Below are 144,179 nucleotides of genomic sequence, written 5' to 3'. Positions count from 1 at the left end.
ATGGCACTCTTTACTACCTACCCTTAACCGCACACATGTTAAACATTACTCTCTCATTCATACATAACAAAATTGTTCCTGCTCTATTGGATAATTATCTCACACTTAAATAATTTCTCAAGCACAACTTCCTTTACTTTCTTTGCATGATCTACTCTATTCATACTGAAATCATGTTTCCATAAATGACAACATCATATGATTACCTCAGCCAACTTTCCAACAATATCCCCCCTTTTCATTAATGGCAACATGAGGAAAATTGGCTAAGTCCAAAAAGAAACTTATCACTTCAAAAAAACTATTTACGAAATTGGCCTTGATAGAAATTTCAAAATCTTGGACTATTATATCAATCATCTTTACTTATAATTTCTAACTTCTAATTACATTATTCCCCCTTTGACTTATATACATGTATACAATTTTTAATACTTTCCTTTCCTATTTACAAGTCACAATTTTGAGCAATGCCTTTTTATTGGGATGATAGTCATGGCATACAATCATCAAAGCTTGTCTATAGACTCTTGAAGTTCTTCTTCCATGAATCTATCATTCCTTTAGAAATGTTGAGAAGGGTAAAAATTCCATAAGATTCAATTTCTATTACATTTAAGTCTAAGTAGACAAACTTTTCAAATGATGTCTTAGCTTTAAGATATTCTTCTATCTGTTGTTCCAGTGTTCCAATTTTTAGAGAAATTTTTTCTCTAAAAAATGAAAATTTATTTGCAATCCTTTCTTTATCCATATCAATGATTTTTATCTCTCCATAATTTTTGTCAATATGTGTCTGAACATCTTCAATTATCTGGTCTAGCTGCATAAGCTGACTTACTAGTGCTTCAAGTTATTAATTTTTTTCTTTGGCTCCTCATCTTTATCTTTTGTGAATCTAAATGTTAGTGTAGCATACATTTCCTTTTATTCATGCTCACATCTTCTTATTTCTTTGATACATGCATCAAGATTTCCCAAATTATTTATGATATTTTCACAAATAGTGATGAACATTTGTGCATCATGGTTTTGCTATGCTTGCACTACTATAATGTTTGATAGCCTTGTGAATTATGTATCAAATGCTTGTATTACTACATTTTCTCTATCTTGGGGATTAGATTATGTCAACTTTGTATTTATCAAGTCTTTGTGTAGCTTCCATCAAAGTGGCCTAAAGAATTTTTACTTTCCTATTTTTCTCTATGAGATTAATTCAATTTGATCATTATTTATCCTTGTTAATTATGCTAATGAGATAGGTGCCCTAGAAGAACTAGGTACACTTACCCTTTTTGCATATTCTTCATGTTTCTTCTTATCCTCTTCCTCTTTCTTCTTTCTTTCTTCTTATTCTTCTCTTATTCTTCATTTTTCTTCTTTTCTTCCTCTTCTTTCTTTCTCTTCTTCTCTTCTTCTACCTTCTTCTTCTTCTCTTCCTCTTCTACCTTCTTCTTCTTCTCTTACTTTTTTTTTTCTTCTTGTTTCCTTACTTCCTCTTTCTTTGTCATTTCTTCTTCCTCCTCCTTATTTTTATCCTCAAGGTCTTTCTTCTTTCTCTTCTCATCCTTTCTTATTGTCTTTTTCTCTTCCTCTTTCTACTTGTTTTCTTCTTCATCATCATCATGACTAGTGTAGCTAAACAAATTTTCAACAATGTTCATTCCAAAATCCTTAAAAGGATCTTCTTACTCATCAAAAATTATTTAATTATTGTCCACTTGCATGATTTCTCTACCAATTATGATTTGTAGAGATGTTTCTAGAATTTTAGTGTCCTTTCCTTTCTCTATAGCTAGTTTTGGTACACTCTACTCAATAGTCATAGGAATTTCTCCCCCTTTCTCTATGCTCTTCTTAACAAAACTAGGTACATAAGTCATGTTTTTACCAATGGCTTCCTCTATCTCTTTGTTTACTACATCATTGTTACCTCTCATTAATAGAATGGTTATCCTTTTATTCCTCAATAAGGGCTCAATACCCTTCATTATTCTTTTCATATCTTCATCAATATTAACTTTGCAAATCTTTCTAACTTGGATTTCCCTAATTCCTCTATCTTCATCAATAAATCTTATTTTCCTATTTATAAGTCTATTATACAAATCTTGTGGGATACTCTTTTGAATGTCCTCATATATTTTATTTTAAAAAATTATGTTTCTAACTGCTACATTTTCTAGATGTAATATATCAGTGTTATTGTACAAGCTATAATACTTATTCAATTGAAAATATATATATTTGTCAGTTATATGAATATTAAGATTCTCTAGCTTGGTTTTCTATGGATTCTTTCCAGATGATGTTCTTGTCTTTGTAATAAAATATCTATGGTTCTATCCTTTGTTTCTTTTTCTTATTTAGCTAATTATGACTCAATCATTATTAGTGACTTTATCCTCTTTCTCAGTCCATCGGACTGTTGTTTTACTCTTTTCTTGGATGGAGAGTCAGTAGGTTCTGTCTTGACTTTAGAAAGTTTTTTAGTCTTCTTTGTAACATACTTCTCTTCAATTATTATTACCTTTTCTTCATCTTTCCTTTTTTGGATGGATTGCACAAAAGTGGGTTGCACTTGTGCAACTACTCAATAAAGAGCACTAGTGATCTTTGAAGATGGTCCAACAATTGTAACTTCTATTGTTGCTCCTACAACTACTAAAGGTGTAGCCATAATATCATTAGTCTGTCCACTTGCCTTCATCTCCTCAAAAATTCCCTTTGCTTCCTCAAACTCTATTCTGGTCATACTAGTCTCTTCTAGGATTGCTTCAATATTATTTTCTACATTCTTCTTAATGTCTTAGTTGTATAATTCACTATGAACTTCTTTGACTTTGCAATCATAGGTTCCAAATCTAGGGCAATCTATGTCTCTGTCTGATTCAAGTATGATCTTCATAATGGCTTCTGATTTGACATAATTTTAACAACCTTTTAAAAATAATAAAATACCTTGTAGTTAGCTAAGAACCATGATAAGTATTTCTTAGAAACAATTTAAAAGGACCAACTAACAAAACCCTACAATACCTTTTTCACTTTGAACTCTACAGAATTTAGGTGGGTTTAACTAGGAATTCATTTTCTCTCTCCAAATTTCAAATTTCAATATGAATCCCAATATAGCAGATAAATTTCCTTATATTCTTCTAATTATAGAATGATCAAAGGAATGACAAATAACTAGTCTATCAAACCCTAAGACACTATGAATCAAGCACAGGCTCACCTCCAAACTTTCAACAAAGAAAAAATAAAATATTAGATATATAAATTGATACACCAAATGAACTTCCAAGCTATTTCAATTTTGATGATGACCAATGCCTTATCCATTGGAATACTATCTCATAGAAACTTGTCATTTACTACCACATCTATCTCAACACTTTGTGAAAACAAATATATATTCAATTAGAAATCCCATTCTCATCCGAATCCTCTTATGATAACTAGTAATTCTCTCAACCCACATCAACCATTTACATAATCCATTAGATTATCAGAAAAACATAAATTGAAACATAATTCTAGTAAGAATCATAATTGGGACTCAATAAAATTTTCTATCAAATCTTCAAAAATTAAAAGTTCCAAAGAAGAGACAAGATTCAGATTGAACAACCATTCTATTGATGCCTTTATAATATCTTCCTTGAAAAATATACATTTTAATGTCAATTTTATTGCACAGATGTTCTGCTAAACTCAATACTGCTAACCATCTTTTTCATTCTAACTTGAGAAAATCACTATATAGTATACATGAACTAACTTAGAAAATAAATACAACTAGTTCAACAAAAATGATTATCAAACCCTTTGAAAGCCTTGGAAACTAACATATATAGGCTAGTTGAAAACAAGCTTTAGGATACAAAGGACACATGTCATCCATTAATTTGATAATTTATTTGTTACAACTCAAACACATGACTTACATCAGTCTATAAACAATTTTCAAGGTTACAAATAGTACTGATGTGACATGTGAGACATAACCACCTTTACAAAATATTCCTCAACTATGAGAGAAAACTGATTTCAAAAAGTTATTCTGGTGTGTCCTCTTGATTTGAATCATCATCTGAATCATACTTCTTTACCCATTCATGATATTTTTCATCTGTTCGCTAGACATGCTCCAAGATATGATTTTCCACATGTTTGCATTAATTATACTTTAATGTATCCTGGGTAACTTCTTTCACAAAATTTTCATTAAAAATGCTAGAACTTACCAACTTGGAAATATGCTCTTGAAAAAGTGTAATATTCATATCACTTGCTATTATTTTTTACCATATCATTTATCTCAGTAATAGCCTCTATTTTCCAATTAGTGATTTCTTTGATATTTTTATTTTTATTGATAAGTGGTGGGACCAAGGTGTCTTCATAGCTCTCTATTACATATTTTAGTTCCTTGGTCTATTCTCAATATGATCAAGAAAAATTGATAATTTCTTCAATGAATTGACAATTTTAGCAATTGGCATGACATTTTGGGAAGCATTTGGATCCATCCTTACACATAATTATACCTTCTTCATTTTTAGCACCCAAGAGTCCATTTTTGATAGGTAGGCTTAACCAGCATCATGTCATCTTCCATCTTACTAATAGCCAAGTATAGTATCTAGCAATGTTTCATAGAGGCTGAATAATTTTACATGTATTCTCTAATGCAACACCATTAGTGCAATTCTAAAAATGATTTATTTATCAAATTCATATTTTTCTTTACTATTCTCCAACTGTATTTTCAAGTATACCACTTCTTTTATCAATGGATCATCTACATTGCTTCATTTACCATGGGTTTATTGCAACTAACCTTGTTGGGAAAATGACACAATGTTCAACTACTTAGATCGACCCCCCTAATCTCTAATAGGTAGCTCAATAGAACTAGGGATTTTAATAGCCTCTAACTTAGATATTCTTCCTTCCAAAAATTTTATTTTGTTCTATAGGTCAATTGTTTCTTTTGTTCTTTTTTCATAATTAGAATAGACATTCTTGTATTATTCTTGGAAATATTCATATTATTTTTCTTTGTCTAAGGAAACATCATGAAGATAAGAGACTTTTTCTTGTAGACTCAAGGTTGAATTAGAGAGCTTAACATGTTTTACCCTTTGTATAATGATATTCCATCCTACCCCTAGTACCTATCTCATCTCCTCTTTCTAATCTAGATTCAACAAAATTCCATGTTGCCAAGGCACCCAAGTCTTTACTATAGTACATTCCACTTGACATATCTTCTAACCCCTTTAGATGTGATCTTATTCTTCATAATTGAATCAAATTCAATGGCATCAACAATCCTAAGATTAGGTGTTAGTTGGACTCCTTCTTGCTTAATTATCTTCCTCCCTTCTTCTGGAGTAATTTTCTCAAACATGATCATCATTTCATTCTTTACTTTGTGTTCCACATCATCAAGGCCAGCATCTAGTTTTTGCTTCCTCTTTTCTTCAACTATCTTTAGAGAATCCTCTCTATTATGTTGCCACAATAATTGATTGAATGCCTCTAATTTCACTAATTCATCGCCCTCTACATTTAACCCTCTTTATTCAATTCTCTAGGGACAACATACTTTATCTCTTGTATGGTGATGTTAGACATAGGGGCTATAGGGGTTAGAGGATATGCTCTCCTTAACAATTCTTTAGGGGTATATAAATATTCTTCTTCATAAACATCATAAGGAAAATTTAATCCCATTGATTTCTCTATCTATTGAGAATGCTCTTTCTCTTTGGTGAGCTTCCCTCCTTGATTTTTCAGTTGCTTTCCTTTAGATACATCTCCAACATGAGATTCTATGGCATGAGGAGCTATAAGAGTTGGACTAGGAGATTTAGGAGATGCAGATCTTCTTTCAAGATCCCTTATTGTGATAGCTTCCGTGCTTGGTACTTTAGTTGTGTTTGGATCAACAAGTTTCTCTTCCAACCTTCTTATTTGATATATCTTCAAACAAGTTTGAGTTTTAAAGGCTCTTCAATTGTCTATGTAATAGGGGTGGTGTTTCCTCTCTAGCCCTCTTTTGTTCTCTATTCTATCTTGGGACTATATTAGTTCACTATAATAAAGCATTTAGGATTTCTTCATTATCCACAACTATAACTTTGTCTTCTTGCTCTTCCCTAACTTCTCATTCATTGTTCTATGTATTTCTGTAAAATTATTCAAAATTATCCTCAATCTCTACTCCAAACTTTTTCAATTTGAGACAGGGTCATATTTGGGGTCTTCTTCATTGATCTCATTCAACATATCTTGATAGACATACCATCCAATATTTTTTCTCTTTTCAGACTCCAAATCTTCATCATTTCTGCTTATATCTTCAAAAAAATCAAATTCATAGGCACCCCTAGGGTTCATATTTTTCTTTTGTATTAACCTAGTATAAAATCCCTTAATATAATTTAACCTTTTTGAACTGACATCCATATTGTATGGCCTTAACATATAAACCAATTGATTCCTACCTTCTTTCATTATTGAAAATCAATGGAATAAGGTGAGGTCAAGGAAGAAAGTTCATTTTCTTAATTTATTTGGTGGGAAATTAGTGTCTTGCAACATTTCAATCTACTTGATGACCTCCAAGAATCCTATCCTCAAAGGAACACACCTAGGTAACATATTTGATCTCCCTAGAAAACAATATATTCTAATAATTGTTGTGTATTTGTAAAAGTAGATGTCCCCCCATTGATGACACATCTTTGGTCTAACATCATAGTCAATTGGCCTAAAAATTTCCCTTAAAGCTTGAGATAAAGTCCTCTCAAATTGCAAGATTCTCTTCTTCAATACTGATGCAAACTCATTTTCAAAATGAAGAAAATTGGATCTCTCCCAATTAGAAGATAGAGTGGTAATCCATAATTGAGCTGGTAGTGGTTCACCATCTCTTTCAAAATCTAAATCCATATATTGTACAAAATAATCTTTATTATAAAAAAATCAAGTGCATCAATTGTGAGAACCATTTGAAATTTGAGGATTTCCCTGTCTTTAGAACTGTGAGTGCATCTTTGATATTGTTCTCTAAATAACCTTATAAATCAAAAAATACTACTTCTCCATCCTTTTGGAGCCCAAAACACATTCAAAATGTAGCCTTATTTAATTTCCTATCATTTTCCAATCATATAACCTAATAGAGAGATGTGTGAGTATTTACAAAGGCATAATTGTAATTATCATAGTTTACTATACTATGTGAGATAGCCAAATATTACAACTTTACACCATCCACTTCCTTGACAAAGGACATACTCAATTTATGTTTTCTATCAGCCCCTACATGGTCAAAAACTTCATCAAGCATTTTGAAATCAACTCTATCAATTACTTCATCAGCTAAATTCAATTTGAAGGCTTTCCTCATTGAATCAGCATCAATTTTGAGGAGGACATTTCCATCTACATCTCTGAGCTCATGTGTTATGGGGTCATAACTTTCCACCAACTCAAGGATTAAGTCAATGCCTAAAAATATAGTAGGGGCTACCAATTTCCCTAAATCATGTTGCCATACACTACTTAGTGGACTCTCTACATTTTCTTGGTCATAACACCATCTAAATATTTTTAAACCCTTTGTTGGCATATGAGTATTGACAATGCTTTTGAACCTATCCTTTAAACTAGGGTGAGTTTCATTTCCTAGGGTTTTCCATAACTCAGGTGCCTCTTTACCCTCCTTAGAACTTGTGAATTTCTTGAGGAAATCATCTTGCAATCTCTTATCCTCATACTAAAATTAAAATGTATTACTTTCTGGGAGGCTATTTTATCACAAGACCTAAGGTTTTTTCTTTCCTTACATTTTTTTCTTAACTAGGGCTCTAAACATCGCAATTGATCATCTATGGTTCACTTAGTTCTTTTTCAAACAAATAAAATAACAAAGTTGGTTTTTCTTAATTTTGATTTCTCTTACAGTAGTTTCTTCGAATTCTATGCCAACTAATAGCTTCAGCAACACAACAACTTTATAGATTGAGATCCTTGCAATTGATGTCAAAATTTGATAGATTTACCCATTTGTGAGAGATGATATTCTTTATTGTAGCATTTATATCACCAATTTGTGGCATACAATGTTTGCAAATTTTGAATTGGAAAGCTTCTTTATCATATTTCTCTGAGTTTGAATTTTAACAATAGATGAGGTCTTGCTGGTAGATTAGATGATCAAAATATTTTTTTGACTTCTGTTGACATTCCATGTTTCCCTCCAGGCCTAGTTTGTAGCCAAGGAACAAAGAAATCAGCCACATTATTAAATGTAGAAAAGTCTTCAAAGGTTAGATGAGCAAGAAACATGTCAACATCTCACTCAATTGCCATACAATTTCCCTTTCCTTGAGATGATACATAAGCATTTGATCTTTTAATCCTGTGATGAGATGATGGATGGTTATGATTTGTTCCAAATTGAATCTTGGCTACATAAATTTCCTCGTGTATAAATCATTACTTAAAACCTCCAACACAGAGTAGGACACATGACACAATCATGTTCTATCTCAAAGAAAAGCCTACAGTCTTGAAAAATAACACATACCATTGGTTCTCATATGCTAGTTATACCTTAATTCTACTTGTTTATGGGTCCCTCTAACATTTTTTAGAAGTGGCCCAATTATCAATTAGGTTCCACAAACCCACTAGATCCCACTATAAAAAAATGCCTATCAAAAGAGTGCCATGCATCAACATCTCACTTAGTCTCAAAATTCATGTCTCAGGCTTGCAAAGCAACCTAGGACATCAATCCTTCTTTATTACTTTAGAAAAACCAATAGTTTTGATGAATCACAAGATTAAATTATGACTGTCAATGTGATTTCATGCTTAAATTATTATTTTAAAATAACACAAGGGATCTTCATCAAATATGAAACATGTGGCTACATCTCTATAAACTCAAGATCCTCTATGAGAAAACACTATCCATTCGATTGACCTTAGTATCTACCCTACAACTAAAAGACATCATCAGATTTGTTAGAAACTACATGACCCAATTATAATTCAGGTTCCTACCCACAAAACTAGGTCCCATTAAAGACTAGCCTATAATGGGATCCATGTGTTATCATTGCATGTAGTTACCATAAGAAATGTAAGATCTGTGATTAAATAGGAACCATTAATCTCCTTCATTCTTTTTTAAAGATATGGAGCCCTTTGTGACTTACATCATAATGTCCCTTGTTTGTTGTGAGCCTAGGTTAGAATAGTGAACAAACACAGACAATATATTTTCTCTTCTTTATTTTTTGAATTTTTCACACCTTCTTCAATAGATTCACATCTTGCATATTCACCATTGTAAAAATTAGAGTTGAGATGCAACATGGACCATCCGATCTTTAGTCTCTCAAAATATAAAGGGGGGGACCAGCCAAGGTGTTTAAACTTAGGATAATGTAGGAATATAAAATAGGGAAAAAAAAGGAAAGTCCATGGGGTCAAGACTTTAAAGTGATCAATCCTAACCAAAGGGGATAAACTTAAAGGAAAAAGGGACCCTAGCAACTAAGGAAAAAGGTAGTGAAGAAATAGAAGTGACCTAGGGAAAAATATGACAAGGTTTTCTCTCTCTTCCCTATAGTTTACAATTAGGTTTTTTCTAAAAAACAAGAGCATTTGAAGGCCAACACTAAGGGAAAAACCTCTAAAAATAGGGGGAAATATTTATAACTTGAAAAATCACCAACAGTTCACATATCTTCAATTATTTCTTTACTCATTTCATAACCCATCATTTCTATGAACTTTACCCTTGTTTCCACTTCCTCTGTGCATGTGACATCTATTTCAACCATGAAATATCTATCATTCTTATACTTCTAAACTAATGTAGGTAGAATTTTAAATCTTTGTTTCATGAAAAACTAGAAACACTTCATCATCCTTGAAATGTCTACTATGATGTTTTCATCAGGCTACATTATGAAATGCTGAGTTATTAACCTCATAGTTCATGGTTCACTATCTCATTCTTGGTTAGATATCCCAAGTAAAATTCTAACCACTAGGAAAAACAAGTGTGTCACCAGTGATTCAAATTTAAAAACTATGCTAAGTACTAAGACATACTAGACACTTAGTACTTCTAAGGTTAGCTACATATACTAGACACTTAGTAGTATCAATGACAAACATAGTCATGAATGTAACATATCATCATGATAACATATCTACATTACTCCCCCATAAGAATATCATCAGAATTCATGTGTTCAACATAGTAGTTACAAAGATGCACTCAGAGAACATGTTAAAGAATTCAACAAGGTATTTTTCAAGGAAAAAGATCCATCAATATCACATGTGGTATTAGAAGAACAATATTTTGATGCATGTGATGAAAGATTGAAAAGCCATTGTGTGTCATTCATCCTAGTTAAATTAATGACTTTTCTATTGAACCTAGAGTACTAGAAAGATGAAATAGAAGATAGGGATTGAGTTAAGAGTTATGAAGTTCGTAGAAAGAAGAAAAGATCATGTAGAACCTATGGTTAAGAGTGCAATAAATTTGAAGATCGTAGGGCATCATATAAGAAAGATAAAGTTCACTCATAATAAGGAACAATGTTTTATAGATCAACTAGTTGTGCAATCAATGTGATGTTTGAATTGAAAGGATTTAAGATATGTGAACAAGATTGATTGTATCATTTGATCATATGAAGAAGTTAAGAGAAGTAAAAAGAGAAGATAAACAAATTGAAATATTTTTAAGTAAAATGAAGAAACCTCTAGTTAAAGAAAATCTAGGTATTTGACAAAGTTTCAGTCATATTTTCAAAGTCTTTGAATAAGTTACAATGGGAAATCCCAAAATATGTCATATAAGTGAGAGAACTAAGTATAAGTTCAAGAAAAATCCCTACAATTCTTTGGAAGATGACACTTTAGGCACATTTTCTCAAGTTTTGACTAATATCTTGCATGTTGAAAATATTAGAGCCTATATTCACTATAAAATTGAGAGTATTGGTCACAGTGATATCCATAATAAACTGAATATAGTCTATAAAAATGATTGATTATTGAAACAAGGGTATGGAAACCTTAAGGATATGAAAATTATCAACTAGATGTTTTATATTGAGTTTGAAAACCATGAGTGGACAAGGATAATACTAAGAAGAATTCATGAAAACATGTTTGGGTAGGAGACATTCTAGTTATGATTGATAGCGATCTAATCCACAAACTCACTGGCCTTAGAAATGAAGGATGCAATCTAGTAAATGAGAAGAATGTGAAGAAACAAGTTGGGTAAACCTATAAACTAAATTAGATGGAAGGAACATGAGGACAAATTTGATTAAGAAAACTAATATCAAATTGGTTAGAAAGATAATTGGTGACAAGTTTAATTTAAGTTCTAGAGTGAACTTTGTACATACTAGATTCATCCATGCAACCTATCTTTTGGTGGAAAAGAAGGAGAATGTTAATCTATGTGAGATTATGAAGAAATAATTGTTAGATAACATTGACTACAAACAAGAGCATTTGAAGGCCAACACTAAGGGAAAAACCTCTAAAAATAGGGGAAAATATTTATAACTTGAAAAATCACCAACAGTTCACATATCTTCAATTATTTCTTTACTCATTTCATAACCCATCATTTCTATGAACTTTACCCTTGTTTCCACTTCCTCTGTGCATGTGACATCTATTTCAACCATGAAATATCTATCATTCTTATACTTCTAAACTAATGTAGGTAGAATTTTAAATCTTTGTTTCATGAAAAACTAGAAACACTTCATCATCCTTGAAATGTCTACTATGATGTTTTCATCAGGGTACATTATGAAATGCTGAGTTATTAACCTCATAGTGCATGGTTCACTATCTCATTCTTGGTTAGATATCCCAAGTAAAATTCTAACCACTAGGAAAACAAGTGTGTCACCAGTGATTCAAATCTAAAAACTATGCTCTTTGTTTTCTTCAATTTGTCAATGTTATCTAACAATTATTTCTTCATAATCTCACATAGATTAACATTCTCCTTCTTTTCCACCAAAAGATAGGTTGCATGGATGAATCTAGTATGTACAAAGTTCACTCTAGAACTTAAATTAAACTTGTCACCAATTATCTTTCTAACCAATTTGATATTAGTTTTCTTAATCAAATTTGTCCTCATGTTCCTTCCATCTAATTTAGTTTATAGGTTTACCCAACTTGTTTCTTCACATTCTTCTCATTTACTAGATTGTATCCTTCATTTCTAAGGCCAGTGAGTTTGTGGATTAGATCGCTATCAATCATAACTAGAATGTCTCCTACCCAAACATGTTTTCATGAATTCTTCTTAGTATTATCCTTGTCCACTCATGGTTTTCAAACTCAATATAAAACATCTAGTTGATAATTTTCATATCCTTAAGGTTTCCATACCCTTGTTTCAATAATCAAGCATTTTTATAGACTATATTCAGTTTATTATGGATATCACTGTGACCAATACTCTCAATTTTATAGTGAATATAGGCTCTAATATTTTCAACATGCAAGATATTAGTCAAAACTTGAGAAAATGTGCCTAAAGTTTCATCTTCCAAAGAATTGTAGGGATTTTTCTTGAACTTATACTTAGTTCTCTCACTTATATGACATATTTTGGGATTTCCCATTGTAACTTATTCAAAGACTTTGAAAATATGACTGAAACTTTGTCAAATACCTAGATTTTCTTTAACTAGAGGTTTCTTCAATTTACTTAAAAATATTTCAATTTGTTTATCTTCTCTTTTTACTTCTCTTAACTTCTTCATATGATCAAATGATACAATCAATCTTGTTCACATATCTTAAATCCTTTCAATTCAAACATCACATTGATTGCACAACTAGTTGATCTATAAAACAGTGTTCCTTATTATGAGTGAACTTTATCTTTCTCATATGATGCCCTACGATCTTCAAATTTATTGCACTCTTAACCATAGTTTCTACATGATCTTTTCTTCTTTCTACGAACTTCATAACTCTTAACTCAATTCCTATCTTCTATTTCATCTTTCTAGTACTCTAGGTTCAATAGAAAAGTCATTAATTTAACTAGGATGAATGACACACAATGGCTTTTCAATATTTCATCACATGCATCAAAATATTGTTCTTCTAATACCACATGTGATATTGATGGATCTTTTTCCTTGAAAAATACCTTGTTGAATTCTTTAACATGTTCTCTGAGTGCATCTTTGTAACTACTATGTTGAACACATGAATTCTGATGATATTCTTATGGGGGAGTAATGTAGATATGTTATCATGATGATATGTTACATTCATGACTATGTTTGTCATTGATACTACTAAGTGTATAGTATATGTATCTAACCTTAGAAGTACTAAGTGTCTAGTATATGAGTCTTCCTCTAGACTTGTATACCAAAAGTAGTGTCTAGAAAAACAAGTATCACCCTTTAATCTAAAAACAAGTATATTTAGTCTAGAGGAAGCTATACAAGTTTTGGTAAAGAGTTATCTAAGATATAGTTTATAGAGGCATGTTCTGGTAAATTTGTTATATCTCTTAGCAGAGTTGTTATTCTAATAAGGAAAAGTTACAGATGAAAAGAAGATATAATGATGATGATGTGGTTAAGTTTACTCATCATAATGTCACGTGTATGGGAAGATATTCAAGTTGCAAGGCAAAAGATTAATGTTATTACTAAGTGTAACATGTTCTTAATGTGGTCCTATAATAATTAATTGAGAAGGTATAACAATTGACTCATGGAATTGTTTTATGGATTTCATATAAAGGAAGGACATTTTCTTTTACCATGAGCATGCAAGGGAAGTGATTATAAGTAGCGCAAAGAATAGAATGTGAAGTTGAGTAGAGTAGAGTAGAAGTGAAGGAAACTTCATTTCCGAGATTTTATTGAGTGATTTGAAGTTGAATACTTTGATGTAAGGTTCATGACTTGGTCTACAAGGTCTAACAGTGATTGGTCCATTTGATAGGACAGAGGAAAGAAGTTAAAGTATAGTTGAGAGATTATTTGGATAGTGAGTTCAATGATCTTGCCTCAAAAACTATTTGGATAGTGGGTTCTTATGTCTTCTACAACTCCTAATAGAGTTGGCACAACTCATAATAGGATTGGAATCTCCTAACAAGGATTCAAAGTCTCCTAATAGGGATTGACATGTACTAAATTTTGTAATAGACTCCTAACAGGGTCCATCCTCTAACAAGGAATATTTATATTAGTACATCATCTAGTGGGTATCATTCCCACTACAGTTTTCCCTCTAATCAAGGGTTTCCCTAGTTAACATATATGGTGTAATTATCTATGTGCATCTTGTTATGGTTTTTGTTTACTTTGATTAAATGAATAAGATTGTTTAAGGTTGATAAATGTTTTAATTGTTGGATAATTGATGCACCCCATCCCCTCTTAGTTATCTTGGTGGACATTGTTTCTAACAATTGGTATCAAAGCTTCAAATCCTTGAAGATAAAGTTTAACAACTTTGGGATATCCATGGCAAGCATGTTTAGGAAAGATAGTCTAAAGTCCAATGGAACAAATTATGATAGTTGGAAGGAAAAGATGAAGACACATCTGTTGTGTATGGGTCTAGGATATTGGATTTTGAGAAAATTAGAAAAGATGATTATTGCTAAGAAAGATTTGGAAACTTGTACCGAGGAAGAAAGAGACCTTTTCATGTGTGATATTAGAGCTAGAGAAGCACTATTGTTTGCAATTCCTAAAACTGAATATAATCAAATAAAGTCACTTGTTACTTCTCATATGATTTGGAAAGCTTTGTAAAATACTTTTGAAGATAATGAACATTCTAAGAAATTTAGGTTACAAAGTTGGATTTGTGCATTTCAAGATTCTAAAATGATGGAAAATGAATCTATAAGGACATATGTAGGCAAGATATCATACATTACTGTACATTTTATATCTCAAGGAGGAACCAAAGAAGATGATGAGGTGATAGGGAAGATATTAAAAAGATTTACATCACCATTTAAGTCAACACTTCAAATGATACAATTGTTGATCTCTTGTACACAAGATTTCACAAATGAGACATTGCTTGGAAGACTTGAAGCAATTGAGAATGAACTTAGACAATCCAAAGAATTGACCAGAACAAAAACAAATTTTAGTGCCTTGAATATTCGACCTAGTTTATCAAGGAGCACAAGTGCTAGAGGAGACTTTCCTAGCAGGAGAAGATCTAATGAGGATAGAAGGATTGAAGAACAAGTAGCCCTTCTGGTAAGAAGAGAAAAAGATGGTTAGAAAATATTTAAATGTTAGACTTGTAATGAATTTGGTCATTATACATCTAAGTGTCCTAAAGAGAGAAAAAGTATAGAGGAAATTTCAAACCTAGAAAAGATAGAGAATGTCTATATAAAAATGAAGAAGATGATTTTGATAAACAAGTAGTAAGTGCTAGTGATGATGAAATTGATTTTGTAGCAATTAAATAAGAAAGTCTAGAGAAAATGGCTTTGGTATCATAGGTTGAAAAGAAATCTAATTGGATAATTGATAGTGGTTTTTCACATCATATGACTAGTGATATGAAGAAGTTTTTTGACTTCAAAAGTTAGGATGGAGGCATTGTTAGATTTGGAAACAATGTAGCATGCCAAGTTAAATGTATTGGATCTATAACTCTTGATGGTAAGACTAACACTGAGGATGTATATTTTGTTGATGGTTTGAAGCATAGTCTTTTGAGTGTTGGACAACTAGTAGACAAAGGTTATCTATTGCAATTCATAGAGAAGACTTGCATGATCAAAGATAAAGATGGAAAGGTAATTGGAATAGGAACCAGATCTAGAGGTAATGTATTTCAGTTGAATCCTACTAAAATGACATGTTTGGTTGCAAAGGTAGATGAAAGTTCATTATGGCATAAGAGATTTTGTCATATAAACTTTGATAGCATTATGAAGACTAGTAGTATGTTTGCAGTTAGATATTTGCCTAAGATTGTAAAGCCTAGTAACACTATTTGCAAGGAGTGTGTTTTGGCAACAAATAACAGAACTTCTTTTCCTAGCAACAAGTTTACTACTATAACTAAATTGGAGATTGTACATAAAACTCTCAGTGGTCCTACAAAGACTAAAGGATTCTATGGTGAAATTTATTTTATGATTTTGGCTGATCACTTTTATAGAATGATGTGGGTTGCATTTCTCAAAGAAAAATCTGAGGCATTTGATAAGTTCAAGATATTCAAGAATAGAGTTCAGAATGAATCTGGTATGAAGATTAAATTTTTAAGATCAGATAGAGGAGGAGAGTTTACTTCAAATGAGTTTAACATCTTTTGTGAAGCTAATGGAATCAAAAGATAGTTATTAGCTCCAAGAACCCCTAAACAAAATGGTATAGCAGAGGGAAGAAACATGTCAATAACAAAAGTGGCAAAAGCTATGTTAGCTAAGAATGATGTATCCAAGATGTTTTGGAGAGAATTTATTTTTGACATATCAATCAAGTTTGTTATTAGTGACATACACTTATTTAGATTTTGTATGGCTACTAAGCTCATTGAATAGTCTATAATGTTTTCCATATAATCTAGTAGCTACTGAGCATTTCAGTGGTTACCAAGTATATTTAGTTAGTGTGAAGCCCAAAAAATTCAAACCAAGTAGATTCAATCTAGTAGTTCAACTCAAGAAGTTCAGTGGTTACCAAGCATTATAGTTTCTACTGAGTTTGTAGTTCATGTAATGTGAAGCTAGTGTAAATTAAGTTAATGTGTTTACCAACTGATTCAGTTTATGACAAGTTACATAGTTTCTACCGAGTCACCAGTACAAACTAAGTTCAAGACTACATTGAAGTGATCAGTATGGATCAAGCCTCTATGTCTACTAAGTCAATGACAATGCCAAGTAATCACAATGGATGTTGACTATTAGAACTTCACCAAATAAGTCTTCAAAACTTGAGTGTCTTCATTTGGGCCAACTTTGTAATATTGGTGTTAACTTGCGTGATGGCTGACTTTGTAATTTTGTAATTTCGATTGGTATATCTATGTAATGTATTGTATCATATCCAATGTAGTAGTATGAGATGTAATGAGTGTTACCCATTTTGCCTCCCACCAAAATTTGAACTTTAAATGCTTGCCCTGCCCAATGGCTATTTCCCATCTTTTATATTATTTTAATAATCAAGAAATTAAAATGCAAAAAATTAAATAAAATGATAAAGCAGACCTTCTTTCCTATAGCTTTCTGTGTCATCAGATCTCTGGCAATCTATAGTGGGCACATGCTTGCATTAACAAGATGCATAACCTTTATGTAATGTGGGGAAGCCCCCTTGCAACATGTGGATTAGTGGGTCCAGGTTCTTCTTGTGGGTGGCAGAGTGAGTTGGCAGTTCAATTCATGCTCATATTCTTGCATTTTATCATTTGTTAGGTCTTCTGACAATGCGGGCATGCCCCTTCATGACACATAGCTGATAAAGACATCATACATCCTTTCTTCCCAAAGCAAGATCCACTGTTAGATTTCCCAAAATTAAGGGTTGGCACTTCCCCACAAGATGAAGATGCAAGGACTTTAAGGAATGTAGGTATGCACCCTTACAACATGTGGCATGGTGTGAAATCATGGGCCCACCCTTCTCAAGGAGGCAACGACAACTCATCCTCCATGGCAGTTATCAAATGAGTTGGAGTACAAAGAGGGCATTTCATTGGCCCATCCAGTTGACTAGGTACATAATTTTGCAGAGCTTTGATCGTCATAGATTCAAAAGGAATCAAGGGCTAGTGTATGCTTGCAATAAGGAGATGCAAGGAAGTTAAACATTGTGAGGAAGTGCCTTGTCACCGCGTGTCCCTATGGGGCCAGGCTAGTTTCACATGCCACGAGACAATGCCAAGGTGGTGCCATTTCTATGCCAGGGTGATGCTAGATGGAGCTTGGTTAGGCCAGGTTAGATGCTGAGTGTTTCGTGGGCCCTGAAACTTTGAAGGACAGCCGTAGTATATGGAGAATCTTCATGGTCATTGATCCTTTAGTGATCAAAGATTGGTGCTTCCCTACAATATGAAGTTGCAAGGAAATTAAACAATTTGGGAAAGCACCTGAGGGATGTGTGTCCCAACGGACCTAGCCAAGGTATTAAAAGTCAGTATTAACATTTGGGCTGGTGATTATGTAACATCATAGTCAGGGTTTTGAGGAGGTGGCATAGTTAGTAAAAGATATGTTCAATCGTAGGGAGACTTTTCAGGTGGTGAAATGAAAAGAAATCATTGGCCCACATGGTCCATTCTGGTTGCAGTGTTCGATTGACCTATTGATCTTGCTAATTCATGAGCTAGGAATGAAGAGAAATCAAGTTTTCCTGCACGATCTGATCCCTATGATGAATTCCAACCACCCTCAAATGAATGCTAATCCTAGGAGAACACTCTAGGTCCCCATTTTATCTATCTACCTTGGTCAAAATGGTTCAATGGTGTCATTTCTATCTTCTCAAGGCCCTGTTCCAACATATATCAGATATCATTACATCTGGATCTGTGCTCAAATCATATTTTCTTCAATTCTACATGATTATTCTTGGAAGGACTTAATGGCAATGGTTGTAGAGTAATTTCAATTAGAGGATATCTCAATTATGCTTGAGCTCTAAAGGCAATTATTGTAGATTTTGTAAAGGTTGACTCTTCTTTGACTTCCCTGATATTGCTCTACAATTTCATGTGTAAATTCCCTTTGCCTCTAAACTGTATGGCATTCTGCCTTATCTCCTTTAGCCATTGATGTAAAGTGCAAGAACTATTTTCCTCTCATTAGTGTATTGTATAGATCTACAATCTTGCATGACTATATCTCTTTTGACCTATGAATGGTATATAAGTGAATCCTCTCTTTCCTTGTGTCATTCATTTGGGTTTTCTAATCTACATGTGATTGTTAGATTAAAGCAAGTCTGAATGTGTATATCTTTTGGTGTAATGATAGTTCAATAGTGCATGTACGGGTAGAGATTGGTTTGAACATTCTATTTTGGTGCATCACCCCCTTAGTTTAGAATAGGTAGATTTTCTTTTCATGCATCCCTTCTCCCTTTTCCTCTCCAAGAGTAGTTAGGTGCACCCTAATAGTAAAGGAAGTTGGCCTTCTTTAGAGACTCAACCTCACAGTTCGAGTCCCATAGCTGGGAGGTTTTTTCCATGTTTCACAAGGTTTTTCTTAGGTGAAAACTTTGGACAAGGGTGAAAAAATTTGTGACAATAGTTTTTGGCACACCTGGTGGGACAATATTCAAAAATTTTCAAGTCTACTAGTGTCAAAATGAAGATTTCAAGATTAAGACTGAAGAGATAGTACTAGCTTCAGTGTTCAAGCCTTCAAGAGGCTCATTCTTCAAGTACTTGGTGACTCTAAGCTTCAAATACATCTGGTTCTAGACCAAAGTTGTAGTAATTCATGCCCAAAGCTAAAACAAGGTCATCTTCTAGAGGTAAATTTCAATACTAGGAGCTTTCATTTTCAAATCCTAGAAGAAGAAGGACTAGGGTATCTTTATCACCAGTTAGGAGTGCAATAGCAACAAATACACCTACAAGATCTATCTCTACTCCTCCTACTATTAGATCTCAACCTAGATTGCCATCAGCACATATCAATAGATCACTTGTCTATATGGAATTTCCTAGAGCTCATGCTTTTGCCACATTTAATGGTGGAAGTCCTCTTTTGTTGGCCCAAAGAAATGACATACCAATAGCTGCACCCAAAGGCATACCAGAGTTTACTGGTGAAACTTCTATCTCTCCCATAGAACACATTCAAGAGGTTGCAAATGTCTATAATATCCATGGTATTACATAGGATGATGTTGCAGTTAGGCTTCTAGGCTCATCCTTGAAAGGAAAAGCATTACAATGGTATAGAGGTTTGGCTCATGGTTCTATAACAGATTGGGATGTATTAGGAGTAGGACTATGTAAACACTTTGAGGACAAAAGTGACCATTTTTCACTTTTAGAATAGTTGACTACTATAAAAAGAGCCCCCCATGAATGTATGACTAATTTCAACTATAGATTTCAAAAGACATGGGATAGAATACTTGTTTTAGTAAAACCTACCCCTGGTAATGCCTTCTTGCATTACCTCGGAGCTTTTAATAGTGACATTGCCACTACAATCCAAACTATCGGAGGAGCTACCTTCCCTAATGCTTATGACATAGCAATAAAGTTAGAAAACATCCTAATACAAGGAGGTAAGCTAGCTGCAAGGCCTCCCATGCCTTTCTTTCCTGATGTTCCAAATCACCAACCAGAAATGGCTCCTCTTCCCACAACTTCCACATTGCAATTCCCCACTCTAGTCCCTCAAGCCTCCACATCTTCAAATGGAATAGATGAAATTAAGGAGATAATGCAATCTATGATTCTAAACATAGATAAAAGATTGCAGGGCCAAGAGAAGTAGCTGGAGGATAGTTTCTCTAATATGCAGAAAATGAGCAATAAGGTGGTGACTTTAGAAAGACAACAAGCTCAAGGTAGTAAGGCTCATCAATTGCAGCATCAAACTATGAATGGTGATAGGCCTCCAAATCAAAATTATGGGAGCAATTCTTTTGATCAAAATAGGGAGAATAGCCATGCTTCAACCTCAAATGTAAACCAAAGTAGGGCCATAGTCCCTCAAAACAATATGGCCCAGGATTAAGATTTTTGTCCCTCCTATAACTACTCCTATGCTCATTGCATGTGTCAGAAGGCTAAATCTTACTTGGCTCTAACCATCCAAGAGCCTGCAGTAGGACAATCATACAAGGAGGACCAATTTAAAGAGGCCTTATATATGCAAGGACAAGGTGATTGCTCCTTTATGAATCATCAGGTGGAGGAACATTGTAATGTAAACCAGGATTCCATTGCTCACAACACTAGGAGAAAAATAAGAGCTATTGAAGATGCTACCCCTCCTCTTCCCAATCAGGTGTTGACTTCAAATGTAGTACCCCATAAACAAGTAGTAAATCATCAGTCAGATACCCCTTAGTAGCAAAGGCAAAATGATGGCAGAAAAGATGTAAGTGATCCTTAGTTTGTTCCATCCCAACCTCCTACAAATGCAGCCCCAAAGGTTTCTACCAAAGTACCTACTACACCATTCAGTGTGGTAAAAAATTGAAGAAGAAAAATGTGAATATTTCCATGTGGGATGCCATTGCTACTATACCCATTCAAAAGAGGTTGCTGCAGCAAGAATTGAAAAGTATTAAATCAAAGGATCAGCCACCCAGTATGGAAAGTTCCACAAGCCTAGTACAACCATCAAGGGAGGAAGAAACAAGTAAAAAAGTTAGACCCCCTCCATTTTATGTCTCTCTAATTATAGGAAATAAACTAGTCCACAATTGCATGATTGATTCAGGGGCTAGTAATTCAGTGATGCCTAGGTGTGTTGCTGATACTTTGGAAATGAAATATGAGCCCATTGTTAAGGATGTGTTACAATTGGATGGTAGTACCATCAAGACTATAGGGATCCTTAGGAATGTGGAAATGGCCCTACATCCATGCCCTAGTTGTACTATAACTCAAGATATATCCGTTACTGAAGTTAAACCACATTTTACCATCTGTCTATCAAGAGATTTCACTACCCAAATAGGTAGTTACATATCTTCTAATTGATCATATATGTTTTTTAGGAAAAGGTATGGGACTAAAGCTTCAATCAGAGTAGAGCCTCTAGCCCTCCATCATACCAAGCCCTACACCCCTAATCTCATCAACATGAACTGCACTATCCTAGAAGTGGATGAGAATGACATACTAAATGAGCCTACTACTCCCCTAGCAAAGATACCTGATTTTCTCTTAGATGAATGGGCTAATGCATATCAATTTGATCCTATGTCAAAATCCCTTGAGATAAGCCTTAGTAAATATTTTATATTAGAGAAAAATGCTCTAGTTCCCAATCTTGTGGAGACTAAAGAAGACATGAGTGGGATATGGAGTATATATTTTGATGGATCAAGGAATAAGAATGGATCAGGGGCTAGCGTGATGTTGGTTTCTCCTACACAAGTAAGGTACTAATTCTCCTTTAGGCTCTAGTTTAGTTGCACTAATAATGTGTCCGAGTATGAATCCTTGATTCAGGGTCTCCTACTTGCTCAAAAAAGAGAAATTCAAGCCTTAAGTGTATATGGAGATAGTGAGTTAGTGGTTAATCAAGTGAGAAATTAGAATATCACCAAGAAGGGTTTGCTCAAGTCTTATAAACATAGGGTATGGGATATGCTTGAGGGTTTCAATGCATTTAATATTCAAAGCATCCCTAGAAAAGAAAATAGACATGTTGATAGGCTTACAACAATAGGTGCATCTCATGATGTGCCAAGGAATTTTGAGGAGAAGAAGAAGCAAAAAATCAAGATGGTAGCAAGGCTTGCCATCCCTAATAACAAAATCCATTGGCAAGTGTTTGAATCTGATGAAAAAATTGTAAGCTTCTTGCATAATGAAGCAAAATATTCATATAGAAACTAGTCAAGACTATAGGATCAGTATGGTGATCAAATCATTAATCTTAGTTCCAACAAATTGCCTAGGGGTCTCATTCCTTTAGAGGGTGTTTTTAATCCTAATGACCAAGAAAGAGGCAAAATCATTAACTTAGCTACTGATGAAGATGATCACATCCCAGTCATGGTTGCTGATGGAAAATCCTTAAAAATGGGGAAGGTATGTTTTGAGATTAAGCAAGAAAGTTTTATTCATCTATGTCAAGAATTCAATGATATATTTGCTTGTATATATGATGGTTTAAAGGTTTTTGACCCAAGGTTGTTTCACCATACCATATATTTAATTGATAATGTCAAACTAGTGAGACAAAAATAGAGGCTAGTGAATCCCAAGATTGAACCTTTAATGAGAAAAGAGCTATCCAAATTGATTGAGGCCAATATAATTCTCCCCATCAATCACTCATCATGGGTAGAAAATATTGTCCCTATTAGGAAGAAGAATGGAGAAATTAGATTGTGTGTGGACTTTAGGGACCTTAACCAAGCATCCCTTAAAGATCACCATCCTCTCCCTTCCATGGAGCAGATTTTGTCCAAGATCAGCAGTTCAAAGAGGTTTTCATTTCTTGATGGATTTTTTGGCTACAATCAAGTACTAGTCAAAGAGTCTAATAGATACGAGACTACATTTACCACCAAGTGGGGTACCTATGCTTATTGTAAGATGCCATTTGGGCTAACCAATGCAGGTGCTACATTTTAGAAGGCAATGGAGATGGCCTTTAAAAGCATGATTGAAAAGTTTGTATTAGTTTACCTTGATGATATCACAATGTATTAATCGAGTGTAGAAGATCATGTTGATCATTTTAGACAGGTGTTTTCAAGGTGTAGAGAGTTTGGGGTATCCCTTAACCCAAGCAAGTGTTTTTTTGCTACCAATCAAAGAAAATTATTAGGACACATTGTATCTGAGGATGGTTTAACCATAGATCTAGAAAGAACAAAAGCAATACTTGCTCTCCCTCTTCCTAAACATAAGAAAGGGTTGCAAATTTTCATTGGTAGGATAAATTTTGTGAGAAGATTTATCCCTAATCTTGCTACCATGGTAAAACCTCTTATGGCTATTCTCATGAAAAGTATGGTATTTGCATGGACCAAGGAGGGGAAGGAAAATTTTGAAGAGATCAAGGTAGCTGTAGCCTCAACCCCTACTCTCATTAATCCAAACTTTGATAAGGATTTCATCCTTTATACCTTAGTTTGTGAGTCAAGTATTTCTGTGGTCTTGACTCAAACAAATGATAAAGATGAAGAGTAGCCCATAGCTTTCTTTAGTGAAGGGCTTAAAGAGTATGAAGACAAATATAGCTATGTAGAGAAGCAAGCCCTTGCAATCATCAGAGCTTTAAAGAAATTTAGACACCTCCTGTCTCACAATAAGATTCATTTTTTAGTGCCCCATGCTAGTGTGAAGGATTTCCTCTTGAGCAAAGATATTAGTAAGAAAAGGGCTAGCTAGATTACTAAAGTAATGCAATATGATGTCAACATCCAAATCACCAAGTTGGTAAGAGGAAAGGGTTATTTAAATAGATAATATCATCTTAGGAACCAGATGAGGAGGCTGCTATGATACTAACAAAGCAACAAGAAGCAAGAAATGATGACCCGAAGAATTGGATGAATGATATGAGGAATTTCTTATTAGGCAATAGATAGCCTCAAGGATTAGATAGAACCTGAAGGAGACAGTATAGATTACATTCAATTCCTTATGCCATAGTTGATGGTATCCTTTTTAGGAGAGATTTTAATGGAGCCCTATTAAGATGCATTGACATAAACCAAGATGAGAGAATGATCAAAGAGCTTTATGATGGTCCTGATGGTGGTCACTTCTTAGCAAGAACAACTACAATGAAGGTCATTAGGGCTGGTTACTACTAGCCATCCCTATTCCATGATTGTCATAGGTATGTGAGGAAATGTGAAAAGTGTGCTTTCTTTTCTGGCAAGCAAAAGCTTGTAGCCCTTCCTCTTCATTCCATTTAGGTGGACCAACCTTTTTCTTAATGGGGATTGGATTTCATAGGACCTATCAATCCTCCTTCCAATTCTGGTCACAAATGGATTTTAGTTGCTATAGATTACTTTACTAGATGGACAGAGTTAGTTGAATTGAAGGACACCACAGAACCTTCAGGTGTTGAGTTCCTTGATGGAATTGTGACTAGGTTTGGTTCCCCTTCAACCATCATTTTAGATAATGCAAAATCTTTTGTAGGAGCTCAAATTTGTGCATGGGCAGTTGACCATAATATCTACTTAAGCAACTCCTCAAACTACTATCCTCAAGGCAATGGTTTGGCTGAGTCCTCCAACAAAAATCTGATTAGGATTATGAAAAGAACTATAGAGGATAATTATAGGTGTTGGCATCAAAAGTTGAGAACTGCATTGTGGGTTGACAGAATAACACCTAAGAGGTCAATAGGAAATTCACCATTTATGTTGGTATATAGAAAAGAAGCAAGGCTTTCAATTTCTTTAGAATTCCCATCCCTAGAGCTAGCTCATCAGCTAGAGCTAATTGAATATGGTGCCATGATAGTAAGAATGGAAGAGTTGATGGAGCTGGAAGAAAAAATAAGTCAAGCTATATAGACCCTAGAAACACATCAATAGTAGGTAAAAAAGAGTTTTGACAAGAAAGCTAGGGTCAAAACCTTCAAGGAGGGTGATTTAGTTTTGAAATGGGATGCAGACAAGGAAAAACTAGGGAGACACTCAAAATTTGATGCACTATGGAGTGGTCCCTATCTGATTGTTAGTTACAAGTAAGGTAATGCTTTTCAATTAAGTAGGCCTAGTGGTGAAATTTTTCCTATCCTAGTCAATGGGATCTATCTCAAACCATGTTTTTGATAGGGCTTGAATTTTCATATACATATTAGAGTAGTTTCCTTTCTATTGTTTTGCATCTTCCCAAGAAGTGCACAAGCACATGTGTTTTGTTGAGTTGCAGAGTTGTAGAGATTTTTGGAGTTTTGCTACCACAGAGGTAGGGTTAAGATTTTATAGTGCATTGATCCACATGTTTCATGACTTTATGGTCCAATGGATGTAGAAGGCCACTGGTCACATGCACAACAAGCTTGTATCCCCTCTGAGTTACAAAAATGTTACCCATTTTTCCTCTCGCCGAAATTTGAACTTTAAATGCTTGCCTCGCCCAATGGCTATTTCCCATCTTTTATATTATTTTAATACTCAAGAAATTAAAATGCAAAAAATTAAATAAAATGATTAATCAGACCTTCTTCTTTCCTATAGCTTTCTACGCTGTCAGATCTTTGGCAATCTACAGTTGGTGCATGCCCGCATTAACAAGATGCATGACCTTTATGTAATGCGTGAAAGCCCCTTTGCAACATGTGGATTGGTGGGTTCAGGTTCTTCTTGTGGGTGGAAGAGTGAGTTGGTAGTTTGATTGGTCCTTGCATTCTTGCATTTTTTTCATTTGTCAGGCCTTCTAACAATGTAGGCATGCCCCTCCATGAAATGTACCTGATAAAGACATCATGCATCCTTTCTTCCCAAAGCATGATCCACCATCAGATCTCCCAGAATCAAGGGCTGGCACTTCCCTGTAAGATGAAGATGCAAGGACTTTAAGGAATGTGGTTATGTGCCCTTACAACACATGGCATGGTGTGATGTCATGGGCCCACCCTTCTCAAGGAGGCAACTATAGCTCATCATCTGTGGTAGTTGTTAGATGAGTTAGAGTATGAAGAGGGCATTTCATTGACCCATCCAGTTGACTAGGTATGCAATTCTATAGAGATTTGATCACTGTAGATTCAAAAGGAATCAAGGGCTGGCACATGCCCACAATAAGGAGATGTGAGGAAGTTAAACATTATGGGGAAGCACCTTGTTGTCACGTGTCCCCGTGGGCCCAAGCTGGTTTCACATGTTGTGAGATGATGCCAGGGTGGTGCCAATTGTATGCTAGGGTGATGCTAGATGGAGCTGGGTCAGGCCAGGTTAGATGCTGAGTGTTTCATGGGCCCCAAAACTTTGAAGGATAGGCACAGTATATGGAGAATCTTCACAATCATTGATCCTTTAGTGATCAACGATCGGTGCTTCTCCACAATATGAAGTTGCAAGGAAATTCAACAATGTGAGAAAGCACCTGAGGGATGCATGTCCTAGTGAGCCCAACCAAGGTATTAATAGTTGGCATTAACATTTGGGTTTGCGATTATGTAACATCGAAGTCAGGGTTTTGAGGAGGTGGCACAGTTAGTAAAAGATATGGTTGACCGCGGGGAGACTTTACGGGTGGAAAAATGAAAACAAATAATTGGCCCACATGGTCCATTCTAGTTGTAGTGTTTTGTTGACCTTTTGATCTTGCTGATTCACGAGCTAGGAACAAAGAGAAATCAAGTTTTTTCGTGCGATCTAATCCTTGTGATGAATTCCAACCACCCTTGAATGAATGCTAATCCTAGGAGAACACTCTAGCTCCCCAGTTTATCTATCTACCTTGGTCAAAATGGTTCAATGGCATCATTTCTATCTTCCCAAGGCCCTGTTCCAACATAGATCAGATATCATTGCATCTAGATCTATGCTTTGATTAGAGTTTCTTCAGATCTGCATGATTATTCTTAGTAGGACTTAATGGCAGTTGTTGTAGAGTAATTTCAGTTAGAGGATATCTCAGTTATGCCTAAGCTATAAAGGCAATTTTTGTAGATTTTGTAAAGGTCAACTCTTCTCTAACTTCTCTAATATTGCTCTACAATTTTGTGTGAAAATTCCCTTTGCCTCTAAACTGTATGGCATTTTACCTTATCTCCTTCAACCATTGATGTAAAGTGCAAGAACTATTTGCCTCTCATTGGTGTATTGTAGAGATCTCCAATCTTGCATGACTGTATCGCTTTTGACCTATGAATGGTATATAAGTGAATCCTCTGTTTCCTTGTGTCATTCATTTGGGTTTTTTAATCTACATGTGATTGTTAGATTAAAAAAAGTAGGAATGTGTATATCTTTTGGTGTCATGATGGTTCAATAGTGCATGTATGGGCAGAGATTGGTTTGAATACTCTATTTTGGTGCATCACCTCCTTAGTTTAGAATAGGTAGATTTGCTTTGCATGCATCCCTTCTCCCTTTTCCTCTCCAAGAGTAGTTAGGTGCACCCTAATAGTAAAGGAAGCTAGCCTTCTCTAGAGACTCAACCTCACAGTTCAAATCCCACAACTTGGAGGTTGTTTCCATGTTTCACAAGGTTGTCCTTAGGTACAAAATTTGGACAAGGGTGCAAACATTTGTGACAACAATGAGCATGTAAGAATGCGAATGTAAGTAGAAAATAAAGATTTATGAAGGCCATATCAACATAAGGAGAAATAGTGACAAATCTATTACAAAAATGTGATCAGTGCAATCAAGGAATCTCTATCACCAATCTAGTTGTAAGTCAAAGATCTACTATTTAATCCTAATAGGTGAACCAATAAAAATCCTTTCACAAGGTATACTTAATAGTTTTTCTTAAATCTCTTAATAGAGTGCATACTTTATTGTGTGTTTGTAAAAACCTCTAACAAGGTGGGCTGACAAGTTCTAATTGCTCCTAATAGTGTAGATCATCAAAAGTGATCATTGTACGCCTTAATAGGCCAACTTTATGCTACAATATTGAAGTTTTGTGGGTTTCCTCGCCATCCTAGTTTTACTTTCTATTTGGAAGGTTTCTAGGTCACCAAATCATTGTGTTCAAGCATTGTGGATGCTTTTATATTTTTAGTTTCACATGCATGCAATTAGATTAGATGTGATAAGTTAATTGTCAAATGATTGGTGTAGAAATTTTAGAAGTTACTAATTCACCCCTCCCCTCTTAGCAACTTAGCATAGTCTTGAATATTTCTAACAGTTGGTATCAGAGCATTGTGGTTCTCAGGAGAAAGTTTAACAACTTTAGCAAAGATCAAGGATATGGAAATATTCAAACTTGATAAAGCAATTGACAATGAAAAGTTAGATCTAGAAATGGCCATTACACAACTCAAGAAAGCTAAGGATCAACTTTGTCAATCCCTAAAATAGAGGAAGGAACTTGCAAATCAGATGAATGATCATCAGTACATTGAAGAAAGAATTGAAGACTTTTTCCCTTCAAGCCATTTAGATGAATCAAATGATGTAATCAAACAACTCCTAAAGAAGAATGGTTCCTTGCAAGAAGAAGTAAGAAAGCTCAGAAGAGAACAAGAAATTCAGTCAGTAAGGTTATGTGAAATCTTGGAATAGAGGAACAAGATGAAAGAAGAAATGGATGGAAGAAAAAATGAAATCCATAACCAATCCCTTTAGCATGTAGATCTTATGGATCAAATCTCCAATACAAATGAGAAATCATGAGCCAAAGATAGATAAATGAAAGATTAAGAAATGATTTAAATTTGGAAAGACAAATCAATGAAAGAATAAGAAATGAGATGAGGTCTAAAAAGAAAATCAATGAAAGATTGAAAAATGACCTAAAAACTAAAAAGAAAATCAATGAAAGAATGATGAAATTTCAAGCAAACATGGTTCAACTGAATAAGAAAAATCTCTATAGGAAAAAAGAAAAAGTAGGAATTGGATACAAAGAAGAAGGTGAATCCTCCAAACAAGGTGCTCAAAGGAATCAAAAACTTACTTGCAATCACTGTGGTATGTTAGGTCATACATCAAAAAAATGTTGGAGTAATGATAAAGAAAAATTTAATGGAAAATGCTACAATTATAGTCAGTATGGTCGCAAGGCTAATGAATGCAAAGAGAAACCAAAATTTGAGGACAAGTGTCACAAGTTCAAGAAACAAGGTCACAAGGTATCAGATTGCAAAACTAAGTCATTCAACCCAATAGGGCAAATTGTGAAAGCAATATTTAGTTGGGACTACAATACCTAGTGTAGATGTCATTAGTGTGGAGAATATGGACACATTGGCATGAATTGTGTTAAACATCACACAAGGAGAAGAGATACCACCATAAGATGATTCATTTGTAGCGAACTTGGCCATCTAGTCAAAAATTGCATGAACACAGGTAAAATTGAAGATGAAAAGATGGAAAAAATAGATAACATTTGAAAGTAGATGAAGTAACAATTGATTCCCAAATCTACCAAGAATGCTAGTTCAAGTAATGATGGTCATGTCACTCAAGAAGTGGGTGACTCCACCATTTTCAACTAGGTTTCCAAAGGAGAACTGGGACTGCATTATCAAGATCACATTCAAATAGTTCCAATTGAAAGGTGACAAAGATACAAATCAATATTCAAGATACAAAATGATCACTAAGGAAGAACATTATTAGTTATCATCGAGTTACCTTCTCTACTGAGTAAGGTCAGGTCATGGACTCTACCAAGCAAGGTCAAGAGTAACAAGACACACATGGCTACCAAGTCATGAAGCCTTCATTGAGTAATCAATAGAATAGTCGATGACAAGTTGTTGAGCATGATGTAAGGCATGATGTCAAGAATGATGTCAACTCAACTACCTTCATACTAAGCATTAATGGTGAATTTTTAACAAAAAGCATGAAATCAAATTCATTTTTCACTATGAAATCTATAATGCTATTGCAAAGAAGTGATTTACAGAGCGACCGAGTGACTTTAAGAAACTTTGCAGTAGTTATCAAGGTTTTCACAATTTACCAAGTACAATGGCATTAAGCAATAGAAAAGTGAAGAAAAGGTCTAGATGTTGGTTTTAGGAGTCGAATGGAAAGTGCTGGATTTCAAACTTGTGCCTATGGTTGCAAAAACCCTAGACCCTAGCAGAGCTCAATTACAAATTCCTCCAAAGGTACTCCTTATCAATGATATTTATACTCATTTCAAGTGTCCTATTCAAGAAATTGGAACACTAGAAATGGATGATTCCCTAGGTGAATTATGTGTTAATGGAATTCTTAAACCTACGCATAAGCATTTGGAAGACAAATATTTAACACATATTCCCCACATGCCCTGAGGTTTTTAAATCAAATAGATTAGATACATTCTAAGCTAGGTGCATAATGGTCAACTATGGTTTGAGCAACTAGTTGTGATTACAAAGAAAATGATTCATCACATCACCAGCCTCCCCATGCTCACCAAAGCCAAAACCACCAAAACCCTAGGTTGAGCTGAGCTAAGCTAAGTGGGATGATAGAGGCATGAAAATTAGCAGTGTAACAGATGTAGAACTAAAATTTGGGATTCATGTCATAGTACACAAGATATATAGTTCAATTTATCTTAACAGTGTATCTTATGAAGCTATGGACTTAGCTTATAAAGTGGTGAAAAATAATTTATCTTATGATTTGGTAGATCTTTTGTTCAAGAAACTCAACAAAAACATGGAAAGTATCTTGGCATCCAAGAACAACCCTTATAAATTTGATTCACTTTTGACATGTTTGTTCTTTTATGTTCAAAAGTTCTTCCCCTCCAAAGGCACGATACTATGGAGAAAAGATGTGCCTATATTATATCAGATAGATGAATACATTACAGAAATGGGAGAGAACTATGTTAGTCTTATGGAAAACTAATTCAAAGTATTCAAAGAGAAAATTAACAATAGGTTCAAGATACCTAAGAAGTCAGTTGAGCATTACAAAGACGATATATGCTTTATGGTTGATTGTGACAGAGTCTACATTCAGGTAGTGAAGCCCACAATTGTATGGGTAAAAACTCTTCCTTATGAGGTAACTATTGATGAAGTAAAGGATATTATTGAGGCTCTAATTAATGAGCTTATTAATCCAAAGGCACCATAATTTGGAATCTATGATGAGGCCAAGTCAAGGATAGAACTGGAGATAAAACTCTCTCATGCAGTTAACAAGGGAAAGAGGAGGATAGCTAAACTAAAATCTAGCACACCTCTCATGTTAACTAAAGGAAAAGGAGAAGATGTAAAAGAGGTAGAGGATGAAGAGGAATCAGAAAAGGAAGAAGAACATGTGAAGAAGAAAGGCAAGGTGATCATCACTAAGCCACCAAAGCCATCCATTGTGGTCTTCACAAGGAGGTCCAGGAAGAAAGGCAGTGGTATTGTACTTAGAAAACCTCCTCCCACCTTCTAGGAAAAGTTGAAACAAATGGAAGAAGATGCATGCATAAAAAACTTTAAATCCTTGAAGTATGAAACTAGGATAGAGGCAGAGAAGAAATAGGTGGAAGAACTAGTATTGACCAAAATGGAAAAATGGAAGTATTCACCAAATCAACTAGCCTCTCAAATCTCTAATGAATTATTAGAGAAAATAAAGCCAAGATGGGAATTTGCAATACAAACAAGAAAAAACATGTATGCACAAACCTTGAGATAGTTGCTACCGAACATGAAAGATGCTAAGGTAAAAGAGTCTTTGAATAAAAATGAAGACAAAATGACTCTTAGATTTAATACATGTTTAATTTTGATCAAGGATATAGAGCATGTGGTTAAGAATGCCACAAGCATGTGGAAGAATTTTTATCATTTGTATAAACCAAGTGACTTCCTAGTAAATGTTAAGGATAATGATGATGATAGTGATGATGATGAAGAAGAAACTTGCACTAAGCCCACACATTTTGACAATGAGGAAGATGAAGAGGATAAAGAGGAGGAAGCTACTGAGGAAGACAAAGAAGATGATGAGGAGACTGACCCAATGAAGATAGCATTCGCAATCATTGCCTCACTTCCTCACTCTCCAAGAAAATGAGTAGCTATATCAAGCTTAGAGACAACTTTAGCAATTTTGATTGCATGACAACCATATACACTTCAAATGTCCAATCACTCTTTTCCCTCACTCAGCTCAATGTATCTATAGCAAAAGTGACTTCCACTTCATCTACCAAGTTGCAACCTCTCACTTCTTTATCTACCAAGTCATTAGTTATGAATATAATGTCTTCTACAATTTTGAGATCTTCAGTAGTAAGTACTTCAATTTTGGATACTATAGTTTTGTCTACTTTAGTTTTGGATTTAACAAGCATTCCTATTAGTATTCCATTATTTAGTACTATATCAATTTTCATTGCAAGTCCTAGTATATCTACAATTGTTTCCATCCTAGATACAAAAGAACTAAGTGCAATGATAGTTGAACCTAAGGCTCAACCGAGTACAAGATTTTCGGGTAGAGGAAAGGAGATAGAGGAGGACATAGAATTAGATGAGAAAATAGAAATTCCCAAATGGGACATTGATAATCTTACTATGGACCAAATGCACATAGTTGGTGAACTCCTTCAGAAGAAGGTAAAATGACAAAAATTGAGAGAAGAAAGAGATAGAGAATATAAGATTATTGATGATGCTAAAAACATTTTTTCTAAGGCAATAGGTATTGAGATAGATTCTTCTCAACCTATTTTGTTTCAATTAGTAGAAGTAGTTCAAAAGTTCAATGAGGACACTAGTGGATAGGATTAGTTAATTGAGAAAGCTAAAAAGAAATTTTGCAGTAAAGTGGTTGAGCACATTGCTCAACAAATTGCTATTCAACAAGTTGAGCTTTCATCAATTTTGACCAATCTTGAATCATCTTGCACCAATGTGACATCACTTTCTATGAAGTTGTGTGATGTTTTTAAGTTCACAAGGGAAATAAAGAGAAAACTGTCAAAAATTGTTGAGGATCTGAAAGCCAGTGCTCAGTAGTTGCAACTTGACCATAGTTCAAGCTCTACACATCACATGAAGATCAGATTTTTGATAGATATGCAGGTAGAATTGTTAAGAGAAGAAGCAAGGATTCGATCATCACTAATTGATATTCAGAATATGATCCTTCCTATAATTGATATAATGCAAAAATATATTGTTTACTCAAAAGCCTTGATTCATGACAATAACTTCTCTATTGTAGATCAGATGATAGTACTCTCTACAGAAGTAAAAATTTATCTACATGCATGCAAGATTTTGCAAGAAATTTGAGATAAAACCATGGAACTTATTCTTAAGGTGCATTCTAATTTTTTATCTCATATTAGTGTCTTTATGTAAATAATTTTTGAATAAATCTTTTGCATTTTTGTCAAAAATGGGGAGATTATTGTTGAGAATAAGACACATAGCATGGGGGAGAAACATGCTATGAGGAAAAAGTATATAATAGATGATGTATTGTATACCTTACAAAGATAAATTTTGAAAAATATCAAAACAGTATATTCTACTGAGCTAGTATCACATGGTGATGTATATAAGATTTTGGCTAATAATTATTTTTGTCACTAATGCCAAAGGGGGAGATTGTTGACATACCAGTCAAGTTTGTTATTAGTGATGCACACTTATTTAGATTTTGTATGGCTACCAAGCTCATTAAATAGTCTACAATGTTTTCCATGTAATATAGTAGCTACCGAGCATTTTAGTGGTTACCAAGTATATTTACTTAGTGTGAAGCCCAACAGTTCAAACCGAGCAGATTCAGTCCAACAGTTCAACCTGAGCAGTTAAGTGGTTACCAAGCATTGCAATTTCTACCAAGTTTGTAGTTCATGTAATGCAAAACTAGTGTAAACTGAGTTTTATATGTGTTTACTGAGTGATTCAGTTTATGACTAGTTATATAGTATCTACCGAGTTACCAGTGCAAACTGAGTTCAAGACTACTTTAAAGTGATTAGTATGGATTGAGCCTCTATGTCTACCAAGTGCATGACAATGCTGAGTAATGATAGTGGATGCCAAGTATCATAACTTCACCAAATCAGTCTTCATAACTTGAGTGTCTTCATTTGGGCCAACTTTGTAATCTTGATGTTAACTTGTATGATTGTTGGCTTTGTAATTTTTTAATTTGCATTGATATGTGTGTGTGTGCGCGTACGTGCATGCATGTGTGCGATTGTGCATGCGTGCGTGCGTGCGTGCGTGTGTGTGTGTGTGTAATGTATTGTATCATACCTAATGTAGTAGTATGAGATGTAATAATCATGTAAGAATGTGAATATAAGTAGAAGATAAATATTTATGAAGGCCATATCAACATAAGGAGTAGCAGTGACAAATCTATCACAAAAGGGTGATCAATGCAATCAAGGAATCTTCATTAGCAATCTAGTTGTAAGTTAGAGATCTACTATTTCATCCTAAAAGGTGAACCAATAAAAATCCTTTCATAAGGTAGACTTAATAGTCTTTCTTAAATCTCTTAGTGCATACTTTATTGTGTGTTTGTAAAAACCTCTAACAAGGTGGACCTAGTAGTCCTAATTGCTCCTAACAGGTTAGTTCATCAGAAGTGATCATTGTAAGCCTTAACAAGCCAGCATTATGCTACAATATTTAAATTTAATGGGTTTCATCCCCACCCTAGTTTTACTTTCTATTTGGAAAGTTTTTGGATCACCAAATCATTGTGTTCAAGTGTTGTGGATGCTTTTATATTTTTAGTTTCACATGCATGCAATTAGATCAAATGTGATAAATTAAATGTCAAATGATTAGTGTAAAAATTTTATAAGTTATTGATTCACCCCTCCCCTCTTAGTAACTTAGCATAGTCTTGAATATTTCCAACAGCTATGAATACAATAGTCTACACTATGAACAAATGGCAAGTCAAGAAAGACACGAATAAGACCCCTTGTGAACTATGGTTTGGTCACTCACCTATAGTTAAGTATTTTAGAATTTTTGGTATTAAGTGTTATATCAAAAGAGATGATGATATTGGTAAGTTGTATGTGAGAAGTGATGAAGGTATGTTTCTTGGTTATTCATTGAAAATAAAGGCTTATAGATGTTATAATCTGAGAACTAAGACTATTATGGAAAGTGCAAATGTGAGAGTTGATGAGAAATTTAGGATACAAGAAAAAATAATTGATTACAATTTAGATGATGATGTTGTTACTAAAACAAGGAATGGTGAAGTATTTCTTGAGACTGACAATGATTTTTAGAATGAAGGAGAACCAAGGCAAGAACAATGGTTAGAAACTTCAACAGAGATAATAGTTCAGATAGAAACTCCTACTCCTAGTAAGAATATGACAAAGAATTATCCACCTGAGTAGATCATTGGAAGTAGAGATAAAGGTGTGATGAAAAGAAGTAAAACCAATGGAGAACTGTGTTTTATATCTCAAGTTGAACCTAAGAATGTAGATGAAGCATGTAAAGATTATCATTGGAAGCAAGCTATGAAAGAGGAATTGGATCAGATAGTAAAGAATGAGACATGGGAATCAGTCCCCAGACCAACAGACAAGAATTTGATAGAAACTAAATAGGTATTCACAAAAAAGATGAAAGAACAAGGTGAAGTTGTAAGAAACAAAGCAAGATTGGTATGTAAAGGTTACTCACAACAAGAAGGAATAGACTATGATGAAACCTATGCTCCTATGGAAAGAATAAAAGAAGTAAGGCTTTTCTTAGCATATGCAACATATAAGAAATTCAAAGTATATCAAATAGATGTCAAGTGAGTATTTCTGAATGGAGAACTTGAAGAAGAGGTGTACATAGAGTAGCCTAAAATTTTTCCTTTGATAGATGATAATGACATATTATGCAAACTAAAGAAAGCATTGTATGACTTGAAGCAAGCACCCATAACCTGGTATGCAAGGTTGGACAAGCATTTAACAAAGCTTGGATATAGAAAAAGTATGGTAGATAGTAATCTCTATTGGAAAGAAATTGATTATGAATTGATGATTTTGGTAATATTTGTTGAAGATATCATATTTGGAGGAAATGATAATGAAAGTGATAATTTTGCAAAAGAAATGAAGAAAAAATTTGAAATGAGCATGATAGGAGAAATGAAATATTTTCTAGCATTACAAATTATGTAGGATAAAGAAGGAATCTTTATTTCTCAAACTAAGTATTTGAAAGATCTACTAAAAAGATTTTTTTTAGAAACATGTAAACTCATTGGAACACCTATGGTAACTAGACACAAGTTATCTACAAAGGATGAGACATCTACTATTGAGCAGAAGAAGTATAGATCTATGATTAGAGGATTACAATATCTAACTCACACAAGCCTAGATATAGAAAATGTAGTTGGAATTATTACAAGATTCCAAGTCAATCCCAAAGAAGCACATTATGTAGTAGCCAAAAGGATATTTGGATACCTAAAAGGAATACTAGAGTTTGGATTGTGGTATGATAGATCTAATGATTTCACTCAAATGCTTATATTGATGATGATTGGGCAAGCAGTATGGATGAAAAAAAGAGCACCATTGGTGGAACCTTCTTTCTTGGAAGAAAATTGGTTTCTTGGCTAAGCAAGAAGTAGGATTATACCTCACAAAGTACAGTAGAAGTAGAATATGTTGTAACAGCAAATAATTGTAATCAAGTTATTTGGATTATACAGATGCTGAAGAGTATAAGGATAGAATTCAATAAACCTATTGGGATACATTATGATAACACAAGCATGGTAAATATGTCTAAGAATCTAGTGTTAAATTCTAAGACCAAGCACAATTCTATCAAGTATCACACATTGAGAGAAAGTTGCAGAAAAGGAAATTAGATTGGAGTATGTGAGCACTAGAGAGAAGATTATAGATATCTTCACTAAGCCTCTTCCCAAAGAGACTTTTGAGTATTTTTGAGGTATGCTTGGGGTTATGCCCCTTCCTACATCAAAGTAGATGATGCAAGAGTGCATCAATCCAGTGTAATAGAGCATCAATATTTGTCTATATTTAATGTTGATGCTTCCTATATGGGGGAGTATCTATGATGAATAGAGTCATCTAGGACTCTTGTTGGCTATGGTTTTGAACAGTGTCTTTGGACACTTCAGCTAATTTGAAACAATTGTTACAAAAATTGTTGGTTGTTGAAACCTTTGACATTGATGTCAATGGGGGATAAGTTTAGCATAAAAAATAGTTTGAGTACATTGAAGGAGAAGTAAAGAATGTAAAATAGCTTTATATAAAGGACATTGAGGTATATCAATCGGGGAGAATGATTGATGAAGTGGATTTGAAAAGATAGGTTAACAATCTTTTGTTGTTGGTATTTTTGGAACTAGATGTTTTTCATCTATGTTGCCATCAATGCCAAAGGGAGAGATTGTTGGAAGCATGAATGATGATGATATTCCTATGAGGGTGTATTAGAGATATTTTATCATGATGATGTATTATATTCATGATTGTGTTTGTCATTCATGTCAACATAGTAGTTTTTTGTGCTATCTAACAAAAGAAAAATGGCTAGATCAAGTTGGTACAAACAAATCATGAAGTATATTCAGTAGCAAGGTTGAAGGGTGATACTAGTAAGTGTCTAGTATATGCAACTAACCTCAAAAGTACAAGATATTAAGTGTAGAAGAAGTTATGTAAGTTTTGGTAAAGAGTGTTATGAGATAGAGTTTATAGAGGCATGTTCTTGTAAACTTGTTATATCTCTTAGCAGAGTTGTTATTCTAGGAAGCCAAAGTTATAGATGTAAAGAAGACATGTTGTTGATGGTGTGGTTAAGTTTTCTCATCATAATGTTACATGTATGGGAAGATATTCAAGTTGTAAGGTGAAAGATTAATGTTACCGCTAAGTGTAACATGTTCTTAATGTGGTCCTATAATAATTAATTGAGAAGGTGTAATAATCAACTCAAGCAATTATTTTGTCGATTTGATATAAAGGAAGGAAATTTTCCTTTATCATGAGCATGCAAGGGAAGTGATTATAAGCAAGACAAAGAGTGGAATGCAAAGTTGAGAAGAGCAGAGCAAAAGTGAAGGAAACTTCATTGTTGAGGTTTTAATGCTTGATTTGAAGTTGAATACTTGGGTTTGAGGTTCATGACTTGGTCTACAAGGTCTAACAGTGATTGGTCTAGTTGACAAGACAAAGGAAAGAAGTTAACTAAAATACACACAATTATTCTACAAGGAATACTTGAGAGATCAGTTGGACAGTGAGTTCAAAAATCTTGCCCCAGAAGTCATTTGGACAGTGGGTCCTTCTATCTTCTATAACTCTTAATAGGATTGGTACAATTCCTAATAGGGTTAGAATCTCATAACAAGGATTCAAAGTCTCCTAGTAGGGACTAATATGTAGTAAATGTTATAATAGACTCCTAACAAGGTCCATCCTCTAACAAGGAATATTTATATTAGCACATCATCTTGTGAGCATCATTCCCACTACAATTTTCCCTCTAATCAAGGGTTTTCCAAGTTAAAATATATGGTGTAATTGTCTATGTGCATCTTGTTATGGTTTTTTTTACTTTGATTAAATGGATAAGATTATTTAAGGTTGATAAATATTTTAATTATTGGATAATTGATTCACACCTCCCCCCCCCTCTCAATTATCTTCGTGGACTATTGTTTCCAACATACTATTGGTGCTATCATTCCTTTTGTCATTTCTTTTGTTGTTCCTTCTAAATTTTTGGTTCATGTTGATGTTCCTTATATCTATTCTACAAAATCTTTTAATGTGACCAAAATTATTGCATAATTGACATACAAGTGTACTCCTTTTATTAGGTCCATTCTAATTATTTAGTGCTTTGCAATTCCTAGCAATGTATCCAAAATTGTTACACTTATAACACATAATGTTAGTCCTTGTTCCATTTTCTCTTTCTCCTTCATTAGATCTTCTTGTGGATCTCCTTCTTTCATTTCCTATAGGGTTAGTATCGTTAAACATTATACTACTATTATTATTACTATCAAGCTTAGGTTTCCTACAATTAGCTACTTTATTACTAAAGCCTTGAAAATTATAACAATAGAAATTAGTAATAGGTTTGAAGACTTACTTGTATAATCTCTCTTCAAAAGACTAGCTTCATTACATATAAAATATCTACCTCTAAATTCATGCATTACCTCTTTAGGTGGTTTAACTTGCTCTATTTTATTAAGCTCATGACATTTATCAAGTTTACTAATTTTCTCAACTTCTTTAGGTACTTCTTCAAATTTACTTGGTTAAGTCTCATTTTGATCATTCTTCTTAGGTTTGGGGGTTTCAACAACTAGATTTGGTTCTTTTCTTGCTTTAGATTTCTTTGCTAATTTTTCTCCAATGAAGTATCCAAGACCAGTCTTATCATAGGAAGATATATGATAATATAGTTGCTCATCAATTTTCTCACTACTAGAATATATCATCTTTAACCATTATTTATCTTGGGTTAATTCTCCTTTTACAATAGTATTGTACTTCTCGAGTTCTACATGCTCCATTTTGATAGAATCAAGTTCAAATGTCAATTTTGTAAGATAGGATCTTAGTACTGTATTCTCAAATTTTAAATCTAATTCAATCTTGCTATCAACAATCTTCAACTCATGTTTCAAAATCTCATTCTCTTTCTTTAAGATTTCTACCTCATCACTATCTTTTTCCTTCTTTGTAGGTTGTTTTCTATCTTTGAGATGATCAATATTATCTTTCAATTTCTCAATCTAATATTTTGCATCTTCATACCTTTCTTTCAAATTGTCTCTTTCTTTAGTAAGAAGATCAATCTACTCAAGAGCTTATTCAAGATATTCCATATTCATAGAGATCTTACTCAAGAGATTAAGCCTCTTTAGAGAAATTGTGCTCTAATACCAATTGTTAGAAATAGGCAATACTAAGAGGGGGTAAATAAATAGTCTACAAACTTTTTCCCATAACTTAATATTGTTAATTACTTGATAACATACATAAGAAAGTAAACTAACAATGATGAATAGAAATATTAATCATACAAAAAAAGAACTCATAACACCTGATTTTGTTAACTAGAAAAACCCTAGCCAAGGGAAAACTATAGTGGGGATGGTACCCACAAAATGATCCACTAAGAAAAAATATCTTTTTAAGGATGTCGACCATATTAGGACTCTATGAAGTAGATATTGTGTCTTAGTTCTATTGAAGTTGATGAAATATCAACCCCATAACTCCTAAGAATCACTTACATGCAAACACCTATCACAGAAAGTGAGAAACAAAAGCTATGGAGGTTGGAATTCCCAAGATCCATAGATGAGACATTTTTTATGAAAAAAAAAGAAAGATTTCTATTATCAAAAGTAAATTGTTTAATTAAAAAGTGATATCATCCTTATAAAGGATATTGAAACCCTAAAAAGGTCTAACTTAGGTTGCATCATAATAATTAATAAAAAAATTTATTATTAGATGCTTAAAGTTTAGCTTAAGAAAACTAGAGTTAATTAGAAAATATCTAATTACTCTAACATCCCCCCCCCCCCCCTTAAGATAAACTTAGGGAGTAGATAAAAACCTTGAAACTACTACTAAAATTAGAATTTGGGTCCTAGCAACAAAGCCTAATGAGGCACTCAAGGACAACCAGATCTCTGCAAAGAGGAGAAATAGAGAAAATCACATGGGAAAAACCCTACTCCAAAAAGATATGGAAATAATACTAAAAATAACTAGTGAAGAACTAAAGAAGCCTCCAAACTATGGAATGTTTCTAAAGATTGGAAAAAAAGATGATCATGAAAAAAATCACTGAAGCGTGTAGAAGTTACAAAGCTCTATCAAAAAATAATTGCTGATCTAAAGTACCTCCTCTAAAATAGAACCTAACCAGGTAAGGAAGACTATAATTTGCATCAATTCAGAAGGCACACAAATGAATTCAAAGATACAAATGGTATGAAACACCAAAGCCTATAGAGTAGATCAATCAAACCAAGGAAGCATGAGAAACAATAGAAGAACCCCCTAATGCAAATAAGGGTGAGGTGACAAGAAACTAGAAAAGTGGGCCAAAATAAATGCATGTCAAGGAACCATGATCAAGATGTACAAAAGAGTACATATGTGTGGATTAAGGTGATAAATCTCAGACACTTTATGAGGATAATATCATGGAAGGGACATTCACTAGAAAGAAGAAGATAGAAAATAAAGACAAAACATCAACCCCCTCATGGAACTTTAATCAAAGTATGCATGTACAATATGGTACAAGATATGGTGAATCCCAAAAATATAATAATTTGCATGAGTATCCTCAGATGAAACTACTTGAATTAGAAGGTAAAACAAGGCAAAACTATTAAAACAAAAATACAGATGGAATATGGCATTTTATCTCAGTGCATTTGCAATAAGCATACAAATGATGTCTAAATAGACCAGAAGAGAAATAAGACTAATACTCATGCAAAAGCATCCTAGGTTGCCTTGTTATCCTGCTCATTTTTTTTCATTCTCCAAGTTGGTGCCTAGCAGTCCTTCATGTGCCTAGCAGTCCTTCAAATTTCAAGTTATTGTAGCAATTCCTTCATGTGCCAAGTTACCCAATGTATGTTGAGTGACTCTTCATGTGCTAAGCTATCCAGTGTATGTTGAGTGTTTCTTCATGTGTTGAGTTACCCAATGTATGTTGAATGTTTCTTCATGTGTTGAGTTACCCAGTGTATGCCAAGTGTCATCATTTGAACATGATTTTTGTGAGAAAACTTGTGAGATTTATTTTTTATTGTGATATTTATGTTAATATATTTTCTTGGGATGTGTCCAGACCATTGTTGGGTTAGTCCTTCTCTTATGTAATGTTCTAGAATAATCTATAAGCTATTTTGACAAGTATATATGATGCAGGAGCATCCAGAGGTATAAGGGCAATCCTATGTCACCCAAAAAAAAAGTACTTAGACTTAGTTTCTATTTCATGTGTTTTCATTTTTAGATACCCATTTGGGTCAAATAAAGGTTCCAACTCTCACAATTCCACTATCAGTGTTCTAGGATAGAGTATTTGAACACCTTGGGATACGTGTAAATGCCAAAAAAATAGGAGTATATAATTGAGCCATCATTTTGGTTAACTAGGAGGTGTAAATTGGCCAGATGAATGTAACTATAATTTAGAGCATTCTAGAAAAAGAATCAGGTCAAAAGGCCCCACGGTTTGAAAGTTATCGCAGTTTTTCAATTTTTGGAGACCTCCTAAGAATGCTTCAAAGTCAGGTTAGGGGCATTAAATGACCTTAGAAAGGGCCAAAAAATGGGGGATGAGAAAATTTGGTCCATAGGGCTATAGAATGCTTCGAGAGCTTTTCAAAAATGTAAACGGTTCGTCAATCGGAGCTACGATTCAAAAGTTATGTCTCCCAAAAGTTCGGTTACCATTTTTGGATTCTTCTAGATTTGCACCAACTTCTAACATGGCTCCTGAAGCCTTCTACTTGGTCAGTGGATGTCTACTAGCACTTTCTAGAATGTACTACTAGTCCTTAACCCTTTGAGGTCTATTTAAAGATATTTTTGGCATTGTAAAAGGCAGTTCGGAGTGGAAATTGAGAGAAGGTACCAAAAGGAGAAATTATCTCCAGTTTTGTGCTATTGTAAGCCCTTAGGGCATGTTTTGAAGTCTATTTTCTCTGTACTAAATGTACTAGCTTATTTTCACAGTTAATACAATTTCCCTTTTCCTGTTGTGTCCATTCTATGCTTGGGTTGTGTCCCCATCAATATATAGAGTGTTTAGGCTTAGAATTAGGCAAGTTTTTGGGAGCAAATTGTAGAGTAGAACTAAAAATGTGAATTTATAGTTGAATCATTGAATGTGAATGTATTTATAATTGGTCATAACCTAAAAGGCCTTACAACTGGGCATGTATGAAGATATTTTAATGAACCAATAAAATTATTTCACTCTTCTTCCTCCTTTGGTTGTTGTTTCTTGTGTTTGCTTTCATTGTGTTAACTCTTGCAGGGTGGTTTGGATAGTTGGGTGAGCCTTTGCCCCTAGTTATTTATCCTTTCTCTACATCATTTAGAATTAGAGCATGAGGTTCATCCTTGTAGAGATTGGATTGTGTAGAACCTTGATTTGGATTTGGTTTTAGGGTGGTAAATCTATATATTTGACCTATAACTTGCAGACAGTTACGATCTTCTAGGAACCTAATTTGTAAAGATGGTTCATGGTAGAAGAAATGTTGATGATATTGTATTGGATCAGTTGAGACAAATTGTAGTTAGATTAGATGTTGTAGAGATAGCCCAGAGGAGAGGAGCATATCTTGATGATGTAAGTGATAATGAAGTAGCAGTACCAAATCATAGTCCAAAACTTGAAGAAGATCAAGATAAGGAAAGATTGTTGTGAGTATTGTGTAGAAAAAATTTAAAGCCTATTGTAAAAGTTGTTCCTTATGATTAAAAATTGGATACCAATATTTTATTGGATTGGATCTCTAATATGGAGAAGTTTTTTGAGTATGAAAATACTCTTGATAATAGAAAGGTGAAGATTGTAGTCACTAGGTTGAGAGGTCATGCATCACTATCATGGGAACATTTGCAAACTTGTAGACAAAGGAGAGGAAAGAAAAAGATCATAACTTGGCCAAAGATGGTGAACAAGGTAAAGAAAAAATTCCTCCCTTATAATTACCAAGTTAGTTTGTTGAGAAAGATGCAAAATTTGAAACAAAAAGACATGACTATAAAAGAATATACCAAAGAATTCTATAGATTGGAAATCAGATCTAGACATGTGGATGATGATGTTGAGAAAAATTGCAAGGTACATTAATGGATTGAGATTTGGAATTCAATATGAAATAAGTTTTGTGAAGTTGGAAAGTGTAGAAGAAGCATATCAATATGCCTTGAAAGCTGAAGAGATCTTGACAAAGAAGCATGAACAAAGACAAAGAGATAGAGGTGGTAGATTCTAGAGAGTCAGAGGTAGATCTTATGGAGAAAGTGGCAAATCTAATAGTTCTATGTAGGATAAAGGAAAATTTTAAAGGAAGAATGATGAAAAAGGCAAGAAAAAATGTAAAAGTGGCAATTCTTACTGAGGAGGCACTAATTATTACTAAGGAAGAGGTAATTCATATTCTAGAGATGGATTTCATGGTAATTGTTTCAGATGTGGTAAAGAGGGACATAGATCTTTTGAATGTAGATCCTCTAAAACTAGGCAAGGTATTAGAAATGTCGTGATTCAAGGAGATGATGAGGGTTCACCAAGTGAACCTGAGGCTAGAGAAAATTTAATGGTGAGAAGAACTTTATGTAATAAGGGAAGTGATGAGAAACCTATTTTAAGGAGAAGTTTTTTCAAGACAAGATGTAAGATGGCTGAAAAATATTGCAAAGTGATCATTGATAGTGGAATTTCTAAAAATATAGCATCAGAAGAGTTGGTTACCAAGTTGTAGTTGCAGAGGCTGAAACATCCCAAACCTTATCATGTTTCATGGATCAAAGATGAGTATAAGATATTGGTAAGTGAGCAATGCCTTGTGAAGTTCAAAACTAGACATTACTTTGATGAAGTTTTGTGTGACATTATGCCCATGGATTGTTGTCATATTTTCTTGGGTAGACCTTGGAAATATGATGGATATGTTGTACATGATGAAAGATTGAATTAATATACTCTTTGGGTAAATGGGAAGAAACAAACATTGCTACCTTTGATTGAAATTCCAGATGAGGTTAATTTTACTATTGTAAAAATTTGCATGGTTAATGAGAAACAATTTTAAAAGGAAATAAAAATGAATCAAATATGTTTTCCCATAATTCCTAGAGGACTGAGTGTTGGTAGTAATGACTGAGCAGCAAAATCTAGTAATGATTGGGTGACAACAAATAATGATAGCCAAGTACCAGTAGAAATTTCAGAATTGTTGAATGAGTATAAAGACATTATTGCTAATGATATTCCTAATGGTTTACCTCCAGTAAGAAGTATAAGTCATTGTATGTATCTAATTCTTGGAGCTAATTTTCCAAACAAAGTACCATATAGATTGACACCTACAAAGAATGAAGAACTTAATAGACAAGTGCATGAGTTGTTGCAGAAAGGTTTGATCAAAGAAAGCTTGAGTCCATGTGTTGTACCCACTATATTAGCACCTAAAAAGAATGGAGAGTGGAGAATGTGTACTAATTCTAGAGCTATTAACCAAGGATGGATGACATAATGGATTTTTTGAGTGGAGCAAAGTATTTTAACAAGATTGACTTGAAGAGTGGCTATCATCATATTAGAATCAGAGAAGGTGATGAATGGAAGACTGCTTTCAAGAAAAAAGATGGTTTGTATGAATGGTTGGTTATGCCTTTTGGTTTGACTAATGCACCTAGTACTTTCATGAGGTTGATGAATGAAGTTTTGAAAACATTTTTGGGTAAATTTTTTATTATTTATTTGGACGATATTTTGATATTCAGTAAGACTAAGGAAGAACATCTTGAGCATATTAGACAAGTATTGCAAAGGTTGAAAGAGGAAAAGTTGTTGATTAATCTGAAAAAGTGTTCTTTTATGTAAGAGGAGATTATGTATGGATCCTAAAAAGGCTAAAGCAATTTTGGAATGCCCTACACCTGAGAATGTGGGTGAAGTAAGATCATTTCATGGTTTGGCTAATTTTTATAAAAAGCTTATAAAGAATTTTAGTGTTGTTTGTAATGCTATGACTGAGACAATAAGGGGAGATAAAAAGGAATTAAAGTGGACACATGGTGTTCATAAGAGTTTTGAGACTTTGGAACAAAAGGTTGTTGAATTATCTATATTGACTTTACTTGATTTCAACAAAGTATTTCAAGTTGAATGTGATGCAAGTGGTAATGAAATAGGAGTTGTATTAAGTCAAGAAAGTAAACATGTTGCTTTCTTTAGTGAACAGTTGAATGATGCTAAAAGGAAATATTCTATGTATGATCAAGAGTTTTATGCTATTTTTCAAGCATTGAAGAAGTGGAGACATTATTTGATTCCTAAGGAGTTTGTGTTGTATATTGATCATAAAGCTTTACAATACTTGGGAAGTGAACATAAATTGAATTAGAGACATATGAAGTCGATTGAGTATATGTTGTAATACCCCAAAATTGGCTCATTTCCATTATACCAATTCTTCTCTATTTGGATCAATTCTAAGACCTATTCTAATAGGCAATTCTCATTTTGCTACTCGCTACTTGACTTAATTGTCAAATGCAACAAACTCTAATTTGCATTCATCATGCACATTATTTAATCCCTATAGTATGCACTCATATTAGCCACATTAAACCTATTTGATTTCAATTTAATTTAATCTAAGGTATTCATACTTTATTAAGGTAAATTATCTCCTAAGGCTAATGTACTATGGGATTAAATTTATTTAATTTAATAAATACACCTATCTCAATTAATTAAAAAGAATTATTTAATTAAATGGAGAAGCTACTTCTAATTAATTAAGAAAAGTTATTTAATTAAATAGGAAGTTATTCCTACTTAATTAAATAAAGTTATTTGATTAAACAGAAAAGTGTCTCTAATAAATTAAATCAAGTTATTTAATTAAATAGAAAATATATTTATGAGAGCATATCTCATTTTATTAAATTAAATATCTCTCCAAATGCTCTCTTCAGTTCAAAAATGGAAACTCTCAGTTGACTAAAATCATAAAAGGAATTAAAATAGTCAACTTCTTATTCCACTCAAAAGAAATTAGTTAACTCCCTTTAATTTGGGAATCTTCCACCTTAACTGAACCTCATCTTCAATCCTGACCGTTGATTGAAATTGATCTCAACCATTGATTCATTTTAGGAAAATCTATTTAAGAGACTCTCATTTCTTCATTTTGGAAAGGGGGAATTTGAATAGATGTCGAATTGCTGTTGCATTTTGCACTCACATAGCTCATTGCTATGTTTCATACATTTCTTAGCTTAATTCCATATAGTTTTAGAAATTCATACATTTAGTTTAATTTGCTTTACATGTTCTTAGATTAAAATGCATATCTCATTCTGGATTACTTTACATTTTCATATAAATTAGCTGCATATCAAATCCTTTGTTCTTAGAGGCTTTGGTTGCCTGCACCTCGATTTTGAGAATATTAACAAGCAAAATTCCTTTAGACAGAAGGCAATAGGTCACCTTGCTAGACTATTCTTGGGTGAACAATCTCATTTTCACTCCAGGATGAATCTACATATAAGGACTATGTTGAAGTGTGTGTGTTAGTATAGGCCACAATTCATGTATATATTTCTCGCCTCATCTACATTTTTTTCTATTATTTTAGCATTCTGTTTATATTGTTCCATATAGAACCTCAAATCTTCGCGCGAGATAATCAATTTTTGCATGAGGACTTTGAATCTTCACGCGAAGATTCTTTTTCGATTTGCATGAGAAAGTGCTCAAGCGCGCGAACTTTCGCATGGCACCTTGTTTCTTTGCATGGGCCATAAAAATATTTTTCATGGTTCTACCAAAGATCTCATGTGAGATCTTGTATTAGCAGGCTCTATTTCAAGAATTATTTTTTTAATGTACTTTTTTTGGAATTTCTATTGCTCTATTTCTCTGATTTTCTATAGCTTAACTATTATCTGAAGGAAAATTTGTTGAAGATTCCTCATACAACCCACTGAAACATGGATTAATGGTTTTCTTGTAGGACCCTATCAAAGATACGTTTGTCGAAGACCAATTTTCAAACCCACAAAATAGTGTGTCTTATTTATTGCTTTCAAAACTAGATTAAATAGGGCTTGTGAACTTCTTAGGGTGCAAGAAAAAAGAATAGGGGATTATGCTCTTCACCACTTGAAGGTCATGACCAAGGGTAAATCAAAAATCTAGATGCTTCCAAAAGATGGCATTCTAAGGGAGGCAAGCAGCTTAGTGGTTCTCCACTGCTTGTTCAATTCTATGATAAGATGATGATTTTTTTTTAAGGGAATACAAATCTTTAAGGAAGGATGATTCTAGATTGATTAAGCTAAGTGGGTAATCAATCTATTTTGTGTGTTTGTGCAAGAAAGTAAGGTAGAGGAGTATGCTCTTTCCCCTTGATAGAAATCAAAAACTTTGACCCTTGTGATCAAACCACCAGTTTGATTCAATCCTTTAGAGGGCCTGCTAGAGTGATCCAACCTTGGGAAAAAACCCAAGTGAGCACACTCCTTTTGCCAAAGATTCCAACTCACTATAATCAAGATGATTTATAGAGTGAAAGACTCCAAAGAAAAATTAATTTCTTCCCCTTGATTCTTGATATCACATATCAAGGGGAAGCTCTATATGTGCACTAGTCGGCGCTAGCCCCTGGCTTGCTAAGAAAATAGTGTCCACTTTTAGATGCTGGTGTGGGCTGCTAGTCTCAACACCACTTGCAAAGCCATTAACAATTAATAGGAATGGAAGCCAAGTAAAAACCTTTAGTTAGAAGCCACTCAGTTCACCTCCGAAAGGAGGCATAATCTTTGTGCAAGGAGGGGAAAGAATCTCTCCTATAGAACTCACCATAGGCATGCTACTAGATGTTTGAAGGTGGTATATGTGCTTGTCCCCTGCCAGAAGGGTGCTCATTCAGTGTATACTATTGAGTCCTTTGAATATACCAAAAACTTGGGTGCCCTCTAGCGGGTGACAAAGCCGTGTGAGGTACACGCATGCGCATAAGATGTGGGACAAAGGTTTTTCTTTCTCTACCAATTTTCATTTTAGGGATAAAAGCATCTTTTTTCTTGAGTCACAAACAAGTCCAAAACTATCTACAACAAACAAAGGTCAAGACTCCTATCCTATTGAGTTGCTTTGCCCTCAACAGGACGGTTTTTGACTACTGCTTGTTTCCCACTGTCTTGTTCAAACACATTACCTTGATTGAATCCTGATACATTGTCCAAATGTCTTACTAAGTTAACCCCACTATCTATCGAATCAAATTTTTCTAATAAATATATCCAATCTATCCAAATAGTCTAAAAATCTCGTTGAAATCAAATGTTGTTGTTAAACTAGCTTGCCTTCTCATGCGAAAAATTTTCAAGTCTCGCACGAGATCATTTTGTCTAGCAACTTTTTTGCACGATCTGTAAAAGTTTCTCATGCAAAATTAAAACATTGTCATTGGTTTTTGCGTGGTCTAGAGTATTTTCTCATGTGATCCTAGAAATATTTCCTTGCGTAGCCAGTTAAGGTTTTTCGCATGAGATCTTGTGTCGGCATTACTACTTTTGGACTAATTTAGTTGTTTGCATCTTGCACGCTATCTTTTTTTGCGTTCATTTATTGCTCTCTATCTAAAAATAGTCTTGAATAGTGGCACTTTTCTTAGCTAAAAACTTTTGTCTCGTACTTTGATTGGTCTCATCTCTTAAGTTATCTTTTTTCTTCATCTCTTAATTCTTTTCATACTTTGTGTCACATTGGTCATAATCTCTAGCTGTTGTAGCCTTTAAATGAGACCATTTGTGCCTTCGTGGATAGCATTCTTACTATTATCTTGTCCTTTTTGAGACTCAGTCTTAGTGCGGTCCTTGTCTAAGTTCTTGCTTCTTGTCTTTGGCTATGATTGTCACTACCAAGAGTGGCAATGTGTTTTATCCTCTTAAACTTAGGCAAGGTCATGATAGGGGTCATAATCATGGCAGAGGTCACTCACCTTTTGTTACACAATCTATATCTAGTTCGGCTAGTGAGGCATCTTCACAATCTCCTCACCTGCCAGGTCACCTCGAATTCAGTGAATATTTTCCATAAACTTGCAACAAATTAGGAATCCTTTGTACCAAGAGGACACTGAGATAGGTAAAGGTCCTGTATCACCAAACATGATGTCTGATTTCTTTTTTAGAGGACCTTTTGAAACACATCACACTAAAACTAAACATGTTCCTACAATGACTAATCGTGAAACTGAACATGGTAGTTATAGTTGACATCAAGAACCATCCAAGAATGAAAAAGAAAAAGAGAAATACCACGACACTGATGAGGAATATGAAGAATTGGAAATACTCCCTGAACACATAGCAAAATTTCGTAGAGACAAAAACTTTCAAAAGGTCATGGAAATCCTACTGAATGAAAAAAAAGAAAAGTACTTTCTCAAACTTTCCCAAGACTAGGGGGCTAAGCTACCCTCTCATTTCAATGTGAAAACCATTATCACGCCTGAAGAAGAAACTGATACTTCTAAACTCAAAAAAAATTGAAAATTATGCAAGACCAACTGGCTCAGATGAAGCATGAGAAGGAGAAACCCACGAAGACATACACATTGGACGCTCTTTGTCCATTTCCATTTGACAAAAGCATAAACATGCCACCTTTCCCATGAGGTACAGGGCTACCCAAGTATGACAAGTACTTTGGTACTACTGATCCCCAAGATCACTTGCCAAAATTTGGTGCTTTGTCTATGGAGTTTATACATGATCAAACATACCTCATCCATTTATTCCCTTGAAGCCTAGGTGGTCAAGCTTTGGAGTGGTTCTCACATTTACCTCCTACTATCAAGACATTTGATGGAATTGACAATCTATTTATTCCACAATATTCTCATTACATACAACACCTTGTCAATATTTGAGATCTATGCAACCTTAAACAAAAATTTGGAGAACCTTTTCTCACATTCCTCCAATGGTGGAGACAAATGTACACTAAGTATTCCCGTAAAATTCCAGAAATGAAGAAGCTTGACATTTTCACTGATAACCTCCTACCTAATTTCAAATATAGAGTTCAACTTCAAGGTCCACGTACCTTTGAAGATATGATCACACAGGCTATCTGCATCGAGGAATTTATGGTCAAGAAAGGTGAAATTACTCTTTAGAGGGACATAAAAAAAGGTTCCACTTCCAACAAGGATAAAACCAAACATGTCAAAAAGAACTGAGAAATTATACATGATGGAGTCGTCGACAATGTCACACCCAAACCTGCTAAAGTGGCATTTAATCTCACAGATGGCCTCAAAGTGGCCAAAAACACTAAGAAACCTCCTCCTAACAACAAGCCATCCAAGAATAAACCAAGAAACTCATGGGCAACATGCCCTAAGCAAGAGTATACGCCCTTGGGAGAAACTTTGGATGTGGTTTACAAAATATTGCTACAACACAAGCTTATTTCACCAATGGATAATCCTCATCCCTATGATCCACAACCACATCCACCATGGTGGAATGAAACTTTGTTCTATAAGTATCACCAAAATAAGGGACACAAAACTAGCAACTGCATAAACTTGCGCTATAAAGTCTAGGACATGATTGATGTTGGTGATCTTGTGGTAAATGGACATAACAAAAATTTGGATCACAAGGTGTTCAAAGAACCTTTCCCAACTTATGAAAAAGGAGAGACTTTGAAACCACAACCCTAAAACAAGGTCAACTATACATATTCCAATGATGACAATGTCATTCACATGGTTGAACCTATGGATTCTGAATACTGTGATGTTATTACTATTAAGAACAAACAAGATAACAACAAACCCAAGACACCATTTTTCTTAAGGGTCCCTACTCTCAATGCAATGGATAATACACCCTCACAACACTATGCTAATGTTATCACTCATTCTCATGCCAAGTTGGTGCTTAAAGGCCCTACGCCTTCTACTTTTGATCTTGAACAACACAAAGACAAAGCCCTTTATGGTCCATCTAGCAAAGGTGCAAAACCCACAATGAACTCAACAGCAACCAGTTATAGTGTTCTTGATCAGTCAAAATGAACTAATGCTCATATTTCCATCTTTGAGCTACTTAAAATCTCGCCTACTTACAGGCAGATTCTAGACAAAGCCCTTGCTGAGGAAAATGTTCTTCAAGATCTTGATCTTGAGTGATTTCAATCCATGGTAGGTCACCTGACCTTGCCTTATCTTATGACCTTCTCTGAGGAGGATGATAACTCACTGAGTCACCCACACAATCAACCTCACACATCAAGGTTATGATCCATCAAACATGTGTTCGTTGGGTACTCATTGATAATGGCACTGGCCTAAATATTATCTTTGCTGCTCTAATTAGACAATTGAATTATTTTGAGGACTCTATTGGTCCTCGATGAAAGATCACTATCAAAGCATATGATAAAATGGAATGAAAGTCACTAGGTCTTGTAGTTTTACCCATTCGCATCAATCCTAGAAAAAAGGATGTCACCTATCAGGTGCTTAAAATTTCCTAGGCTTACAAAATTTTCTTAGGATGGCCATAGATACATGAGATGCATGTTGTACCATCCACATACCACCAATGCACCAAGTTCTCATTTCATGGTTCCAAAGTTACTATTCCTGCCACTACTACTTATACCTCCAGTATGCTCAAGGCTACTAAAACTTTCATCCTTGCTAACTATGAATCCACTGATTATCATGACAATAAGGTGAAGAAAATTGAACAATCATTTAAACTAAAATAAATTGGCATGGGAGAGTACCACATTGAACCAGTGCTATCATTAATGAACCACCTCACAATAGGTGTTCCATAGTCATGCGCTAGGCCTGGCTTAGGAATAATCTATTCAAGATAAGGATTAATTTTCACCTACCATGAGGTGCATTTAGATTGTCAACCCAAGGATGTATACTTGAAATGGTCGACACAGTATGTGCACTAGGTACCTTGATGAGCCATTATGCTTGTGCTGCAGGAAAGTAAAACTCCAAAGGAAGGAAACTACACTACTGTTGTGGAAAGGAAACTACTGAATCTTTGAATGTTGAAAACACAATGACAAGATAATAGAGATTCCATCTTGACTCATCCATTAGACTATTCTCATAGATGCTACAGGAATGTTCATGAAGTGTGATGCTACAGGAAGGAATTAACTAGCTACGTCTTACTTAAAATACTGCTAATGCTAGTAAAATGAATCTATTCTATCCTAATCTAATCCACCTTCCAAGTGGGTCCCCTTGGTTGGCTTCTCTAATCTACCAACACAAGATAGAAGCTAAAGAGAACTAATTCATTTCATTAATCAGTCATTACATGATTCAGAATTGTAAAACACAACTGCAACAAACTGTAAATCAGTTTTCTCTCTTACTTGATAAAACTTATCAAAAGAAAAAAACTAAAAAAATTTCACACAGGAGTCAATGTAGAGAATTTAATGGCTCATAAAAGCTCCTCCTTATTTGCTGCCATGTTTCTTGGAGTAGTTATAACTTCCTTTTCGTAGTTGTTCCTTGATGCTTGTTTCTCCTTGAATGTTGTTGACAACCAACTTCTGGATTCTTTCGCTCATCCTTTAATCCTTATCATCAAGTTAGTTATCATATAAGACATATTTGTAAATAAACATCCATCAAACTAAATTCAAGCATAAGAACACACATTTGGATATTTATATGAAATACTGCATATTAGATATAATTTAGGCAAAAGATGACATAGTTTTTCTACCCCATAAATTATCAAAGGTTTATCAAACATAGGCTTATAAGTGTTAAAACAAGGATAAAAAGAGTATCACAAAGTATCTTAAACATAACAAAATAAAGGCATTTTTTAGACTCATCATTTGCCCCCTACTAAACTAATGCTTGTCCTTAAGCATTACACTTCTTTGTCAAAGATCTAAGCTCCCCAACTTCTATCTTTCCCTTTCTGCTACTCTTGAAGGTGTAATAGAATCTTCTGGTTCTTTCCCATACTTCTTGCCTATGGTCTTCCTGAAACTTATCAAGTTTGTCAACATCAATATCATACAGGGGCCATAAAAGCATTGGAGGTTGCATGGTTAAAGGACACTATAGCTATGGCCTTAGTTTCTTTCCCAGTTCTAAATATTTTGGAACTCTACCTAGTGTTGCTTCCAAATTAATAGGACTATGCAGCTCTAATTTCTTGAGAGAATCAGGTAACCGTGCCCATCTACCTCTTACTCTGGTCATAGCTCTCTGGAATGCAAAGTAGGGCAAGTTTTCATATTCGGCATACACTTTGGCTCTAGCAGAAAATACCTTCTTTCTAATGTTTGGATTACTCTTCCCATAGGTTAATGTAAACCAATATCAAAGCATTTCTTCTGGATGTTTACTTTCTGCCCTCAAGGGTAAAGGTTTTGTTCTCTTCTCATCTCTATAATTAACTAGTTGATAGTCATAATTTGCCACATTAGACATCCATGACATTAAATCTTTCAAATGCACATCTCCTATGTAGAGAAAAGGATTCCACTTAGTTTCTGCAAGAATGACAAAATTATGAATATACAACTCACACAATAGATTTTTCTACCATGGTGGTAAGGTTTGATATAGCCCATAAAACTCTTGTGCAGCTTTGAATTTTGCATTTACATTTTTGAGGGTTAACATCAACTGAAACAAAAGATATTGTTCTTCCAAATAAAAAGCATATACTTAAAGAGGTGGTTTGCAAGCAAGAGTTTGATCAGCTAATTTAAGTGCATGTTCCATGCGCTATTTCTGTCTTTCTAGCTGTTCTTTCAATTCCTCAATCTCCTCATTTTGTGATATTATGATCTTGCTCATTCTTTTCTTCTCCTCTTTCCATAATGCTTTAGCAAATAAATGTTTTCCATATAATTGGAAAAGGAGTTTTTGCAAGGTGACAGCACTATTACCCTCTTCATAATCCTTTTTCTTTTTCTGTTCCCGCCATAGATGTTCTGCCAAACTATTGATTCATGTTGACTTATATGGGACTAAGGCAGTGTTCAAATCATGACATTTAGGAACTACTTCATTCTCATGGCTTGAAACACCTGGTAAATCCATCAAGGTTTCGTGAATTTCTTGCTTACATGCTGCAAGAGGATTATCAGAAGCTTCTGTCATCTCAGTGTGAAGGGGAGAATGGTTAGAAATTATCTACACAGGAGACTCTAGAGCAGGTGCTTTAGACAATATAGGAGTTTTAAAAGTCTGCCCTCTCATTCTAGGGCTTCTCTACAAAGGAGTCTCTTCTTGTACTACTATCTTTTGCCTACTTTTTTGTTTCAATATCACTACTGTAGGATTAGTTGTTGGAGGAACCTTCTTTGTTTTTTTCTGTTTCTTAATTACAGGACTAGGTTTTTGTTGAACAGTGATTTCTTCTGGTGACTTTCGTTTCCTTTTAGCTTTACTAGTAATGGGTTTAGGGATGTCCTGTTTAGGTGGAGGCACATTCTCTTGAGTGGAAACAAATTTCGGTTCAATCCCTTGTGCATTTTTTGTTTCATCTCCCTCAATATTTTGTTCTGTAGGCTCACTACTAGGAACTATGTTTTCCTCACCCTACCGTTCACTAGGGTCAACTTGGGGTTGTAGGGTTTTAAATTTCACAAAGTCATCCCATGTCAAAGGGGATACATCCCTAAGAGACCTTTCTATTAACAACTTAATCAAGGCATGGTGAGTGATAGAATTATCTTTCCCTTTTTGAGTCTCTTTTGCACTAATACAGAGCATATTATACAGAAAATTTGGAAGATTCATGGCAATATTGTGCCTTATACAACTAAGCAACTTAAAATGGTGTGCATGTAAGTGAGAAAATTTTCCTTCACAAGTAAAATACCTGATGACATGCATTTCTAGGTCATGGTATGGGGCTAGCAAAGATAATCTCTTGCACCCTTGCTTTGTAACATCCAATGGAGGGTCATGTGGGGTTGTGAACTGGGCCCTTTTTGACCCAGCGTCATGCGAGCTCGGATAATGCTCTCCAACAGGAGGTAACCCTGTTTCTTCTACAATTTGTTCTTCTATTGCAATTACTGTCAAACCCCACATAGAAGCTTCACCTTCATCAAATGTCCTGGTGAATTCTACAGCTACTTCTTCATCATATGCTATTAAATTCAAACAATAACCTAACCACCCGCATGCATTGAATCTTCTTACTGCTTCTACATCAGAGAGCAACAAAATGTGCTTAATCGACTCTTTTCTCTGTAAACCTCCTCCCATTTCTTGATACTTCTTCTTCTACTCCATTTCTCTCTCCCTTTCTAAATGCAAACTTCAAAACTCTGCGTTATTTCTCAGATGCTTCACCACTTCTTTTTGGGAACATTAATTGCCATAACCAATTGTTATGTGCCATAATTAAACTTTAGGTAAAAGTAAATCATGAATTTGCGTGGAAATCATCTGAAAACATGGTTCAAATTCCAAAATTTTAAAAATAGGTCATATTATGGCTTAGCACAAAAAATTTGGCAAAAACAAGGAAAATTCATTCAGAAAGTGGGAGTACAACACTTGACATGGCATACTTATGGCAAAAAAGTTCTCATTAATTAAAAAGTAATGCCAAGATTTTTAGAAAATCATCACAATTAATCAGGCATATCATTGGATAGTATGACACTCCCCTGCCCCCTGCTAAATTTATGACAAGTGGCCTCACTTGTCAGACTAGTATGGGTGAGGGACTGGAATACGCCGTAATTATAGAGACTATGCAGTACTATATATAATTAACAAAATTTGCAAACTTATAAATGAATAATAGTTTGAAAACATTTATAACCTACCAAGTGGATTGTCACATGCTCCAAAAAAAAAGAAGGTGGTGGAAATAATGTAAACGGCAGCATCAATCAGCATGTGCAGACTTAATTGAAAACACAAAAACTTAAATATGTAGAAAGTGAGTGGATGGAAGATTAAGATATGGAGTGGGGTGGGTGGATGGAAGATTAAGATATGAATGGAAATAAATATCATGAAAAGAAAATGGACTTTATGCGAACATAAAGTTATTATTATGAACATGCAAATTAGAATTAATGTTGAAGAGGAGCAGGCGGAAGGTTTTCACCTTCTGTTGTAGGAAGAGATACTTGAGTTGTTGTTGGATCCAGTTGTTCAAACTGTTGCATGAATTTGACTTTTGTTTGAGGCTGTTTTTAAATCTTAAGTCGATGACCATTGATTAGAATTTTGAAAGGCACATCATCAATTGTGGTTAGTTGAACTGTTCCATTGTCAAAGACACGAATGATTTGATATGGTCCTAACCATTGCATTTGCAACTTCCCTAGCATATCTTTAAAGTGAGAATCATACATTAATGCCTAGTCACTAGCTTTGAACTGTTTGTTGAGGATATGAGAATCATGCCAATGTTTTCTCTATTTTTACACCAGTTTAGTGTGTTTTAAAGTGGTCTTGCGCATTTCATCCAAAGAATTAAGATGCAGGAGGTGTTCTCTTTGTGCTGCAGGAAGATCAATATCTAAGGTCAAGGTTGTTCTTAAAGTCTTATGTTCAAATTCAATTGGAAGCATTGCCACTTTTCCATACAAAATCTCAAATGGTGTAAATCTGGTAGTGGTTTTCCAAGTTGTTCTATAAGCCCAAACAGCTTCTTGTAACCGGCTGGTCCAATCCTGACGATGCAAATGGATTGTTTTAGTTAGAATATTTTCCAGCTCATGGTTGGTAACTTCTACTTGTCCATTGGCTTGTGGATGATAAGGACTAGATCTATGATGCCTGATTTTATATTGTTTCATCAATTCTGAAATCAGGTTGGAAGTATACTGTGTGCCTTGATCAGTAACCAATTCTTTAGGAACTCCATAGCATGTAAAAATCTCTTCATACAGGAATTCGGCAATTTTTTCATCACAGCCATGCTTCATAGCCTTAACCTCAACCCATTTGGTTAGGTAGTTAGTACAAACCAGAATATAAGACTTTCCATTGGATGAAGGATCAATAGGACCAATAAAGTCCATTCTCCATTTGTCAAATGGTGTTAACACCACTTGAGGATTCAGAGGCATTTCATCTATTTTGGTTGGGCAACCCATTCTTTGGCATTGTTTACATTTCCTTGTATAATTGATTGCATCTTTATGAAGGGTAGGCCAATAGTATCCAGTGGCTAAGATTTTGAAAGTTGTTTTTTTGGCTACAAAATGTCCTTTGTGGGGCTCATTATGACATGCATGCAAAATATCATGTCTCATCTATTCTTACACATCTGCACATAACTTGACCAGGTCCAGTATAGAATAGAAAATTATCTATCCATGAGAAATGGAAGCTTTTATGTATGAGTAGCTTTCTCTCCTTATAAGAAAAATGCTTTGGTGTCTTATTAGCTACAATGTAGTTAGCAATATCTGCATACCATGGAAATTTAACAGCAATATGAAACAAATGTTCATCTGGAAATGCATCATCTACTAGAGTAGTGTCAGTATCATGATGATTAATTCTTGACAAATAATCAGCTATGAAATTTGTTTTTCCACGCTTATCCACTATGGTTATGTCAAATTCTTGTAACAATAGTAACCATCTTGCTAACCTACCAGTTATAGCAGGTTTGTTCATGAGATATTTGATTGCTGCATGATTAGTATGAACATAGATAGGATAACCTATGATGTAATGCCGAAATTTATTTAGAGCATGGACTACTACTAACAAGTCTTTTTCAGTCATTGTGTAATCTAGTTCTGGACCATGAAGACTCTTACTAATCTAATAAATGGCATTCTCAAGATTTGAGTGTTTTTGTGCTAAAACTGCACCTATGGCATAATCAGAAGCATCTGTATATATGTGAAAAGGCAGGTTCCAATCAGGGCCTTGTAAAATTGGTGTTGTGGTCAAAAGTTTCTTAAGCTGTAGGAAAGCTTTATCACACTCAAGTGTCTAATTGAATGCAGCTTCTTTGGTGAGCAACTTGTACAAGGGACTGGCTATTTTACTGAAGTCTTTTATAAAATGCCCGTAATATCCAACATGTCCCAGAAAAGATCTGATATCTCTTAATTTAGTGGGTATGGGTAATGTTTGAATTACCTCAATTTTAGCTAGGTCTACTTGTATACCTGTAGTAGATATGAAATAACCGAGTACCACACCCTCTTGCATAAGCATGAAACACTTTTCACTATTTAGTGCCAAATTATGTTCTTGACATCTTACCAAAACTTTTTCAAGATTTATCATTGCTTCTTCAAAATTAACTCCAAATGTTGTAAAGTCATCCATATAGATTTTCATACAACCATATGATATATGAGCAAAAATACTAATTAAAGCCCGTTGAAATGTTGCAGGAGCGTTACAAAGACCAAATGGTAAAATAGAGTATTCAAAAGTACCCCATGGACAAGTAAATGTAGTTTTTTCTTGGTCCTCAGGAGCAATACTAATTTGATTATAGCCACTGTATCCATCTAAAAAGGAGAAGTACTTCTTTCCAGCTAGTGTATCCAAAACTTGATCTATAAAGGGTAAAGGAAAATGATCCTTTTTAGTAGCCTTATTCAATTCCCTATAATCTACACAAATTCTCTATTTTCCTCCTTTCTTAGGTACTTTAACTAGTGGTGATACCCATTTACTATCAGATATAGGATAGATAAAGCCAGCATCAAGCAGTTTCTGCAATTCTATTTTGACTATTTCTCTAAGGCTTGGATTTATCCTCCTCTGAGGTTGACGAAGTGGTAGGAAACCTTCATTAATGTATATCCTATGGGTACACAGTGTAGGGCTTAATCCTTTCATATCACCATAATCCCAAGAAAAAGTCTTTTCATGCTTATGAAGCAATTCTTTTAATTGTTCCATCTGTACAGATGTCAATTTGGGGTTAACATGCAGTTTATGGCCTTTACTTAGTTCAACAGGAATAGTGGATTCTATCATAGCAATTTTAGAGATTGGGCTTCCTTCTAATTCATAGGGAAGTAGTGAACAAAGATTTTTGGGTTCCTTAAATAAAGTACAACTTGTATCACACTCCTCATATGTAATTAATTCTAATACAAAGCTTTCAGACACATCTTTTCCTACCACACAAGTGTTGGTAAGGATGCTCTGGATTACTGAATCTTCTTCTTGCAACTTTAGAAAACATTACCTATGTAACATCATATGTTGTACTATGGAATTTATCTCTTCTTCTTCATCTCCTAAATCTGGCCAAAAAGATGTACTCAAATCTGGTAATGGTTGTGCAGGAGGATATAGATCAAATTGCTTGGTTGCTTGGCCATTTGATATGGTCATATTCCCTGATCTGCAATTTATGTTTGCATCAGCTGTGGCCAACCATGGTCTACCCAGAATGATAGGTTTAATTTAGGGGACAAAATCATGAAGTCTGCAAGATATTCGAGGGAATCTAAGGTCACAACAATATTTTCTATCATTCCATCAGGAACGACAGTGGAACTATCTACAAGCTACAAAATAGTTGGTGTGGGCCTTAATCCTTCTATTTGTAACTTCTTCATGCTTTCTTTAGTCATCACATTTATAGCAACTCCCAAATGTATTAAGGCATTTTTAAAAAATTGACCATTTATGCTGACACTTACTACTGGACTCCCTGGGTCAGAATATTTTGGTGAAATCACTCTTCCTAACATGATATCAACTAAATATCCAATAGCATGAACTATGGTAGGATCCTTCTTCTTCCTTCCAGGTTTCTTTAGATAAGCTTCCCTTGTAGCTTTTCCATAAGCAGGAATGTCCTTAATAGCTTGAAACAAAGGTATTTGGACATGCATATTCTTCATCTGATTAACAATGTCAAAGGGTTGTTCCTTGCTTTGTTTAGGTTCCTTTTGTATTAGTTGGTCTGGAAAATGAGGCTCTACTGATGGTTGAACTGGTATTGGTATGGTAACATTAGTTGGATCAACAGGTTCATCAACCAAAGGTTCTAATGCTGCAGGAGAGTCTGATACTTCAGTTATAAGAGGTGGCTTTGGTGCTGATAAGGTCATTCCAGATCTCAAATGTATATCTACGACATCTAGGGCATAAGCAGGGTACTACTAGGTATCAGCATTATACATGGGCTATTGTGGTTTGCTATTTGGATTTGGCTGAGGCTGTGCAGGTAGCTGTGTTTGCTTTTGAGGTCCACTATTTGCAAGTGGTGGCATTAAAGTAGGTTATTGAGTTGGAGGGGGTAATTGTGGAGCACTAGTATTTTGGTTAAGACATTGTTAAAATCCCTTCCATTGGCTTGGAGATTGCCAATTGCCTTGGGGTGGTTGCCATTGGTTATTTTGCTGGTTAGGCCAAGGTTGTTGGAAATTTTGAGACCATTGAGACTATTGTAGATTATTTTGCCTAGCATTATTCCAATTGGGTTGGTTTTGTGGAGGACCTTGGGTATTGTGGTTTTTCCATTGATTACCATATGAATTTGAATTTTGCAAGGGGTCTTGAGGCATACCTTGACATTGAGCCCATGATCGGCATTGAGAAACAAAGAATACTTGCTCATCATCCCCATCTATCTTTACATATTCAGTTGGAAGATGTTGGTTCTCCATGCTTCCAACCAATTTACAGTGGCAATCCTTCTTTTGCTTTTGGCAATGAGGACAGTACTCAGCTAGTTATAACTTAGCCTCTGCTTGCTTCTTCTTTGCAGTCATTGTATCCAACTGTGTAGTGACATCATTATTGATATCTTGTTTGAAATCAGACAACAAATTGGATATTTCAAGTTTTGAAATGCCTTGACTAATTCCTTTTGTAACTGTAGAACAGGGTCCTCGACCTTTCTTCATGGTTGACCTTGAGTAGTTCTAACATATCTTATTGAGGTCATCCCATTGAGCTTGATATACATCTCCACTGGCCATTATGTCCAATGCTTCCAAATAGTCTTCATTCACTCCTCTTAGAAAGACTAGTTTTTGGGAATCTTCAGACAATGTGTGCTGAGGATTCTTTTGTAGTGTATATAAAAATTGAGAAACGTAGTCTTCTAATGTCTCTTCCTCCTGTGATATCCTAAAGATATTGTCTCCTCTTGTGCCAGATGCTTTGCAATATTCTTTATATTTTTCCAAAAACAAGGCTTGCATTTCATCCCAATTCACAACTACATTGGCTCCTAAGCCCATGAACCATCATAAAGCTGATTCTTTCAATGTGGCTAGAAATTATTTAAGCTTATGGGCATCAGTGTTGTAGTCAAAACTATGACAAAGGATGTCAAACTCAAACAAGAAGGTATCAGGGTCTTTAGTTGTGAGGCCATAGAATTTCGAAAGAGTAGTGGGAGGTATATTCTTGAGATTGGCATTGGTTATGAGACTTGGAAGTGGAAATGGAAAAGTGGGTTGTGCCATGACTGGTGGGACTAGATTATGAGGTTGCTATTGAAAAGGAATTTTAGGCACTAGATGATTAACAACTGGTGGATTTGAGGTAGTGTTATCAAGAAGACTGGTCAATATTTCAGTGAAAGGTTGGAGACCAGATATATCTAGGGATTCAACTCTTGATGATGATACTGTGGGGAAAACAGGACTTGCATCTTCAAAGGGAAACTCAACTTCTTCTTCAACTTCTTCATTCAAATTAATAGATCCTTGTGGAAGAAATTTTCCATATTCATCTCATCATCTTCCTCTTCGATGCATGCAACTAAAATTTTCACACTGGTAAAAAGAACTTAATCTAAAAACTATGACTCAAAAATGCTCCTAGCTTGGCACCATCCCTGGCAACAGTGCCAAAAAATGAACCGCCTCACAATAGGTGTTCCATAGTCATGCGCTAGGCCTGGCTTAGGAATAATCTATTCAATCTAAGGACTACTTTTCCCCTACCATGAGGTGCATTTAGATTTTCAACCCAAGGATGTATACTTGAAATGGTCGGCACAGTATGTGCACTAGGTACGTTGATGAGCCATTATGCTTGTGCTACAGGAAAGTAAAAATGCAAAGGAAGGAAACTACACTACTTCTATGAAAAGGAAACTACTAAATCTATGAATGTTGAAAACACAATGACAAGATAACAGAGATTCCATCTTGACTCATCCATTGGACTATTCTCACAAATGCTGCAGGAACGTTCATGAAGTGTGATGCTACAGGAAGGAATTAACTAGCTACGTCTTACTTAAAATACTGCTAATGCTAGTAAAATGAATCTATTCTATCCTAATATAATCCACCTTCCAAGTGGGCCCCCTTGGTTGGCTTCTCTAATCTACCAACACAGGATAGAAGCTAAAGAGAACTAATTCATTTCATTAATCAGTCATTACATGATTCAGAATTGTAAAACACAACTGCAACAAACTGTAAATCAGTTTTCTCTCTTACTTGATAAAACTTATCAAAAGAAAAAAACTAAAACTTTTTCACACAGGAGTCGATCCCAACATATATAGGGAATCTACTCTTTATTACATAACAGAAAAGTAACTATCCTAAGTTAAGTTTGCAGGAGAGAATATAGGAGAACAACTAAAAGTGGAAAGGAAGGATAACAAAATTGAGGAGGGAGCAATGAAATCTCAGCATCCACTTGTTACAATGTAAATGTAGAGAAGGTAATGGCTCATAAAAGCTCCTCCTTATTTGCTGCCATGTTTCCTGGAGTAGTTATAACTTCCTTTTCGTAGTTGTTCCTTGATGCTCATTTCTCCTTGAATGTTGTCGACAACCAACTTCTGGATTCTTCCGCTCATCCTTTAATCCTTATCATCAGGTTAGTTATCATATAAGACATATTTGTAAATAAACATCCATCAAACTAAATTCAAGCATAAGAATGCACATTTGGATATGTATATGAAATACTGCATATTAGATATAATTTAGGTAAAAGATGACATAGTTTTTCTACCCCATAAATCATCAAAGGTTTATCAAACATAGGCTTATAAGTGTTAAAACAAGGATAAATGGAGTATCACAAAGTATCTTAAACATAACAAAATAAAGGCATTTTTTAGACTCATCAATTAACATCTCTCCCAGAGTCCCCTCAACATTATGGGAGACCTTCAGAGGCAAAGAAGTTGTTCGTGCTGACACCCCAGACCAAGTATAATGGTGTTGTTGTCAAAGCTACAGTGCCCTTAGAAGATGAAAGTGAAAATAGAGCCATTGTAGGATGGCTTTATAGAGAAGAGGCTCTAGTGAACCTAATAGAGCAAGCTTAAGAAATCACTCCTAAGAAATATGGGCCTGGTCTTAGGCTTGTGAAGCGTTTTGGTTACAAGGGAGCTGACCCTATTGGGTGCAATAACAATGGCCTAATTGATCCTATCAAAGCAAGAGCTCTAAGCAACTATGATACAATTGGCCTAGGATTTAAGAAGGTTCCTTTTCATTTGGGACCAAATAAATTCATACCAACACCTAACAGTTCATCTGAAAATGAGTCACAAGCTGAGTTAGATACTCAAAAGGAAGAATTCGATGATGAGGATTCCTATCCTCATCCTGTTCATTATGATCTTGCTAAATATTTTGCTGAGCTAGATGACTTTGTGCCATGTGTTAGAACTATGGATGATACTAGTGACTCTTCTGAGGACAATACTGAGCAACTCAAATATCATTCAGAAAAGGGAAAATCTAGACAATCATTCTGTATTGTGTATTTGTGTAAGAAACCAGAGGATGAAGGTGAGTATGTCCCTATCACTATTGGAGAGTTCTATAATCTCTTTCTATGTAGCACTAATTCTAGAGAATATGAGTTTGACTCTCTTTCAAAAGTAACTACTGATAAATACATTGACCAAGTGCATGTCTATGAAACGTCTAGGGTTAGGTCACATGGGTCTGATCCAACTAGTGTCCTAGAGTTGTCAATCACTAATGTTTATGCTCTAAGGCATTTGAACACACTTGTGGATGAGGTTGTCATAGGTCTCGAATTGCTAGTCCAAGCACTTAATGACTATACTATGAACGCAATTAAACCAACCACTACTCTCTCACTCACACATCTCGAGCTTATAGACTGGAACCCTAATGCATCTAGCAAAGTCCCCACATTCCAGAATGATTATGCTATCACCTATTATGTAAATTCTATCAAACCTATAATGTCTTCGACCAATGAGAAAAGTATCAACATGACTGAGCCTGACATCAAATATCTTAGTCGTGCAATTAAAAAGAAAAAATGCAAAAGGTTCGATGGTGAAAACCACATTGTGGCAGTGTTAGAACCCAAAAAAGTAAAAAAAAAAAGATGTATCCAAGGGTGAAAACCTCTCTAAGGTGCCCATGGATGAGATATTTAATGCACTTCCTAGTTACTTCTATGAGAGATCATTAGTGTTAATAGAACCAACATAGCCAATTAATCTAGGCACAAAAGAACATCCTCGTATGATACATCTAGAACAGTTGTTGTTACCTGAAGAGAAGGAAGAATTCATTGCCTTTTTCAAAGAAAAGAAAATAATTTTTTCTTGGACATACTCTAACATGCTAGGATTGGATCCTGATCTTATCATGCATCACTTGTCCATAGCACCAAGCATCAAACTAGTTAAATAGAAGCTTCAAAAAATGCATCCTCCCTTTGCATTGCTCATCAAAGTATAATTGGAGAAACTTCTAAAAGCTAGTTTCATCCATGCAATTGATTATGCTAAATGGATATCTAATATTGTTCTAGTTTCCAAGCATGATAAATCTATCAGGGTTTGTACAGACTTCTATGATCTTAACTTGGCATATCCTAAAGATGACTTTCTGCTCCCTAATATTGATATGATTGTGGACATGATGGTTGGCTATGAGATGTACTCACTTATGGATGATTTTTCTGGATACAATCAGATAAAAATTGCACTAGAAGACTAGGAGAAAACAACTTTCACATGTCCATGGGGAATATTTTGTTGGAATGTGATGCCATTTGGTTTGAAGAACACTAGTGCTATGTATCAGTGGGCTATTACTACAATTTTACATGACATGATGCATAGAACCATGGAGGACTACATTGATGATACTCTGGTCAAAAGTACTAAATGCAATACTCATCTGCAAGTTTTGGGGCCCATCCTAGATCGTACAAAAAAATTTAGTCTTCAACTCAATCCTAAGAAATGGGCTTTTGGTGTCACATCAGGGAAGTTGTTGGGATACATTATTTCTACAAAAGGAATTGAGGTAGATCCAGAGAAAGTACAAGCAATAATAGACATGCCACCACCTTGGAACATCAGTTAGATGAGAGGACTATAGGGAAGGCTTCAATCTATTCATAGGTTTATTTCACAATTGGCGGATAGATCACAACCCTTCAAAAATACCTTACATAAGGGTGTGAAATTCAATTGGAGCCAAGATTGTGAGCAAAGCTTAACATAGATCAAACAATATCTTGTCAATTTGGAAATCTTGATGCCTCCTATTCATGGGAAGCCTTTTCTCTTATACATTTCAGCCACTAAAATGTCTCTAGGAATCTTGTTGGCTCAAGAAGATAATGAAAACAAAGAAAGAGCTATTTACTACTTGAGCCAAACACTGGTCTCTTATGAGAAGAACTACAACATTATTGAGAAAGCTTACTTGGTAGTTGTCTTTTCTTCCTAGAAGTTGATACACTACATACTTGCCCATACTATGAGACTCATGGCTAAAATAGACCCACTAAAGTACTTGCTCAATAAGGTAGCTCTCATAGGAAAATTGGCTAAATGGGTTATAATACTCAGTGAATTTGACATTCAATACATTGAAGGCAAGGCTATAAAGGGACAAGTAATTGTAGACTAGCTAGCCATGCACCCATACAGAGTCTTCTGCCACTGAACATTGATTTCCTAGATGAGTTGATTCTGACATTAATGCACCACACATGGGTTATATTCTTTGATGGGTCCTTCACACAACAAGGATCAGGTGTTGGATTACTCTTTATTACACCATAGAGATACTCATTGCCCAAAGCATACAAGATTTTATTTCCTTGTACAAACAACATTGTTGAATATGAGGCTTTGATCAATGGCATGAAAATTGTAGCTGAATGGAGAGTGGATCAATTAGATATCTTTGGTGACTCTTAGCTTGTCATCAACCAGGTTAATGATGTGTACCAAACAAAGGATGAGAAACTAATTCCTTACAAGTGCATGGTTGATGACTTAAAGAAGTATTTTTCACACATCAAATTCCAACAAGTTCCATGAGTAGATAATATAGTGGCTGATGCCATGGCCACTTTGGCTTCTCTACTAAAATTCTTGAAAATGATCTCTGACATGAGTTCTTGGTGGAAGTGTTACACTACCCAGCCTACAACACCCCTGATTCTAAGATGATCTATTCTGTTATAGGACAAGAATCATCCTGCTATCATCACATTTATTCCTACCTCCACAATCAAACCATTTTGGAATGTCTGACTTAGAATGAGAAATGTTATCTAATCTATAATGCTTCACATTATGTCATTATTGCTAACAATTTGTATAGGAGAGGTCTCGATGGAACACTCCTTAGGTGTTTAAAACCCAAAGAGTCCAAACATGCACTAATTGACATTCATGAGGGCATTTGTAGAGCTCATTCCAATGGCCTGACACTAGTTTGCAAACTCCGTAGAGTTGGTTACTACTAGCCCAAAATGGAGCAAGAAGTTATCAAGTATGCTAGGTCCTGCTAGCAGTGTCAGCTACATGGGAATCTCATCCATGCTCCAGACAGAGAATTGATTCCCTCTAATACAACATGGCCATTCCAACAATGGACCTTCAACTTGGTGGGATAGAATCACCCAACCTCTTCTAATGGGCATAAATTCATCATCACAACTATAGATTACTTCACGAAGTGGGTAGAGGCAGTACCTCTTGCAATTGTTGATGGAAAAATTGTAGCACTTTTTATCACAAACTACATAATTTGCAGATATCGTATACTATCTTCAATCATTACTAATAATGGAGGACAATTTAAGAACAAAGACCTCAAGAAATTATGCAAGAAATTCAAAATCACACAACAATGGTCTTCCATTTATTACCCCTAGGGTAATGGACAAGCTAAGGCATCCAATAAGGCGATCCTCAAAATTCTTCATCCCATAGTCAGCAAATCAGAGAGAGACTGGCATCTCTAGACCAATCCAGCCCTATGGACATATAGGACAAGCATTAGAACTCCAATGGGCACAACTCCCTTTGCATTGGTGTATGGGGCGAATGTTGTGCTTCAAATAAAGGTCAAGATTCCTACCTTGAGAATCTCTATGAAGGGCCTTATCACTAATGATGACTACAAGATAGCTTAGCTTCAAGAGCTTGTGTTACTGGATAAATGTCAACAAGTGGCATGTGATCATCTACAAGCATATCAACAATGAATGGCACGAAGCTACAATTGGAGGGTCAAGCCACGTGACTTCTACCTGGGTGACCTCATCCTAAGAGAGAACCCTAAGAATCAACAACAGTAAGTCCAAAAAGGAAAGTTTGAACCAAACTAGCTTGGTCCTTACATCATTACTATAGTATATGGATTTGGAACCTATCAACTTTCCACAACTGAAGGAGAAGTGCTTAAAGAACCTATCAACACTCTCCACTGAAGTGATTTTACAATTGATTTGATATTAGTAAGCTCTTTGTACATATCTATATGTCTTAAAAAAATCTTATAAATTAGAAAATGTCCTAAAAAATTGTTAGCCTAGTAAAAACCTAGTAATAGGTGCCTTGGTAACACCAAAAAAAGTGAAAAATCTCAAAAATACAAAAAAAAGAGAAAAATACAAAAAAATTGAAAAACAAAAAAAAAAGTGCCATTGGTGAAAACTTGAAAATAGGCATCATGGTAGCAAAAAAAGAGAAATTTCTACCAAGAAGGTGAAAACCTAGTAAACAGGCACCTCTTGTTCCCAATGCTCCATCTTGTAGCGCATCTTCTAGCTCTTTGTATAGTTGCTTTACCAGTTTTCTTGCTTTCCACTCATGTATCCATGGATTGAGTCTTATTACAACTCGAGGGCATTCCCCTTTAGTGTCACTACTTTTGAGATTCTCCTCATAGAATCTCCTTTGCAACAATCACTAGTGGTTCTCACTACATCTGCCTACTGTTGCTAGTGTCACTATTTTTGAGATTCTCCCCATACAATCTCCTTCGTGACAATCACCAGTGATCCTCACTGTGTCTACGTACTATCGCCACTATACCTCATTTTCAAGATTCTCCTCATAAAATCTCTTTCGCAATAGTCACCAGTTGTTTTAGCTGTGTCTACCTACTATTACTTGGGTCATGTCTCCATATTCCTTTATGGAAGATCTCTCTTGCTTTAGTCATGAGCCATCCTGGCTGTGTCTATCTACTGTGGTTTAGTCCTCTTTAAGTTCTTCATCATGAAGATTCCCCTTTGACCTCAGTCACTAGTTGTTATGACTACGTCTACCTATTGTTGTCACCCTACTAAAGAGATTTCTTTCAAGCATGTTCTAGACACTGATTATTGACATCAATCCCATGACAAATAATGATCTCAAAAATGATATACTTGTTTGGATATGCTGCGCATTTTCTTTGTTTTCTTTGTTTTTCTTTATCATATCTCCTCGAGCAACTCAATGATGTCATCTTCAACTAGAGAAGTAATGACTAGGGGCAAGATCTTTTCTTTGCTTTCTATATGTGGTTTAGTTCCAATAAGTTGACATATTCCTATTAGAGGGGTGTCCACTATAAGAGCCTCCATCTTGTATTGGATGGTCAGGTGTACCTTGACTCCTTTTATATGGATACATCAATAATGTTGGTTCTTCTCCTTGTCTATTGGAGTGAATTCTCTATGCTACAGTAAATACTGATACTTGTCCTACTAAGTGAATGTACGGGTCACTTTGAGTATATGTAGTACACTTCTATCTTAGGTTACAAATGCAAGGTTCATTGCAAACAAAATAAATACCGATTGCTTAGCATAAGATGGATCTCCCGTGTGTTTGGTGTGTCTGCCATGCAAGCAACATTCTGGTCATCCTAGCATTTGTGCTTTGATGCTTATGTTAACTTGCTACATTAAAAGGGACAAATTTTCTAGTCATTCTGGCTTCTTGTGCCTCGAATGCTTACATTTAATCCCAACAAACCTATAACATGTGTTCTATTCATATTCCCATTATTGCAATATTAGTGGGAATTGTATAACATATGAGCTTTGTTCTATATCTAGTGATGATAAATTGTCAAGGCTTGGTAACCAAACCTAGGGTTGCACTTAATATAGTCTTGCATTACAATGCTTCACTTGCATAAGAACACAATTTGATTGTGATTCTATTTCTCCCCTGTGTGATGAAGGATTGGAGGAATCTTCAAACATATTAGTTTTCTCCATAGCTGCGAAAGCATTTGATTCATCAATTCACATTCCTCAATGGAATACCTATCACTTTCAAGAAAAAACATGCAACACTACATGAGATGTTAGTCCATTTTCCATATGCATTGCATCCATATACTCATAATATCTACTCTACATGCTCATAATCACATCATATCAAAGTACAACATACATCTCATAATCATCATATTGATATCTCATGTACATCAAAGTGAGGTAGACATAGATAATGACATGTACACACTGATACTCAGCTCAAAAATCTTGTATATATATCTATCAAAAAAATGGGTCAGTACAAAAATGGGCACTACTCGAGTGCTATCAATCAAAATGATACAAATTGGTGCTAGCACACCAATCAATACATAGCCAAAGATCAAAATCAAGAGACAAACACATAGCATCTAACTCTATCCTATACTCTCAACTCCAGGAGGAGTAGGAGCAGGAGCAACAGGTGGAGGAGGAGGTGGTGGCATGTCCGGCCTCGCAGCAGGTCGTGCACCTCCAGATTCTAATGCATAATGTGAAAATTGCTACACCTATAGAGCCTCATTAGGCACCACTGTCAAATATGCAGCAAAGTAGTAGGCTGCTCAAGCTAACTAGAATCGAACCTCATCCTGTAACATCTCTACTCTCCACTCAGCAATCTCAGTGTGCTCTCTCCATTGATTGATCTCTTACTGCCGCTCCACCAGCTATGAGTCATAGATAGCTACCTATATCTGTAGATCTCCCAACTATTGGGAGGCCTAAGAAATCCACTCTTGATAGCATCATACTATGTCTTGTGTCCCAGTAGTAGGCTGATCAAGCATATCCTTATCCAACATCTCAGGTGCCTATTGTTGTGGTGGTGCCTGCTGTTGTGGTGGTGCTTGTTACTGCAGCGGTGCCTACTACTACGGTGGTGTCTGCTCCTCCATCCTCTGCCTCTAGCATGACCATGTCCTATCCCACTACCACCTACACTTGTGTTTGATCCCATATAATGTGGAGGAATCTGTATCTACTATACCCAATGCTAGACCTGTGACTACATCTATGGTTGCACCTGTGGTTATGGTTGTGCCTGCTACTGCTGAGGCACCTATCTCTATGCCTGACCTTCCATCCTTAGTGGATCAGTAAATTGTGAGAATGGATGGCTAATCAAATGAGCTTGATAGGTAAGCATCATCCCTGCATCTGCTACCTTTGGAAGGTAGTCCCACTGAATTGCAACTAGACTGCACACGTCTATCATAGATCAACCTAGATCCATATGTGGCAGCCACCCCTACCCTACATCCCTTGCCAATCTAGCATAGGCATAGTACTCCTGTGAAATATCATGTGGTTAGTTGTACTGCCACCACACCTGTGAAATTGCAAATCACTCTATGATTTGCATGGTCCTTCCCAACAATGGCCGCAAGCTAAACATCTAGGGCAACTCTCTCTAGGTGTCATCCCAATCCTTCGTCTCTTGCTAGGGCCACCATATGATGGAGACCAAGTCATCGAGATGTGTCCTCCAATGCTCCATATTACCTAGGAAGACCTAGGTAATATGCCCCTAATATCTATAGATATATGGCTCCATCAGCTCTCGGGCATCCTCGTGAATGGGCCTACAAATGGGAAGATGCTCCCATGCCCAAATTTGCAACACATAAACACTAGCAGCCATAGTCTTCTTCTCATGGAAGACTATCTCATGCATCTCATGGAATAAGTGGGCTAGCATACACTAACCCCACCCAAAAATCTCAAGTGCCTCTACTATCCGGCAAAGCATAACTCCCCATCCACACTCTAGCTTGTGTTTTCCTCTATCAAGCATTAGAAAGTAACTTAGGCAAATCACTAGCATAGATGCTAGTCTGTATGTCTGTCCATATGTGTGCATCAGCTCATCCCAACTGATGACTCAACCTCTCTGCAACTCCCTCCCAAACACAACAAAAAGAACCTTTGTACCTACTTGAGGCACTATATCATAAACCACTTGGGCTCCATGGAAAGGGATCTGCAATATCCTCTAGATGTCCTTCGAGGTGATCATCATCTCTCCCACTAGTAGATGGAAGGTTTTCATCTTCAAATGGAAATGCTCCACCAAAGCTTTGAGTAAGCCATGATTCACCATCACGATTGGGATTCGGCATAGAGAGGACAAACCTAATCGAGCAATATGTGCCTGATCAACATCATCAAGACTCCACAACAACTCTTAGTATGGTGGATAATGTGATCTGAATGCGACATCGTCAAAGACCTTTTGCACACACACAAACAACAATGACAAGAAAATGATTAGTGCTGAAATGAACTGGGAGAACAAAGCTAATAAAAATGCAAATTTTACGTAAAAAATTGAAAATTTTAACCTCTGTTGTCATGGGTTCTCACATGAAGATCTTCATATCTCCTGCGAAGATCTCAAGACCTCACGCGAAGTTTCTCTCTTTCGTGCGAAGAATCTCTTTGTCACATGAGAGACAAAGTTCTCACCCATGAAGAATCTCGTTCTTCACTTGAGAGGTGGGTATCTCCTACACAAGAAACCTCACCACCACATGCAAAGAAATAGTGCACATTATTTCTTCGCGTGAGGAAAGAACATCTTCGCACGAGAAGGGATAGTCTTGCGTGAAGATCGATTGAACAACCCTAAAACTTGCTAAAACATGCAATAAATGACCTCAAACTACGTAAAAGTTAAAGCACAAAGGTGAAAAATTGATGACTCACTAGTGGTTTGTAGTCTGTTGGCTAGCTGTATCATCTGGAGTGCTCAAAATGATGATATCTCATGTTCACTACCATTTCTCTCTCAGAGCTCAATTCACTAAAGGACAAAAAAGTACAAATGAATTGAAAATGACCCCTTGCGCCCTTATATAGCTGTTGACCTAATTTTTCAAAGTTCTCTGATTTGCACAAAAATCACCCCCTAGCTAATTTGATCATTTTGAATCCATTTTCGAGATCAAATTCAAAATTTGACACACCTCAGTGCCTCAAAAATGCATTTTAAAATTTTGGGACTGACATGATCGAATGCTTGTGCAATCTAATTTTTTTTGATAGTTTGTGATTCTTGGAATCTTTACAACTCAAAATTTTCAAATTTTTGTAATAAATTCTTTAAAAAGTCAACTCAAGTCAACTGTGCTCAATTTTGGTTTTGGTCAAACTTGGTCTTCTAGACCTCAAAACCATGTCGAATTACTCTAAATCTTCTTCTGATTTCTTCTACATTATGTTGAATCTTAGATTTCTTCTACTATTTTATGTCACATTTCTAGTGTGTCATCTTTCAATTTCACTCCTGAGGGGGCAGGATGATTACATCATTAAATACTTATTACTCGGGCCACCTTGTTCTCATCTTATGTCCTCATCATTCAGGGCATCTCACCACTAGGGGCATCTTGTTTCCCTCTTTCTAGCACCTTTTTCATCTTGTCATCATTTGATTACAGTTATCAAGACAATCTAAACCTTGACTCCTAAGGATCAAGCCTTATTTTAGGGATGATTCTATGACTCACAATTTGATCTTGCTATCTTTTATCAATTTCAGGTATCTAGGTGTTCTATTTGGATCCTTAAAGATTAAGCTCCATTCTAGAGATAATCTTTTAAATGCTTATCAATTTCAGGTATCTAGGTGTTCTATCTAGATCCTTAAAGATTAAGCTCTATTCTAGAGATAATCTTTTAAATGCTTATCAATCTAAAGTATCTAGGTGTTTTATCTGGATCCTTAAAGGTTAAGCTTTGTTCTGGAGATAATCTTTTAAATGCTTTCAATCTCGGGTATCTAGGTGTTCTATTTGGATCCTTAAAGGTTAAGCTCCATTTTGGAGACAATCTTTTAAATGCTATCGCTCTCAGGTATCTAGACATTCTGTTTGGATCCTTAAAGATTAAGCTCCATTCTGGAGACAATCTTTTAAATGCTTTAAAAATCTCAAGTACCTAGGTATTCTATCTGGATCCTTAAAGGTTAAGCTCTATTCTGGAGACAATCTTTTAAATGTTATTGCTCTCAGGTATCTAGACATTCTGTTTGGATCCTTAAAGATTAAGCTTTGTTCTAGAGACAATCTTTTAAATGCTTTCAATCTCAAGTATCTAAGTGTTCTATCTAGATCCTTAAAAGTTAAGCTCCATTCTGGAGATAATCTTTTAAATGATTTCAATTTTGGGTATCTAGGTATTCTGCTTGGATTCCTTGGGATTAAGCTCTATTCTAGAGATGGTCCTTAAAAGCTTATCGATCAGTCTTTGTATCATCAACTTCGAAACCAATCTCATTTCTTGATCCTTGCATCATGCTTTCTAATTTTCTTTGAATTGAAGGTGTTGCTTGCACATTCATTCAAAGAGGAGAAAAATGTAATATCCCAAAATTGGTTGATTTCCATTATACCAATTTTGGTCTATTTGGATCAATTTTAAGACCTATTCTAATAGACAATTCTCATTCTGCTACTCGCTACTTGACTTAATTGTCAGATGCAGAAAACTCTAGTCTACATTCATCATGCTCATTATTTAATCCCTATAAAACACACTCATATTAGCCACATTCAACCTATTTGATTTCAAATTAATTTAATCTAAGGTATTCATACTTTATTAAATTAAATTACCTCCTAAGGCTAATGTACTATGGGATTAAATTTATTTAATTTTATAAACATGTCTATCTCAATTAATTAAAAAAATTATTTAATTAAATGGAGAAGGTATTTCTGATTAATTAAACAAAATTATTTAATTAAATGGAGAAGCTACTTCTAATTAATTAAGAAAAGTTATTTAACTAAATAAGAAGTTATTCCTAATTAATTAAATAAAGTTATTTGATTAAATAGAAAAGTGTCTCTTATTAATTAAATCAAATTATTTAATTAAATAGAAAATATATTTATGAGAGCATATCTTATTTTATTAAATTAAATATCTCTCCTAATTCTCTCTTCAGTTCAAAAATGGAAACTCTTAGTTGACTGAAATCATAAAAAGAATTAAAACAATTAACTTCTTATTCCACTCGAAAGAAATCAATTAACTCCCTTTAATTTCAGAATCTTCCACCTTAACTAAACCTCATCTTCAATTCTAATCATTGATTGAAATTGATCTCAACCATTGATTCATTTCAGGAAAATCTATTTAAGAGACTCTCATTTCTTCATTTTGGAGAGGAGGAATTTGAATAGACGTCGAATTGCAGCTGCATTTTGCACTCACATAGCTCATTGCTATCTTTCATACATTTCTTAGCTTAATTCCATATAGTGTTAGAAATGCATACATTTAGCGTAATTTGATTTACATGTTCTTAGATTAAAATGCATATCTCATTATAGATTACTTTGCATTTTCATATAAATTAGCTGCATCTCAAATCCTTCGTTCTTAGAGGGTCTAGTTGCCTGCATCTCAATTCTAAGGATATTAACAGGAAAAATCCCTTTAGATAGAAGGTAACAATTCTTGGGTGAACAATCTCATGTTCATTCTAGGATGAATCTGCATAAAAGGATTGTGTTGAAGTGTGTGTGTTAGTATAGGCCACAATTCACATATACATATGCAGAGTTTTACATTTGTCATTGAGTATAAGAGTGGAGTTACTAACAAAGTTGTTGATGCATTGAGTAGGAGATGTTCCTTGCTAATAGAAATGAAGGTTAAAGTTCTTGGTTTTGATGAAATGAAAGAGTTGTATGATGTTGATCCTGATTTTTCTAAGGCATGGAGAGAGTGCAAAGCACCAAATCTAAAAAATCACATAAGTATGATGAATATTTCATTCAAGAAGGTATGTTGTTCAAAGGCATTTAGTTGAGTATTCCTAGAAGTTCTATGAGGTTGAATCTGATTAAAGAAAAGCATAGTGGTGGAATTGATAAGACATTGAGTTTCTTGAAAGAGAAGTATTATTGGCCACAAATGTATAAGGATGTTCAAAAATTTGTAAAGAGTTGTGGAGTTTGTCAAATTTCAAAAGGGTGAGTCAAAATACTGGTTTGTATACACCTATTACTATTCCTAAGAAACCTTGGACTGACATCAATATGGATTTTTTCTTGGATTGCCTAAGATAGTGAAAGGGTATGATTCCATATTTGTTGTAGTGCACAAAATTTTTAGGATGGCTCATTTCATACCATGTAAGAAGACATTAGATGTTGAGCATGTTGCTAAACTTTTTTTTAAAGAGATTATGAGATTGCATGGATTACCAAGAAGTATTATTTCTGACAAAGATAGTAAGTTTGTTGGTTATTTTTGGAAGACTTTTTGGAAGAAGATGGGTACTAAATTGAAGTTTAGTTCTACATTCCATCAACAAATAGATGGATAGAAAAAGGTTGTGAATAGAAGCTTAGGTACTTTGCTAATATGTTTAGTTGGGAATAAGCCAAGTAATTAGGAGATGGTATTGGCACAAGCTGAATTTTCATATAATAATTTTGTGAATAGGAGTATAGGGAAGACACCTTTTGAGATTGTTACTGGAATGCATCCTAGAGGTATATCATATTTGAGAGATGTTTCTCGTGAAGAAAAGAGAAGCACTATAGGAGAAAAAATTATTGATTTTATGGAGTCTTTACATAAGGAAGTGAAGTTGAGGTTAGAACAAAGTAATCAGAAGTATAAGGTGAATGCTGGTCAGTCTAGAAGACACCATGATTTTTAAGTTGGTAATGAGGTGACGGTTCATCTGAAGAAAGGAAGATTCCCATTTAGAACATACAATAAGCTAAAGATGAAGAAATTTGGACCTTGTAAGATCTTGAAGAAGTTTGATAGTGGTAATTCTTATAAAGTTGAGTTACCTGATGACATGGATATATCTCCTATATTTAATATTGCTGATTTGTATAAGTATCATGAGTCAGAGGATGAAGTTATTGTATCAGATGATTATTCTAAGAAGCAAATTGAAGAAGTTGAATAGATATTGGATCATAGAGTTGGTAAGAGCACATGAGGAAAAGATTACTATGAATATTTGGTGAAGTGGAAGAATAGACCTATTGAAGATACTTCATGGATTTCTCAATTTGAGTTGGATTCGGGTTAGGTTGTGACATCTCAATGATTCAAAAGAATCATTTATTTCAACCCTGATTGTCTGATGCAGGAGCATCCTAGGTTGCCTTGTTATCCTACTCATCTTTGTTCATTTTTCAAGTTGGTGCCTACCAATCCTTCATGTGCCTAGCAGTCCCTCATGTGCCAAGTTACTATAGTAATTCCTTCATGTGTCAAGCTACCCAATATATGCCAAGTGACTCTTCATGTGTCGAGTTACCTAGTGTATGCCGAGTGTTTCTTCATGTGCTAAGCTACCTAGTGTATGCAGAGCATCTGCATTTGGACATGATTTCTATGAGCCAACTTGTGGGATTCATTTTTGATGGCAGCATTTATGTTAATATCTTTTCTTGGGATGTGTCCAGACTATTGTTGCATCAGCCCTTCTCTTACATAATATTCTAGAATAATTTGTAAGCCATTTTGGTAAGTATATGTAGAGTGTTTAGGCTTAGAGTTAGGCAAGTTTTTTGGAGTAGATTATAGAGTAGAACTAAAAGTGTGAATTTATAGTTGGATCATTGAATGTGAATATATTTGTAATTTTTCATAAGCTAGAAGGCCTTACAGTTGGGCAAAGGATGAATAACTAGGGCCAAAGGCTCACCCATCTATCCAAGCCACCCTGCAAGAGTTAACACAATGAAAGAAAACACAAAGAACAACAACCAAAGGAGGAGGAAGAGTGAAATACTTGTATTGGTTCATCAAAATATCTTCATAAATGCCTAGCTATAAGTCCTTCTAGGTTATGACCAATTATAAATACATTCACATTCAATGATCCAAGTATAAATTCACACTTTTAGTTCTACTCTACAATATGTTCCCAAAAACTTGCCTAACTCTAAGCCTAAACACTCTATATATACTTGCCAAAATGAATTACAAATTATTTTAGAAAATTACATAAGAGGAGGGCTAAGCCAACAATAGTTTGGACACATCCCAAGAAAACATCTTAATATAATGTCACAATCGAAAATAAATTTCACAAGTTAGCTTGTAAAAATCAAGTCCAAATGCTGACATTCGACATACACTAGGTAACTCAGCACATGAAGAAACACTCAGCATACACTAGGTAACTTGGCACATGAAGAGTCACTCAGAATACACTAGGTAACTTGACACATGAAAGAATTGCTATAGTAACTCAGCACATGAAGGACTACTAGGCACCAACTTGCAAAATGAACAAAAATGAGCAAGATAACAATGCAACCCAGGATGCTCCTACATCAAATACAATAGATAGTATGTGTCATGACAAATCATCTAAAGAAATAAAATTGATCCTCAAACCTAAAACAACAATGATATCTACTAGAATATAGAAATACAAAAGACTAAATAGAATGTGGCTGGAGTAGAATCTAGAAAAACAACTGGTATCACTAGAAACATCTCGGAAAGACTTTCCAATGATACAAATAATTCTCAAATTTGAGATCAAATGCTCAAGATATGTCTTAGCACTGCAAAATTGTACCCCTAACTTTGATGGCCAAAAAAAAAATCAAAAAATCAAAACTGAAAATTAAGTGCACCACTGTAATGGGCATAGAACCATCTTTCTAGTGATATCTTGTTTGCAAAAAATGGAGTTTGTATGCCTGAGATATGAGAAAACATGTGAAGGTAGGTCTAGATATAGCCTAAAAAGGCAATAGAAGTGATGATGTAGTGTTTACATTGTTAGAGTAAATAATTATTTATTAATTATTTATTTTTTTACTTAAGTTTACTTAGGTTAATGCAGTTATTTAATAGTTGTAGTTGATGAGTTGTTGAAAACACAAGAGTTTGTTCCTATCTATGTCATACTTATCTCCTCACCTTGTTTGAGGATATCCCACCTTTTGTGGATGTATGCTTAGTTTCCAACCTTATCTTCTAGCACTTTCTAGCTTGTTCTACAAGCTTCATTGAGGCCTTTATATTTGAGCTGTCTCTTTGTATTTTTTCAACTCATTGTAAATACATTTTTCTTTGTTTGCAATATCTTCTCTCTCAAGTTTGTTTAGTGTTTTTCCAAGCTCCATCTCTTCCTTCTTTGGTTTCCCTTTGACATGTTATTTGCATGTAGGTGATCTTGGTGTACAGTAAAGTTGGATTTCATCAACTTCTACATGGTATTAGAGCCTCCTTGCTACTTCTTGGTTGAAGGATTTTTGAAGCCACAATTTGGAGACACAAACCCTAGTTTGTTTGTGCATTTTTCTTCAATCTAGGGGAAGAGAATTTTTTTGGAGCACTTTGGGCCTAAATAGACACTTCCATTGAGTTTAGAAGACCTATTATAGTCAGGATCTATATAAAACTTGTCCATTTTGGTGACAGGAGGTCTGAGAGGCAAAAAAAAATTGTTTGGAGGTCATATAGACTGAGAAAGGGCATTTATTATGATTTTAAAAAAATTGGTGTAGAACATGCCACTACCGCACCGCCCAATGGCCATCACGGTGTTGCTCGTGCACTACTTAGTCACTGTCATAGCAAGTCATGCATCCCTCCAACCATTGTGGCACAACCCAACTGTAACCGTCACCTCGCAGCCATGTTGACGTCACCTTCCCACCACCTTTGTTGTGACGACACCAAAGGTAGCCACCACTATGGCCACTGTTGTCCACTTGTGACCCCAATAGCATAGTATCTTGTGTGGATTTTAGTGATAGTTGGTGTGTTTTCTGAGTGCCACATGGCATGGGTGCCATGTTGGCATCTACCATGTGGCCCTTGCCATGTCACCTAGCCTAGTCAACATTTGCCACATGGATGCCACATGGCACTGCCATGTGTCATGCCACATGGATCTTTTTTTTTGTTGCAATGGTCATGTGGTTGTCAATTTTAAGCTAGTGATTTGCTGACATCAACATGATGTCACCCTACATCAGCACCCTTGCCAGCACTCTAGGTCCCTTTTTGACCTACTTGAAGTTTTTTGACCATATCTTGAGGATACGGAGGTATTTTTCAAATCCAAAAGAAGTGTCAGAAAGCTAGTTTTAAGAAAAAGACGTTGGTGTAGGTATTTTCAAGTTTTGATGTAGTTTTATTGCTCATTTTTTTAGTTTAAGTCTAAAGTTCTATTTTTTACTCCAACAATCATACCTTTTGCATCCCATCTCTATTTTTTGAAAACATTATATTTTTGGAAAGCTAGAAATGTTGTCATTTCCTTTAGATTTTGCCCCATGCTCTTTCTATCATATTTTTGGTGTTTTTTCTCTATGGTAAATATTTTGGGTGTTCTAGGTATGAGAATCATTTTTATGGCATGGGATCTTTTGTTTTGGGTTGTACTATCTTTTGTATCAGATTTTTTCTTTTTTTTATCACTGTAGCTATCATTTGTAAGCATCTTTATGTAAACACACTAAGATAAAGTGTCACTCTTGCATTTTGGGTTCATGAACATTGTTTTGAGACAATTGTACGTGGACCATGGGGGGGATAGTTGTTGTTTTTTTTTGTGCCCTCTTCCTTTTTTTCCCATGTAGCATTGGTGTGACCATGTCTTTATAGGTGTTTGTACCTCTTCAACTCTCTCATCATTTGTGGTTCTTTTTATAGAGAATTTTGGCCCACCTTTTAGTTTCCTATCATCTCATGTCATTTGCATTAAGGGGGGGTTATTCTATTACTCTAATGCTTCCTTGGTTCAATGGTTCGATGGTGTGAACTATGTATTCAATGATTGATCCTATATACTAGATGATTGCAGCGGTTGGCTACCTATGCATTTTGGTGAGATGGATCATCTACCATATAGACATGCTTGGTTCATGCCTTCTTCTTCCATGGAGGTTCTTTAGATCTGTAGTTTCTTTCAAATGATATAATTTGTAGCTTCTTCATGCTTTAGTAATGATCTTCATGATCTTCCTTGTTCCTATTTTCTAGGACATTCCTCTCGTTGGAGGCTTCTTCAGTTCTTCACTAGATTTTCTTACCTCTTTTCGAGGGAGGGTTTTTTCCATGTGGTTTTCTCTCTTTTCCCATTTTTAGAGGTTGCATTTCTTTGCATTGTTTATGGGTACCTAACATGGCCTTGTTGTCAAGATCCATTCTGCATTACATCTTAGTTTTTCTAAGCTTAGGGCATTCCCTTAAGTTGCACTTAAGGGGGATTATTAGAGTAAATAATTATTTATTAATTATTTATTCTTTTACTTAAGTTTACTTAGGTTGATGCATTTATTTAATAGTTGTAGTTGATGAGTTGTTGACAACACAGGAGTTTGTTTCTATCTAATTCATACTTATCTCCTCACCTTGTTCGAGGATATCCCACCTTTTATGGACATATGCTTAGTTTTCAACATTATCTTCTAGCACTTTCCAGCTTGTTCTACAAGCTTCCTTGAGGCTTTTATATTCAGGCTCTCTCTTTGTATTTTCTCAACTCATTGTAAATACATTTTTCTTTCTTTGCAATATCTTCTCTCTCAAGTTTGTTTAGTGTTTTTCCAAGCTCCACCTCTTCCTTCTTTGGTTTCCCTTCAACAGGTTATTTACATGCAAGTGATCTTGGCACATTATGAAGTTGGATTTTATCAACTTCTACAGACATGGCACTAATGTGAGCAAGTGACAAGCCCAAATTTGATGGGAAAATGCTCGTCGAGCAAAAAAATTCCTAAATATGACCCCTATCAAAAAAATATCAATCATCAGAAACAAGATAGAAATGAAAAAACAATTGTTGGTAAAAATGCTAGTGCCAGAGTCAGAATCTGGTGGCCAATGAAAGTACACCATGTATGTGAGAAAAAATCATTAGTCATAAAGGAAATCACTCAGAAGGCCAAATCCACCATTCATGAAATGTTTGTGTGTGAATTTCTTACAAAAAATATGTAATGTCCTTAATTTGCACTCCACAAATTTCATTTTGAACATGTTGATTTCCCAAAAACATGGGAGCCATATGTCAAAAAATGGTGGACTAAAGTTGAGGGTACCAATATAATGTGCAACACATTTGTAGGACCTGTACATCACCTAGAAATATCATACACCAAAAAAAACATAAATCACAGTCCCTTGCATGTGTGTGGTGATAGAAGATGGCAGAGGATACTAGGGGCATACCACATGCACTTTTTCCAAGGAGAAAAATTAAATAACCAAAGACTAAGGAGCACCTCCCAAGATAGAGGTCAATAGTTAGTGTGGGGCCCAAGGCCTGCATTGGGGGCTAGTGAATTTTCATTTGACCAAATAAATAATACAATAATAAACTATCACCTTATGAAGCCAAACTAGGTAATGGCATCCAAACCTCCAGATATCTGAATGGTGTGTCTCCATTGTGTGTACTTGTAGTGATTTTTCCATTACCATCTTTTACATTCTAAAGAGGTATGATTTCTATCTTAAGAAATTGCTTGGCATAAACCCAAGTGATAAGTAGGTCTCCCAACATAGTAACTAGATATCTAGTAGTATAGAGCATGAATTCAAATGGATATTCTTTCTCTATCAAATCTTTGAATTTTTTAGTAGAATTTCTCAAGAAATGCATCAAAGTTACTTGTGCTATTTTATAAAGCACCATGGGGGGGATAGTTTTTTTTTTTTTTCATGCTCTCTTCACTTTTTTCCCATGCAGCATTGGTGTGATCGTGCCTTTATAGGTGTTTGTACCTCTTCAACTCTCTCATCATTCATGGTTCTTTCTATAGAGAATTTTGGCCCACCTTTTTAGTTTCCTATCATCTCACCCTATCTGCATTAAGGGGGGGTTATTCTATTGTTCTAATGATTCCTTGATTTGATAGTGTGAGCTATGTATTCAATGGTTGATCCTATATACTAGGTGATTGTAGTGGCTGGCTACCTATGCATTTCGGTGAGATGGATCATCTACCATATAGACATGCTCAGTTCATGCCTTCTTCTTCCATGGAGGTTTTTTAGATCAATAGTTCTTTCTGATGATAGAATTTGTAGCTTCTTCATGCTTCAATGATGCTCTTCATGATCTTCCTTGTTCCTATTTTTTGGGACATTCCTCTAGTTAGAGGCTTCTTCAGTCCTTCACTAAATTTTCTTACCTCTTTTTGAGGGAGGGTTTTTCCCATGTGGTTTTCTCTCTTTCCCCATTTTCAAAGGTTACATTTCTTTGCATTGTTTATGGGTACCTAACATGGCCTTGTTGTTAGGATCCATTCTGCATTACATCTTAGTTTTTGTAAGCCTAAGGCATTCCCTTAAGTTGCACTTAAGGGGGCTGTTAGAGTAAATAATTATTTATTAATTATTTATTATTTTACTTAAGTTTACTTAGGTTAATGCATTTATTTAATAGTTTTAGTTGATGAGTTGTTGACAACATGAGAGTTTGTTCCTATCTAAGTCATACTTATCTCCTCACCTTGTTTGAGTATATCCCACCTTTTGTGGATGTATGCTTAGTTTTCAACCTTACCTTCTAGCACTTTCTAGCTTGTTCTACAAGATTCCTTGAGGCCTTTATATTTGCGCTCTCTCTTTGTATTTTCTCAACCTGTTGTAAATACATTTTTCTATGTTTGCAATATCTTCTCTCTCAAGTTCATTTAGTGTTTTTCCAAGCTCCACCTCTTCCTTCTTTGGTTTCCCTTCAACGGGTTATTTACATGCAGGTGATCTTGGCACACCATGAAATTGGATTTTAGCAACTTCTACAGACATGGCACTAATGTGAGCAAGTGACAAGACCAAATTTGATGGGAAAATGGTTGTTGAGGAAAAAAAAGCCTAAAAGTGACCCCTATCAAAAAAAATATTGATCATCAGAAACAAGACAAAAATGAAAAAACTATTGTCGATAAAATAGCTAGTGCTAGAGTAAGAATTTGGTGGCCAATGAAAGTACACTATGTATGTGAGAAAAAATCATTAGTCATAAAGGAAATCACTCATAAGGCCAAATCCACCATTCATGGAATGTTTGTGTGTGAATCTCTTACAAAAAATATGCAATGTCCTTAATTTACACTCCACAAATTTCATTTTGAACATGTAGATTTCCCAAAAACATGGGAGCCATGTGTCAAAAAATGGTGGACTAAAGTTGAGGGTACCAATATAATTTTCAACACATTTGTAGGACCCGTACATCACCTAGAAATATCATACACCAAAAAAAACCTAAATCACAGTCCCTTGCATGTGTGTGGTGATAGAGGATGGAAAAGCATACTAGAGGCATACCACATGCACTTTTTCCAAGGAGCAAAAGTAAATAACCAAAGACTAAGGAGAACCTCCCAAGATAATGGTCAACAATTAGTGTGGGGCCCAAGGCTTGCATTGGCGGCTAGTGAATTTTTATTTGACCAAATAAATAATACAATAATAAATTGTCACCCTATGAAGCCAAAGTAGGTAATGGTGTGCAAGCCTCCTAATATATGGATGGTGTGTCTCTGTTGTGTGCACTTGTAGTGCTTTTTCCATTACCATCTTTTACATTCTAAAGAGGTATGATTTCTATCTTGAGCAATTGCTTGGCATAAACCCAAGTGACAAGTAGGTCTCCCAACATAGTAACTAGATATCTAGTAGTATACAGTATGAACTCAAATGGATATTCTTTCTTTGTCAAATCTTTGAATTTTTTAATAGAATTGCTCAAGAAATGCATTAAAGTTGTCCCCAAGAAAATGCCTCTTGCAAATCAAAACACAATAAAATCTAGCTCAAAGAACTTGTAGTCCAAGTCTTGGAAGTTGAAGGCATGGGGTGCAAGGTGTGAGTCCCAAAAAAATCTCCAAACCAAATCCAAGGTGGGAAAATAGTCCCAAATGCATGTCTTGTCCTCTTCTTGTGCACAAGGAATGTTGATGTGGCACCTTTCCACCTTTGTGCATGGGTCTTAGAAAAAGAGAATGTTAAGGTCATTGACGTGGTATGGTGGGCCACAAATTACGTACACAAATGCTAGAAATCATTCCCATCAATCATTCAGAGTTGACAACATGTGGGGAGTTCCAAGGTGTTGACATGTCCCATTGGTGGGGACCAATTTTTTCTCACACAACTTCTCATCCATAGAAAGTAAATAAAAATACCTTCATTCAAGAAAAATCAAGATAGAATGGGCTGACATGATAGTAGATCAAGGATGACATGTTGACTGCCAAAGGCATAAGTGGCCCGCCTCAATTTGGAAACTATGGTCAAAAGGACTATCAATATAAATGTGTAGACTTTGGTGCAGAGATCAAGCATGGGGGACAATAATAGATAAGGCACTAATATAAAAGATAGTCAAAACTTTGTGCCAAACAAAATATTGATAGATCACAGAGGAGGGTAAAAAATCCACACCTTCTTAAAAAAAATTCTCCTCTAATACATGTGCATACTAATATTTTGTTTGTAAAAATAAACAAACCAAAAAAAAAATGCCTCAAGAACATTATTTTTTTGGGAAAAAAATTATCGCATCAATTTGCGTTCCCAGGTCATTTTGGTATGGGTGCAAAAAATATTTGCCTTTAATTTCAATGTCCAAATGTGACATATTTCATATGGAAATGGGGGTTTTTGATCGCTCTGAGCTCAATAGTGATGTTCATTTTTGCTCAAAGTGACTCAAAAAATAGTGACCCCCCATGTGCAATAAAAAATTGTTGAAAGCTCAAATTTGAAAATCAATGCTAAATTTCTCACAAACAAAATAGGGGCATGAAGATCTAGAGCTCTAATACCATGTTGAAGTTGATGAAATTTCAACCTCAAAGCTCCTAAGAATCACCTGCATGCAAACACCTATCATAGAAGACAGAAGAAAAAAGCTATGGAGGTTGGAATTGCCAGATCCATACATGAGACAGTCTTGATGAGAAAAAAGATAAATTGTTATTATCAATAATTAATTAATTAAAATGAGAGATCATCCTTATAAAAGAGATTGAAACCCTAAAAATATCTAACCTAAGTTGCATCATAATAATTAATATAAGAATTAATTATTATATGCCTAAAGTTTAGCTTAAGTAGATTAGAGTTAATTAAGAAATATCTAATTACTATAATAGGTCCTTGTTAGAGGAGTAGGCCCTGTTAAAATCCTCAACCCTGTTAGGAGTTAGTATTACAATTACAACGTATGCAAGATGATCCCACTACCCAAACATGTAGTTATACAATATAGTTCCTTTATACAAAAGAGATTGATACAAAAAAAAAAACCTCTTACTTTTGAGATCTTCAATATCCGATCCTTTTTTTTCTCTTTGCATATCTCTGATCTTACATCATAATTTGCATCATATAGTTTTCATAATTCTTTGCATTTTTATATCTTTTAAACTTTACTTTGCATAATACAATCTTTCCTTTATACCATTACATTTACAAAACATGCCCAGTCGACCTTTAAGCTTTCACACATTTGGAAAAAAACAAAACTAATTCATACTAACTTAGGGTTAACACTAGGATGTAATCCCTAATTGGTTGAATAATTATTTAATGAATAAAATTATTCTTTAACATGTAATCCCTATTTCTCTATCATGCTCTATTATTTCTTGTACATTGCATGTCTAGTAAATTGATCATAACTATTTCTATACTATTTGTACTATCATGCACACTTAGACATGTTAGTGTGACACTTTGTAGTACTTTTCCTTAACCATGTACATGCAAAATATTACTCTATCATCCATACATAAAAAAATTGTTCCTTCTCTACTAGATAATTATCTGACACTTAGACAATTTCCCAAGCATAACTTCCTTGACTTTATTTTCATGATCTGCTCTGTTCAAACTAAAATCAAGTTTCTATAAATGATAATGTTAGATTATTATCTTAGCCAAATTCCTAATAGAAATAGCATTATTAACTATTATTGATGATGAAGAAGAAGATAATCCTAAATTTGTTAGATAAAATATTGAAGCTTTCTTTGAGACTAACATTGATTTGCAGAATGATGTACAAAGTGTTGAGAAAAGAGAAGAAAAAAAATCTAAACCAAGAGAAGAGATAACATTTGAGATAGAAATTCATACACCTAACAAGAATTTGGCAAAGAATCACATTGTTGAATAGATTTTTGCTAGTAAAGACAAAAGAGTAATGACAAGAAATAGATTACATTAGGAATTATGCTTGATTTCTCAAATTGAACTAAAGAGTGTAGATGAAACATGCAAGGTCGATCATTGGATTGAAGCAATGAAAGAATAACTAGATCAAATTGTAAAGAATGAGACATGGGAATTGGTTCCTAGGCCTAATGACAAGAACGTTATAGGAAGTAAATGGGTATTTAGAAATAAAATGAATGAAAAAACTAAAGTTGTAAGGAATAAAGGTAGATTGTTATGCAAAGAATATTCACAAAAAGAAGGTATAGACTATCAAGAGACATTTTACCCTATTGCCAAAATTGAAGAAATAAGAATGTTCTTGGCTTATGTAGAGAACAATAAGTCAAAGTGTCTCAAATGGATATAAAGTGATCATTTCTAAATGGAGAACTTGAAGTAGTCTACATTGAGCAAGCTAGAGGATTTCCTTTAATAGAAGAAAAGGATATGGTATACAGATTGAAGAAAACATTGTATGGTCTAAAGCAAGCACTTAGAACCTCGTATGCAAGATTGGATAAGTATTTTGCAAAACTTAGATTTTCTAAAGATACAATAGATAGTAATTTATATTTCAAAGAATTTAAGAATGGATTATTGATCATTTTAGTATTTTTTGATGGCATAATATTTGGAGGTAATGATGAAGCAAGTGATAAGTTTACATATAAAATGAAGAATGAATTTGAGATGTGTATGATTGGGGAGATGAAGGTTTTATTGGGTTTATAGATTGTGAAAAATAGTGACAGTATTTTCATATCACAAGATAAGTACTTGAAATACTTTTTAAAAATATTTGGTTTGAAAGTTGTAAGCTTGCTAGTAAACCTATGATAACTAGTCATAAGTTATTTGGAAAAGATGAGACACCTACAGTGAAGAAGAAAAAGTATAGATCTATGATTGGAGGTTTCCAATATCTTAGACACACCAAACTAGATATAGAAAATATAGTTGGGATAATAGCAAGATTTTAAGCTTATCCTAAGAAATCTCATTATGCAACAGTAAAAAGGATAATCTAATATCTAAAGGGTACACCTCCCTTTGGATTATAATATGATAGATCTACTGATTTCACTTTATTTTCATATATTGATGCATATTGGGAAGGTACTATGGATGAAATAAAGATCTCTACTAATGGAGAATTTTTTTTTGGAGGAAGATTGGTTTCTTGGCTAAGCAAGAAATAGAATTGTATTTTACAAAGTATAGTTAAAGAAGAGTATGTAGCCAACTAATGTATGTTTTATTGGTAAATGTAACTTGTGAATGGGTTGACTTGATAATCTAAATGGTATATATAAGAGGTCAAGTTGTGAATTCTAAGTGTGTGATGGATTTGATGTGATATGAGTGTGAAGGAGGACTGATTATTGTGAGACCAAATTTTGAAGGATGATCAGAGATCATTGAGGAGTAGCAAAGCTATATTTGATCAAGGAGGATCTCATGGTGCAGAATAGAGGTCTGTAATCAAAAAAATTAGTTGCATCATATTCAGATCAATTCATTGTTACTTTCTAACCATTGTAGCAGTGATTTCAAAATCTCTTAATAGATTTGGTTTAACAGCCATTTTGTAAATCCTCTAACAAGGTGACAGTTTAGTTGAATTTTTCTAAAGACCTCTAGAAAGGCCACTCCTAATAGGGCGATTAAATCCTCTAAAAGGGCCACACATAATAGTGTGTATTGTAAACTTTAACAAGGTTGGCTCCTAACAGGGCTCACTTCAGAAAAGTGAAAATTGGTAGCTAGTTACTTGGTGGTTTTTCCCATATTGGGTTTCCACATTAAATTTCGTGTCTCTTATGTTCATTTTATTTAATTTTGCATGCATGCTAATAATTATAAATTTTTAAAGTTCAATAAAAAGTTAATCTACCAAGTTACTACATTTTTGTGAAGTGTTTACCGAGTGACAGCAGTAACTAGTTATTTAAGACATCTAAGGGATCAAGATTTATTTTAGTGGTAACTGATTCACCACACCACACCCCCCCCCCCCCCCCCCTCCCCTCCCCCTTCCCCCTCTCGGTTACTTCATCTATAATTCCAACATATTCTACCAAAATAGCTTCTCACAGACTCATCTTCCATAATTTTAGCATCTTGAAACAAATATATCCAATTATTATTACTCTTTTAGCATGCTTATCTCGTTCAAAATTAGTTTCCAAATATTTTACCTGACTATATTCATCTTAAAGAGGAGATAATAGTAATGCTTCTCTTGCTTGCATATTTCACATAAACAGATCTCTATCAATTTCACTACATTCCTCAAGCTTGCTTTCTTCCACAATATTTTTGGCATTCTTTATCAAAAGACAATATCCTAGAACCATACTAGCAAATGAGTCTTCATCTTTTCCTTCTAGCTATCATAGTTAGCTACATCAAATTTAGCACTTTATTTTCAGAAGTGACCTACCATTGATCTCCCAAAGCTATTAAGATTTCTCTTCAAGGACTTGTTGCTCTGATACCAATTTTTAGAAAGTAAAGTCCACTAATATAACTAAGAGGGGAGTAAATTAGTTATCCAACTATTAAAACAATTATCAACCTTATTAACCCTTAAGCATGTGAAAAATATAATCAACAACCATAAAAAGACCCTAATACATAATAACACAAGATATGTTAACTAGGGAAACCCTTGATTATAGAGATAGCTCGAGGGTAAAAATACAAACCTATATCACCCTTTTGTAAAGGAAAAGGCTCAGAAAAGAGTAACTATTCAACTTCAATGACATAAAATTGGTATTATTATTTTGATTTTGAACGTGAAGTAAACTAATGAAATGTGTAGAAAAGGATTAAGTTTAGGATTATAATTTTTAATAATTATTTGGAACAAGAATTGATATATTTTCCTAATTTTTATAGATAATTTTTTAGTTTTTTAAAAATGCAAAAAAATAGGGGTGTAGTCACCACCACAAAACTAGATGGAAATAAACTTATTTCCCTTTGATCTTAGACTATGTTATAGATAACATATATTTATAGAATAATCAAAAATAAAAATTAGCTTTAGACCTATATTTTCTCTTTTATAATGATTCAAATTTTAACTCCCCTCAAATTGATAGTTTTCATCTCCCACCACATTTTTCAATACAAGTCTATTCTAACTAGGAGAAAAAATATACATTAGAAAAGAGGACTTTCTCCTCTAGAATGTCATATAATTTTATTTTTTAATTATACGATTTAATATTTTTTTCTTTCTCAAAATTAACATTTTTTCAAGTGTTAAAATATGTGCTTATAGAATTTTTTAATTACAATATACTATATCTAATTAAAACACTATAAACTCTATATGAGAATATTCTTGACTCTGAGTCTATAAAATGGTGTTTATATATTATTAAAAAAATATCATAAAACTTAGTAATCTAGTTATGGAAATGCCACTTTTATGAAATAATTGTATTTCTCTAGTGATTGGATACAAACTAGTATAAAACATGCATTTAATAGACATTTCCAATTGGAAAAGTGCCAGTCCATATATAAATTCGCTTGAATGAATTTATATAGATCATATGTTTAGAAAATTTTGATTTTTAGATAGAAATACTCAAATTCTGTCATTCTAATAAGTCATCTTCAAAGGTGACATAGCTTTGTACTTTTACCCCCCAAATGGGATGGTACCCACAAAATGATGTTATAATATAAATGTTAGTTGTTAGAGAATGGACCCTGATAGGATTTAATGAAATACATTCAATACACATCAATCCCTATTAGAAGATTCTAAATCCCTATTAGGAGACTCCAACCTTGTTAGAAGTTGTAGAAGGTAGATAGACCTTGTTGGCTCCTGAATTAACAACTTTTGAATAACCCAATAATGAGAAAAAAATTAATCTAGGGGTAGCTAATTCATATCTTTAACATACCTATTTAGACACTGGGGCCAACTATAAGGCTATACTACTTCTTCTACTTTAGGTTCTGCAAAATCTAGGTGGTTGAACCTCATATTCATTAATATGGTAACAATTTCTAAGCATACAATCTAAATCTATATAAAGAAAATAAAACCCTTATTTATCATATCCTTAAACAATTAAAAAGGTATGCAGTAGAAAGTTACAAATCCTATGAAATTCACAAGTTGAGTGAGGGCATTGTTTCAACTCTTCAACATAAAAGGGAAAAGACTTTGATTAATGTGTTGATTATCAACATAACCCACATATCCAAAAACAATAAGTATGCAACCTTCAATCTGATCAATCCCTTATTTAGTGGGCATTAAACAAGTCAAAAAAGACACAAGGATACCCAAAATATACTCATATACCTAGATATCATATCTATCCATTCACCTTGCAAATGAGCCTATATCTTCAAAATGAAACTATTACTTATAAAATCCTCCCATGATTCCTATAATTTTGTCAATGCATATCAAGAAATTTACTCAAGTCCTTGACCCAAAAACAAAATAAAGAATAGCATACAACTTCAAAGCCAAGTTGCAATTGGACAATATGCACCTTGTACATATATCACAGAAAATTACAAACCCATAAAGAGGAGACAAGGTTTAGATTGAAACTTCCCACATATCTTTGTATTCATTTCCTTGAAATAAATACATCAAATGTCTACAAAAACTAAAAAAATACACAAAAAATGACTATATTATCTAAATGCTTAAAATAAATTATAATGTTGTTCATAAAAGAGAAAAATGTTGAGTATGGTGGCATCACAACAATGGAAAACCTTCCAAACTAGAACCAACCTTGTTGTATCATAGTAGTGGAAAAAATATCCAAGGACTAGAACCAAACATGTGGTATCATACTAGTTGAATGGATTATCAACAAAAACTATAACCCCCAATATGGTATCACAATAATAAAACTAGAACCAACCTTGTTGGACCAACTATAAATAGCATAAGCACTAAAATTCTATAGACTTTGGACCCTTACTATACATCCTGGGAACCCCTTCATAGAGAAGGATTGCAAAAATATTTAGATGGGAGGATAGATGTTAAAATCTTAGTAGAAAAAAAATATAGAGATATTTCTATAATGTTACATTTAAAACATTCTCTGCATTCAAACAAAAAATTGGGAAAGTAGTTGCAAAAATTTGTAGGTGGCACTTACTGTAGGAGTCTTCAATTTAATTTTTTTTGTATTCTACTACCCTTAGTTGTGTAAATATTCAACTGCTTCCCACCAACAGAGCCTTAACATCTCCAACTACTTACAAAACATTTACTTCTTTCTTGGTGGTCTTTCAGTGAAACTAATTTTATCTGAATCATCTAAATCTGATTTTGTTCCACCTAAAAATCAAATCCTTACTATTTTTCTATAGATTGATCATCAATTCTCATCCCTCTTGGTCATGTTTCCCTACCACCTCAATGGAGCATATACATAACCTTTAGCTAAGAGTTTCCTATATCTTACCCAAATTTCATTGGTCAGGAACCTTTGTCACTTTTTCAGCTCAGAAAATGGGCTAGAAGTGTTTTTCATGTCTTATTTTAAGGCTTGTAATGTTATGATCCACTTTGAGAATTCAAACCCTTCATATCATCTTAGGTGAGGATCCTAGCCTTTATGATCTTATGATCATTTTCTTATTGCATGATCGAGGTTTTTTTTCAAGTCTTCTACAATCTCACAATGAACAACTTGTCGTAAGATTGGGGCACTAGCTGCAATTTCTTCTTCATGGCTATGATCTTATGCTCAATAGTTTACAAAAAAAATTCATAGCATCACCAACACATATCTTAGCCCTTACAGTCTTATGCCTAGCATTTCTTTATATCTTCAAAAAGCTCATGATTTTTCCTTGCAATCTTATGATCCTATACTATATCTATAGAAGGATTTATTGACATGAGTTTTTTTCCCTTATATCTATGCACTTGGCCTCACTTTGTAAGATTGTGACATTTAATAATCTCATTACTTTATGTCTTATGATCTTATGATGTTCTTCCCTTTGTATCTTTGAAAGTCTCCTTATAAGCCTTTATGCCTATGTGATTCTCTATTCATTGTATGATCATAACTCTCGCCTTTCTCATAAATTCTTAACATCTAGCTTGAAAGACTCCCAAAATTATGACTAGCATTCAACTTCCTAATATCACAATGGTGTAGTGTCTTATCTCTTCAAACTTGAACTTTCAACCATACAAAAAGGTTTCAAAATTTTCCATGTCACTCTCATTTTGGATTCAGGCTAAATTTGGTCAACCCTTTTGTGACATGTGGTGGCACCCAATTCATTGATCTTACCTTTTTCATCACCACCTAGGCCCACTAAGAAATGTGTCCAATGCTTGCATTCTTACTTTGGTTATTCTTCATGCAACTTCAAAAAGCAAGAAAGTGATAATTATTGATCAAACAAGATCATATGATTTTGAGAAGATGATGGCCCTTTGTGAGAAACAACATTGTCAACCAATAAAAACATGCCATTTGGACCCTATTCTAATACATTTCTTTTGTGGCCTATAGCTAAGTTTAGTCTCACCATGTCCACGTGTCATTACCTCTCTTTCTTGCTTTGGCTAATCATTGTACAACTATGAAAAATGAGAGAGTGATAGAATTTGATCTACATTTGATCAATGGTTTAGAAAATGCATCATTGGATATTGCTTGAAAACCAAAGGAGGGGACTGTAGGGATAGGTGTCATCATTCTAGAGACTTTCTCCAAAACTCTTTTTTCCTTTCACACTTAGGCCCAAAATATGATTATGGCCATTTGACCCTTAGTAGGTCCTTTCCACATGTCATACTTTTGCACCTTCAAAACCTTGACCCTACAATTATCATTAACACTTGTGAGGGGGCAATGACTATTTGACTAACCACTTTGCATCTTTATAGTTGCTAAAATAGTTAGAATTCAAAATGGGGAAATGTTGCAACCAAATCAGCTTCACAACATCACAACTTAAAACATTATAGAGGTGTGATCATTTTAATATGAAAAATAGCCAAGGAACCTAGGGATATGAAAAATTAAATGAATAACCATGGTTTTTAATGTATCCTTATTTCACACCTGTATGCTAACTTATGAATAATTCATCAAAATCACAAGACATGAATATTTTCTAGGGTTTCTCATGAGGAATGACCTATTTTCAAAAATCTTAAGCAACAAGACGTATTATCCTCCTAATTTTAATAAGGTATTTCAAAAAAAATTGCTAGGTGAAAAATTAGGCCAACAATGGCTCATTGAGAATTTCTAGGAGAAGCAAACCACTCCAAAACATTCTCTAGAACAACTTTATTGAATTAGAAAACCTACTCCTAAATTGTACAAGCGATGGCTCGAGGCCACAAAAACCTCTCAAAACTTCTTACCTCTATCAAACACCTAATTTTCATTTACATTTTCCTGATGTAAGCTCAAAAAATCACTTCCATTAGTTTCACCAATAACATCAAAAAATTTAATTAACTTAGTTGGAAAAACAAAATAATCTTCCTCACTTTCATAGTGCATACTGGGAACATCCTCAACATAATTTTTGGTATGAAAGTAGGGGTTAGCATGCTCATAGAAATCAAGATCAAACTAAAAACCTTCATCTACATATGATTGATGCATGCTATCAATAGGAGATACAAAGGCTTCATATTCCACTTTGTTCACAAAGTTGCATGTGTCAAGAGATTGCAACTCACCTTGTGTAATCAAGTGTGAGGAGTACATAGAATCTGATTTCTCTATTGTTGTAGTCCTGATAATCATCCAATCAAATTTTTCATTTGTTGAAACTCCTTCACATTCAAACAACTAATTAGTCACCAAGTTTAAAAAACTCTCACAAAAGTGTTGGCATAAAATGTGTTGATCATAATCATAGTTTTAATATGACAACTTGGTAGAGTGAACTTTGAACTCATAAAACTTATCATTACAAGATTTATCAAGACAAAAGGGAAACTCATAATCAAATTCACAACTTGGAGCCTTTTCCTCTTTGTCATATGAATAGTTAAAACTTATTTCAGCATTATCAACATGAAAAGAATCTACAACAATACCAAATTTCCCTTCAATAACATCCCCCACATCTAACAAGTCATCATGTGCATAGCTTCACAAGGATGGTTCTAATTCTATATCTCTTTCTACATCAAACTTTGGGAAAGTGACTTCATTAAATGAAGAAATATTGTAAGGGAAAATATGAGCATCCTTAGAAAGACTTACATACATTTCAAAATTATGAGCTAACAAAGTTGAAATTTCATCAAGGTTCATTGAGACTTCCTCGCAAATCTTCTCCTCTTGACTATGATTATTATTTAGATGACATGAAGAACTTACAACAACAAAAATATTAGTACTAAAATCTGAGAAATTAGAAGCCTCACTACACTCATTTTCATCATAATAAGAATTACTTCTACTATTGTTATAAATTTCTTAACTCGCACACACACTGTCATGTGATTCATTTTCACTATTGTTATACATTTCTTAACTCACGTACACATTGTCACATGATTCATTGTCAGTTATGTATCGATCTTCCTCATGTTGACTATAATCATCTAATACACTAAAATTTGAATTCTTCTCTACACACTCAGAAGACAAATTATCATTATCTATGGATTCACTATATTCACTATTATCTTTAGCACATTCACTTCTATTATCAGAGGATCTAGTACAAAATTCATTGCTAATTAAATCACTCTCAAATTTCTTGAAAAGATCTTCAACATGCAAAATCTTTTGTAATCTCAAATGTGTTGGCCAGTTAACTAAATGAGGCATAAAAACATCTAGGAAAATAATAGGCCATGAAGATTCCTTAGGTCTTAAAGAAATATGCAACTTCATGAGTGTTGATTTGAATTTTATATAAACTTGATCATCTCTTAGGCCTTGAATACTTCCTACTGTATTTCTTATGAATCTAAAAATTTGATTGCAGAGTTCCTTTCTTATCTCTACAATATCTTCAAGCACACTTTCAAAACTTGGTAAAAAAACTTCAAATTTGAGATCTGATTCCATTTTGAAACAAAACTCCTAACTACCTCTTTCTCCTAGTACTGAAAATCATTGAATATAGGTAACCATTTTGACACTTGAATCCAATGAAATGAGAACACATGAAAATCAAAATACCTTAAGTGTTAATGTTGAAACTTGATATGTTGATTTGGAACAAATGTAAAACATGAACTTCTTCACACCATTCATAAAACCATGTAAAGCAACCACCTCCTTGGAGAGTAAAAATAAATCATAGTTGTGATTTACTTTCTAATGTTTCAATTTCTTAAAATAGTAGATGCATACAACACTTAAACTAAACTCAAGAGCTGATAACTTCTTTTCAAGAACTACTATCAAAAGCTTTAGATCTTCCCATACAAGCTAGGAGTCCTTCAAAAAAAAATTAATACAAAATCAACCAGAAAAATTGGTATAGAGATATAGAGTCACCACTCACACTTGTGAGAAGAAAACATAATTTGTCACTTGACAAATCTTAACCAAACTTTATGTTTGTATGAAAATATGCAAATCATCAAACCACTTTTGGAGATTTACAAACTTGAAAAAGAGAACAAACCCTTTTGTTCATTCTTGACTCTAAACATTTACAATAACAATTTGAAACATTACCCAGCTGAACTGATTGATGATAAATCCACTAGTAACAATGCAATTTATATTCAACTTTCAAAGCACTATTGTCCTAAATAATGTAACCACTGGGATGCATGGCTTTGAGTAAGAAACTAGAAATCACATTAGAGACCTAGTGCTATGAATTTTTTCATGCATTACCTTCTTTTGTATTGAATCTTTTTCCAAATTCTCAAGGTTTGTCTATCAAATATATTCAATACATTCCTTAGTAGAGTCTTCATTTTGTTGACTTCTAAATAAATAGCTTTTGAATAACCCAATGGTGAGAAAAAAATGCATCTAGGGGTATCCAATTCCCATCTTAAACATACCTATTTAGACATTGGAACCAACTATAAGGCTATACTCCTTCTTCTACTTCAAGCTCTGTGACACCTAGGCAGGTGAACCTTAGATTCATTCTTGTGCTACCAATTTCAAAGCATACAATCAAAATCTATATAAATAATATCAAACCCTTATTTATCCTATCCTTATGCAATACCAAGTTGTAAATCCTATGAAATTCACAAGTTGAGTGACGACATGTTTTCAACTCTTCAACATAAAAGGGAAAAGACATTGATTAATGTTGATTATCAGCATAATCCACCTATGCAACAAAAATAAACATGTAACCTCCAATTTGATCAGTCCCTTATTCCTTGGGCATTAAATAAGTCCAAACATCACAAAGATATCCAAAATATACTCATATACCCAGATATTAGATCTATCCATTCACCTTGCAAATAGACATCTATCTTCAAAATAAAACTCATACTTATCAAATCCTCTCATGATCCCTCCAATTTTTTAAATGTATATCAAGAAATTTACTCAAGTCCTTGACCCAACAAAAAATACACAATTCCATACAACTTCAACTTCAAGTTGTAACTGGACAATATGTACCTTGTACATATATCATAGAAAATTACAAACCCATAAAGAAGAGTTAAGGTTCAGATTGAAACTTTCAACAAAGCTTTATATTCATTTCCTTGAAACCAATACATCAAATGTATGCAAAAACTTAGAAAATACACAATAGATAATTGTGTTATCTAAATTCTTAAAATAAATTACAATATTTTTCATAATAGAGAAAAATGGAGAGGATGGTGGTATCACAGCAATGGAAAACCTTCCAAATTGGAACCAACCTTGCAGTATCATAGTAGTAGAAAACATATCCAAGACCTAGAACCAACCATGCAGTATTACAATAGTTGAAAGGATTTTCAAAAAAAATTGGAACCCCCTATATGGTATCACAATAATAAAATTGGAACCAAGCTTGTTGGATCAACTATAAATAGCATAAGCACTAAATTATATAGACTTCGGACCCTTACTCCACATCCTAGAAATCCCTTTATAGATAAGGATTGAAACAAGATTTATATGGGAGGATAGACATCAAAATATTATAGGAAAAAAAATATAGAGATATTTCTATGATGTTACATTTAAAACATTGTCTGCATTCGAAAAAGAATTGGGGAAGTAGTTACAAAATTTTGCAAGTAGCACTTACTACAAGAGTCTTTAGTTTAATTTTTTTTTCTTATACTATCTTTAGTTGTGTAAATCTTCAACTACTTCCCAAGGTAGAGCCTTAACATATCCAACTAATTCCAAAACATTTACTTCTTTCTTGGTGGTTGTTCAATGAATCTAATTTCATCTATGTTGTCTAAATCTGATTTTTTTCAACCTAAAAATTAGATCCTCATTATTGTTGTGTAGATCAAGTATCAATTCTTATCCCTCTTAGTCATGTTTCCCTACCACATTAGTAGAGTATAGACATAACCTTCATCTCAAAGTTCCCTATATCTTACCCAAATTTCATTGGTCAGGAACCTTTGTCACTTTTCTAGCTCAGAAAATCAGCCAAAAATGCTTTTCACATCTTATTTTAGGGCTTGCAATCTTACGATCCACTTTGAGAATTCAAACCCTTCATATCATTTTAGGCAAGGAACCTAGCCTTTACAATCTTATGATCACTTTCCTATTGCATGATCAAGGATTTCTTATAAGTATTCTATGATCTCACAATCAATAGTGTGTCGTAAGGTCAACGCACCAGCTACAATGTCTTCCTCACAGCTACAATATTATGCTTAGCAGTTTACAAAACCTTTTCATAGCATCGCCAACATGTATCTTAGCCCTTATGATCTTATGCATAGAATTTATTCATAGCTTCAAAAATCTCATGATTTTACCTTGTGATCTTATGATCCTCTATTCTTTGTATCTTTGGAAGGCTTTATTGACATGTGCTTATTTTCCTTATTGTTGACATTCTAGTCGTGTTTTTTATTAGTGGCATACACTTATTTGGATTGTAAGTTCATATCAAGAATTCAATTGCTATTGAGTCCTACAATTGCTACTGAGTCCTTTGGACAGATTTTAGTTTGCATCGAGTAGTTACTACAATGTTGATGATCAATAGTGTAATTCGAGCATCTTAGTGTATGTTGAGTTTACCAATGCAAACTGAGTTGTGCAGTGCTTACTAAGTTCACAGTTGATGTGATGCAATTCTAGTGTTAGCTGAGCTACTTAGTGGTTTTATACTGAGCTCATAGTTATAGCATTGACCAAGCTATGCAGCGTAAATCAAGTGATTCAGTTTATATGCCAAGTTTCACAGTATTTGTCAAGTCACCAGTGTAAATCGAGTTTAACACTACTAGGAAGTGATCAATATGGACCAAGCTTCTATGTCTACTGAGTGCATAATGATGTCAAGCATTGATAATGGATACCAAGTATTAGAACCTCATTGAGTCATTCTTTAGAACCTAATTTTCTACACTTGGTCTGACTTTTTAATATTTGTGTAAACTTATATTGTAGTCAACTTTGTAATTTTGTAATTGGATTGGTATATATGTAATGTATTGTATCACATCCAAATCATATTGAATAGAAGTAATCCAATAATCAAAGAAGAGCACAAGAGTAAATTACAAAGGCTATAGCAGTATAAGGGGTAGCAAATATTTATCTATCATTGCAAGGTGATTTTAACACATAGAGGAATCTCATTCAGTAAGCCAAGTTGTAGATTAGAGATCAGCTACTGCTTCATCCAAGTAGGTGGATCAATCAAATCCTTTAACAAGGTAGACCTAATAGTCTTATGTAAATTTCTTTACCAAGTACATACTTCATTATATCTTTGTAAATCCTTTTACAAGGTGGACCTAGTGTAGGAGTAGGAAATGGGCTAATGTCTAACATACTATGAGAAAATCATAAACTCAATAAACATACATTAGCACCCTCTAGTCTACCATGAAAGCCAAAGAAACAAAGGAAAACAACACAATGTTAAAACTCCCTCTTTCATTTTTAGCTCCCATGTCCTTTCTTCTCCATATGATGTAGCTCCAAATTTCCTATAGTGCACACAATGTTGAAGAAAAACCCTAAAATGGTGATAATGCTATGAGAATACAAGAAGATGTGATTTTAGCATGAGAGATGGAGAAAAATACTAAGAAGCTAGGGATTTGAAAAGACTTAGGAATTAAGGACTTAGGGACCAAAAATTAGAGGGAGAACACTCATTTTATAATAAACACACAAGGTGAGAGCATTAGATTTGTCACCCTTGGATATGCGACTTGGCAAGAGATTCCTTAGAGAATCCATGATGCATATGACACAAGATGTCAAGTGTAGGATTCTATTATGCTTGGAAGTCAAACAAGGCTAAATATGGTTGAGAATCTATGACAAAGGAAGCTAAATATGGATGTGCATAAGACAATAAGAATATATCAATTATAACATATCTTAGCCAAGTGTAAGTAGAGAATCAATGAGGTGTCACACCCATGTGTCATAATGATGTCAATATTTTGTGGAATGTTTGAACTAAAAATCCATTATTCCACACAAATAGAAATTAGTGAAAATGGAATTTATGAAGGAAAATATGACTTAGGAAATTAAAAATTTCCATGGTTTGCAGATGATGAACCAATTAATTAATAAAATATCAATTAATTGAGAAGGTTAGTTAATAAGAATAATTAGTGAAATGACATAGGACTAAATTATGGGTTATTTAATCCTATAGAGAAAATTAGTAGATGATTGGCCAATTTGATTAAATAAGTGTGACAGTATCCTTTGATGAAGTACAATGATAATGGAGATTGACTAGAATGATGGATAGACCAAAGCCATGATCAAATTGAATGATTGATTGAAATTGATAACATGCCAAGGACACATGACATAAATTAAAGATACATAATATTTAACTAACATTGTAAATGCTATAGGATCAAGATTGATTGATAAGGTTGATCATAATAACATTGACAGACACTATCAATGTTATTAAATGGTTGTAAAGGCCATGATTTGACATTAAGAGACTTGATAATGTCAAAGATCAAGTGACGTGAATGATAGTTTGACCTAGCACTGAGAGCCATGACAATACTAAGGTCAAATTTATAAAATTTGATAGATTGATAGGTTTCCAAGGCACTGAAAGCCACAACAATACCTAGGATCAGACAAATGATGATTGATTTAAGGTGTCTAACATGTTTTGAGTTGGTTATGATTGATTTTAGGTGATTATGAGTTGGTTTGGGGTGATTCTAAGTTGATTTGAAATGGTTTTGAGTTGATATGAAATGATTGTGAGTTGATTTGATATGATTTCTGATGATGTCGAAATTGATGTAAAAGAGTATACAAATGATGACAGACACTGTTGAGATATGATCAAGTTGGCCAAAAGATCAAAATTAGTGGATTGAGAAAATGGGATGAATTAGTATGAAGCAGTGATCAAACCATAAATGCAAACCATTTTTGAGCATCTACATTTTGACCCTCTTTTATAGAGTGTTGTGTCAAAGAATGCTAACAAATAAGCCATAAAGAAATGCCCCAATAATGGTGGTATATATTTATGCCCCCTCAAGAAATTTACCAACATAAGCATATGATAGGTTAATTTTATTGGCAACGAGAAAACAAAACCATAGCAACTGATAGATCAAAAATCAAAGCTAAAACGTAAAATTTATGAGCTTTAGAGTGCAAAAGGGCATCGTGACCAACATAGAAAAGGCCTCTTGCACATCCATCTAGGAAGAAACACACTATAAAAGGTCTTGGAGAGGGTTTTGAAAGTCATTTTCACCTTCACTTTTGGAAGAAAAGAACTGTGGAGCAAGGAGAATGGATCGATTATCGAGGGAGCAACACAGTGGTGAACGAGTGCAGACCTTCTGACAACAAGTAGATGCAGGACCTCCAATGAGTACATCAAGGTAATCTTTGTTCTTTTTATGCTTTTTCATGATTTTTCGTGATTTTTCATGCTTTTTCATGCTTTTTAGGCATGTAAGAGTCATTTCAGGTCAAACAAGGTCAAACAGGAGTCCCATTGATCGAGGCCAAGTTAGGGCATCCAAATGCCCCAACTATGCCCAAAACATAGCCAATCGCATAGTGGGTACACTTGGCATTCCCAAGTACACACTAAGAACACTTGGTATGACCAAGTTTACCCTAGGAATAGTTGGGAGCCCCAATTGCACCCTGGGTGCAGTTGGGAGCCCCAACTGTGCCCTAGGATGCTCTGGGGGTCTGAACAGGGTCTAGATGGTCTCATATCAACTCAAAACTTGGATTGGACTAGAATAACCCTAGGGGGATGTTACAAAAATTTTAAGATGTATTCAAATGTGGTCAAAGTGGTCAAAATTTGTTCAAACTTAAGGTAGATGTTGGTCAAGCTTGAGTAAATGTTCATAGAGAATAGTGCAAAGGGCTCGAAAGGGTGCAAATAGACTCAAAATGACCTAAAAATTGGACCACATGTCCAAAACCCTAAGAAGAGTTGAAAACATAGGTGATCTGAGGCTAGGATGGTCAAGAAAAAGTCAAGCCTAGTCAAACTTAGCTCAAATGGAGGAAAAAGGCTGATAGATGGATAGGGATGGGGTCAAAATGATGCAAATGAGCTTGAAATGACTCAAAACTTGGTAAACATGTTCAAAACCATAGAAAGAGTTCAAAAAATAAGTCAAATTAGTCAAACATGCTTAGAAAAAGTCAAACTAAAGTCAAACTATGTCAAACTTGGGTCAAAAGTAGGGTAAACTAGATACAAAACCATAGGAGGTTAACATGGGCTATATGATTATACAGGAGGAGTTTTGCCTATTATGGATGAGGGGACATAGGTTGTACAGTCTTTTATTACATCACCAGATGATAGCTAGTGAGTGGGGGATCTTGGCTAGTCTGGGGTTATATCATATCACTTTTATGTTAGAGGTGAGGGCTAACAAAGCTCTATTGACAGCATTGACTAAGAGATGGCACTCAAAGAAGAGTTTGTCCCATCTACTAATGGGAGAGGCTATAGTGACCCTCAAGGATGTATGGCACATCTTGAGGATACCAATTCATGAGGAGTTAGTAGTGTATGACCCAGCAATTGTACAAGTAGCCTTACATCAATTGTTTGGATGTGGAGATGTAGAGCTAGGCATCTAGAATTATGAGATTGGATGGGATCTATTAGTGATAAACCATGAGTGGTTGATAGTAGTTATTTTCTAGGTGATCAATGGGCTATTAATATTAGATATATGGAGACATGGATTTCCCATCAGATGGGGCTAGGTGTTAGAGCGTATGGTGATAGAGGGGACTATGTTTTCCTAGGGCCCATGCATGTTAGGGATGTTGTATTACTATCTACATTAGGTGGCATACAAAGGTGGTTTGACATTTAGAACTAGGGGTACATTGCTATAGATCTGGGCTTATGAGAACATTGTAGTATTTCAGCCACTTGTTGAGAGGGAGTTAGTAGAGGACATGTCATATGCATATAGTTATAGAGGCATACTAGCACGAGGACCACTAGGATATGCAAGATATTTTTGACATTAGCTAGACATTATGAAATAGTTCATCTAGAGACCTTACAAGGATTGCCTCACATGGGATGATGATGATATTTACCCACCATATTGTAGGTAGGAGCACTATCTCATAGGGTGCACAATGATTGGGCACTTGGTGCTAGAGATGTACCTGCCAGAGCAATTATAGAGATAGTTTGGTGAGATACAAGATGTACCAACTAGTCTAGCATTATTTGCATAGTCTAGAGTAGAGATCTGGGAGTGGGGAGCACCCATCAAAACATAGGTGGCATATGCATAGCTAGAGGAGCTATAGCTAAGGATATAGGGGGTAGAAGCAGATGTTGTGGATGCAAGCACGATGGCAGCATGTGACAAATGGTTTGCACAACATCATCCAAGGCCTTTGATAGATCTAGTAATACTAGTACCACAAGTGAGGTCTCAAGCAGAGCAAGATTAGGATGATGATGAGGAGGAGGATGGAGGAGAGGATGAGGAGGGAGGAGAGGAGGGAAATGATGAGGAGGGAGGAGATGAGGGCGATGATGAGGAGGGGGGAGATGAGGATGTTGAGGATGATGTGGGGGGTGATGATGAGGATGTTGAGGCAGAGGATGAGGGAGATGCTGATGAGAATGCTAAGGGAGAGCATGAGGGAGATGATGAGGAGGAGGGTGGAGATAGTGTAGGTGGGGATGGTGTTGGAGGTGGTGATGAGGGAGTGGATGAGGATGACTATTGGGAGGCTAGGGATGAGGGTGGTGAGGGAGGTAATGAGGATGATACAGGTGTAGATGTAGTTGTAATGTATGTAGAGGGGGTTCCAGTGGACTATGTCAATAGGAAACTAGTACCAGTATAGGCAGGGCCTAGTCAGTTAGAGCTGATGGAGGTGATTAGAGGTCTATAGAGTCAATTAGACTAGGTTGTGGTAGAGAGGGATATCATGATAGGAGAGAGAGATCAATCTATGGCTGAAAGAGATGTCACAGTGTGTAGGGTAGAGATGGCAGTGTAGGAGTCTCAGGAGTTCATTAGCAGCATCAGAGATGTGAACTTCTGAGAGATGGTGATGATGATGAGTAGGGCACACATGGAAGCATAGTACTAGAGGGATCAATATGAGGGAGTGGTACCACCAAGGCAAAGAGTAGAGAGTTTATGTGCATTGAGATCGCATTCTTATCAAACACATAGCACACAAAGTAGTGTAGGGGTGATGGGACCTATGAGGCCACCATAGAGAGCAAAGGGATCATCCTCAAGGCTAGACAAAGGCTGTGATGCTAGGGATAGCATAGGATGACACTAATATACTCATGTATACAGGGGCTTCTCTATTTTTCTTTTTGGTTTCTATTATTCTCTTTCATGGTTCATGCCTACGGGCAATTACTATTGATGTAAACCATGATCACATACTCTAATATTTTTTGAGACACTTATGAGATGCAACTATATTATGATGACTATATGAGATGGTTTATGCATATGTTTTATTTGTTTTATATGGATGCATTTATGATTTTTTATGTGGGCTTTTATATGATGACATCATGCATTGGTTTATCACGTGTTATGACATCTTTATGTTTGCCACATGTTTTTCTCATGAATGAATGCCTAATGAAATGTAAATGATATGAAATTAATGAAATGTAAAATTATATGAAATTAATGCAAATGAAATGTAAAATAAATGCAAATGAAATGTGAAGATAATATAAATGCCATGTTTATGAAAATATTTATTGCTTTGGATCATTTTGGACTTTTGACATATGCAGTAATGCAGGACAACAATGCTTTTGATGTATCAGAGTACAAGACCAAAGTAGCGGATGAAGAAGACATAGAAGATGGAGGAGATGAGATGAGGAATTGTTAGTATGATGAGAACAATTTTGCTTTTGTAAAGTGCATTATATATCAAATGTAGCTTTATTTTGATATGGCAAATGGAATGCAATGCATCATGGCATAAAGGGCCAAAGTGCAAATGCAAGCCTTTTGTGTAAACAAGCATGATGCAAACAAAAAAATGACCTTGTCCTTCCTAATGCATATATGCATGCCCCAGACTTTCAAAGGTACATTGTAACAGAAAAAAAATAAAAGATGACCATGAACCATCCTGGCCACTCTCATAGATCAAATTATATCATCGAGTGGCGTAGGAACATGATCAAAGAAAAAATAAATCACTCACTAAATAGTGTGAGACAATAGCTATTCTTGTCCATTATTAATTTATTTTTAGTGTTTGAGGTCTTTAGATAGTTTTTGATAGGTTGATCATGTGATGGTTGTGATTGTTGATTTAGTTGATAGGTTCATGGTGACATAGTAGATTGATTGTCAGGTCACATTGCTCAGACAGTGTGATTGTTTTGAAAGTGTAGTGCTTTGAATTTTAATCTACAAAAGTGTGAATGTTTATGCAAAAGGGATGATTATGTACAAGGTTTATTACAAATTTTTGATGGGTTTTGTAATTTTTAGGGTTTTGGGGGATATTTGATGTTTTTGTGTCACTGGTTTCTTCAGGACATTTTATGATTTTTAGGGATTTTTTCAAGGCATTTTATGATTTTTAGTGCTTTTTTCAAGACATTTTATCATTTTTAGTCAATTTTTAAAGGACATTTTATGGTTTTAAGAATTTTTTTAGGATCATATTTGAATTTTTAGGATTTTTTCAAGATCATAAAAGATAATAAATGTTAGCTCCAATCTAATATGTGATAAGTCCAATGGATAGGATGTGCTTAGAGACATGGCCTAGTTCAAGCTCAAACTCATGCACTGTGTAGGTGATATGCCCTCAAACAATACATAGACTATGTACAAAGGCCAATGACAAAGTATATATAGACTGGTAACACTTGGGTAAGATAACAATAGACATTAACCAATTTGTGGGCCATGATAAAGGACTAGGGATGTCTTGCAATATGAAGGATATGATTAGGGAATGGTAAAGGGGGAAAAACTAGATGGAATCCTAATAGATGGAGGAGAACCAACTACTTACACATGGTGCCTATTTGCTTGGTTTTCACCATGGTACTTGCCTAAAGTGCCTGTTTGCCAAGTTTTCACTTTTGGACAAAAAAATTTCTCTTGACTCAAATCTTCATGCCAAAATGCTTGTTTGCAGGTTTTCGTCAAGGCATCCATTTTTGCATGACTTTTTCACTTTTTCCTTTTTCTTTTTTCATGACTTTTTGCTATTTTTTAAATATTTTCTTAGGACTTTTAGATAGAATCAAGTGTAGTACTTGTGAAGATGTGTGCTATTGATGGACATGGGTAGTGGTTCACCCTTTGGAGTCACAAGCTGATATACTCCAAACCTAAATGATGCAGTAATTACATAATATCCTTCCTTATTTGGTTCAAATTTGTCTTATTTTTCTCTATGCTACTGAGTCTTGTAGGTCATCTTCAGGACTAGATCACCTATCTCAAAATGACAACCTTGGACTTTCTTGTTATAGCTCTATTTTGAGTCAATTTTGGTAAGCTTGCAGATGTGTCAAGGCAGCTCATCTCCATTCATCAAGCATTTCTAGCTCATGGAGTCTAGATATTTGGTAGTTTTTATCATCAAAAACATCTTGTAGGGACACTCTGAATGATGGAATTTCAACTTCAATGGGAAGTATGGCCTCAATGCCATAGAAAAGAGAGCATGGTGTGGGGCTAGTAGGAGCATGCACACTTGTTCTATAGGCCCAAAGAGCTGAATTTAGTTGTAGGTGCTAGTCTAAACCAGAATCATTAACAATCTTTTGGAGAATCTTAATGATGGTCTTATTAGATGCTTCTACTTGGCCAGTGCCCTATGGATGGTAAATACTAGAATATCCATGGTATATGTTGTACTTCTCATAGAGCTTTTCTACATCATTTTTTTTGAAATGAACTACCATGGTTAGTAATAATAGCCAAGGGGACTCCATACCGACATATGATATAGTTTAGAATAAACCTTGAAATCTTTTTGCCAGTGGTGAAGGTCAAAGGGATAGCTTTAACCCACCTGGTAAAATATTTTGTTTCTATGATAATGAACTTATGACCATTAGAGGATGGAGGAGAAATAGCTCTAATAATATCAAATGCCTATTGTGAAAAGGGCCATGGCTATATGACTAGCTATGATTCTTGTGCTAGTGCATGGATCAGATTGCTATGCATTTGACACATATGACATGTTTTGGAAAAATCATGGGCATCTTGTTCCATGGTTAGCCAATACTATCTAGCTCTAAAAAGATTCTTAGCTAGACTCAGACCATTGAAATGACCTCCACATATACCTTCATGAACCTCATGTAAGGCAGTTTCAGCTTCTTGCAAGTCAAGGCATCTGAGAAGGGTTTGGTCAAATGATCTCTAGTAAAAGGTGTCAAATGATCTCTTGTAAAAGGTGTCACTGATGATGGCATATCTAGCAGCTTGACGGATAAAGGCTTGATGATCATTTTTGGATAAGTTGGGTGGTAGGATTTGGGCATGTAGGTAATCGTAAATGTCCTGATACTAGGGAGAATTGGGACCAACAAGTTCACACACAAACTCAGATTGAGGGAGCTCAAATGTTGGAATCAAAAGTTTCTCCACAAGTAATTCATAGCATTCCACATTTTGAGGCATATCAATCATAGAATTGATGGTATCCATAGCATCAGCTTTCTTGTTATGTATTCTTGGTAGCTAACAAAAAGAGATAGTGACAAATTTAGACTTAAGGAAGTCTACCATCTACTTGTACAGCATTAATTTATCATCTTTGGTTTCATAGTCATCATTGACTTGGTGGATGACCAACTGGGAGTCACAAAAAACTTGTAAATGTTGAATGTTCCATTGAATAGCTATCTTGAGTCCTATGATCATTGCCTCATATTCAACTATATTGTTGGTACAATGGAGTGCTATCCTATATGACTTAGGGATTATGTCTCCTTAGGGAGTGATAAACATAATGCCAACTCCTAAGCCATTTCATGTATGTGATCTATCAAAGTAAAGATTCCATTCATTAGCTATATCCATGTTAAATATGGCTTCATCTAGAAAGTCTATCAACATGGGATGATCATTTGTCATAGGTGCTTCTACTAATTGATATTCTATCACTTGTCCTTTTATTTCCTTTCTATCTACATATTCTATGTCAAATTCACTAAGGATCATGACCCATTTGGCTAAGCATCTTGTGAGAGCAACCCTGCTTAGGAGATACTTCAATGGGTCAACCTTAAAGACAAGCATTGTTTTATGATGGAGCATGTGATGTTCAGCTTTTGGGCTACAAAGACAATAGCAAGGAAATTTTTTTCAATGAGTGAATAATTTAGTTCATATCCCACAAGTGTTCTACAGATGTCATAGATGGCTCACTCTCTTCCTTGTTTATCATTTTGTGCTAAGAGAGCTCCTAACATTGTATCTATAGTAGATATGTATAGAATGAATGGCTTGCCAAGAATAGGAGCCATTAAAATTGGTGGATGTAGAAGATAATCAATGAGTTATTGGAAATATTCTTGGCACTACTTGTTCCATTGAAAGGATACTCCCTTATGTAAGAGGTGTTGAAAGAAGTGACACTTATCTACTAGTTGTGCAATGAATCTACAGATAGACTGCATTCTTCCTTGTAGTCCTCTTAAGGTTTTTAGATTTCTTGGAGGAGGCATGTCAAGTATTGCTTTTACTTTCTTAGGATCCACTTCAATGCCTTGTTGAGAAATAATGTATCCTAAGAGCTTTCCAAAAATAACCCCAAATACACACTTTTTTGGATTTAGATGGAGCTTATAGCTTTCCATTCTATTGAATATCTAATCTAGGATGCCCAAATGATCATTTATTTTATAGGATTTGAAAGTAAGTCATCAATATAGTCTTTCATTATATGTGCATGAAATCATGAAATATGGTAGTCATTACTCTTTGATATGTTGCCCCAGCATTTTTAAGACCAAATGGCATAACATTCTAGCAGTATGTTCTCCAAGGGCATGTAAAAGTTGTTTTGTGTTGATCTTCAAGGGATATTCTTATCTAATTCTAGCTAGAAAAGCCATCCATTAGTGATAACATCTCATACCTAGCTATCATGTCGACAATGATATCTATATTTGGTAAAGGAAAATCATCCTTGGGACATGCCTTGTTAAGATCACAGAAGTTAGTGCATATCCAGATGCCCCCAAAGTGTTTTCTTACTAGTACTAGATTAGATATCCACTCTGAATAATCAATAGGTCTGATGAAGCCAACATCCAATAATTTCATCAATTTAGCTTTGACAAGGAGGACAACTTGAGGATGCATCTTTCTCAACTTTTTCTTTACTAGTTTCACTCCTAGTTTTAGCAGCAAGTGATGAAGGACTAGTTCAAGATCTAATCTTGGCATGCCTGCATAAGGCTAGGTGAAGTTGATTTGCCTCTCTAGAAAGAATCTGACAAATTCATCTTTTTCCTCTAGTGATAATGAGGCTACAAAATGTATGACCTTGGGATTGTTAGGAGTTCCCAAATTAATCTCTTTTGTCATTTCCACAAGTAATGTTGATCTTTCCCTCAATGGGGGTGTGTCCAATCTTCCATCCTCAAGTGCCTCAGAGAGGTTTTCACCCTCGAATATGTCCCTTTTTTTTTCCTTTTTATGGTCTAATGGTGCCTTTTAGTTTTCACCAAGAGACCTACTTTTGTATTTTTTTGTTATTTTCTCAATTTTTCAATTGGAAGATGGAGTTGACTCCCCAAAATATGACATGATGTTTAGATCAATGGAAAATCTAGACTTGTGATTGCCTTGTGGTAAATATTCATGAAGCTCAAAGAATTTTGTGATGGCATCATCATTTTCAAACTAGTCAAACATTGGTGGTCCTTGTTGGTCCAAATCAATAAGTTTAGGGAAAATGAGGGAAATTCCATTGTTAGTGTTGAATAAGCTTTGGTCAAAGGCATAGATATGGAAATCCTCTTTAGGGATATCATTAGGATCATGTTCAGAAGTAGGAGGGCTTGGGTCCTAGAATGCTTCGATCCAAGGTGAAGAATTGGTTTGAGTTATAGGTGGATTTACAAGTTCATCTTCTATAGGTAGGCTATTGGGGTCAGCAAACATATGATCAAGACTATGGGAGGTATCAAGATCATCAATGTTGGATACATATTGGGTGGGTTCAAGTTGGGTTTTCTTAGATGCCTTGTTATTGTTTGAAGTATTCACATCCTTAGACAAGGATAACTTAGTATTAGGAAGACCCAAAACAAATGGTTTGAATCCAAGTCCCAAGCTACGAGGTCATCCTAATGTAGTGATGGGTTGAACAATGCCTTTCTTTTGAGGTCTAAGGCCACTACATCCATCATGTGCCTTTTTTTGCATGATGGTGAACCCAGGTCCATACTTGTCGAGGGATATAGGAGTAAGTTCTTGTTCTGCTTTAGTCTTTTCAATCCATGGAGAGGTATTTTCATAGACATGTTCTTCATATAGTTTGCCTCCACTAGTGAAAGCCACAAAAGGTTTCTTTTGAAATGTGAACTTAGGCTTGTTCTATATAAGCTAAGATTTACCATATGACTTGGGAGATAAAGAAAATTTTCCAATAATGAAAGGCATGTGACATGGAGTACTCACTACAACCTTGGTCTTGGATTTTGAGGTTTCCTTTGAATGCGGGTGTGAGTGTGAAAGGATCAACATACTTGGAGGACTCAAGTGGATTTTTTGCATGGTTTCTCAGCATCTAGTATGTAGTGGTTCCTCTAACATTGGCACAAAATTGGAAGGGATCTGGATCACCTAGAATGGTGACCTCTACATTATTATAAGACAATTTTAAGCATTGGTTGTATGTAGAAGGCACTACTTTCATAGCATGGATCCATGGGTGGCCTAGTATCATGTTGCAGTTCATTTCTATAGCTAGGACCTAGAATAAAGTGTTCTTAGTAGATGGACCAACTCTAAGAGGAAAAATGATGACCCTCATAGAGAAGCATTCACCATCATCATAAACTTTGATTGTGATCCTTCGAGAAGGATCCACATCATTTTTAGAATAACCCAAACCTTTAACTACTTTAAGTGTATAAATATTTAGCCTTGTTCCTCCATCTATCAAGACACGTTTGACTTTAACATTGTAGAAAAAGACTTCAAGGTGAAGGGGATCATTATGGTTTGGTCTATCTCAAGGAATATCCCATGGAGAAAAGGTGATATGTTGTGATGTAGATAGGTTCCCCACCATGGCTTGCAACCAAGCAACATCGATGTTATTTGGGACTACTAACCCTTTAAGGGCTTGATCCAAGATATTCTAATGTTGGGGAGATTCATGTAGTAGGTCCAAGATGCATAGGTCTTGTCAAGTAGTTCAAAAAGGCTATAATCAGATGAAGTAGGAGCAATAGGTATACTAGGGGGTGTAGGTCTAGTAGAAGTTGTAGGTCTAGATGGGGCTCTATGTAGAGTGATCTTGGTATGACATGTAGTGACAGTGCAATGATGGTCTTTAGCCTTTAAGGTGAATGTGGATATGTGGGAATTTGACTCATTGAAATAGTTGATAGTGTAGTCATATCCAGTGCATGTGCAATTCATATTACCTTGTGAGTTTGAGTTTGAACTGGAGAGTTTCTCTTTGTTGTGATTTCCCAAAGGATATTTCAAGATAGTGTGATCAAAGTTGGATGCTAGAAGTGATAGATCAATTGTGATTACACCATCATCAATGAGGTATTCTATTGCATGCTTTAGTTGGAAGCATGATGAAGTCTTATGTCCTTTGGTGCAATGGTAATCATAGAAAAAAAAATTCATCCCACCAAGAAGCTTTAGTCAGTGGCTCATCTTTGACTGGGGGTAACTACAAGAAGTTATTACTCAATAATTGTTGAAGTTCAATTTCAAGAGGTATCCCCAATGGTGTGAATTTTATATCTTTTGTTCTAGGATGTCTTCAAGGTCCATCCTGTGTGGAAGTCTTAGTTTTCTATTCTGGAGGTGATGTTTGATCAGGAATTTGTGAATTCATAGGGTTTGCACCTTTCAAAGTCAATTGAGGTTGTGTTGTACTAATTGGATGGGTGTCCACAATGCCATCATTAGTCACATTCTTATTTTTGGAGAAAAAAATTTCCTTGTCATTAGACGAATTGGTGTTTGTGTTTTCCTTGGTCATCTTGAGGATTCCCTTATGGATAAAAGCATCTTCAATGCTAGCCCCTTTTTTTATTAGTTTAGAGATGGTGCTTGGACTCTTGATTTTGAGTTCATACATTAAGTTTGAGACTAAGTTTTCAATGCACAAGTTAACTTGTTGTTCTTTAGGAATGTCTAGTGAGTATTGGTTGAATAAGCTTCTCCAAGGTAGTAAGAATGTGATGAATGGTTCTCCCATCATTTTTTTAGTTGAGCACAAATCAAAAAGTGTCACCTCATTTGCAATGTTAAAGCCAAAGTGGGAGATGAACTTGTCTGCTAGCTTTGACCAAGTTTTGATAGTACCAGGAAGTTTGGAGTACAATTTGAGTGTGGGCCCACCTAGAGAACAAGGGAACAATCTCATGAGGTAAGTGTTCTCATCATTGAGTTTGGTACAAGAGGCACAAAATTATTGGATGTGATCAATGGGGTTGCCTTTTCCTCAGTATTTTTCAAACCTTGGAGCCTCAAAGTATTTTGGGAATGGAGGCATATACAAACTTTTGTCAAATGGATGGACATTGGTCTCTTTCTGTATATAGAGCCTATTTCTTTTGGACTCCCAATGCCTTGAATTTTTTGGAAAGTTGTTTGAATTGATGAAATAGCTCTTCATTAGGGTTTTAAATGATAGCTTTCCCTTCAAGTCTTTTGTGCCTATGAGTAGATCATTGGCTATGGTAGGAGCTATGTCTACTCGATTCTAACATTTCTATGTTTGATGAGTCTAGTGATGTGTCACTAGGTGGTGGAGGTATGTTAGTACTTCAAAGACAAATGGGTATGCATTATGACACATGTTGGGGTACTTGTTGTGGTATTTGATGTGGAACTTGTTGTAGTATTGACTATAATTGATGTACCATGTGTTTTTGTTGAGCCATTTTTTGTGGTTTTTGTTGGGATACCTCTATTGGTTGTATGTGAGACCATGTATGCGATTATTGTTGTAGAGGTATCTGTTCAGGTTCTTGTGGCACATGTTGTTGTTGTAACAAATGTTTCTAGTATGCAATTTGTTGCTCAAGGCATCCTTGGTATTCCAACTTTTGTTTGAGTTTCTCTTGTTGTTTAGCAAACATGGCTTGTTATTGTTGGATTTGTTTTTGATACATTGCATGGAAGTCAAGTGGGTTTACATTGGATTGTGTATTAGGGATGTTGGATACTTGTACCACTTGAGGTTGTCGTTATTGTGGTTGATGTTGTTGTTGATATGTTGAATGTGTGTTGGAAACATTAATTACTTGGACTATTGTAGGTTGATGTTGTTAGGGTATTTGGTTATGTCCTTGAGAATTGATCACCATGTTGGTATTATTTCTTTGGCACCTTTGTTTGTTAGAGGTTTCTCCTTGGGACATCATATTGACTTGACAATGAAGTGCATTTATTTTGGGAATAGGTGTAATGTCAATAATACTTTTCCTTTGTGCATCAATAGGGATTATTGTAGTTGATGTTTCACATAGTGCACTCGTGGAAGGCTCCATAACATTTGATGTCATAACACTTGGTAGAGTTAGGAGCAAAGGTGCACTTTGTTGATTTTCCTCCAAAGGTGGTGTGTTTGGCATCCCTAGAGTACAAGTCCCTTTAGGTTCATCTTGTTGTTGCATCATGTGATTGAGGTCAAGTCTTAATGTCCTCTTGGGATACTTAGGAAGAGTCTTATTTCCCTTCATTGGTTGTAGTTCATCAAACAAGGGATTAATTTTGATGTGTTCAAATGTACTTTGGAGGATTTTGATGGTTGATATATGATGGGATCTTATAGGTGCCATTATTGTTTTTGAAAATTTGAAAGGTTGTTTTCCCTTATCTAAGTCCAAAATTATCATAGGTTGTATGGTTTCAATTGTTGTGTTGGTTTGATTTTTGGACTTAGGTCCCTCAAAGTTTGGGTTGAATTTGACAATTTCTTGGGGTGCCAAAAGTTTGAAGTTCTTGTAGAAATTTTTTTCCTAACATGCCCTAGTCATTTCTTCATCAGTATGCCATAATCAGTGTCTGAGTCATCACTTAGGTGTACAATACCTTGTTGTTTGTTTGATGTGTTAGGGTTGAAGGTACTTGTGTTGGGTTTTCTAAATTCAAAGGAGTGTGTTTGTTCATCCTTGGGTGTGGTTGGTACACTTCCACCTCTAGGTGGTATCGACATGAATATAAGTTCAAAGTTAGGACTCCATTGAACCATCCCATGTGTGGGGGAAGTGTTTGAAGGAAACCTCATAGTAGTCACGTTTCTTAGGGTTTGTTGCATCATGTCTTGATTATGGTGATCTTGCATATACATGTTTAAGAGGTCTATAAGTAATGGTTGTGTTGCCTTGATTTGTTCTTTGTCAAAGGTTTGTTGGGTTTTCTTGCTCTTCTTCTATATTGGATGAGGTTTTGGTTGTGTTGGCACCTTAGAAAATAAAGGTTAATAAAGTTCTTCAGGTCTTTGAGCTGATTGTGTCCTAGTGAGTGCTAGCATGATAGCAAAGGATGCAAGTGTAGTGGAGGAAAACCTAAATGGATTTTCTACCTCCCAAGTGTGTACCTAAACTACCAACTATACTCAGACAATACCGAGTGCACTCTTGGTGCAATTGGGACCTTGAAGGTAAGTATTTGGTAAGCAGAAGGTATGTAGTTGGTAAACAAAGGTGTTGATATGCCTAAAATGTAGAAAATGAATGATATGAGTGGTTTTGAGTGTTTTCTAGGGTTTTGGGATGCTATGGAGGCTATGGAACTATAGATTATGGTTCTAGAACCTAGTATGAAATGCCTAATTACCAAGTATTCTCTACAACTACCAACTGCACACCTGAAGTGTGCAGTTAGTAAAATAGGGGTGCAATTGGCAAAATAGGTCAAAACTTGACAATCAGGATGTGGGTATGCAAGATATGAGTGTTTTTGGGATTTTTAGGTGTTTAGGGATGTTATGAAACCTAAGAAAATACCAAATGAAGTAGTGGTTTGATATGCAAGTTTCAAATATCCTAGGGAAACTATGCAAATGCAAATGTGAATGACATTTTGGGATTTGACTAAAGGGTATGCAAAATGAAGATTAGGGTATGCAAAATCAAGATTATGGTTAGACTACGAGCTTGGGAATGATGTTAGAGGTTAGTGTATGCAAGCGGGACTAAGAAAGGGATGATGTGCTAGGATTGATAATGACATTTGGGATATCCAAAATGAGGGTAAGTGATCAAGAAGACAAGTTGATTGATAGACAATTTTATAGGGTTTAATAGTGAGAATGATGCTAGGATTTTGAACAATGCAAGATGAAGGGGATATACCACTAGGGTAAGTCAAAATGACATTTAGGGAGACTAGGAATGTGATGATGCTAATGATAAAGCTATATGGAAGGTTTTGAACTTAGGTGAAATCTTTAAAAAGTGTTATGTCTAGGAGTTTAAACTTGTGAAGGACTTTGGATCTTGACCAAAAAGTGATAAAAGAACAAAAAGATCAAATTGATAAAGACAAAAAGGTCAAATCTATCAAGACATAGAAAATTTTGACCAAATAAAATGATAAGAAAAGATAAAAAGACTAGTCAAGATCCATCATCCATCAACACTAGGAGATACTCTAGGACTTATACTTTGTTTAAATTTTTGACTAAATTCAAAGGTTTTGGGTTCAAAATGATGTTTTAGGAGGCTCAAATTGATGATGATTCTGAGTGGATATGCAATATTCAAAGGTACTAAGATGAAAAATGATATTTTAGGTGCAAGATGTGTTTTTTGGATCAGATGCAAAATGAGAAGCTACAGTGGCATCTAAATGCAGTTTGAGGGTCCAAAAACGTAGTTTGGAGGCCCAAAATGGTCATACAGGTACCCAACTATGCCCTAATAGCACCAAGTTTGCTCCAATAGTACTAACTATGCCTATGGTGTAGTTGGGGCTCAGAAGGGTATAGTTGGTAGTTTCTAGGCGCAGTTGCGAGATTGAGTTGAAGGGGCTGATTCTGAGGGGGGTGGTTGTCAAGTTGCTATGCCAAGAAATGAGGGTGATAGGGTTGATGTTATGATGGATTAGGAGATGTAGAATGAAAGTTAAAATGTAGGGAATGGTGTCCTAAGTGAAGACAAATAATATTATGGGCTACAAAATATAGATCAAGGCATGTTAATGCAAGGGGACCTACCTAGGTACTTGTAAACACCTTTGAAGCCTCAAAATGTTGTCTAGAAGCCCAAATTGGGTTCTCAAACTACCAAGTGTGCTCATACAATACTAACTACAACTATGGTGCAGTTGGCACTAGTTTGGGTGTAGTTGGTAGTTTCAAAGCATAGTTAGGAAGTTGGGCTGAAACTAAGGCAATTTTAGGTGTTACAGTTTCCAAATTGATGTCAAAGTGACTAGATAGCAAAGGACAATGCTAAGACTAGAATGAAGATTTAAAATTATGTGTATGACACCAAAAATGATGATTAAAGTGTTCAAGATGAGGGTTGGGTATGCAAAGATGTAATATGGACAATGCAAAGTGCAAATTTGGAGGTTGAAATGCAAAGAATGTAGGCTAAACCCTAATGAATGCAATATGAAAGATGAAGAATACTAAGTGAGGACTAAAAGATGCAATATGAAGCCTATATGATTCAATTATGAGGCCTAAACTAGGGTGAATGCAATTGGTTCTATGCAAGGATGAAACCTATGTTATGCCAAGCACATTTAGGATCACAAGTTGCCATGTTTCCCAAGTCTTGAATGTATTGGACCCAAGTTTGAAAATTTTTGACCAAAGTTGTAATGTTTAGATAGTATTTGATGTAATCCAAGGTGTAAATTTGAATGTTGGCTTTTATCTTGATTAATGTTTTACACACACACAAGACACATTAAGACAAGAATAGTTGTTGTTAAAAGTGAACAAGCACACCACAACCTAGGCTTTAAGACTATGTCCACTAAATTCCTACTTGAATTGAAGTTTAGCCATGCTTATCCAAAGTAGACAACCTAGGATCTTGGCACCATAGACTTTCCCTTATAGTGCACTCACTTCTTGAGGCTACCAAGATCCGCTTCCCAAGGGGCATGACTTCCCAAGGGACTGTTGTCTCTATTAAAGACTGTGAGAATGTAGGATGTCTTCATGGGCATGGGTGACCCCTTGAGCTAGTGGATAGAAAGAATTTTTTCCACTAAAACATATTTTTTAGTAAGGTAATTTCATTCAACAAGTTAATGATAAACTTCCTCAGAAGGTCTCCCAGCCCCAAGAACCAGGGTTTGATGCACCACAAGGATACTAGAGGAGAGCTATCACTCAGCAATACCACTGACATGGCTTTCACCATAATTGATTTTTATATAGTAGCTAGAATGTTGACCTAGATTTTGGCCCATTACCACTCTGAAGTCATCTCCTAGCATACTCAATATTGAGTATCTTGGTCCAAGGCAAGCTTCCTATAGAAGTCACACATATTTCTCTTACACCTAAGATCCATGAATGGCAAGGGTAGAGGATACATCCATGTAACCCCTAGGGTTTTAAGCACCATATACATGCCAATTAGAAAAGAAAAATTTTATTTTATGCACCAAACAAAGTGTTATCTAAGCTAGGAAATCCACACACATGGTTTTGACAAACACACAAGGTCTTTGACAACATCCTGCAAACAAGCATTCGTAGTTTGTTATGATCATATCTTCATCCAATGATTTTCACATGCTAAACATAGACCATAAATAATACACAAAAATCTACCCTAGGTCCTAGAAAGAAATAGAAGTCCTAGATGTAGATTCTAATTGAAACATGTGCTTTTTGTGAACCAAGTGCGCTCTGACAGAGTAGACTATGCCCCAAAAGGTCAGAATGACCCAGGATGCCCCCAAGTGTGCTCAAATAGTAATAACTATGCCCATGGTGCACTTGGGGCCCAGAAGAGCATAGTTGGTAGTTTTTGGACACAATTCAAAGGTTAGTTGTAAAGTGTGGGGAAATGGGCCCTAAACAATAGCTAGAAAATAAAATTTTGAAATCTACCCTCCCAAGTGTGCCTAGACAGTGTAAACTATTTCCATGGTGTATTTGGGGCCTAGAAGAGCATACTTGGTAAATTCCAAGTGCAATTGGTGACTTGGGAACAACAAAAAGGGGTTATGGTGACTCCTAGGCCCCTAAAACTACCTTCTAAGGGTCCCAAGTGCACCCTAATAGAGTAGAGTGCACCCTAGGATAGAAAGCTAACAAAATGCATAGAATGAAAGAATATAACCATATTACTAGACCCCCTAATAAATATAGGTGAGATAAGGAAGTGCAAATAGTCATTATACCCTTCCAAGTGAGCTCCTTCCTTGCACCTACAAGCACAAAACAAGAAAACCCAAGTTAGATAAGCATGTTCACGTTGGGTTCACCAATTGTAGGACAAGAAAATGGGCTAATGTCTAACATACTATGAGAAAATCACAAACTCAATAAGCATACGTTAGCACCCTCTAGTATACCATGAAAGCCAAATAAACAAAGGAAAACAACACAATGTTAAACTCCCTCTTTCATTTGTAGCTCCCATGTCCTTCTTTCTTCTACATATGATGTAGCTCCAAATTTCTTATAATGTACACAATGTTGAAGCAAAAGCCTAAGATCGTGATAATGCTATGAGAATACTAGAACATGTGATTTTAGCATGAGAGATGGAGAAAAATACTAAGAAGCTAGGGACTTGAAAAGACACAGGAATTAGGGATGGCAAATGAGAGGAAGAATTCTCATTTTATAATCAACACACAAGGTAAGAGCATTGGATTTGTCACCCTTAGATATGTGACTTGGCAAGAGATTCCTTAGAGAATCCATGATGCATATGACACAAGATGCCAAGTGTAGGATTCTATGATGCTTGGAAGTCAAACAAGGCTAAATATGGTTGAGAATCTATGACATGTCATATGACACCTCAAACCCACTTAAATCCAAGAATCTATGACACAGGAAGATAAATATGGATGTGCATAAGAGAATAAGAATATATGAACTATGACATATCTTATCCAAGTGTAAAAAGAGAATCAACAAGGTGTCACACCCATGTGTCATGATGATGTCAATATTTTGTGGAATATTTGAATTAAAAAATCCATTATTCCACATAAATAGAAATTACTGAAAATGGAATTAATGGAGGAAAATATGACTTAGGAAATTAAGAATTTCTATGGTTTGCAGATGATGAACTAATTAATTAATAAAATATCAATTAATTAATAAGGTTAGTTAAGAAGAAGAATTAGTGAAATGACATAGGATTAAATTATGGGTTATTTAATCCTATAGAGAAAATTAGTAGATGGGTATGTGCAAGATCATGGTGTACCAAACTATGGCCTTAAGTGGCAGTGAAAAATCAGCAAATCAGGGTTATTTCAACTTGACACATAATTTTGAAGTGGTTATGGACTTTATATCAAAAAGTTGTAAGAAAATAATTTGTAGAAAATTGAATGTAGCTTCTAAACTACTAGGCCTTATCAGGAGAAAAAAATAATTGATTAGTCAAAAGTTTGAATTTTAATGCAGTACTAAGAAAATTTCAGGGCGAAAATAAAAAGTAGGTGTATGTCTGACCACCTTAATCAAAATCAAATCATAATATTTTTTTAATATAATTATAGATATGAAAACTAGACTCATGCTTGGATGTGACATATTTTTTGATATTTTTATTCCAAATAAATAATTAAATATGAATTTTCTACCAAAACTTTTTTGGATTAAAAAAAGTCTCGTGTCTAACCACCCTAACTAATAGAAAATTTGATCAAATTTTTCTTTTTTTGTTTTTTTCTTATACTAGGTGAAGTATAGAATGTGACGCAACTTTTAGATTTAAAAAATGTTATACCGTTTGAAAGTTATAGCTATTTTTCCTTCAGTATGTCAATCAGCACTTTACAATAATCTTCATTGATAATTAACTAATAAATACTTATCGAACTCAGAATTTGACAGAAATTATATTGATGGAATCTAGAGAGCGATATTAAAAAACCCATTTCCTTTCATTCAATTTCGATCAAAATAACATTGTTAGACGGCTACCCGAAGTTTGAGTATCACTAAAACTCTCTATAAACACGTCTTTGGGGTTGACCGGGCAGGCTTGGTAAATACCAAGCCTGATCGGATATCCGATTCAAAATCGGATATCCGATTTGACATCGGATATCCGATATGGCTCGATAGTCAAATTCCAAAAATCTTCAAATTTTGGAGGGAAATTCGATTTAAACGTTCTAGTTTTTTATTTTTAAATTATTTCACTTATATTAATATGTAAAGGCATATTTTAATATATTATATATATATATATATATATATAATAACGTAATGTAAACATACAAGATATAATCTAGTAATATATAATAATATCTTATGTTAATCTTGTTACAATCTATAAATATAATATATATTATTATTATTTTTACTAAATATAATAACATAATTTATATATATATATAAAATACGTATTATATATTATTATATTAATATGTATGTTATTAATATATACAATAACGTAATATTTTCATTAAATGTAATATGTATTATATATTATTATATTAATATGTATAATAATATAATATTTATATAACAACGTAATATTTTTATTAAATATAATATATATTATAAATATTATTATATTAATATGTATGTTATTAATATATTTATATAATAACGTAATATTTTCATTAAATATAATAATGTAATATGTATATGTATATATATATATATATTATTATATTGATATGTATATTATTAATATATAAGAGTCAAAGGGGGTCATAGGGTGACCTATAACCCTCTTTGACGCATTAAAAGAGGACATATGTCCCTAGGGGTCCCAAAGGGGGTCATAGGGTGACCTATAATCCTCTTTGACCCATTAAACGACGATATATGTATCTAGGGGTCCTAGGACCCCTAGGGACATATGTCGTCTTTTAATGGGTCAAAGGGGGTCCCTTTGACCCATTAAATGACGACATATGTCCCTAGGACCCCCAAGGACATAACCGAATCGTTCATATCGGTCAAAGGGGGTCATAGGGTGACCTATGACCCCCTTTGACTCATTAAACGATGACATATGTCTCTAGGGGTCCTAGGACCCCTAGGGACATATTCGAATGGGTATTATGGGTCAAAGGGGGTCATAGGGTGACCTATGACCTTCTTTGACCCATTAAACGATGACATATCTCCCTAGGGGTCTTAGGACCCCTAGGGACATAGTTGAATCGTTCATATGGGTCAAAGGGCATCATAGGGTGACCTATGACCCCCTTTGACCCATTAAATGATGGCATATGTCCCTAGGGGTCATAGGACCCCCAGGGACATAGTCGAATCATTCATATGGGTCAAAGGGGGTCATAGGGTGACCTATGACCCCCTTTGACCCATTAAACGATGACATATGTCCCTAGGGGTCCTAGGACCTCTAGCGACATATTCGAATGGGTAATGTGGGTCAAAGGGGGTCATAGGGTGACCTATGACCCTCTTTGACCATTAAACGATGACATATGTCCCTAGGGGTCCTAGGACCCCTAGGGACATATTCCAATCGTATATATGGGTCAAAGGGGGTCATAGGGTGACCTATGACCCTCTTTGACCCATTAAACGACGATATATGTCTCTAGGGGTCCTAGGACCCCTAGGGACATATTCGAATGGGTAATATGGGTCAAAGGGGGTCATAGGGTGACCTATGACCCTCTCTGACTCATTAAACGATGACATATTTCTGTAGGGGTCCTAGGGACATATTCGAATTGTTCATATGGGTCAAAGGGGGTCATAGGGTGACCTATGACCCCCTTTGACCCATTAAACGATGACATATATCTCTAGGGGTCCTAGGACCCCTAGGGACATATTCGAATGGGTAATATGGGTCAAATGGGGTCATAGGGTGACCTATGACCCTCTTTGACCCATTAAACGATGACATATGTCCCTAGGGGTCCTAGGACCCCTAGGGACATATTCAATTTGTTCATATGGGTCAAAGGGGGTCATAGGGTGACCTATCACTCTCTTTGACCCATTAAATGACGATATATGTCTCTAGGGGTCCTAGGACCCCTGAGGACATATTCAAATGGGTAATATGGGTCAAAGGGGGTCATAGGGTGACCTATGACCCTCTTTGACCCATTAAACGATGACATATGTCCCTAGGGGTCCTAGGACCCCTAGGGACATATTTGAATGGGTAATATGGGTCAAAGTCTTTGACCCATTAAACGATGACATATGTCCCTAGGGGTCCTTGGACCCCAAGAGACATATTCGAATGGGTAATATGGGTCAAAGGGGGTCATAGGGTGACCTATGACCCTCTTTGACCCATTAAACGATGACATATGTCCCTAGGCGTCCTAGGACCCTAGGGACATATTCGAATTGTTCATATGGGTCAAAGGGGGTCATAGGGTGACCTATGACCCCTTTTGACCCATTAAATGATGACATATGTCCCTAGGGGTCCTAAGACCCCTAGGGACATATTCGAATGGGTAATATGGATCAAATGGGGTCATAGCGTAACCTATGACCCTCTTTGACCCATTAAATGACGACATATGTCTCTAGGGCTCCTAGAACCCCTAGGGACATATTCGAATCATTCATATGGGTCAAAGGGGGTCATAGCGTGACCTATGACCCTCTTGACCCATTAAACGACGATATATGTCTCTAGGGGTCCTAGGACCCCTAGGGACATATTTGAATGGGTAATACGGGTCAAAGGGGGTCATAGGGTGACCTATGACCCTCTTTGACCCATTAAACGACGACATATGTCTCTAGGGGTCCTAAGACCCCTAGGGACATATTCGAATTGTTCATATGGGTCAAAGGGGGTCATAGGGTAACCTATGACCCCCTTTGACTCATTAAACGACGGCATATGACCCTAGGGGTCCTAGGACCCCTAGGGACATATTTGAATCGTTCATATGGGTCAAAGGGGGTCGTAGGGTGACCTATGACCCCCTTTGACTCATTAAACGACGACATATGTCCCTAGGGGTCCTAGGAACCCTAGGGACATATTCGAATAGGTAATATGGGTCAAAGAGGGTCATAGGGTGACCTATGACCCTCTTTGACCCAATAAACAAAGACATATGTCCCTAGGGGTCCTAGGACCCTAGGGACATATTCGAATGGTTCATATGGGTCAAAGGGGGTCATAGGGTGACCTATGACCCTCTTTGACCCATTAAATGAAGACATATGTCCCTAGGGGTCCTAGGACCCTAGGGATATATTCAAATGGTTCATACGGGTCAAAGGGGGTCATAGGGTGACCTATGACCCCCTTTGACCCATTAAATGATGACATATGTCCTTAGGGGTCCTAGAACCCCTAGAGACATATTCGAATCGTTCATAGGAGTCAAAGGGGGTCATAGGGTGACCTATGACCCCCTTTGACCCATTAAATGATGACATATGTCCCTAGGGGTCCTAGGACCCCTAAGGACATATTCGAATGGGTAATATGGGTCAAATGGGGTCATAGGGTAACCTATGACCCTCTTTGACTCATTAAATGACGACATATGTCTCTAGGGGTCCTAGGACCCCTAGGGACATATTCGAATTGTTCATATGGGTCAAAGGGGGTCATAGGGTAACCTATGACTCCTTTTGACTCATTAAATGATGACATATGTCCCTAGGGGTCCTAGGACCCCTAGGGACATATTCGAATAGTTCATATGAGTCAAATGGGGTTGTAGTGTGACCTATGACCCCCTTTGACCCATTAAACGACGACATATGTCCCTAGGGATCCTAGGACCCCTAGGGACATATTCGAATGGGTAATATGGGTCAAATGGGGTCATAGGGTAACCTATGACCCTCTTTGACCCATTAAATGATGACATATGTCTCTAGGGGTCCTAGGACCACTAGTGACATATTCGAATCGTTCATATGGGTCAAAGGGGGTCATAAGGTGACCTATGACCCCCTTTGACCCATTAATCAACGACATATGTCCCTAGGGGTCCTAAGACCCCTAGGGACATATTCGAATCGTTCATATGGGTCAAAGGGGGTCTTAGGGTAACCTATGACCCCCTTTGACTCATTAAATGACGACATATGTCCCTAGGGGTCCTAGAACCCCAAGGGACATATTCGAATGGGTAATATGGGTCAAAGGGGGTTGTAGGGTGACCTATGACCCTTTTTGATCCATTAAACGATGATATATGTCCCTAGGGGCCCTAGGACCCTAGGGACATATTCGAATCGTTCGTATGGGTCAAAGGGGGTCATAGGGTGATCTATGACCCCCTTTGACTCATTGAATGACGACATATGTCCCTAGGGGTCCTAGGACCCCTAGGGACATATTCCAATCTTTCATATGGGTCAAAGGGGGTCATAGGGTGACCTATGACCCCCTTTGACCCATTAAACGATGACATATGTCCCTAGGGGTCCTAGGACCCCTAGGGACATATTCGAATCGTTCATATGGGTCAAAGGGTGTCATAGGGTGACCTATGACCCTCTTGACCCATTAAACGACGATATATGTCACTAGGGGTCCTAGGACCCCTAGGGACATATTCAAATGGGTAATATGGGTCAAAGGGGGTCATAGGGTGACCTATGACCCCCTTTGACCCATTAAACAATGACATATGTCCCTAGGGGTCCTAGGACCCCTAGGGACATATTTGAATCATTCATATGGGTCAAAGGGGGTCGTAGGGTGACCTATGACCCCCTTTGACTCATTAAACGATGACATATGTCCCTAAGGGTCCTAGGACCCCTAGGGACATATTTGAATAGTTCATATGGGTCAAAGGGGGTCGTAGGGTGACCTATGACCCCTTTTGACTCATTAAACGATGACATATGTCCCTAGGGGTTCTAGGACCCCTAGGGACATATTTGAATCATTCATATGGGTCAAAGGGGGTCATAGGTTGACGTTTTGTCCCTAGGGGTCCTAGGACCCCTAGGGACATATTCGAATCGTTCATATGGGTCAAAGCGTGTCATAGGGTGACCTATGACCCCCTTTGACTCATTAAACGATGACATATGTCCCTAGGGGTCCTAGGACCCCTAGTGACATATTCGAATCGTTCATATGGGTCAAAGGGTGTCATAGGGTGACCTATGACCCCCTTTGACTCATTAAACGACGACATATGTCCCTAGGGGTCCTAGGACCCCTAGGGACATATTTGAATCGTTCATATGAGTCAAAGGGGGTCGTAGGGTGACCTGTGACCCCCTTTGACCCATTAAATGATGACATATGTCCCGAGGGGTTCTAGGACCCCTAGGGACATATTCGAATGGGTAATATGGGTCAAAGGGATTCATAGGGTGACCTATGACCCTCTTTGACCCATTAAACGATGACATATGTCCCTAGGGGTCCTCGGACCCCAAGGGACATATTCGAATGGGTAATATGGGTCAAAGGGGGTCATAGGGTGACATATGACCCTCTTTGACCCATTAAACTATGACGTATGTCCCTAGGGGTCCTAGGACCCTAGAGACATATTCGAATTGTTCATATGGGTCAAAGGGGGTCATAGGGTGACCTATGACCCCCTAGGGGTCCTCGGACCCCAAGGGACATATTCGAATGGGTAATATGGGTCAAAGGGGGTCATAGGGTGACATATGACCCTCTTTGACCCATTAAACTACGACATATGTCTCTAGGGGTCTTAGGGCCCTAGGGACATATTCGAATCGTTCATATGGGTCAAAGGGGGTCATAGGGTGACCTATGACCCCCTTTGACTCATTAAACGACAACATATGTCCCTAGGGGTCCTAGGACCCCTAGGGACATATTTGAATCGTTCATATGAGTCAAAGGGGGTCATAGGGTGACCTATTACCCCCTTTGACCCATTAAACGATGACATATGTCCCTCTAGGACCCCTAGGGACATATTCGAATCGTTCATATGGGTCAAAGGGGGTCATAGGGTGACCTATGATCCCCTTTGACTCATTAAACGACGACATATGTCCCTAGGGGTCCTAGGACCCCTAGGGACATATTCCAATCGTTCATATGGGTCAAACCCTATGACCCCCTTTGACCCATTAAACGATGACATATGTCCCTAGGGGTCTTTGGACCCCTAGGGACATATTTGAATCGTTCATATGAGTCAAAGGAGGTCATAGGGTGACCTATGACCCCGTTTGACCCATTAAACAACGACATATGTCCCTAGGGGTCACCCCTAGGGACATATTCCAATCGTTCATATGGGTCAAAGGGGGTCATAGGGTGACCTATGACCCTCTTTGACCCATTAAATGACGACCCTCTTTGTATTATATATTATTATATTAATATGTATAATAATATAATATATATAACAATGTAATATTTTTATTAAATATAATATATATTATAAATATTATTATATTAATATATATTTTATTAATATATCTTAATAATATTTTAATATTTTAGTATATATAATGTAATATTTTAGAATATACTATTTATACTATTTTAGGATAATAATTATAATATAAATAAACACTAAATATTAATATTATTATATGTATAGTAATAATAATAATACTATTATAGCTATAATAATAATATATATTAATACTATATATTGTAGCTTAATATAAATAAACACTATATATTTACACTATTATATCTATATTAATAATATTAATACTATTATAGGTATAATAATAATATTGATACTATAGGTATATTAATACTATTTTATATTAATATTATTGATATTTTATACTAATACTAATATACTATTAACTTAGTTATAAATTAAAGTCGTTTGCTTCCAAATATTTTCATAATATTAATATATCGGATATCCGATTATACTGACATCAATTTCAAATATTTGACTGTCTTTACAGACCCGACAACATTACTTTTTTACCTCTTTTTTGACGAGATTTGTAAAAAGTCGCGTTTTGGGGCCCAACCAATCGAAAAGAATTCGAAAATATAACCTTAGGTGTTCGAATTTGTCATCTGAATGGGGAGCAGCAGTCGTCGAAAGAATAAACGTAAAAGGAAGATATCCAATGATGACATTGCAACATATAGGGAAAAGGACAAAATGAAACACCGAAAAAAAAAGACAAGGTATTCTAAATATCAATCAAGTTGACGATGAATTAATAGAAGGTGAAATCATAGAGTCAGATAATGAAAATGTACAGTTGGGGAATGAAAATGTACCTATTGAAAATGATAATGCGGAAATTGAAAATGTAGAGATTGAAAATTTTGAAGAAGAAATGCCACCAAGTCATAATCCAAATTGCATAATTGACCATGTCGAAGATGACAATGCACAGGAACTTAATGCACAAGAACCTTACATATCTCCTAATTATAATCAACATGAAGGTTCTAAAACACCAAAATGGATAATTGAAATTGATGAAACGATTATGACTAGTTTGGAAGGAAAAAAATCAGAAAGAACCATTCGATTATGGGCTTCAAGACTATATCAGATGTTTTTCGGCAACAAGATAGTGGTAGAGCAATGTCAGCTTTTCATGCACTTATTAAAGATGCAAAAGATGAGACCTATGCTTTCCAAATTGAAAATTCGTGTCAATAAAAAGTTGGAAAGAAATGCCATTATTGTGAAGAATCTTTTCAGTGCTCTCAATAGCATTGGGAAAAATAGCAGAGAGAAGGATAATAGAGCTGCTCGAAGGGTTATTACAACCTCTTTGGTAAGTCATCATTTGAGAAAGGGTAGATATATGAGACAAACTTGTATTGATTTGAATCTAAATCGTACTACTTTGAGAAGAGCACTTAGTCCACGAGAGAAAATTGATGATCCTCTTCAAAATGAAACATGAGCATTTGGTGGGAGACTTCCACGTTTTGATAAGAAGCTATCCGACGATGTGAAGGAAGAAATTATACAATTTTGGCACTCTAACTCACGAGTATCACCCAATGCTAAAGATGTCTTAAAGTTGAGAATTGGCATTAGAGACCGCACGCCAAATCCTAAACACTATTTGGAGGTAAGTCAAACTATGTTGTTCAAACAATTTAGAGAGAGTCATCCAAGTGTTCATATATCACAAAGGGCTTTTGAATCTTTGAAGCCATTTTATTGTGTGCCACTCAAAATTCAAAATACATGTTGTTCCAAATATCATGTTGAGTTTTCTATGCACCATGAACTATTATGCTCCATCCGTTCTACTTTGCATAGTAAAGAAATGTTGGAGGATTGTGGGGTTAGTGGGCTTCCAAAATCATCAAGAGACTTGTTAGATCAACTCTTATGTCATAGAGTTGATGGTTGTTCCTTTTATAAAAATGCTTGCTTAAATGAGAAGTGTTCAGAATGTGGTGGCTTATCCAAGTTTGACACATGTTTCCATGAGGGGTGTGAACAAGATCTTGGAAAGACAATAGTGAAAAAAAGGGTCTATGAAATGGTGAAATACACATTGAAGAGTGGGAGTGAGAGCTCTAGATGTGAATTGGTTGGAAAAGATATCAATGTGGCTAATTTTATTTCAGATTTCAAGGCAAATCTTTTTTACAAGTATGCAAGACATAGTCACAGGTCTCAGTGGTTGGATCAACAATTTAGAATGTGTAAGGAGACTTTTCCCATTGGCACTATTATATCAATTGTTGATTTTGCTGAGAACTACACATTGCAACCTCAAAATGAGACACAATCTCGGTATTACAACTCTATTCAAATTGTAATTTTTGTTCACATAACATATAGACATGCCCCTGATAGTGCGAAAGATAATCGAAAGATTATTAGAGAGTATCATTTTTATATGAGTGATGATAGATCTCACTCTCACGAGTTTGTGCAACATTGTTTTGAGAAATTTTTTCATTTCTTACACGAGCATGCAATTGCTATGGATAGACATATCATTTGGTTAGATAACTGTATAGGTCAATTCAAGAATGCTCGCATGTTTTATTGGTTGTGTAGGATGCATGTAGAGAGAGGGGTGCCTCATATTTGGAGTTTTTTTGAGTCCGTCCATGGAAAAGGGGAACATGATGGAGTAGGGGCATGTGTGAAGAGAGCTTTAGTTAAGGAGCAACTGAAGATTTCAACAATAGAGCTTCTTGATGCTCGTAGCATTGTTGATTGGTGTAGTTTAGTATTATCACAGGGGGGGGACTCTTAATTCAGTGGTACGCAAGTTCTTTTGGTTGGTTGAGGAAGGGTCCATAGGTGATAGATCAGATTGTGCTACAGTGACAAACTCATCAAAAATGCATTCATTTCGGAGCTCTAATTCTAGTACATGGACCATTTGGACACGACAACTAGCTTGTTTTTGTCATACTTGTTTTCAGTGTGATTGGGATCACTATGAGTCAAGTGAGTGGGTGGACACATGGGCTCCACATTATCTTACTCCATTGTCTATCATACCCTCTATCAAAAATGATGACATGGAAAGTTCACTTGAGCATAATCATCTATCAGATCTACTTCAGTCGGGACATGTCTTTGCATTGGTTGCACCACAGGGGAATGATGAGAAATCCGATTATTGGTTAGCACGTTGTGTAAGAGGAAAACAAAAACTTGCACAACCGATCACAGATGATAATGGATTCACGTATCCTACTGGTTCAGTCGTTGTTGCTGGAACATGGCTGCAGACATACATGCTTAGAAGGAATGGAATTCTTGCATTTGAAGACTATCAGAAGCACAAAGTCATTCTCATATATTCGCATCTTATTATAGAAACAAATGTAAAGTTATTGAAGCATCAAGGAAGAGCAAAAGTAAAAGAACTTTTTACTATTGCTAATGTTGATCATGAAGCCTTGTTGGAGACCCTAAAACAGAGAGAGGACCCTATTGGAATACTTGACTAGGTATATATACTTCTTATGTTATTTTCTTAATAATGATTTAATGAATTGATGATTATCTTGTTTAATACAATAAGTTACTAATTTTTGTATGATATTGGAATGTACGTACATCATGAAGAGTTGGAGGGGGGTGGTATTGGGGAGAATTTCTAAAATTTATGATGTATTATGATGTAAAATGTGTAGTTTTTTGTATATGGTTTTTGTATTTTGGTATGTTCTTTGTAAGGAATTATAAGAGGAAGATATTGAAAAAGTTCTTCCAAATCATATTTGCATGTGATACAAGGCTATAATGACAATTTTAAGAGCATTTATGGTGCAGGAGCACATTAAATTTCAAGAAGACAAAGATATAAAAGCTAGAGAAGCCATTTGTAATAAGTTGTCAAAGGAGGTCTTAATATGATAAATAATGTAAAAATGTTTATTTAATTGGTGAATGGATCTATTGACATCCATCTAAAGTCATTTGAGTCATTTGTATTGTATTTGGGTCAATTTGTAAAGGCTATGAAGCCATTTGTTGTCAAAAATGTAAAAGTTGCGTAAAAAAGTTGTAAAATGCAACTTTGAGAAAGTTGTTAATAATAGAAAAGTGATGTAAAAAGGTATATGGTTGGTCTTGGGGGTAGTTAGGAAGGTTTATAACTGTCAAATGGATATAAAAATCATTGTATGGTCGAACCAAATCAATTTGAAGAAGAGGAAATACTTTGATACATTTTTGGTGCATTTTATTGTTGTGGTTTTGATTGGTTTTTTTAGTTTTAGAGTATTTTCCAGGCCTTGTACGGATATGTACAGCCTGGAAACCATGTGATATAGTAATTTATATATATTATGATGAATCCTTCTTCTTATGATTTTGGTTTGGTTCAATTTTATGAAGAAATGAATAAGTTATGGGTATTTTGGTGAAAGTGGATGTTTGCAGATTTGAGATTCGCTGAATACAGTCATGTTACAGCGTGTGATGTGGACATATTTTGGAGACTCAAGATCTCTAATTATATTAATTGGAAATATATGTGAACTAACTTTCATTTCCAACTGGTTTGAATCATTTTCATTTAGATTTGGAAAAGTTATGATGATTTGAGTGAAAACTGGTTTTTAGGTATATCCATTCAAGATGAAGGCAGGGATTTGTGCTTGAAAAATTATATATGAATGGGAAAAATAAATGGCTTACATATTTAGAAAATATAATCATAGATGGATAATGTGGAATTGGTTTGAGATTATTTTAAAAAAAAATTGTGAAATATATTTGATGTCCTAGGCAGGGTTACCAGTTTTGTCTCTAGTTTATGACAGAAAATATGGGTCTTAGTTCAGAGTACATAATTCATAATATTCTTATTGGATTGGTCTCATATTTGGATATGTTTTAGAATTACTAATTTCTAACAATTTATCCAAATATTTTTTCAAGAGGATATTTAGAATTGAAGTTATGAACAATGCAATCAGACATCGCAATCTGATTGTGTGAGTGAAGATGTTGTCTTTATCGGTGTATAATGTCAGGGTTCTTTGTTGTAATCTTTGAGATGTTCTTGGTTCCTTGAGGGTGTACCATCATATTTTGAATCCCTTGAGTTGAACTAATATTCCTTGAAGATAAATACAGAGGGCTCTGCATCAATTTATAACTATATGAAAGATAATTGCATGCGGATATCTTATTACAAATTTGGTTTTTTCCTTATTTGACATAAAGCTGACATTATGATTATTAAAACTATTTTTATCAAACTAATCAAATAAGAAAAATCCATAAAGTACGGATGAACAATTAGAATACTTGATTTCTTCCATTTTACAACCAATCATAGCATTTGAAAGCATAAAGAGTCATAATATTGTATAATGTTTTGAAAGACTTTCATATTGAAAAGTTGTATGAAGCACATTTGGGATAAGCCATAAAATCCATGAAAGAAGATAGCATGTAGGATAAGCAATTAAAGCCAATAAGCAAGATAGCACATGCATACTGACATGATATGAAGTTGGATATGAAGGCAATGAGTGGATGAGTCATTAGAGGTATCAACAATCCCATCATAAATGAGATCTTGGATTTTATGTTTCAACACTGTGGAATCTTTAGTTTTATGAAATTTTCTTCCATGGAGATTAATTTAAGAATGCCCCATGTGTATGTAAAGGTCTTAAGGGAGATTAATTTAAGAATGCAATATTCTCCTCTAACCTTTTCTCAAGTTTAGAATTGATTTCTATCATGTTCTTAGAGAGATGAAGGTAAGAAAGATTATTTGTCTCTTCTAGCTCTTTGTATTGAACATATAGAAAGAGAGATGACAAGTGAACAAATTTAAGTGTAGTCAATAGATCAAGGAAACCATTTAGTGAAAGAAATTCTTAGTATGCATATCATAGACCATGAAGTTAGAAAATACCAATAGCTCTAAGACCAAAGAGCCATTTTAAGTATGTTCAAGCACTAGAGACATAGAAAATCAAAGTCAATTTATGAAACTCCCCTTAGCAAAAAATGCAAACAAATATTTGCATTTGACATTTTGAGTTGGTTGAAAAAGTTTGACAATAATTGATAATATTGCAAGGTTGATGTTCAAAAGCAATTTTTTTTCCAAGAAAGATAGTGACACATGGAGTAGTCTTCAAACAATCATCCATTATTTGCGGCCACCCCGTACCGAGGAGTCTCCAAAGTGCTCTAAGTGCATTTGGAGGTCGATCTTTCGAGGGTCATAACTCAGAGCTCGTGAGGGCTATGGATGAACTGTCAAATGCTACAGGATGATGATCCTGAGGCCTAAAATAACCTATCTCATTTTTGAGAGATCACATTCCGTTTGGATTCAGCACAGCGATCTCGCTCGATGCCAAAACTCGCAGTGTGCCTCAGTTCATAGGTGCACCACAGCGTAACTTTGAAACCACTGATTTTGGCATCGAATCGTCAATTCCATTAGCTCCGGATGGGCAGGTGAACCCTAGTCACACCCTTGTTCTGGCCACAAAGACCATCCATCATTTGCGGCCACCCCGTACCGAGGAGTCTCCAAGGTGCTCTAAGTGCATTTTGAGGTCAATCTTTCGAGGGTCATAACTCAGAGCTCGTGAGGGCTATCGATGAACTATCAAATGCTATAGGACGGTGATCCTAAGGCCTAAAATAACCTATCTCATTTTCGAGAGATCACATTCTGTTTGGATTCAGCACAGCGATCTCGCTCGATGCCAAAACTCGCAGTGTGCCTTAGTTCATAGGTGCACCATAGCGTAACTTTGAAACCGTTGATCTTGGCATCGAATCGTCAGTGCCATTAGCTCTGGATGGGCGGGTGAACCCTAGTCACACCCTTGTTTTGGCCACAAAGACCATCCATCATTTGCGGCCGCCCCGTACCGAGGAGTCTCCAAGGTGCTCTAAGTGCATTTTGAGGTCGATCTTTCAAGGGTCATAACTCAGAGCTCGTGAGGGCTATCAAGGAACTGTCAAATGCTACAGGACGGTGATCCTGAGGCCTAAAATAACCTATCTCATTTTTGAGGGATCACATTCTGTTTGGATTCAACACAGCGATCTCGCTCGATGCCAAAACTCGCAGTGTGCCTCAGTTCATAGGTGCACCACAGCGTAACTTTGAAACCGCTAATCTTGGCATCGAATCGTCAGTGCCATTAGCTCCAGATGGGTAGGTGAACCCTAGTCACACCCTTGTTCTGGCCACAAAGACCATCCATCATTTGTGGCCACCCCGTACTGAGGAGTCTCTAAGGTGCTCTAAGTGCATTTTGAGGTCGATCTTTCGAGGGTCATAACTCAGAGCTCGTGAGGGCTATCGATGAACTGTCAAATGCTACAGGACGGTGATCCTAAGGCCTAAAATAACCTATCTCATTTTTGAGATATCACATTCTGTTTGGATTCAGCACAGCGATCTCGCTCAATGCCAAAACTCGTAGTGTGCCTCAGTTCATAGGTGCACCACAGCGTAACTTTGAAACTGCTGATCTTGGCATCGAATCATCAGTGCCATTAGCTCCGGATGGGCGGTTGAACCCTAGTCACACCCTTGTTCTGGCCATGAAGACCATCCATCATTTGTGGCCACCCCGTACCGAGGAGTCTTCAAGGTGCTCTAAGTGCATTTTGAGGTCGATCCTTCGAGGGTCATAACTCAGAGCTCGTGAGGGCTATCGACGAACTGTCAAATGCTACAGGACGGTAATCCTAAGGCCTAAAATAATCTATCTCATTTTTGAGAGATCACATTCTGTTTGGATTCAGCACAATGATCTCGCTCGATGCCAAAACTCGCAGTGTGCCTCAGTTCATAGGTGCACCACAACGTAACTTTGAAACCGCTGATCTTGGCATCGAATCGTCAGTCCCATTAGCTCCAGATGAGTGGGTGAACCCTAGTCACACCTTTGTTCTGGCCATCAAGACCATCCATCATTTGCGGCCACCCCATACCGAGGAGTATTCAAGGTGCTCTAAGTGCATTTTGAGGTCGATCCTTCGAGGGTCATAACTCAGAGCTCATGAGGGCTATCGATGAACCATTAGAGGAGACAAGTTTGTAAGGATGGAGTGGCTTAGTGTTTTTGCTAAAATAAGTTAGTGGGAAGGCTTTATTAGAGGGTCTTGGCCAAACTAGTGGGGTGTTTGCCAAAATTTCTTGTTTTATTTCTACTTGGTTTTGTTTTCTTGTTTTGTGCTTGAGTATTGTTATGGGATTGGGACTTACACACCTTCACCAGCTTGTTCATGTTCTCAACGATCATGTTGGACAATCTTCATGCTACTCATTGTCCATATCTTTCAATGTCCATGTTCCTTATGATTTTGAAAAGTCCCTTATGTTGCCCCATTGTGATGGAAGGAGATTGTATCATTGTTACCTAATGTATGTGTAGAAGAAAATATTGATAAGGTTGTATATGCATGTTTCATTTGGAGTTTATATTGTTATGAAAGCATTGGTACGAGTCACAGATTTGCTTTGACATCATTGTTATCATTTGAAAATGTGAAAGAAAGTTTTCTCCTTGTGGTATTGTAAATGACTAGTTGATAATAACAATCCATAGATGTTATGTGATACCATTGATTGTATAAACTTAAAACTTAGTAGATTGCTTACAATCTTGTTGTGCACTCAATAATTTGGTGAGGAAGCAATGTTGATAGATAATGAGGATATAGTAATATACTAATTGTCACATTAATATATATTGTAATGATTAATGAATGTGTGTACATTGGTAATGAGGATAATAAGTAATTCTGATCCCCTTCCTGATGCAGGAGCATCCAGAGGTATAAGGGCAATCCTGTGTCACCCAAAAAAAAAAATGTACTTAGACTTAGTTTCTGTTTTATGTCTTTACATTTTTGGATACCCATTTGGCTCAAATAAAGGTTCCAACTCTCATAGTTCAACTATCAGTGCATTTGAAAATCCCAAAAAAATAGGAGCATGCAATTTGGCCATCATTTTGGTGACCTAGAAGGTGTGACTTGGCCAGATGAAGGTAATTGAGATTTAGAGCATTCCATAAAAAGAATCAGGTCAAAAGGCCCCACGGTTTGAAAGTTATTGCAGTTTTTTGGGTTTTGGAGACCTCCTAAGAATGCTTCAAAGTCAGGTATGGGGCATTAAATGACCTTGAAAAGGGTCAAAAAATGTGGGATGAGCAAAGCTTGTCCATAGGGCTATAGAGCGCTTCGAGAGCTTTCCGAAAATGTAAATGGTTCGTCAATCGGAGCTACGGTTCAAAAGTTATGCCTCCCGGAAGTTTGGCTACCGTTTCTGGATTCTTCTAGATTTGCACCGACTTCTAACGCGGCTTCTGGAACCTTCTATTTTGTCGGTGGATGCCTACTAGCACTTTCTAGAATGTACTCCTAGTCCTTAACCCTCCGGGGTCTATTTAAGGAGATTTTTGGCATTGTAAAAGGCAGTTCGGATTGGAGCTTGAGAGGAGGTGCTAAAAGGAGAAATATTCTCCAGATTTATGCTATTGTAAGCCCGCAGGGCATGTTTTGAGTTTATTTTCTCTGCACTGTTTGTACCAGCTTATTTTCTCAGTTAATATAATTTCCCCTTTCTATTGTGTCTATTCTGGTTGTTGGGTTGTGTCCCCATCACTTCCCTTACATGCTAGAATCATGACCTAGTCCATATGATACAACTGACAGACCCTAATAGAATATTAGTATCAGAGGCTTGTTAGGATATGAATTACCTCACTAATTTATGAGTGTTGTATCTTGAACTTGCTCGTTTGACTCGTGACGCTAACTTGAACTAGACTGTCATCCAATTTATTTGAAAACCACCTGTGACTAAAATGTTAACACCTTCACACTATTCACATGAGTCTTGAACTCCTATTCAATGATAACCTTGTTTTACAATATGTAATTTCTTATGTGACTTCATAAGCTAAAAAAAAAAAAATTTGTTGTGTTTTTACTAGTAAAATTTAGGGCATGACACATGATCCACGATAAATTGAACAATACTAGATACTAAATTAATATGTATATCATTGTGCACGTAAATGATAAAAATATATATCAAAATACATGTATCCATAGACAAAATTTTACACAAATATATATCAAAGATCATGTATCAATAGACAAAGTACTCAAGTATATATATATATCAAAATACATAGATCCATATACAAAATGTGGCTGATCCTGCCATCAGAATGTGTATAATATCAATGTTTCTATATACAATGTGGCATATTCCATCTCAAAATGTCTCATGATGCATCCTACGAAAACTATACTATCCTAGGGTGCTGGTGGATGATCAAAATGCAGCCTCTTCGATGCACTAGGTGGATCGGATGCCTCCTACATAAACAAAAAAGGAAAACCCAAAGTTAGACTACTAAATTTATATGATTCTACGTATCTAACATTGAATTACTCAAATGCATAATGATCTTTTCCGTATTGGAGATTAATACTATCAAAATTTCATAATAAATACCTCTCTCGTCGACCTCCTGCGCCGCTCAGGAGTCCTCTCGTATGCCCTCAGCAATGCTGGTACCTCTGTGATTGTGGGTTGTATATGTTCAAATACCTTTGTCAGATGAATCTACAATTTAAAATATAACATTATAATTCATAGCATGCTAAATTTATAACATATTTAATCATGAATTCAAACTACAACTTACTATTGTAGGCTCCTCCTCAGGAGTGAGTGGTCGCGTCATCAAATCTACATAACTGTCCCGTCGAACCTCATGTGCACTAGGAGTCTCCTATGAGATACAAAATAGTAGTTGTTAATATCAAGGAAATTAGTTTTGAATTTATTTATGAAGATAAGTGATGCAAGAGCATCCCATGCTCATCAGGGGAACATTGAAGATCCAAGGCATTACAGAGGTCATGGAACATCTCTTGAAGTCAATTGGGCAATCCTTGCACCAATTATCGCTCATGGAAGCATACAAAGTTATAATGTTGGACTCATATGTGGAAGAAAGTTGTAATTGGGCATGAGATAGGATTTTAGGATTTTAGGATTTCTGCATCAATTAAAAAAATAAAAAATAAATGATACTTATACATACAATGGGGCTCTCTGTGCGAATGAAAATCCCTGATGATCTAGGACGCCGAATCTGTACAGGCTCATGGCCAGTAGCCACACCCTATATAAAATAAATAATGTAATTAAATGAGATTACCACAAACATTTTACAAGAATTCATCAATATTTAATCAATTAGAAAACATCTAATTACCTTTCCTTTGTGAATGCATGCTGGCTCACCCCCCGCACTTTGTCCCCCCGGGGCAGGTGGTATCTGCAAGATAAAAGAAAGATTAGCAACCATATATGCTACAATATCAAATAGAAAAAAGAAATGCGAACACAACATAATGTACCGTAGATGTCTCAAGGCCAAATGAAATGGCCGAGAGTGTAGCATCATCTATCTGTCTGAGCTCCTCCTCGGTCATCAACTAAACATGAATGAAGATCACATACATGTAAAAGTCAGTATGGCTTAAAAATTAAAATTACTCTATTATAAAAATTAACTTTAAATCACATATGTCATAACAAAAAAATGCATACACGTACCGACACCAAAGGAGTCCATGCCTCTACATTCCCCTCCTCTCTCGCATCAGGGTCTGTAGCCTCTGCACGTGCGTCTGGTGTATCCTCGTCTAATACAAAATGATACTCAAGAAGATCACCTATGGGACCCAAGAAAATATTCTTGCATGTAATGCAAGTGTGAGGCACACAAATGTGTGATGAGCTAGCCGATGATGAACTGGCACCAACATCATCAACACGAGGAGGCAAGACTGACCTAGCCTGAGATATCATTAGGCTACTCAGCCTATGAATTGCTCTGATGGTCTGAGAGCTAGCCTCTGCCATAATATCTGGATGCTTCACTCGAGGAGGTGGGGAGATATCAGGGGGGGGGACAAAAGTTCCAAGTTTCTTCCGCTGGGAAGAGGGTCTATCCTGAGGAGCTCCTAGTCCTAAGCCCATGTTGGGCTTCATGCTCCAATAGTTCACTTTAAGTTTCAACACAAATTCTGCATATAATTTTTTAAGGAAATAAAATGGTATGTCTAAATTTCCATGTGGAGGGATATCAAAGACCATCCACCAACGGTCCCAAAAATTTGCACGTATGGCATCATTTGTGCACCATTTAATCGATAGTTTGGTTTTTTTTGGGTCAACTGGTATACCTATTTTTGGGTTAGCAAAAAGGCTTGCCAAATCGTCTTTGGTCATGTTGAGGGCCGCGACCTCATCATAATCCAAACCATCATCAAACATCTAGTGCATTTCATCACACCAACGAAGAGCGGCATTTTGTTGGTTTGTAAGAGTTTCAATGTTATCCACTATGGTGTTTAACGTGGATAACATAGGAGCCAGTGCAGGTACATTATTGTATGTTCTATGCAAACCTCTCAACTCAGTGAGATTTTCATTTATCAAATCTTTGATTCGAGGAGGGTTTTGAGGAGGTAGAGGATCATTTGGTGGACGGTTTTGTGGGGATACTGGATCGTTTGATGGTGGGTTGCGAGGAATATTATTCCCTGCCTCAGTGTCATCATTTTGATCAGCCATTCCTATTGAATTGCAAAACGTAATATATATTAAAAAAAAATCTAAATTTTAACCATTTTTGTCAAAAAAACCCTAGATTCAACTAAAACAAACAAAATCTTGTTAAAATCTATTAAATTTAGGTTAAAGATGAGTCAACGGGGCGGGGGGAACATATCTGATATCTGATATCCGATTTGCTATCTGATATCCGATTTATTATCTGATATTCGATCTGATTGGCCCAAATTCGCGTGAAAATAAGGGCCGCGGGTCTGTGATTTTGTATTTAATCCATGCACAGGTATCTGATATCCGATATTATATCGAATATCCGATATTATAATATATATAATATAACACATATATTACATTTTATATATTTTTATATTATATTTTATATTTATTATATTAATTTACTATATATTATAATATAAAATATTATTATTATACTATATCATTATAATTTATAATATATTATACTTTTTTATTATATATTATATTATAAGATATTACTTTTTATTATTATATTATATTATATATATATATTATATTACATTACTATATATTATAATATATGAAATATTATATTATATTATTATAATATAATATGTTATTATAATATTATTATTATAGTATAATATTATTATTATAGTATAATATTATACGATTAGAATATAATAATATTATTATTATTATATTATAGTCTAATAATTATTATAATAATATTATTATTATATTATAGTATAATAATAATTATAATAATATTATTATATTATAGTATAATAATTATTATAATAATAATATTAAATAATATTATTATTATTATAATATAATAGTATGATATATTATTTAATATTATTATTATTTTATATCAATAATAATATTATTAAATAATATATCATACTATTATATGATTTTAATTATTAGTCGGATATTGGATTTAAAATCGGATATCCGATATGAGGCTCGGCTTAACCTTCCAGGTTTGGTTCCTGGATAGGTAAAAAAAAGTCAGAGCGGATTTTGAAGCGCTTTTAGGCGTCTTCAAACTCTCTTTTTTTCACATCGCCACTTTTTGGCACACCATGATCCTGCACATACCCAGATGATTGCCCAATTTGATTAAATAAGTGCGACAGTATCCTTTGATGAGGTGTAATGATAATGAGATTAACTAGAATGATGATGGATAGACCAAATCCATGGTCAAATTGATCAATTGATTGAAATTGATAACATGCCAAGGACACATGACATGAATTAAAGATACTTAATATTTAACTGACATTGTAAATGCTACAAGATTAAGATTGATTGATAAGGTTGATCATAATAACATTGATGGAAATTGTCAATGTTATTAAATGGTTGAAAAGGCCATGATCTAACACTAAGAGACTTGAAAATTTCAAAGATTAAGTGATGTGAATGATAGTTTGACCTAGCATTGAGAGCCATGACAGTAATAAGGTCAGATTGATAAGATTTGATAGATTGATAGGTTTCCAAGGCACTAAGAGCCACAACAATGTCTAGGATCGGACAAATGATGATTGATTTAAATTGTCTAACATGTTTCAAGTTGGTAATGGTTGATTTTGAGTGATTTTGAGTGATTTTGAGTTGATTTAGGGTGATTTTGAGTTGATTTGAAATGGTTTTGAGTTGATATGAAATGATTGTGAGTTGATTTGATATGATTTCTAATGATGTTGAAATTGATGTAAAAGAGTATACGAATGATGAGGACACTATTGAGATATGATCAAGTTGGCCAAAAGATCAAAATTAGTGGATTGAGAAAATGGGATGAATTAGTATGAAGAAGTGATGAAACCATAGATGTGAACCATTTTTGAGCATCTACACCTAGCGGTCATTATTGCTCCTAACAGGGTAGATCATCAAAAGTGATCATTGTAAGCCTTAACAAGCCAACTTTATATTGTAGTACTAAAGCTTGTGGGTATCATCCCCACTCTAGTTTTACTTTCTATTTGGAATATTTTCGGGTCACCAAAATTGTGTATCAAAAGTGTTACATATGATTTAATGTTTTTAGTTTCTCATACATGCAATTAGATCAGAATTCACATAAAGGATTAACTACTAATTAAAGAAAAAAATTATATGTTATTGATTTACCCCTCCCCTCTTAGTAACTTAGCCTATAATAATATTTCTAGAAATTGGTATCAAAGATTTGTGGTTCTTAGAGAAAAGTTTAATAGTTTGAGCAAATATTAAAGGCAATGGAGGTATTCAGACTTGATAAAGCTATTGACAATGAGAAGTTAGATTTGGAATTGGCTATTGGACAACTCAAGAAAGAAAAAGAGTAACTCTCTCAATCCCTTAAAGGAAGAAAATATCTTGCAATCCAAATGAATGATCCACTCTGCATTAAACAAAGAATTGAAAACATCCATTCAAGCAATTCAGATGAAGCTAATGAAACAATCAAAGAACTATTGGAAAAGAATAGTACCCTTCAAGAAGAAGTAAGAAAACTAACAACAGAAAAAGAAATTTAGACAATAAGATTGTGTGAAGTCATGGAAGAGAAAAATAAGAGAAGAGAAGAGATAGAAGGAAATAACAATGAAATTTAGCACCTATCCCTTCAGCGAACAGACTTCATTGATTAGCTCACCAATGCAAATGAAGAAATCATGAATCTAAGATCAAAGAATGAAAGATTGTAGAATGATCTAAAAATTAAAAGACAAACCAATGAAAGAATGATGAAATCTCAAGTAGACATTAATCATTTGAATGAGAAAAGCCATTACAGACAAAAAGGAAAAGCGGGAATTGGATATACAAAAGAAGGTGAATCATCCAAGCAAGGAGCTCAAAAAATCAAAAACCTACTTGTAGTCACTATGGTAAGATAGGTCATACATAAAACAAATGTTGGAGCAATGGGAAAGAAAAATTTAATGGAAAATTTTATAATTGTAATCAACATGGTCATAGAGCTAATGAATGCAAAGAGAAACCAAAATTTGAAGGCAAATGTCACAAATGTAAGAAACATGGGTACAATTCATCATGAATGCAAAACTAAGATATTGAATCCAGTAGAACAAATTGTAAAAGATATATTTGGTTGGACATCACATGAGGAAAAGAGATACTACCAAAAGATGTATCATCTATACAAAACTTGGTCATGTTACCAAGAATTGTATGACTACTGGAAGAATTAAAGATGAAAAGAAGGAAAAATCCCATAACATTAGAAAATAGATGAGATAGCAATGGGTTCCAAAGTCTATCGAGAATGTAAGTCTAAGCAATGATAATCAAG

General features: G+C 35.2%; 1 protein-coding gene across 1 annotated transcript; it reads right to left on the bottom strand.

Moving 5' to 3' along the window:
- Positions 1-71,074: 71,074 nt before the first annotated feature.
- Positions 71,075-140,170, bottom strand: LOC149549942 (uncharacterized). Its single transcript, XM_089794396.1, has 4 exons — positions 139,862-140,170; positions 139,663-139,740; positions 139,518-139,580; positions 71,075-71,200 (listed from the first exon to the last, which is right to left on the bottom strand). The coding sequence occupies exons 1-4, from the start codon at positions 140,168-140,170 to the stop codon at positions 71,075-71,077; spliced, it is 576 nt and encodes a 191-aa protein (XP_089650522.1).
- Positions 140,171-144,179: the final 4,009 nt, after the last annotated feature.

The sequence above is a fragment of the Cupressus sempervirens genome, chromosome 7 (genome assembly GCF_028749045.1).
Source record: "Cupressus sempervirens isolate cs-2001-9-10 chromosome 7, ASM2874904v1, whole genome shotgun sequence".
Classification (NCBI taxonomy): Eukaryota; Viridiplantae; Streptophyta; class Pinopsida; order Cupressales; family Cupressaceae; genus Cupressus; species Cupressus sempervirens.
Note: the sequence above shows the minus strand (reverse complement) of the source record. Positions and strands in the feature narration are given on the sequence as shown.

Excerpts from the sequence above, each read along its gene's own strand:
- LOC149549942 (XM_089794396.1), bottom strand. The coding sequence starts at position 140,170 with ATGGCAGAGGCTAGCTCTCAGACCATCAGAGCAATTCATAGGCTGAGT. Across the intron at positions 139,741-139,861 it reads CATGGACTCCTTTGGTGTCG|TTGATGACCGAGGAGGAGCT; the intron begins GTACGTGTATGC and ends ATTCATGTTTAG. Across the intron at positions 71,201-139,517 it reads CATGCATTCACAAAGGAAAG|CAATTTTCACATTATGCATT; the intron begins GTAATTAGATGT and ends CTATAGGTGTAG.